We start from the raw sequence: 123,986 nt of genomic DNA on the forward strand, positions 1-123,986 counted from the left end.
CAGCCCAGGGCATGATCCTGGAGTCCGAGGATCAAGTTCCACATAGGGTTCCCTGCATGGAGCCTGCTTCTCCCTCTGCCTGTGTCTCTGCCTCTCTCTCTCTCTCTCTCTGTGTCTCTCATGAATAAATAAAATCTTTAAAAAAAAATTTTTTTTTTTAAATTTAGCATTGTGCCTGGCACATAGTAGGGGCTCAATAAATGCCAATTCTTATAATTGCTATAATTCTCATCAAACACTCTCATCCCTCCAAGCACACAAGCAGATTTGGAATACTGGGCTCCTTTATCTGTTTAAACAAAATGAGTCAGCTGTGAACAAAATCTTAAGTTCACAGTCCAAGGGAAAGAAAGCAGGGGCGCCTGGCTGGCTCAGTTGGTGGAATGAGAGACTTGATCTCAGGGGTTCAAGCCCCATGCTGGGTGTGGAGATTGTTTAAGAATCTTTTAAAAGAAAGCAATATTTAAATTAGCTTCAGAGGACAAAATATTACAATCCATGAATATCTAGAATTAAGTTAGGTTTTAGTCATTTCTGTGAAAAGGCAGATTCTATAGGTATAGATTTAAGATGCAACTCTCCTATGGAGGATAAGAAATAAAGATGTTCAATAAATACTTGACAAATGAAAGGAATGAGATGAAGATGTTCTGGAGAAAATAATCTATTTGCATTCATTTAACGCAACATTTACTCTACACACGTTATGTATCAAGCACTATGCTTGGTATCAGATACACAGAATACGAGAAAGTATAAGTAACTTGTCATGAGTTACAATGATATCTGCATTAAAATGACTGGAGACAAGGAGTGCCTGGGTGGCTCAGTTAGTCAAGCATCTGACTGAGGGTCATGATCTCAGTTCCTGGGTTCGAGCCCCACATCAGGTTCTGCACTCATCGGGAAGTCTGGTTCTGCCTCTCCCTCTGCTCCTCCCCCAGTTTGTGTTCTCTCTCAAATCAATGAATAAAATCTTAAAAAAAAAAAAAAACTAGAGACACAAGAAATCATTTTCTCCCTCTACTTAAAAGATTAAAATTGGATTCATCAAATCTCACAGAAGAAAAAATACACACATTTAACTTTTAGTTTTTTATTTTGTTTCAGACAGCTGGACGAGGCATCTACATTCTAGCACATCTTCTTAACAATCACTAAACAAATGAAAGACGACTTACTTATATATAAAAAGGCAAGGGAAAAAGGTCATGATTGTCTAACAGGGAATTTGAATCCCCAAATAAATTATCTTACAAAAATATCAAACTTGCTTTTCCACATCTCTACTGTTAAAAATGAAGGGAAAAAAATTCACATTAAAAAAAGTCTGCAGGCTGGTATAGCAAGATAATCATTTTTACATACTAAGTAAGTCCTTCAAATAAATATTTTAAACAAATTTAAGTTTTTCAAAAAAATAGGTCAAGTATTTACCCTATATTTGTTTGGTCCACCAGAAGACCGTTTATAAAACTGACATTAAACTGGACTGTATGTAGCTCATACCCTATGAGTAGTAACATACATATCACTGAGGCTGGGTATGCACAAGTGCATATTACATATATGTGAATGGCTACTGCTGTACATACTACTTTCGTAAGTAGTTTTACCCTGTAAAAACCCTATAGCCTATCACGAATCAAACTGCAAGGAAAGAAAAAAGAAAATACTTTGCCTATTGTAGACACTTGTTCAGTAATTTTTAATAACGCAAAAATTATCACACTTTTGGGACTTAAAGATTACTGAACATGAGATAAAATTCAATACTGCTGACAAATACTTGAATATGGAGAGCATATTCACCACTCAGGTGGAGAGCACACAAGTGAACGTATATTATAGAACTCTGGTGTCTCGCTGGTCTCTTCCTATTGCTTGATCCTAGAGTTTTACATGACCTTGGATCCTTAGAAGATATAAATTTAATCAGATAATGTTAAGTTTTTCTGTTCTAACAATCAACTTTCCAAGAAGTACACAGTGGCAGGATATAGGGCTTTCTGTATCTCCTCATACTTTAAAGGCCAATTTCATTTTTTATCGTGATGCTGAAATTTCAATTAACACTATGCTACAAGGAAGGCTGACCATACTACAGTTTTGTCCATAATAGTCAAATCTCTTATTGCTGATATATTCCAAAATAAATCCAGTAAACTATTCCCACTTCCAATGGCTTAACTACGAGATGAATCTAACAATTTTTTAAAAACCAATTACAATTAAACTGAGCTGGGGAGAGCTACGTTTTAAACCCTGTAAAACCACAGCCAATCACTCAAAAATCTAGAATACCAACACTTTCCATCCAGGATAGAAAAAAGAGCATCCAAAATAAAGAGAACAACAAGACTGCTCAAGTAACCAATCAAAAACCACTTCTCTGTTATTTGAGCTAATAGTTACTCGAAGCTTGAAGTTTCCTCCTTCGTTATTATTGGTGGATCCTAGAGTCACAGCTTCAATGTCAAATGTGACAGTGGACCCAGAAGTAACTGCTGGCAACTGATTAGTCATTTCTTTTCCATTTACAAAAACTGCACCTAAAATGTTAAGGTAAAGAGTCATTTACACATGAACAATAACAAAGAACTGAAACGGATTCAAGATGACTGATAACACAGGTCATTTCCCAACTCAGATCAAGAAAACATTTTAGAGTGCCAACTGGTCAAAAAGAATGCATTTCAATATGATAATTTTTTTTTTTTTCAGTATGATAATTAAACCCCATCCCTAAGGCAGGAGAAAAAGTTAAAGCTTTAATCACTTCTTAGAGTTTGGTCCAGGGTTCTAATGTTTTAGAATAGAGTTTCCTCACATGGACAGCATCTTAAGAAACATAACTCAATTACAAGATTAGATCTTGTGGAATAGCAACATAGTTGAATATGAAATAAACAAGAATCTTGTTCTACTACTGCTTGACCCATACCACAAAATATTAACACATCTCAAGAGGGGATTTTATTATTATTTTTTAAAGATTTTATTTATTTATTCATGAGAGACACAGAGAGAGGCAGAGACACAGGCAGAGGGAGAAGCAGACTCCATGCAGGGACCCCGATGCGGGACCCGATCCTGGGACTCCAGGATCACACCCTGGGCTGAAGGCAGGTGCTAAACCGCTGAGCTACCCAGGGATCCCTCAAGAGGGGATTTTAAACGTATAATTACTGTAGGGGTGCCTGGGTGGCTCAGTCAGTTAAGTGTCTGCCTTTGGTTCAGGTCATGATGTCAGGGTCCTGGAATGGAGCCCTGATTCGGGCTCCCTGCTCAGTGGGGAATCTGCTTCTCTCCCTCCCCACCCTTCTCATTCTCTCTCTCTCTCAAGTAAATAAATAAAATCTTTAGAAAAATAAAATTAAATAAAAAATAAAAGTGTGATTACTATAGAGTAAGAGGTCAAAGAACTCTAGGGAGATAGAACAAATTAACCAAACCTTCGTTTCGGTTCATCAATCGATGTTGAATTTAGATGACCTACACACACAGAATCCAGAGACAGACTGCCTGGTCCAAATCTCAACTCAGTTACCTCTAAGCTATGGGAGTTTAAGCTGGTCACTCAACCTCTCTGTGGTTCAGTTTTCATCATCTATAAAATGAATATAATACTTCTCCCGACCTCAACAAGTTGTTAAAAGGATTAAATGATTTATTATTTGTAAAGGGAATAGAATAATGCCTGGTACACAGCAGCCATACAGATATATCATAAAGACTTAAACTTTCTCATCTCCTGCTACAAATGTGTGATGTTAGGACAGATTCATAACTTATTACTGTAATTCATGTATTTTAAAAATAACACCAGTTATGTATCTCTTACCATTTGTACTAATGCACACTGCTTGATCACGCTGCAGAGAGTCATATCCATTCTGTTTTTCTGCACACACACCTATACTATCTCTCCTGTCTGGCTGTCCCACAGTTTCAACTCTGTAAACATGGAAGAAAGGTCGTTAATTTTTTTTAAAACATGATATCTAACAGTTACTAAGGTTAAAAAGAGTAACCTCATCATAATTGCTCTTAATAATAGCTAACAATGATTCAGTACTTCCTAAATTCCAGGCATTGATCTAAAAACTTGTATCAGTCATTTCACTGAGTTCACCGAACAACCCATGAGGTAGGTGTTATTATTACCATACCTCTTTTATACATAAGAAAAAACACGATTAAAAAGAAGCTAAATAACCTGACCCTGATCACCTAGCTGAATGCTGGACCCAAAATAGGAATTCAGGCATTCTCATTGTAGGCTCTAGAGTAACTACTTACAGCTATGACAATGCATTCCCATTTTATGTTCCAGCTCTAAACAATAAAAAATGTGTCATACTTGCCAATATAGAAACTGTTATAGTTTCTAGTGACTGTTAACTGCCATCACCATTCAATGTGAGAGTCTATGCAGTTGTTTGATTACTGTTATCAAATATTTAAGGTCTTTAAGAATAGACATTATAATTTGTATAAAATGGATAATACAATTATTAACATATTTTGCTTGGAGAACATCATATGTGGAAGGTTCAAACATTTCTTTGTGTTTTAGTCTCAAAATACATCATCACGCACTCTGGAAATAGGAAACTTACATATAGTCAACCTACATCTCTACTACCAGATGCATCTTTCCCTGTGTTCCAGAAAGCCAGACTTCACAGGACAGAAAAAGAAAAACTAGCAAGGAACAGAATGTAGTTTTACCCAAGGAAGATGGGATTATTTATACTTGGCATGGCCTCAAAATGTCTTTTGTTGCAAAGTGGCAAACATGCAGGATCAAAATAAATAGTCGGCAGGTTTCTGAAGTCATTTCACTTCTAAACCAGCAGTCTTAAGAAGTGTGCGGAAAAGGAGAGCCATGCCAGCAATCCTCAGTCCCAGTCCTCCTACCACAGAAACACTGCTGTTAACAATGAGATACAGACCACAATGGCTTTATGAGATTCCAGAACCCAGTTAAGAAGCTGCAGTACCCCAGGAGCACCTGGGTGGCTCAGTGGATGAGCATCTGCCTTCAGCTCAGGTTGTGATGTGGGGTCCTGAGATCGAGTCCCTCATCAGGCTTCCTACAGGGAGCCTGCTTCTCCCTCTGCCTATGTCTCTGCCTCTCTCTGTGTGTCTCTCTCATGAATAAATAAATAAAATCTAAAAAAAAAAGAGAGAGAGAGAGAGAGAGAGAGAAGAAGAAGAAGAAGCTGCAGGACCCCAAGGGAGCACAAGCTGAAAACAGTGGCACTGAAATGGGTAAGAAAAAAGATTTCACTTTCCCATGTCAGTCCCTGTCCCAAGCTACATAGCTCGGTGCCTGGTAAGAACTACCCCAGCTTCTGACTTTTCCTTTGGAATGGGGAGAGAGAAAGGAGTGGACCCAGCATCCAACGTTCCAACTCTTCAGAAGGTTGCCTGAAGGGCTGATTTCGTTGTGTCTAAATGGTTTTAAGACCAAAGAAATGGAGGGGTGGAATCCAACAGCCAGTATGACTTGGTGTGATTGGAAGCAGGTGCATAATTTAAGGCTTCTCTCCTTTGGAAGAAAAGAGAAGAGCTGCATGTGCTTCTGTACCAGCTTTTCACAGGGCTGCTCAAGGAAATGGTATCTGTCTGACTGCATGTAGGCACTGCTGGGGAGTTGGCAAGCTCTGGATGCCTGGTAGCCACTGAGTACAAGAGAACAAGGCTGCTTGCTGCTGTCACATCAGAGAACAGGCAGTGCCACACACAGGCACCAGAGGGAGTAAGAGATTACAAACTCCTGAAAGACCCACAAGCCCAGGGAAATAACATCCTCCCAAAGAAGGTTGCAGAGGCCCCCCACATCTCTAGCTGAGTTCATTTGTAAGGCTCTTTTCCTGTACAAAATCAAGTCATAAAAACTGGGAGAGGGGGCTGTTTTCTCAGATGTATAGAGCCTAACACAAAATTATAAGATATATGGAGAAACAGGGAAACACGGCCCAAACAAAAAAACCAAAATACACATAGGGGTGCCTGGGTGGCTCAGTCATTTAAGCATCTGCCTTTGGCTCAGGTCATGATCCCAGTGTCCTAAGATTGAGCCTCACATGGTGCTCCCTGCTCAGCAGGAAGCCTGCTTCTCCCTCTGCCTCTGTCTCCCTCTGCTGCTCCCCTTACTTATGCTCTGTGAAATAAATAAATAAAATCTTAAAAAAAAAACCAAAACCAACAACTAAAATAGATCTCAAAAAAATTATCCTAATGGGGGTGCATGGATGGCTCTGTCAGTTGAGTGTCCAACTCTTGATTTTGGCTCAGGTCATGATCTAGGGGTTGTGAGATCAAGTCCCATGTTGGGCTCTGTGCTCAGCTCGGAGTCTATTGGAAATTGTTCCCCTTTCCTCTCTCTCCCCACACTTGAGCTCACATGCACTCTCTCTCTCTCTCTCAAATAAATAAAATCTTTTTAAAAATTATCCTAATGAAATAGAGACATTTGAATTACCTGACAAACTATTCAAAACAACTCTCAAAGATGCTCTACAAGCTCAAGAAAATAAGACGTGTAAAATAAGAATACCAACAAAGAGATACAAAAACAACAACAACAACAACACAGAACAACTAAACAGGTATTTTGGACCAGAAGAATACAAGAGTAACTAAAAAATTCACAGGAGGAGTGCAACATCACACAATCAAGTAGGAGAAAGAAACATCAAATTAGAAGACGGGTCATTTAAAATTATCCAAGAAAGGCTGCCTGGGTGGGTCAGTTGGTTAAGCATCTGTCTTCAGCTCAGGTCATGATCCCAGGGGTCTGGGACTGAGCCCCACATAGGGCTCCCTGGTACGTGGGGAGCCTGCTTCTCCCTCTCCCTCTGCCTGCTCTTCCCCCTGCTTGTTCTCTTGCTTTCTCTCTCCCTCCCTGTCAAACAAATAAAATCTTAAAAAAAAAAAGAAGTTACCCAATGACAGGGACAAGAGAAAAAAAATGAAAAAGAATGAAGAAAAGTCTAAGGAACTTATGGAGAAGAAAGGGGCAGAATCTTCATTTAAGGAAATAATGGTTGAAAATTTCCAAAATATGGAGTAGGCAATGGACATCTAGATTCAAGAAGCCTAATGGAACAATGCCTGGGTGGCTCAGTGGTTGAGTGTCTACCTTCGAATCAGGACATGATCCCAGAGTTCTGGGATAGTCTTGCATTAGGCTCCCTGCAAGGTCTGCTTCTCCCTTTGCCTGTGTCTCCGCCTCTCTCTATGTCTCTCCTGAATAAATACATAAAAATCTTTTTTTTTAATTTTTATTTATTTATGATAGTCACAGAGAGAGAGAGAGAGAGAGGCAGAGACATAGGCAGAGGGAGAAGCAGGCTCTATGCACCAGGAGCCCGACGTGGGATTCGATCCCGGGTCTCCAGGATCGCACCCTGGGCCAAAGGCAGGCGCTAAACCACTGTGCCGCCCAGGGATACCAAAAATCTTTTTTTTTTTTTTAACATTTTATTTATTTATTCAGGAGAGAGAGAAAGAGAGAGAGAGAGAGAAAGAGGCAGAGACACAGGCAGAGGGAAAAGCAGGCTCCATGCAAGAAGCTGGATGCGGGATTCCATCCCGGGACTCCAGGACCATGCCCTGGGCCGAAGGCAGGTGCTAAACCGCTGAGCCACCCAGGGATCCCCCAATACATAAAAATCATAAAAAAGAAGAAGAAGCCTAATGGACACCAACTAGGATGAACTCAAGAAATCACATCGAAACACATTATAATCAAATTGCCCAAAGTCAAAGACAGAATTTTTACACCATCAAGAGAAAAGCGATTCATCATATACAAGGAAGTTCACATAAGACTATCAGTGAGGGCTTCTGGGTGGCTCAGCTGGTTAAGTGCCTAATTCTTGACTGATTCTGGCTCAGGTCATGATCTCTGGGTCATGAGATCGAGGCCCCGCGTCCATCTCATGACCCTGAGATCCCTGCACCCAATGGGGAGTCTGCCTATCCCTCTCCCTTTCCCTCTGTCCCTCCCCCTGTTCTCTCTTTCTCTCTTAAATCAATCAATCAATCAAATCTTTTTTTAAAAGGCTATCAGCGGACATCCCAGGTGGCTCAGAGGTTTAGTGCCGCCTTCAGCCCAGGGTGTGATCCTGGAGTCCGGGATTGAATCCCTCATGGGGTTTCCTGCATGAAGCCTGCTTCTCCCTCTGCCTGTGTCTCTGCCTCTCTCTGTGTCTCTCATGAATAAATAAATAAAATCCTAAAAAAAAAAAAAGACTATCAGTGTATTTCTAAGTAGAAACTTTGTAGTCAAGAAAGGAGTGGAGTAATATATTCAAAGTGCTTAAAAGGGAAAAAAACTCTGCCAACCAAGAATACAATATCTGGCAAACTGTCCTTAAAAAAGAGGAATAAATAGACATTCCTACAAAAGCTGAAGGAGTTCATCAACACCAGACCTGCTTCACAAGAAAAGCTAGAAGGTAAATACACAGATAAATATAGAACACCATAATACTATAATAATAGTAGTGGGTAAATCAGCCTAAAATACATTGTTAAAACTATAAGATGTTTTATGTAAGCCTTACGGTAATCACAAATAAAATAATTACAGAAGACACACTACAGAAAATGAAAAAGGAATAAAAACATGTCACTACAAAAAAAAAATCAATGAAACACAAAAGATGGCAATGAGAGAGGAAAAGAGAAACCAAAAAGCTACAAGACAGCAAATAATGACAAAATGACAATAGTAATACCTTAGCTATCAATAATCACTTTAAATCTAAATGGATTAAATTCCATCTATGTATTAAGCTCTATCTATGAAAGTTAGAATAACTGATAAGTATAAAAGATTCAATTATATTTTGTCTAAAACAGGCTCACTTGAGATTTAAGGAGAGGGTAGGAAAAGATATTCCAACAAATGGTAACCAAAAGAGAACAGAGATGGCCATACTTAAATCAGACAAAATAGATTTTTATGTCACAAAATAACAAAAGAAGCAAAGACATTATATAATGATAAAAGGGTCAACTTACCTGTAAGATACAACAATTATTAATACATATGCACCTAATATCAGATCACTCAAATATATAAAGCAAATATTGACAGAACTAAAAGGAAAAATAGTTACACAATAATAGGAGATTTCAATATCCCACTTTTGTTTTAAATATTTATTTATTTATTTATTTATTTATTTATTTATTTATTTATTTATTTATGATAGGCATAGAGAGAAAGAGAGGCAGAGATTCAGGAGGAGGGAGAAGCAGGCTCCATGCCGGGAGCCCAACGCGGGACTCGATCCCAGGACTCCAGTATCACGCCCTGGGCCAAAGGCAGGCGCCAAACTGCCGAGCCACCCAGGGATCCCTCAATATCCCACTTTGATAATAGAACATACAGATAGAGAATCAGTAAGGGCAGTAAGGGCTCAGCAGTTTAGCGCCGCCTTTGGCCCAGGGTGTGACCCTGGAGACCCGGGATCGAGTCCCATGTCACGCTTCCTGCATGGAGCCTGCTTCTCCTTCTGCCTGTGTCTTTGCCTCTCTCTCTCTCTCTGTGTCTCTCATAAAAAAATAAAATAAAATATAAAATAAAATATAAAATAAAATAAAATGAAATAAAAAAGAAAATCCGCAAGAACAGAAGATTTGAACAACACCATAAACCAAATGAACATAACAACACCAACAGAACATTTTACCCAGCAGAAGTAGAATACACATTCTTCACAAGCACACGTAGAACATTGTCCTAGATGCATCACGTTAGGTCAAAAATCATAACAAATTTAAGAATGTTAAAAATCGGGATCCCTGGGTGGCGCAGCGGTTTGGCGCCTGCCTTTAGCCCAGGGCGCGATCCTGGAGACCCGGGATCGAATCCCATGTCGGGCTCCCGGTGCATGGAGCCTGCTTCTCCCTCTGCCTATGTCTCTGCCTCTCTCTCTCTCTCTCTCTCTCTCTCTGTGACTATCATAAATAAAAAATAAATAAATAAATAAATAATGTTAAAAATCACACTATGTATATTTTCTGACAATAGAATAAAACTAGGAATTAATGGCAGAAGGAAAACTAGAAAATTTCAGTATTGTCACGCTAGATGGCCATATACCTCTCAGAACAATGGGAGCATCATGTTTGGAACTCCCCCAGATCTTGCCCTTTGGTGGGTTATGATTTATACCCTTTTGCTATAACAAAACTATAATCATAAATGTATACTTTCCTAAGTTCTGTGAGTCATTCTAAAAAATTATAGCATTTGAGGGTGGTCATGGGAACCCTGGAATTTGTAGCTATCTCTGTAGTTAGAAGTGAGGGTGGGTCCTGGGGACCCCTGAACTTGCAGCTGGTAGCTGAAGTGAGGGCAGTCTTTTGGTGGACTATGCTTTTCTTATCCTTGAGATAAGAAAACTTGGCCAACTTGTTGCAAGTACACTTTTTCAGTAAAGATTTATTTATTTACTTACTTAAAGATTTATTTATTTGGGAAGGGGGAAGGGCAGAGGGAGAGGGAGAGAATCTCAAGCAGACTCCCAGCTAAATAGCAGGGCTCAATCTCACGCCCCTGAGATCATGACATGAGCTGAAACCAAGAGTCAGATACTTAACTGACTGAGCCACCCACATGCCCCATCAGTATACTTTTTACATCAATAATTCAAACAAAATTTCATTAAATCAACTACAAGTTGTAAAACAGAAAAGACCTTCAATACAGTGGAAAAAACATCCTGGAAAGAAGGAAAAAACCCTCCTAATTTGAATAAATTACAAAGTAATTCCTAAAAGCATCTTTCACCAAAACAGCATGTAATAAATAAGTTGGTCTGAACATGGAATGAACCAGGTAAGTAAATGCTAATATACCTGAGACACAGAAAATTATATTCATAGTTGACTAAAAAATAGAATGGACTTTTAAAATCACTGAATTTTTAAGTTGCAAGACAAGTAGTCAGGACATTATATCCTAAAACTACTGTAGTTGTTCTCTCACATAAAACAAGTTTTGTAAGAAACTACATAACAGGGGATCCCTGGATGGCGCAGCGGTTTGGCACCTGCCTTTGGCCCAGGGCGCGATCCTGGAGACCCGGGATCGAGTCCCACGTCAGGCTCCCGGTGCATGGAGCCTGCTTCTCCCTCTGCCTATGTCTCTGCCTCTCTCTCTCTGTGTGTGTGACTATCATAAATAAATAAAAATTAAAAACAAAACAAAACAAACAAAACTACATAACAGGGCAGCCCTGGTGGCACAGTGGTTTAGCACCACCTGCAGCCTAGGGTGTGATCCTGGAGACTGGGGATCAAGTCCCACATCAGGTTCCATGCATGGAGCCTGCTTCTCCCTCTGCCTGTGTCTCTGCCTCTCTCTCTCTCTCTCTCTCTCTCTCTCTCACTGTCTCTATGAATAAATAAAATCTTTTTTAAAAATTTATTTATTTATTTATTTATTTATTTATTTATTTATTTATTTATTTATGATAGAGAGAGAGAGAGAGAGAGGCAGAGACATAGGCAGAGGGAGAAGCAGGCTCCATGCACCGGGAGCCCGATGTGGGATTTGATCCTCGGTCTCCAGGATCGCACCCTGGGCCAAAGGCAGGCGCTAAACCTCTGCGCCACCCAGGGATCCCCTGAATAAATAAAATCTTAAAAAAAAAAAAGAAACTACATAACAAAGAAAAATGCTATACAAAATAATTTATGGCAAGGTAGAGTGACTTCCTCTAATGCAAGTAAGTATAACTGAAATGTAATTAATAGAAAACTGACTTATGGGCAAGTTACTAGAAATACACCCACTGCATTAAAGCAAAGGAGTAGAATGTCCTTCATAATAATTTTTCTCAAAGTAAAATATTCTGAGAGAGAACATGGCCCAAAACAGGAGCAAATCTATGGCAACAAGAGGGCTAACCTATTATTCCTATTACTCTGCACTTTGGCTAATTTTGATTAGATTTAAGTGACACAACCTCTTTCCTACACAATCTCAAACTTTTACATCACAGTGAATGCTTGCAGCAAAATAAAAAAATTCAGTTGCTTAGCAAATTAAATATATGAAAAACATCCAACTTTATGATAAATATAATAAAATGAAATTTTTATTTTAGCCTAGCAGCTACAGATTTATTAAAAAACAGCAATATTTAATACTGACAAGGATTCAGTGATATCAGTATCCTCACACGCTGCTGGGAAGAGTCTAAAGTGCTTCCAGGAACACAGCCAATTAGACCGTGTGTCACCAACAGGAAAACTAGCCCAAGGAATAGAAAATGACCATGTATCAACAAAGAGGGTCATGGCACAGCTTGATATATCAGAAGTACCTTGTCAACTAATGGCAAAGAAGGATCTCCGAAATACATTTGAAATAGAAATACATTGCTTACTATACAAATCCTAAAATAGCTTTTATCCTTTCTCAAAACAAAACTGATGACCTAAATTAGTCCTATATCTACTACAGAAATTGGAAATCTTCCAACAAAGAAAATTCTAGGATCGCAAATTGATTGGTGAATTCTACCAAACATTTAAGGAAGAAAAAAATACCAATTTTACACAAACAGTTCTGGAAACAAAAGAGGAAGAAACACTTCGCACCTCATTTTATAAGGCTGGTCAAAACCAAAACCATCATAACAAAAAAAGAAATCTCTCTCTCATGAAGAGTTATAAAAATCCCCAACAAAATATTAAAAACCAAATTTTGCAATATACATTATATATGACAAAGTGAAGTTTCTCTGGGGAATGCAAAACTGGTTCGATGTTCAAAAATCTATCATTGCAATTCACCATATTAACAGAAGAAAAATGGTATGATTACCTTAACAGATGTATAAAAATAATTAGACAAAATTAAATATTCGCTTATAGATAAAACTCTCAGCAAAGCACAATTAGAAGGAAACTTTCTTAACCTGATAGAAGGTATCTACAAAAAACCTACAGCTGAGGCACCTGGTTGGCTCTGTCAGTAGAGAATGCTACTCTTGATCTCAGGGTTGTAAGTTTGAGCCCCACCCTGGGTGCAGAGATTACTTAAAAATAAAATCCTTAAGAAACCAAAAGAACCCTACAGCTAGCATCATTCTTAATGTGAAAGACTGAATGCTTTCCTGCTGAGATGTGGAGTAAGTATGTCTATTTCAAAACTGCTATTCAGAGTCATACTTTATTTTTTTTTTAAGATTTTATTTATTTATTCATGAGAGACACAGAGAAAGAGAGAGAGGCAGAGACATAGGCAGAGAGAAGCAGGCCACGCAGGAAGCCCGACATGGGACACGATCCCGGACACCAGGATCACGCCCTGGGCTGAAGGCAGGCACTAAACCGCTGAGTCACCCAGGCATCCCTAGAGTCACACTTCTTAGCCAGTGTAATAAAGACAATAGAAAAATAAATAAATAAAGACAATAGAAAGAAATAACAAAACACTGATGAAAAAACATTTTTTTTAAAAACTAAATTAAAAAATATACCATATCCATAGATTGGAACAATCAAAATATTAAAATGCCAATTACTTCCAAACTGATCTATAGATTCAAGTCAATCTCAATCAAAATCCCAGTAAAAGAATTTTTCTTAGAAATGGGCAAGCTAAATCTAAAGTTAAATAGAAAGAAGAACTAGAATAGTTAAAAAGAGAATAAAGTTGGAATAATTCTACCTGATATCAAGACAATATAAATCTACAGTAATCAAGATTATAGTTCTAAGAAATGAGAAACACACAGATCAGTGAAATAGAGTCCAGGAACAGATCCCACACATAAGTCAATTCATTTTGACAAAGGTGAAAGGACAATTCAATGGAGAGAGGACAGTCTTTTCAACAAATAGTGCAGGAACTATCAAATCAGATACAAAACAAAACTCAATTCAATCCATATTTCACATATTATACTAAATGTAATTCTAAATGGCTCATAGATCTGAATGTAAAATTTAAAAACATAAGGCGTCTAGAAGAAAAAAAAAATCTTTTGACCTTTCATTAGGGCAAAGATTTCTTGGATACAACTCCAAAATGCATTGGATGTATTTCATCAAAATTAACAACTTCTACTCCCCAAGTGTTATTATTAAGAAAATGAAAAGACAGGGATGCTTGATGGCTCAGTAGTTCAGTGCTTGTCTTGGGCCCAGGGCATGATCCCAGAGTCCGGGGATGGAGTCCCACATCGGGCTCCCTGCATGGAGCCTGCTTCTCCCTCTGCCTGTGTCTCTGCCTCTCTCTCTCTGTGTCTCTCATGAATAAATAATAAAATCTTAAAAAAAAAAAAAAAAAATGAAAGGACAAACCTTAGACTGGTTAAAAAAAGCAAAAAACAAAAAACAACTAACATTTTAGAAACATGTAACAAAAGACTTATATTCATCAAATTTCAATAGCCTGGGTGGCTTAGTCAGTTAAGCATCTGCCTTTGGCTCAGGTCATGACCCCAGAGTCCTAAGACTGGCTCCCTGCTCAGTGGGGAGCCTGCTTCTCCCTCTCCCTCTGCCCCCTCCCCTGCTCCTGCTTTCTCTCTCTCTCTCTGCTCTCTCTTTCAAATAAAATCTTTTTAAAAATTTTTTTATAAATAGGCAATAGATTTGAAAAGACACTTCACCAATGAAGATATACAAATGGCCAATAAGTGAGTACATGAAAAGATACTATCTTTGGCTATCAAAAAGAAAATTAAAACGACAATAAGGTACAACTACATGTATACAGAATAGCTGAAGTTAAAAGCAAAAACAAAGGCCTGGCTAGCTCCATAGGTGGAGCATGTGACTCTTAATTTTGAGTTCTTAATCCTGAGTTCAAGCTGCACATTGGGTGTAAATATTACTTAAAAATGGACTTTCTTCAGAGAGTTAGAACAAATTATTTTAAGATTTGTGTGGAATCAGAAAAGACCCCGAATAGCCAGGGGAATTTTAAAAAAGAAAACCATAGCTGGGGGCATCACAATGCCAGATTTCAGGTTGTACTACAAAGCTGTGGTCATCAAGACAGTGTGGTACTGGCACAAAAACAGACACATAGATCAATGGAACAGAATAGAGAACCCAGAAGTGGACCCTGAAATGTATGGTCATCTAATATTCGATAAAGGAAGAAAGACTATCCATTGGAAGAAAGACAGTCTCTTCAATAAATGGTGCTGGGAAAATTGGACATCCACATGCAGAAGAATGAAACTGGACCACTCTCTTTCACCGTACACAAAGATAAACTCAAAATGGATGAGAGATCTAAATGTGAGACAAGAGTCCATCAAAATCATAGAGGAGAACACAGGCAACACCCTTTTTGAACTCAGCCACAGTAACTTCTTGCAAGATACATCCACAAAGGCAAAAAAAACAAAAGCAAAAATGAACTATTGGGACTTCATCAAGATAAGAAGCTTTTGCACAGCAAAGGATACAGTCAACAAAACTAAAAGACAACCTACAGAATGGGAGAAGATATTTGCAAACGACATATCAGATAAAGGGCTAGTTTTCAAAATCTATAAAGAACTTATTAAACTCAACACCAAAGAAACAAACAATCCAATCATGAAATGGGCTAAAGACATGAAGAGAAATCTCACAGAGGAAGACATGGACATGGCCAACATGCACATGAGAAAATGCTCTGCATCACTTGCCATCAGGGAAATACAAATCAAAACCACAATGAGATACCACCTCACACCAGTGAGAATGGGGAAAATTAACAAGGCAGGAAACAACAAATGTTGGAGAGGATGCGGAGAAAAAGGAACCCTCTTACACTGTTGGTGGGAATGTGAACTGGTGCAGCCACTCTGGAAAACTGTGTGGAGGTTCCTCAAAGAGTTAAAAATAGACCTGCCCTACGACCCAGCAATTGCACTGTTGGGGATTTACCCCAAAGATTCAGATGCAATGAAACGTCGGGACACCTGCACCCCGATGTTTCTATCAGCAATGGCCACAATAGCCAAACTGTGGAAGGAGCCTCGGTGTCCATCGAAAGATGAATGGATAAAGAAGATGTGGTCTATGTATACAATGGAATATTCCTCAGCCATTAGAAACGACAAATACCCACCATTTGCTTCAACGTGGATGGAACTGGAGGGTATTATGCTGAGTGAAATAAGTCAATCGGAGAAGGACAAACAGTGTATGTTCTCATTCATTTGGGGAATATAAATAATAGTGAAAGGGAATATAAAGGAAGGGAAAAGAAATGTTGGGAAATATCAGGAAGGGAGACAGAACATAAAGACTCCTAACTCGGGGAAACGAACTAGGGGTGGTGGAAGGGGAGGAGGGCGGGGGGTGGGGGGGAATGGGTGACGGGCACTGAGGTGGACACTTGACGGGATGAGCACTGGGTGTTTTTCTGTATGTTGGTATATTGAACACCAATAAAAATTAATTAAAAAAAAATAAACTGAAAAAAATAAAATAAAATAAAATAAAATAAAATATTATGGGACACCTGGGTGGCTCAGCGGTTGAGTGTCTGCCTTTGACTTAGGGTGTGATCTCGGGGTCCACAATCGAGTTCCACATTGGGTTCCTGCGGGGAGCCTGCTTCTTCCTCTACCTGTGTCTCTGCTTCTCTCTCTCGGTCTCTCATGAATAAATAAAATCTTTAAAACTAATAATTAATAAAAAGCAAAAACTAAACAAGTGACAATATCAAATGCAAACAACTATGAAGGACAACTGAAAATCTCATATATGCTGCTGGGAATGTAAAATGGTGCAGCTATTCTGGAACACAGTTTGACATATAAACACAATGGGACCCAGCAATCACAATCCTAGATATTCATTTAATCTAAATTTTTTTTTAAAGATTTTATTTATTTATTCATGAGAGACACACAGAGAGAGAGGGAGAGGCAGAGACACAGGCAGAGGGAAAAACAGGCTCCATGCAGGAAGTCTGACGTGGGACTCGATCCCAGGTCTCCAGGATCACACCCTGGGCTGAAGGCGGTGCTAAACCACTGAGCCACCGGGGCTGCCCTAATCTAAATGGTTTAATCTAAAAACTCTCAAATTAGTAAATCCAGCCTGTTTTTCTCCACCGAACTCCTGATTTGTGTATCCAGCTGTCTGCTTCTCATCTTCACTTGTAGGTCTAACAAGAAACTCAAATCTACTTTGTGAAAGAACTGATTCTTCACCCAGAAATATGCTCTTCCTACACTCTTACATACCTCAGTAAATGACAATTCTGGCCCAATAGTCCAGACCAAAGTCCTGAAGTCACACTGGACTCTCTTCTTTCTTACCTATCACAAGCAATCCACCAGCAAATCCTGTCAGTCCTTCCTTTAAAATATATCCAGATTAAAAAAAAAACAAAAAAAAAATCCAGATTCAGGGGTGCCTGGGTGGCTCGGTCGGTTCGGCATCTGCCTTCAGTCCAGGTCATGATCTTGGGGTCCTAGGACTGAGCCCCATATTGGGGTCCCAAGCAGGGAATCTGCTTCTCCCTCTGCTCCTCTTCCTGCTCATTCTCTCTCTCTCTTTCTCTCAAATCAATAAATAAAATCTTTAATATATAGGTAGATAACTAGATCCATCCATCCAGATTCTGACCACTCATCATTACCTCCACTGCCACATCCTGGTCCAAGCCACCATTAGCTCTCACCAACATTATTGCTATAGGCTCCTACCTAATATCCTGGCCTGTACCCATACCACTTTACAGATTGTTTTCCACACAGCAGCCAATCGACTTGTAAAACATGTCAGGTGATATCACTGGTTTGCTCAATATTCTCCAAAGGCCTTTCACCTCACTAGTCACAGCAGAGTCCTACAGAGCTAGACTGTCAAGATTAGAATCTCGGCACTGATATTAATCTGCACAACTTCTGGCAAGTTGCTTAATCTTTTTAAGTAGGCTCCACCAGTGTGGAGCCCAATACAGGGCTCAAACTCACAACCCTGAGTTCAAGACCTGAGCTGAGATCAAGAATCAGGCACTTAACTGACTGAGCCACCCAGGTGCCCCAAATTGCTTAATATTTTTACATCTGTTTCCATATCTCCAAAATGTGTCTACCTCATGAGGATGTAATGAGGATTTACAGACATTGACTCATTAAGTACTTAAGAACTAACACACAGTAAGGTTCCACAAATGTTAGCCACCTATTAACATTTTGTCTGCTCAACTTGTGAATTCATGAAGTCAAACGGAGAGCATGCCCCCCTTCCCAAAATAATGGAACATAAGCCTGACTTGGTGAGGCCTTTTCTGGGAGGGAAGAGTAGAGGTGGGTCTCTGTTTGCAGTGTCAAATATCCTTCCTGTAAATAGGCACAGGTGACCTCCAAATGGGTATTTCTTTGAGTAATTAAAAAAGAAATATAGACAGCCTATTCAAAAGTATATCCTACTTTTCTGGGATCCTCTCTGACTATACTGCCTGTCTCCATTAATCCAATCCAGACTCACTACTTGCTGTTTGTATTTTTCTACTCCCTGTCTTTGGTTCTTGCTTTGTTTCCCCACCTGAACTGTCCTTTCACCTTTAGCTGCACTAAGCCTTCAACAACCCCTCATCTAGAAGTAACTTTTCCTTCCTCTATATTGCAGAGCAGTCTGGATCTCTCTTTCAAGATTTTATTTATTGACTTAGTTGTGAGAGAAAGAGCAAGTGCATGACAAGTGGGGGAAGGAGCAGAGGGAGAGGGACAAGCAGACCCCGCACTGAGCTCAGACCTGACTTAGGGCTCTATCTCATGACCCTGAGATCATGACCGGACACACCTTCATGATATCATGTAACCCTCCATATATAGACAAACTAAAAGCTAGGGTACAAAATCCTAAAGGAGATCTACTTAGGAAACCAGCAGACTTACCTTACCTAAGTCTATATAATCAAGAGTCTGTGGGGAAAACTTCTGTCTGGCATTCCCCACATCTATCATAATAGCCAAAATCTAACCTGAAAGGACTATACATCATATTTCTAGAGGGGACCACTTTGGCAAAATATAAAACCCAGCAAAGCTGTATTCTTCCCAGAACAATGCGTTCTGTCTCAATATAAGCAGAAATCAACAAAATTTCAAAGACCCTAAATTACCTTTTTTTAAAAAAATTTATTTATTTAAGTGATCCTTACAACTAATGTGGGGCTTGAATTTATAACCGTGAGATCAAGAGTCGCATGCTCCTTTAACTGAACCAGACAGGCACCCCAAAACAAATTAACTTTTTTTTTTTTAAGATTTTATTTATTTATTTATTTATTTATTTTTTTTAATTTTTATTTATTTATGATAGTCACAGAGAGAGAGAGAGAGGCAGAGACACAGGCAGAGGGAGAAGCAGGCTCCATGCACCGGGAGCCTGACGTGGGATTCGATCCCGGGTCTCCAGGATCGCGCCCTGGGCCAAAGGCAGGCGCCAAACCGCTGCGCCACCCAGGGATCCCAAGATTTTATTTATTAATGAGAAACACACACACACACACACACACACACACAGAGGCAGAGACACAGGCAGAGGGAGAAGCAGGCTCCATGCAGGGAGCCCGACATCGGACTCGATCCCAGGTCTCCAGGATCACACCCTGGGCCAAAGGCAGGCGCCAAACCGCTGAGCAACCCAGGGATCCCCTTCCTTATGTTCTTTTAAAGAAAAAGTCTATAACAAAAAACAGCTAGCCTATTGCCCCTTGATTTACCACCTCATGTGACTTGTGGGAGGCAGGTAGCACAGTGGTTAAGAGCACAGACTTGTAGGGCTAGACTGGCAGGATTTGAATAGGGGGAAATCACATAGTCCCTGTACTTTTGTTTCTTCATCTATAAAAGGAAGACAGGAACCTCCTAGGCTCTTAGGATTAAAGAAGGCTATTGGAAAGGAAGCTATTTTAAAGAAAGGAGGTAGGGGATCCCTGGGTGGCTCAGCGGTTTAGCGTCTGCCTTTGGCTCAGGGCGCGATCTTGGGGTCCCAGGATAGAGTTCCACATCAGGCTCCCGGCATGGGCCTGCTTCTCCCTCCTCCTGTGTCTCTGCCTCTCTCTGTCTCTATGTCTATCATAAATAAATAAATCTTAAAAAAAAAAAGAAAGAAAGAAAGAAAGGAGGTGGTAGCGAAGAGAAGCAAAAATATGGTTTAAAAAAACGGTAAGCAGTCAGAATGGCTGAAATTAACAAGTCAGAAAATGACAGATCTTGGAGAGAATGTGGAGAAAGAGGAACCCTCTTAGACTGTTGGTCGGAATGCAAGCTGGTATGGCCACTCTAAAACAATATGGAGGATCCTCAGAAAGTTGAACACAGAGCTACCCTATGACCCAGCATTGTACTATTAGTGATTTACCCCAAACATATAAAGGTAGTGATCCAAAGGGGCACCTGCACCCCAATGTTTAGAGCAGCAATGTCCACAATACCCAGATTATGGAAAACAGCTCAGATTTCCATTATCAGATGAATGGATATCGAGGACGTAATACACATACACACACACAATGGAATACAATTCAGCCACCAAAAAAATGAAATCTTGGCATTTGCAATGACATGGATAGAACTAGAGTGTATTATGCTAAGCAAAATAAGTTAATCAGAGAAAGACAATTATCATATGATCTCACTAGTGTGGAATGTAAGAGACCAGAGGATCATAGGGGAAGCGAGGAAAAAAATTAAATGAGATGAAATCAGAGAGTGAGACAAACCATAGGAGACTCTTAATCATTGGAAACAAACTGAGGGTTACTGGAGGAGAAGAGGGTGGGGGGATGGGGTAATTGGGTGATGGCATTAAGGAGGCCATGTGATGTAATGAGCACTGAGTGTTATATAAGACTGATGAATCACTGACCTCTACCTCTGAAACCAATAATATGTTATATCATTATACGTTAATTTTTTTTTTAAATATATTTTTTTAATTTTTATTTATTTATGACAGTCACACACACAGAGAGAGAGAGAGGCAGAGACATAGGCAGAGGGAGAAGCAGGCTCCATGCACTGGGAGCCCGATGTGGGATTCGATCCCAGGTCTCCAGGATCGTGCCCTGGGCCAAAGGCAGGCGCCAAACCGCTGCGCCACCCAGGGATCCCCATTATACGTTAATTAACTGAGTTTAAATTTTTTTAAAAACCCACAAAAATGGTAAGATCAGGAAATCTTGGAAGGAAAGGGAAAGTAGGAATGTTCAGAAAAAAATCAAGGAGAGGGAAGCCTGGGTGACTCAGTGGTTGAGCATCTGCCTTTGGCTCAGGTCATGATCCTGGGGTCCTGGGATCGAGTCCCGCAGGGAGCCTGCTTCTCCTTCTGCCTATGTCTCTGTCTCTGTGTCTCTCTTGAATAAATAAAATCTTAAAAAAAAATAAAAAAAAAAAAAAAAGAAAAGAAAATCAAGGAGAAGCCTACCAGGAGGGGGTTGCTTAGCAGACCTGGCCACCAAATGAGACTGGGCTCTAGAGACTGACAGAGCTGCCAGGAATGCATTCCAGCAACTACAGCAGGAATAGACTGGGCTGAGCAACAGGGCACTGCCTACAGGAATATAATCTTCCTTCTAACTGTGAGGCCTTCCAACATCCTCAAAAAACTGAATAGTTTACCTTTATTCAAGTAGACTCATCTGCCCCTCTCCCATTCAGCCCCCTACCCCCACCATCATCTGACTTCATTGCTGATGCTTGCAGTTCCTTCCAACAAGGAGAGAAGACATTTTCATTCCACATTCAAAAGAAAAATGACAAAAATGCAAAGGTCTGGCTACAATAATGGTGAGCTGAATGAAGATTCAGTTAATCACCCTGCCAAGTGGGGCCCAAGTGGGGCCCAGTCAGACATCTTTGGAAGGAGAGGAAGGAACTAATGTTTTATTGAGGCCTACTAAATGTCAGGCCACGGTCCTTAGATAGCAAGTAGATTCACATCAATTTGGATAATTTCCAATGTCTTAAATATTTATTGAATAACAGAAGAAACAAATCTAAGTATGCCATTTATCACGCTTGGGGTGACAGAGGAAGTATCTAAAAGCAGGAGAGTATAAGGTCACCATCACTGGGGGAAAAGGTCATAGAATAGGGAAAAAGAAAAGATCTAAGGATATTGATGCAGAGAAACTATTGATTTCAACACTAACTAGAATCACATTTACTCTCCCACGAAGAAGACAAAAATGATAGAGACTAGCTTTGCCATTTACATGGCTTTGGGAAAGTGATTTAACTTCTGTGTGCTTCAATATCCTCATCCCTAAAATGGGTAATTACACCTATTTCACTCGGTTATTGTAAGAATCAAATGAGCTAACATAAGTACTTAAAATAGGACCTCGTGCATAATTAATGCTATTTAATTATTGCTTGCAATTATTATTATTACTATGGTTACCATTCTTCTTGTCTGAGATATCTGACCCAAATATATCAACTCAGGAAGACCTATCATTACACAGAAGCACACTGTTCTCAGGAGATTCACTAGTGGCAGTAAAAGCAGAAAAAGGGTTTTTGTAAGCATATAAAACCCATGAATTCCTCTTTGGGGAATAACTAGGTAGACTTCAGGTATTAGACTCTTTCTTTTTCTTTTTTTTTTTTTAAGATTTTATTTATTTATTCATGAGAGACACAGAGAGAGGGAAGCAGACATAAGCAGAGGGAAAAGCAGGTTTCCTGCAAGGACCCTGATGTGGGACCCGATCCAAGACCCCGGGATCACACCCTAAGCCAAAGGCAGACAGACGCTCAACCACTGAGCCACCCAGGTGTCTCAGGTATTAGACTCTTTATTTCTCCTTCTCTTCGTTGGTATTTTTCTGGTTATTAAGTCATTCTTCATAACATAAGGGGTGGGAGGAGATGTGAAAAATGAGACAAAGTATAAACGAAAAAAAAAATGAATAAAGTGAATGCATAAAGTGCATTCTGAGAACTGCTGACAGTTCAAACAACTTCACTGGTGGAGAACATGGCCACATTAACTTACATAAATACTATCCATACTTCGTATGACAAGGGATTGAGAACGATAGGAACTAGGAACTAGCATTCACCATAAAATCTGATGATCTCAAGGCCTAAAAATGAGAGAAGAGTTTGTTCCCATGCTTTTCCTAATCAAAACTGGTCTTTGGTTTCTAAGAAGAGCTATTCAGAAACAAGACCATAGAGAATACATCTCAGATAACATAAAAACAGGAAATTATTCTAATACAAGAAGAAATGGATAGAGAAATAGAAAAGAGACTTGTGGTAGGACACCTTGCTTTCAGTTTTATTTTAAAGAGAAGTATACACATATGTCTATAACTATATATTTTACAGAGAATTATATATGTTATGTATGTAATTCTCAGAATGTTTACACTGAAAGGTTGTCTCTCAGAGACCTGCTCACACCGATTCACAAAGGAAAAAAACTCTTGGCCTCTGCTTTTTAAGAGTGACTTTTGAGAGGCAGACTACTTACCTCTATCTTCCAAGAAGAAAAGAGACATAAACATATTAAGTGCATGCTACGTATCAGGCATAAACAAGGCATCTTATATACTTTATCTCAGTTCATCTTCATGATAGCTCTATGAACACTTATGAGAAAACCAAAGCAAAGAGAAATGACGAACTCTCCCCAACCAACATAACACTACCTATAAATGATGAAATAAACTCAGGTGTACTTTCAATCCAAAGCTCATATATGTTCTATGCACTTCACTTTACTGCCTAAGGCATGACAGATACTATACTAAACAGATACTATAATATCTACTTGCCTGAATGTCAATGTCTGCCCACAGAAATAAGTTGGAGCACTGGAGTAGAGCACACCCGAGGACTCAGAATCATTCCGGAGGGCTATATTTCTTCGACTACTCAAGCTGTACCCCTCAAAGCCAGCTGTCCACTCTTTAAAAAACAAAGATACTGAAATTAAAATCTTTTGAGGAGTATCTTCAACACAGACACATTAAATTAAAGTTGAAAGTGGGGGCAGCCATGGTGGTGCAGCGGTTTAGCGCCTCCTGCAGCCTGGGGTATGATCCTGGAGATCCAGGATCGAGTCCCCTGTCAGGTTCCCTGCATGGAGCCTGCTTCTCCCTCTGCCTGTGTCCCAGCCATTCTTTCTCTCTCTCTCTCTCAATGAATAAATAAATAAAATCTAAAAAAAAAAAAAAAAAAAAAAAAAGTTGGAAGTGGAAGAGGCTACTCTTAGGGGTCATGGGCAATTTCCATTAAAGAAGAGATTCGGTGACAGGGGATCTTGGTTAATCCTAAAAAAAAATCACAAAAAATGTTAGTCTATTCCTGCACAATTCTGGCATGGAAGATCAAGCGAATGTTATCTCCTAACTAATAAAATCAGAGTGTAGCATGAAAGTTTGAGCTGATTCAAACCTGATTAATAACTAACAAATGAGTCTGAATATTTTTTAAAAGACCAATTTCAAATCACAAGACTTCCATCCAGATACTCATTGAAGGTTTGGAAAATCAGTATCCTTCTCCCCCTTTTTTAAAAAATCAGTATCCTAAAAAAAAAAGAAAAAAAAATCAGTATCCTGATGCAACATTTAAAAATCTTTGGATTTAGGGGATGCTGATAATCCTGCCTGGCAGTATTTCTGGACTCTGGATATAAGAACTAATGGAAATTTCTCAAAATCCACATGAAGTAATTTGAATAGGACCATGCTGTTCTCACCAATTCAGGTTTTACTGTCAGAAAATATGGTTGTCAGTGTGCTGCCCTGAGCACAGGCACAAGCATTCTGAGACATAGTTATGCTTCAGGAGTGAGAGGACAACAGCATACCATGAGGCACCAATGTGGAGTGACCCATCTGGGGGACACTCCAAGGACTCCACTCCTGTCGGCCATCTCCTCGAGCGCAAACTCTGAACTGATAATCAACGTTGGGGTCTATGTGCAACACAATGAACTCAGTTTCAGAGCCTACGTATACGTCTTCAAAATGATTTGAAGTGCATTTGCGGAACTGGAGCCTGTAATCCTGGGCTGTAAAGTCGTCATCCACCTAAGGAGAAAGGCTTTGTTAGGTAAAAACCAGGAAATGAATGATTTCTCTCAGCATCATGGCTTAAGAACTCTGAGGCCAAGCAGAGAAGCCCATGTGCTGAATACGGGCTACTCTCAGGAAGGACAAAGGAAATATGCCATAACTATTTCCCTTTATTTCTTTACTGAACTATGTGTTCTATACTTCCTACTCTGGTTTGTAGAACTCTGTTTCCTTTGAAGAAATGCCATGTTTTCTTTTTCTTTCTTTCTTTCTTCCTTTTTTTCTTTTTTTAAGATTTGTTTATTCATTCTAAAAAGAGGAGAGAGATCGAGCAGGGAGGGCAAAGGGAGAGGGACAGAGGGAGAATCTCCAAGCAGACTCAACAAACTGAGCCACCCAGGTGCTCTGATATGGCACATTTTCTACACAATAATGCCAAAGATAAAATATTCAAAATATAAAGATAGGAATTCCACAACTAACTACATCATTCACAAAACCAAGATAATTAATAAACAAAACATATAAAAGACTCCCCTAAAACTTAACAGGAGAGAAACCACCCAATAAGAGAATAAACAAAAGGCACAAACAAGCATCCTATAGAATTAGAGATATAAGCAACCAAAAATATATAGAAATAGTCAACCAAATTTGTAATATAGACAATGCAACCTGAAACCAAAATGAGATACCGTATTGGCAGAAATGTAAAGTCCGACAATGCCAAACATTGGTCAGGATGCAGAGTACCAGAACTCATACACTGCTGGTACAAGGAAACACTAGTACAAAAAAAAGAATTTGGTATTTCTAGTAGAGTATAAATCCAATACTCTAAGACCTCATAATTTTACTGGGTATATACCTGAGAAAAAAAAATCTTATATGTGTAAACAAGGGAACATGCATAATAATGTTTATAGCAAAAAAACTGGAACTCTAGGCCCACTGACAGGCAAAAGAATAAAAATGCTAAGTCTTGGGCAGCCCTGGTGGCGCAGCGGTTTGGTGCCGCCTGCAGCCTGGGGTGTGATCCTGGAGACCCGGGATCGAGTCCCGCATCAGGCTTCCTGCGTGGGGCCTGCTTCTCCCTCTGCCTGTGTCTCTGCCTCTCTCTCATTCTCTTTGAATGAATAAATAAATAAATCTTTAAAAAAACAACAACAAAAAAATGATAAGTCTTTGTTTTGAACCAACACAAACATCTCTACTTCTTTCTTCTATAACAAGCCTTCAGGGATCCCTGGGTGGCTCATTAGCACCTGCCTTCAGCCCAGGATGTGATCCTGGAGTCCCTGGATCGAATCCCACATCAGGCTCCCTGCATGGAGCCTGCTTCTCTGCTTCTCTCTCTGCCTATGTCTCTGCCTCTCTCTGTCTCTCATGAATAAATAAATTTTAAAAATCTTAAAAAAAAAACAAAACAAAAACAAGCCTTCAGTAAAAACAATCCACTTAAGGGGCACCTGGGCGGCTCATTTTGTTAAGCATCCGACTTGGTTTCAGCTCAAGTCTGATCTCAGGGTCATGAGATCCAGCCCCATGTTGGTTCCATGCTCGGCAGGGAGCCTGCTTGAGCTTCTCTTTCCTTCGCCCTCAGCCCCTCCCCTTTCGCTCTCTCTAAAATAAATAAATAAATCTTTAAAAAGAAATTTCATTTAGGGGCACGTGGGTGGCTCAGTCAGCTCAACATCTGCCTTTGGTTCAGGTCATGTTCCCAGAGTCCTGGAATTGAGCTCTGCATGGGGCTCCCTGCTCAGTGAGGAGTCGGCTTCTCCCTCTCTCTATGCCCCTCTCCTCTGCTCATGCTCTTTCTTTTTTTTTTTTTTTTTTTAAGATTTTATTTATTTATTCATAGAGACGCACACAGAGAGAGGGGCAGAGGCACAGGCAAAAGGAGAAGCAGGCTCCATGCAGGGAGCCCGACGTGGGACTTGATCCAGGGTCCCCAGGATCAAACCCCGGGCTGCAGGCAGCGCTAAACCACTGCGCCACCGGGACTGCCCTCATGCTCTTTCTCAAGCACAGTCATGCTCCCTCTCAAATGAATAATAAAATCTTTTTTTAAAAGTCCATTTAAAGGGATGCCTGGGTGGCTCAGTTGATGAGTGTCTGCCTTTGGCTCAGGGCATGATCCCAGCGTCCAGGATCGAGTCCCACATCAGGCTCCATGAGGGCAGCCTGCTTCTCCCTCTCCCTGTCTCTGCCTCTCTCTATATATATATCTTTCATGAATGAATAAATAACATCTTTTTAAAAAGTCCATTTAAGAAAAATCAATCATTTCTGGAAGCTGAGCATCCACTCTGAATGATGTATTTGTCAATAGCCAAGACACTTATGACTCATTTGGATATTATATACTATAATATGGTAACTTATCTACATAACATGATTTAATACAGAAAATTCTCAGCAATGCTGAGAATGTAAGGAAACCACAGTTTAGGATTTTATTTCAGAATTATCAGTTCAGTGTGGAACAGAAAATATCAGACACCCAGTATTTGCTATTATCTTTTGACTTTTGTAATAAACAGAAATGGAAGAGATCTTCAACTCACTAATAGTTGAGTCTGGGAAATCTGTGATGGGAAGTACTGCTGTGATACAGAGATTTTTAAAGGTATTTTTTAGAATTATTTATATCAAACTGGAAGACCTACCTTCATTCAGGTAGGTAAAGTTCCCTGTAACTTTAATCGTAAAGGAAGAGGGACTTTTGTTTGTGAAGAGAAGAAAACGTTCAAAGATAGTTAATAAGAAAGTCTAAAAGGCCCTCAGATCTCAAATGCATCATATTGAAGCCGTTTCTACAATTCTTAATTACGTACCTTACACCATCGAACAATGATGCCTCCAGGTTTCTCTATTAGTTCTTCTATCTGTACTGGTGGGCGAGATGCTACCGTTCCATGCTTGAAAATGTGGTCTTTCACTATGTTCAGAATTGAGTCATCCAACTGAGCAGACAAACAAGGCACATCAACCAGTAAAGGCACTTCTGGTAAGCTGAGGAAACAAAGTTCGTGTGTTTATGAGACTTTTAATTGAGTGTTAAAAATATGAAGCATAGCTTAGATCAGTCACATACTATAATGATGCTGAAGCCCCCAGGAAATAATGCTAATGCCAGTAGGGGCTTTGTAAAACATTACATAAAGATTCTCTCCCCAAATAAACATAAGTAAGAAAAGAGAAAATTGGTAGGATCACCACTGTCGAGTTTATACCAAAAGATCTGGTGTGCTCAGTTCCCGTATAGTCAGAATTTCTAAAATTAAACACTTCTTTTACATGTTAGAATTGAAGAAAATCTACAGTCATACTATACCAAAAAATATAAGCACAACTATTTCATACCACTAGTACTGGTATTGGGCAGTGAACCTTGAAATATATATTTTCTATCTCATTAACTCAGAATCTTAAAGTGGGGGAGGGGAAGCAGGCAGTTTAAATGTTTAAAACTAAACCTGAGAGGTGCTAACTCCTTTACCTGTCCAACTGAATGTGTGAGGCCTTTTTGGTAAAGTTCCACAGTTTTTCATTCTGTTCTCCTATGCCACCAAGAATGGCAATCTCCCCTACAATCAGGAATGAGAGAACAAATACAGCAAAAATGGTCACATTATAAAGTAATCATTATAACCCATGTCTACGTGGGTCACTGGTTTTCTTGCAAACAATTCTTAAGTGATTCCACAGTCAAGTTCCCAAAAAGTAAAAGCAGAAACTATTTTAGAAGTGACTCTATTGTGAAGCTCACAAGGAAAGGGGGTACATAATGGTAACATTTTACCAGAGACAAAAGATTCTGCTCTATACAAAGAAATCTAGTTTGTTGACCAATTTTATACAAAGAAGAAGGTCCATGTACTTTTTTCCATCTTTCCTACAGAATCTTTATTTACAGAAACCCAACAAGAGCTGGTACAGATATTACCCTGACAGAAAAATAGGGCTTTTTTTTTTTTTTTTAAGATTTTAGATTTTATTTATTTATTTGAGAAAGAGAGAGAGAATGGGGGGAAGGAGAGAGAGAGAGAGAGAAGCAGACTCCCTCTGAGCAGGGAGCCCAATGTGGGGTTTGATCCCAGGAATCTGGGATCATGATCTGAGCAAAAGGCATCACTTAACTGACTAAGCCACCAAGGTACCCCACGGGCATGGGGTCTTATAAAGTCAAATGATATAGCTGTCTTCAAAAAAGAAAAAAAAAAAAAACCAATCACTTATCAGGAATTATTCCACAGAAAAATAAAAAGAAAAAGCTATATAAAGGCATTAAAAAAATTACCAACTTCTATGTCCTTCCACAGCCCCAAAGAAACACTACTAGAACTCTTTTCCATTTGTTATGCCCTGGAGTAATTCAAGTTTTTTGGGACCATATAACATGATATTCTCTCTCACCAAAAGAAAAATAGGAATATTGAACACTGGGATCCCTGGGTGGCGCAGCGGTTTAGCGCCTGCCTTTAGCCCAGGGCGTGATCCTGGAGACCGGGGATCGAATCCCACGTCAGGCTCCTGGTGCATGGGGCTTGCTTCTCCCTCTGCCTATGTCTCTGCCTCTCTCTCTCTCTCTCTCTGTCTCTGTGACTATCATAAATAAATAAAAATTAAAAAAAAAATATTGAACACTGCCTCAAAGTCCTCAAAATTCCATAAATAAGTTTTTATCCCTTGGGATGTAGGAAAGAGACTGAAATTACAAAAAAAAAAAAAAAGTATAAAAATTTTTAAGCATCAGATGCTGTAACAAACAAGTTTGTGCCTCAAAGGATTTATTTTCTAAAATAAAAACATTTCTCAGTCCTCGGGGTGATGGGTGTACACTCCTGACCTGTGAACTGTTTCTGGGTTTGTTTCCAAATGCAAAGCCTCTAGGGAAAGACATTCTGTGGTCCCACTAAAAAGAATTCTCTCAAAGGCACTGTTAGGGTCAGTGGCAAATAAGCAGTTCTCACTGAAGAGAAGACAAAATGTAATTAGCATGTAAAGATAACACCATACCACATTCTAAATGGGACTAAATAAAAGGGAATGAATTTCCAGTTAGAGCGACAGACTTGTGAGCCATGCACCCTTTTTATCCCATGCCACTCATACCACTCAATGCAGAAGGGTAGTGGTATTTCAGTCTCCTTCTCTGGCTTTTTCCTTACTTGTCCTTTAAATGCTGGCATCCAGGGCACTTGGATGGCTCAGTGGTTGAGTGTCTGCCTTTGGCTCAGAGTGTGATCCCGGGGTCCTGGGATCGAGTCATGCATTGGGCTCCCCAGAAGGAGCCTGCTTCTCCCTCTGTCTATGTCTCTCTCTCTGTTCTCATGAATAAATAAATAAAATCTTTAAAATAAATAAATAAATGCCAGCATCTTCTGCCACCCTCTCTTCTCGCATTAGCTTTGGAAGATTTCCTTACTCCCATGGATTCAGACATGATATGTACACCATCATTTGCCATACTGACATACTGATCTCTCTCCTAAGCCACATGCCACATTCCCAACTCCTTCGGGGCATCCTGAGCACCTCACACTCAACATGCCCCAAACTGAAGGCCTAACTACCCACTGAAGCCCATCCTTCTTTGTTTCCAATGTCAGTAAGACAGCACAACTCATCTGGTCATCCAAAATTAGGCCGGTTTTTTACTTCCTAAATTCCTCCCTTTATTCTTCAACCTATCTCCAAGTAATGACCAATAACTAATACTCATTGGTAGGTAAAATCATCAATAATTTTATCTCTGAGAAGTCTTCAAATCAGCCCCACTTCATCTCCACCTGTCACTGCATTCATTATTTCCTGTCTGGATCAGTGCTAGAACTTCCAAATTGGCCTTTTTTTTTTTTTTTAAGATTTTATTTATTTATTCATGAGAGGCACAGAAAGAGAGAGGCAGAGACACAGGCAGAGGGAGAAGTAGGCTCCATGCAGGGAACCCAATGTGGGACTCAATCCCGGGTTCCCAGGATCACACCCTGGACCAAAGATGGCGCTAAAACGCTGAGCCACAGGGGCTGCCCCCTAATTGTCCTTTTTACCTCTAGTCTTATGACCTCAAATATAGTCTCCAAACTGCGGGCAACATCGTGTGTTTTTTAATGCAAATCTGATTGTGTAACTTTGCTGCCTAAAATACTTCAATAGACCCTTGATAAGCCATTCACTTCACTCGTGATGTTACTTCCACTACTGCTTCAAATCACGCTGTTACTTTCTTTTCTTCTGCTTAATGAATTCCTTCAAGCCTCTGTGGAACTCCTCCTACAGAGAGCTATCCTACACTCTCCCACAGTTAAGTGCTTCTCCTTCTGTGCCCCTGTAGGTCTTAGATCTCTCTCAGCATGTATGCCTCTTACTGTGCTGTGAATCCCAAAGGGCACAACCGTTACCTTTTTATTTAATGTACTTGACAAAGATCTATGTGAAGGGAGGAAGGTGGATGTGAAGACAGGAAGATAGCAAAGCAAGATCTGGGCATGCTTTAAGCACAATAATTGGCTGCAGACAGGTATATAACCACTACAATCTCAGAAGTAAACATCAACCAGTTTTTAAGCTTCTAAAACTAACAATGGAATTAAATTCTATAACACTCGGAAAAATATTTGAAGAGACTCATAAGGACCTCGAAATCACTGTGTTACAAGTGAATTAAGATACTATCATAAAACCATTTGAGAAAAACCATTTACCACTAGTTTTGTAAATCATTATAATTAACACTTTAATTGTACTCATCCTGAGATATCTCACTGTATATCTATCCTATCCTATCTATCCTGAGGTAGGAACTTTCTAAGCATTCCACAGATGCCAAGAAGACCGCCTGGTACCCTGAGAAATCAGCAAAGTGCCAATCTGAATGTGCCACACTTAATAGGCTCCTTGGACTCCCACCTTCTTGGACTAAGTCCTCTGCAGTATTAACTCCATGCTCTATGAGCTTCTGGCAGTCATCTAGAGGTTTAATGGTTTCCTGTTCAATGGTATCCACCTCTTGCAAAAGGGTTACCAATCGCTCATCCAGGAGCTTCCCAAGAGTTCCCTTTAAATCATTAAAATGCTGTTTGAGGACATCTCTTGTCTGTGATGCACTCTCTTTGATCTGAAAAGGAAAAACATAAAAACTCAGAATAAGAATCCTAGAAAAGGCTAATCCATGGGCATCACCCAAAATGTCAAGGCACTACACAACAATCATCTTCCATTTGTTGATAAATGGAATGAGATTCATTTGCACAAATTTGCAGAAATGCATAGTACTGGCCTTCAGATATACAGAATGGGCTCAAACCCTGGTTCCATCACTCACAAACTACATCAGTTTGGTCATGTTAAGTAAGCACTCCACACCTCAATTTCCTTACTTGTCATATGAATATGCTTACTCCATGGAGTTGCTGTGAAGATTAAATAATCTATGTATTATACTTGGTAAAATAAGTGGCACATTGTTGTTCCCAATTAAAAAAAAAATGTCAGAAAATATTATTATCTGCATAAAGTAGTTCTTGGCCAAGATGAGCACTGGGTGTTATGCTATATGCTGGCAAATTGAACTCCATTAAAAAAATACACCAAAAAAAAAAAAAAAAGTAGTTCTTAGCAACAGGTTTCAGTACAAAAACATTTTTTAAATTAAAATTAAGGGGGATTAAAAAAAATAATAATAAAATAAAATTAAGGGGGGATTAAAATTCATCTTGATAAAAGCAGTATATGGTAAATTAGAAAGCCATAATACAGGGGTGCCTGGTGGCTTAGTCGACTGAGCATCTCACTCTTACTTTCAGCTTGGGTCATGATCTCAGGGTCATGATATTGAGCCCAGCCCTATGCTGGACTCATACTGAGTGTGAAGTCTGTTTGAGAGTCTATCTCTCCTTCTCCCTAACCCCTGCTACTCCGCACTTCTCTCTTAAAAAAAAAAAAAAAAATCATAGAAAGCCATAATACCAAAAAAAGAAAAAAAGAAAAAAAAGAATCACCTAGTGGATAAAATGCCCTCATTATGCTAAAAGAAAGCTAGGAATTTATTTAAAATTCAAAGAGGCTCATAGAAGGCAGAAAATGTTCACAAAACCATACTTCTTAGACAATATTTTAATCTTTTTTGAGTCCTGTTCCTCTTTGTAAGTCTCAATGAGAGACTTACAAACCCTCTCTTCCCAGTAAAATGAAAAATACGTATCTTTAAAAAATTAATTTAATTTCAGAAGTTACAAATTCTTTCATATCTCAACCATGGTTTGCCTGCAGCAGTAATTCTGAAACTTGGTTTGCAGAAGAATCATGTAGGCTGCCTGATATAACTTAGATTGCAGGGCTCCATCCCAGACCTACTGATCTAGATCCTCTGAGGAGGGCTGGAGTGTATGGATGGAGTAGGTTTCCACTAAAACCTACATGTTTCGCAAGCACACCGTGATTTCGTAGCCCATACTTTGAGAAACACTGCCCTCAGGTCCACAGGGCCCAGATTAACAGCTGCTGTTCTGTGAGATATGATAGAGAAATCTTTACAGGTCACGCATATTTTGAAAACAAACCAGTTGTCTACACAGATACAACTTTTTTTTTTTTTTTAAAGAATATAAACACATAATTCACTCTCACTTAACAGGAAAATTCTAACAAAAGCCAAAAAGTTGAATCAAAATAAACACATACTTTACTTTGTAGATATTGTCATATTAGTTTCATAATGACACATCACATTTACTACTCTAACCCTTTTGCTAACTTTATCTAAGAGTGCTTGAAGTCCAAGAGGATCCAAAAAGCACAGAACTTCAATAGTTAACAGAGAAATTTAGAAATTTTTCTATTTATTCTCTAATACTAAATTTATTTTTTAAAGATATTATTTATTTATTCATGAGAAACACAGAGAGAGAGGCAGAGACATAGGCAGAGAGAGAAGCAGGCTCCTCGCAGGGAGCCCAATGTGGGACTCGATTCCTGGGCCCAGGATCACGCCCTGAGCCAAAGGCAGATGCTCAACTGCTAAGCCATCCAGGATCCCTCTAATACTTTTTTTTTTTTTTAAAGATCTTATTTAAAAAAACAAAAAAACAAAAAAACAAACAAAAAAAAACACAAACAAACAAAAAAGATCTTATTTATTTATTCATGAGAGAGACAGAGAGAGAGAGAGAGAGGCAGAGACACAGGCAGAGGGAGAAGCAGGCTCCATGCTGGGAGCCTGACATGGGACTCGATCCCTAGTCTCTAGGATCACACCCTGGGCTGAAGGCAGCACTAAACCACTGAGCCACCCGGGGCCGCTCCAGGATCCCTCTAAAACTAAAGTTAAAAAGCAGAATACAAAATTGTTTTCCAGAAATGTTCACAACCATATTAAAAACAAAAGAGGTCTATGCTCAAGGAGTACAAAGAAATACAGAGGGAAAAAAAAGGGAACAGTATGGCTGAAGTGACAGGATCAGGTAGCATGGATGGCTCAGTGGTTTAGTGCCGCCTTTAGCCCAGGGCATGATCCCTGGAGACCCAGGATCAAGTACCACATTGGGCTCCTTGCATGGAGCCTGCTTCTCCCTCTGCCTGTGTGCTCCACCCCTCTCTCTTGGATAAATAAATAAAATCTTAAAAAAAAAAAAAAAAAAAAAGAAGTGAGAGGATCATGGAAATAATTTTTTCTCATTTTGACGATAAGTTATAATAGTGTGTGTGTGTAGTAAATGAAGGAATTCCTTAAATCAGAGTGAAAAAGAGAGACCCTAATATAAGTTTAATTAACTAGTCTCTGTATAATTACTACGGTACTTCTATGAAATAAATCTCAGACAAAATTTAAAAAGAAAAGGGATGGGGGCTGTACTCAAAATGTTTAGGTTCATTACTCATCTACGGGGTCCTTAAAAATTAGGCCGTAACATACACAGCACCTGGCAAGTAAATGTTGTTGAATAAAAATGAAGTTAATTGTGTACGTTTTTAAAACTTTTTTTAAAAAACCAGGGAGAGGGCAGCCCGGGTGGCTCACAGTTTAGCACCGCCTTCAGCCCAGGGCCTGATCCTGGAGATCCGGGATCGAGTCCCATGTTGGGTTCCCGCATGGAGCCTGCTTCTCCCCCTGCCTGTGTCTCTGCCCCTCTCTCATTCTCTCTCTCTGTGTCTCATGAATAAATAAATAAAATCTTTGGGGGAAAAAAAAAAAAAACAGAGAGAGGGCATCCCAGGTGGCTCAGTGGATCAGCTCTGCCTTCAGCCCAGGGCGTGATCCTGGAGACTCAGGATCAAGTCCCACGTCAGGCTCCCTGCATGGAGCCTGCTTCTCCCTCTGCCTATGTCTCTGCCTCTCTCTCTCTCTCTCTCTCTCTCTCTCTCTCTCCCTCTCTCTCTTTCTCTCTGTGTCTCTCATGAATAAATAAATAAAATCTTAAAAAAAAAAAAAACAGGGAGAGAATGCCTTATGATTTTGATACATCATCCAGAATATTGTTAGAAATGCAGATTGTGGGGATCCCTGAGTGGCTTAGGGGTTTGGCGCCTGCTTTTGGCTCAGGGCGTAATCGTGGAGTCCCGGGATCGAGTCCACATCAGGCTCCTTGCACAGAGCCTGCTTCTCCCTCTGCCTGTGTCTCTGCCTCTCTGTGTGTGTGTGTGTGTGTGTATCTCATGAATAAATAAATAAAATCTTAAAAAAAAAGAGAGAGAAATGCAGATTGTTAGGTTCACCCAGGACTACTGAATCAGAACCTACATATTATTTATTTTTTTAAAGATATTTATGTAAGTATGTGACAGAGCAAGAGAGCACAAGGAAGGGGAGCTACAGAGGGAGAGAAATGGGCTCCCCGCTGAGCAGGGAGCCCAACGTGGGGCTCAATCCCAGGACCCTGGGATCATGACCATAGCTGAAAGCAGATGCTTAACCAACAGAGCCACACAGGCACCCAGAACCTACATTTTAAACAAGACCCCCAGGTAAATTATGATAGACCTTACAGATACCAAAATAAATGAAGACAACATGTCAAAGCACTGTAATACAGTTCACACTCCCACCACCAAGAGGAAATTCTGCAGTTGAGAAGTATACCAATGAGGTCGTGTCTCACTCTAACGGATACGGCACACACAGGAAGTGCATTGGTTAGGTAAAGTCAGTTTCCTCTTTAGAAAGAATTCAAAAGCTCCTTCAACAGTTTCAGAGATCAGCTATGTTTTGTTTTTGTTTCAGAACCTCAGGGGGAAAAAAAAAAAAAGGAAGTATGTGAACATAAAGCAGTGAGAGGGCCAGCGGAGGGGAGACTCCATTTCCAAATCCACCTCCTACACTTCCAGTGTAAACGTAGTCCCTTTTGTTCATTGAATACCAACTGCTGCTGTTTCATTTGCTTGGCTTTATGAAACTAAATCATGCGGACTTCAATGCTGAGTGGTTTCTTCTTATTTGATATGGTACCATGGTCTATGTGTTCACTGTCAGCTCACTAACTTTACAATGACTCCTGGAGGTGGGTCTCTATTGTCTACATTGAAGAGGGTGAAACTTGAAGAAGTCAAATAACTTTCTCAAGGCTTCATAGTACCAGAAACAGTCTGATTCCACTTTTCCCATTTTCAGGAGTTCCCAGGCAAACCTATCAATTATGTACTGACTGCAAACACTTCCTGCTATAACTTATATTTCTTATCCTTGCATCAAGAATCCTGCAGTTGGGCAGCCCAGGTGGCTCAGTGGTTTAGCGACGCCTTCAGTCCAGGGCCTGATCCTGGAGACTTGGGATCCAGTTCCATGTCGGGCTCCCTGCAAGGAGCCTGCTTCTCCCTCTGCCTGTGCTCTGCCTCTCTCTCTCTGTTTCTCATGAATAAATAAATAAAATCTTAAAAAAAAAAAAAAAAAAAGAATCCTGCAGTAGACAACTGCACAGCCCTAATGCTACCTAGCCAATCTAGGGCAAAACAACTGTGATCATTAGTAACAAAGTAGATTTATGTAGAATACAAATGATATACAACTCAAGGTCTCAAAAAGGAAACTGTCATATACACTGCTTATGCTGATTAATAATATTCAAACCAGTTTTCCACTAAAACCTCTATTGTAGTGTACTTACTGGGGCACCTCAGTGGCACAGTCAGTTGGGCTTCTGACTCTTATTTCAGCTCAAGTCATGACCTCAGGATTGTGAGATTGAGCCCTGCATCAGGCTCTGCACTCAGTGCAGTCACCTGGGACTCTCTCTCTCTCTCTCTCTCTTTCTCTCTCCCCCTCTGCCCCTCCCCACTGCCCTCACTTGTGCTCTCGCTCTCGTTCTCTCAAATAAATAAATCTTAAAAAAAAAAAAAAAAGACCTTACCTCTACTGCAGTTTAATCTAATCCCTAAGCAACTGTATTTTAAAAGTTGTAAAAGGAGGGTGAGTTCATAAAATGTCAAAAAGTAACCAAGTTTTACACATCAATACTAAGGCTTACAAAAAAAAGCCTAGTAAACATATACTTCATAGCCTTTCAAGACAACGGTGCCTGACATATTGTCCTCCAGAGTTAGCTACTAAATAGAGTAGCTACTAAAAAAGTCATAAAGAGTTTAGCTACTAAAAAAGTCATAAAACCTATGTAGAATTTGACTTAAAACATCTGTAGTCTTCAGTGGCTAGACACAGTTCCTATATCAATACAATATAATATAATAGCAAATTTTAGGAAATTAACCAGACTCTCCTCTGTCTCCTGTAAAACATGCATTTTTTTGACTTTATAGAAGAAAATAATTTTTATCTTCCAAGTTTAAGAATTGATTTTCCCAACTGGTAATAAGAAACTAAAACTATTTTTTAAAATATTTTATTTATTTATTTGACAGAGAGAGTGAGCAAGCACAAGCAGGGGGAGCAGCAGCAGGAGAGAGAGTAGGCTCCCCACTGAGCAGAGAGCCCAACACAGGGCTCAAAATAGGACTCCAAGATCACGATCTGAGCAGAAGGCAGACGCTTAACCAACTGGAGTTACCCAGGCACCCCTAGACACTGGCTCGTTCGTTCATTCATTCATTCATTCGAGACACAGAGGGAGAAGCAGGCTCCCTGTGGGGAGCCTGATGTGGGACTCCATTCCAAGACCCCAGGATCACGACCTGAGTCGAAGACAGACACTCAACCACTGAGCCACCCAGCCCCTAGACACTGGCTTTAAACGCTAACGAGAACACAATGATAAAAAATAAAAGACAAAGTAAATATACAAAGTAGTCAACTGAAATAAAAAAACCTAACTAAAATGTTTCTTCTCAGTTTGTGTGAAATGTACTGCATTAGCTACTTGTCTTCACACTGACACCAGGACATTGGTCACTGAAGATAATGATGATGATGATGATGGCAATAAAAACATAGCAATAGCTATCATCTACCAAACACCTACTATGTGCCAGCTATTTACACCCGCGGTCTCATTTAAATGCTACCACAACCCTATGAAGAAAGCATCTGTAGATGAGTAACATACTGGAGAGAGAGATAAACATGCCCACATCAGAAAGCTAGTAAAGTAACAGAATTTGAATTGTATTACTCATTTATGAACCTATAAGTGCTGCTACATTTCCTTCTTGCCTTTCTTACGGTTAGGCTTTTTTTTTTTTTTTTTTTAATAATGCCCATTTGAAGACATTCAGAAAGAAAATCTTTATTATATGATTTGGTAGTCTGATACATTAGTGGTCCCAGTGAACCACGAACCACATGTCCTGATACTCTATCATTGTGCAGTCCACTCCCAAGAATATAGTTGGGCTGTGACGAGCACTTGCAGGCACAAGTGCATAGTTGCTAAGTGGAACAGATGCTGTGGCAGTTCTGGGTCTCAGCCTTCAGAAAACCTAGCAAGTACTGCTTTTACACTTTTGTAAAAAATGTAAAAAAGTGTAAACATTTAACACTTTTTAATTTACACTTTTGAGGGTTCTGGCCCACCACGTAAGATGTCTGGCTACCTTTCTGGAGAGTGGAAGTAGGAGATGAGTGGGAAGGGTGTGAGGATGGGGGGGGGAAACTGGCATCCAGGCCCCGCCATGCCAGCATTCCAACTGAGTTCAGCTGTCACTAAGTCTCCAAACAGGTAAGTGAACATTCTTTCTTGAACATTCCAGCCTTAGCTGCCATCTGATTGCAATTACATGAGTGTTGCAAGCAAAATCAGAACTGCCTAACCAAGCCCCAGTCAAGGCCCAGAATAGTAAGCAAATAAGAGTGCTTTTTAGTCATAACGCTTTGGTACAGTTTATTATGTGGCAACAAATAATCAAACCATATGATAAAACGAAAGTTTAATTCTTGATTATCTACATTAACGAATAGGGTGCATATAATCAAGACCACAAACAATCTAAAAAGAATGCCTACAAAATTACACCCACAACATTCATAAGGGCACTTATTCTATATTTACTGAGGTCTAGTATATGCCAGTAGCTGGGGTTATAAAGATGAAGAAAGCTTGGGCCTAACCTCAAAAAACTGTCATTCTGGTAGAAGAGATAGTTGCCTGCAAACGTAACTACAATAAAATGTATTAAGTTCTTACATAAGTGGCATAGCCACAAACTGCCATCTGAGCTTAAAAAGGACATTCTTCTGGGAAAGACAGTAGAAGAAATTTAAAGAATAAGTTACCATTTGGAGAAGTAGGAGATGTCATCCTGAATAACAGTAATAATTATTGGTTTTATTATAATACAATAATATGCAATTATATATTATACTAATTATATATAATTAATATTATTATGGCTAATATTTATTAAGTGCTTTGTATGTCAGGCATGGTACTAAGCATTTTGAATACATTTCTCATCCTATTATTTTTCTTTTTTGAAGATCGTATTTATTTGAAAGAGAAAACACAAGTGGGGGGAGGGGCAGAGGAAGAGGAGAAGCAAACTTCCCACTGAGCAGGGCCTAACTCAGCTTGACCCCAAGACTCCAGGATCATGACCTGAGAGGAAGGCAGACACAATCGACTGAGTCACCCAGGTGCCCCACATTTCTCATCTTAATTCTCACATTAGGCAAGCAAAGCAGATACTATCCTTACCTTTACCGTATAGATAAGGCAAGAGAGGATCAAAAAAGAGAAGTTACCCAAGGTCTCATGGCTAATAGGAGCAAATGCTAACAAAGTAAAATAATTGCAAACATAAGTGGTTTGTTTGACGTTTTAGATCATAAATTAGCCATATGATTCACCAGATTTATAGTAATAATAGTTTTTCTCTATCAAAATTATATGTATAATATAATTACATTGAAAAAAATATCTACACAGAGAAAACCTGGTACCTCTGTGACATCCACACACTTTTTAATTAACATCACTGATTTTGGGCAGCCCTGTGGCTCAGCGGTTTGGTGTCGCCTTCGGCCCAGGGAGTGATCCTGGAGACCCAAGACCCACATCGGGCTCCCTGCATGAAGCCTGCTTCTCCCTCTGCCTGTGTCTCTGCCTCTCTCTCTGTGTCTCTCATGAATAAATAAATAAAATCTAAAAAAAAACAAAACAAAAAACCTCACACGTCACTGATTTTCGTATTACTGATTCAGAATGCATGCTTTAATTCTCATCTATATCCTTTATATTTCAAGTGAGTTTTGGACTCAACAGGCAACTTTCCGAGCTCCATGTTTAAAGACATTTGTTAAAAGACTTGAGAAAAGATTATTGTAGAGCCAATGTAAACATGTGGTCCTCTGCACACAAATATTATGTGCAGCTTTTTCTTCCCCTTGTCTTGGCTATTGATTATTTAGTTTTGTATCTAGAGCATTGCTTCCAGTATTTCGGCATACCTAAATCAATATATCTCAGCTTACCACCAACAAATGCTCTGTAAGTTACTAAATGCTCCATATAATACTAAACAAAAGAAAAAATATAGTTATGACGTTGCATATACAGTAGTCCCTCAGTTTTGCAAAATAATATGTCTGGAAGGATACACCAAATGTTAACAGTGGTTGTCAGTAAATAGTAGAATTATAGGTTATTTTAAAATTATTTCATCTGTTCTTGGTTTTTCCCCAGCTCTAGATTTAACCTTTTCTTAGGACACTACAATAAGTACTACTGCAGTAACATCATTTTCAGACAGATTTTTGGACTGTTTTGAAAATGGGTAACAGAAGGGGAAGTGGGAGATAAGAGAAGCAATAATAGCTCTTTTTTCTTTGCTGAGCTACTAAGACTTCCTGCCTGGCTTTCTGAAATAACTTTTTCCCCCCACTGACTACTAGATCTGTCCCAGTCTTTAACTAGTATGATATGTGTTTTCAAATCCTGTGGGAATAATGATCTATAGGATACATGATATCATATATTAAGAATATCGAGATTGCTAGTTAAATCTTCAAAAAATTGTCTGAAATCAACTATTAAAAAATTGAAAACAAAATACTATATAGACAAATGGTCACATTACAGATGTTACGATATGCTAGGATAAGCACTAGTTTGAGATTATCAATTAGTCATTTGTGTATCATATAATTATCTAACAAACATGATATTTCAAACTATTTTTTTTTGAGATTTTTTTTTATTTATTCATGAGAGACACACAGAGAGAGACAGAGACACAGGCAGAGGGAGAAGCAGGGTCCACACAGGGAGCCCGACATGGGAGTCCCCAGGATCAGGCCCTGGGCTGAAGGCGGCGCTAAACCACTGAGCCGGGATGCCCCTGTTTTTGTTTAAAGGAGGCTCTAGGCCTAACCCTGGGCTTAAACTCACAACCGCAACATCAAGATTGCATGCTCTACCAACTGAACCAGCCTCTCAATGTTTTAATCTTGAGGATAAACGACAGCAATTTTTAAGAACACATTTATGGTTAAACTATAGAAATCAGTAGAGCTGACAAAATGGTAATGGTATACACTAAGGCAGTGTGCCTCAATTTTTAATGTGCATATGTATCACACTTGACAATCTTATTCAAGTATAGATTATGATTTAGTAGGTCTGGCCTGATTCTTACATTCTTCACAAGCTCTCAGGTCACAGACCACATTTGTGATAGCAAGGATCAAAAGGACACCACTGGCCAGATCGAGGGAGGCTCCTCACCAAATAGTATCTTAATTAGGTAACAGGATCTGGCCCTTTACTCTGAAAGAGAGGAGACTTGCTTGCTCTCATCAATGCCCCCAAGAGACACTGATTCACTCTAAAAGGCACATGAAGGCCAACACATTCATTTTCTGGTGTGAATTATAACTGTACACAGACTAGAACATTGGTATTTCTCACTTTAGGCACCTCCAGTACCTCAAACTAATCCCCCTTTGATAATGTACAAAATGGAGTTTCTGGATCTGCAAAGTTTAAGGATTAGGCCCCAGGCAATGGCAATGTCATCAAGGTAATGTCTGGCCAGTGAGGCAAGTCTGGCCAGTTGACATCACTATGTGACATCTTTATCAGCTATCTCTACTTAAAAAGAGCAGGAAAGCCAACCCTGCAAAAATAAACAAGTAATGAAAACACAATGGAAGTGAAATCTAAAAATGAATACACAAGAATTTAGGTTTTTCCTATCTGTTTTGTTTTTAGGAGTAGTAGTAGCCAATGACCCACAAACAAAGGGAAGAGTAAATCCATGAAAGCACTGGTCTATTTCCCTCACCATGGTATTTCTAAGACCTAGAAGTATCTCTGACCCATCCAGTAAACATTTATTGGATGAATAAACAAATGAGTATTTAAGGAGGGTGTTAATTTCCTTGGTATTTACATCTTAATACCAAGGATTCCCAGGAACTATAGAGAACTATTCTTAATTATTTCAACACCATTTAGGCCAGACTGGCTGTAAACATTATCTGATTTCCTGAAGACAATGAATGTATCTCTCTAGCCTTTAACTTATTTACACAGTAGGAGTTATAGACTACCCTTACATTCCTACGCAGAACTTCCTTTTTTGTAAAGACAGAGGGCAGGGCCTAAACTTAACCACAAGAGAAGAAACTGCTACATGCTGGCAGTTGTTTTTGACAGAATAACATAAAACATTTTTATTCTTCTTCCTTCTAGATTCCCATAGACATGGTTTAACATGAGACAAATTTCATGAGAGATTTTTCAAGGGTAAGAAACAAAAGCAAAGACAAGAAGTATGCTGAGTGCTCAAAAGGATTAAACAATGAGTTACCATACAACCCAGCAAATCCTAAGTATATATACCAAAAGAACTGACAACATAGCCACATAAAAACTTGTACATGAATGTTCCCAGCAACACTATTCAAAATAGCCAAAAAGTGAAAGTAATCCAATTGGTTATCAATTTATGAATGTATAAATAAGATGTGGTTTGTCCATGCAACAAATATTATTCAACCATAAAAAGGACTGAAGTACTGATACATGTCACCACATGGATGAACCTTGAAAAAATGCTAAGTCAAAGAAGCCAGTCTCAAGGGAGCCACATATTGTATGACTCCATGTATACAAAATGTTCAGAATTTAGGCAAATCCAAAGAGAGAAAGTCATTTAGTGGTTGTCAGGGGCAGAGGGAGTGACGGCTAATGCGTATGGGATTTCTTTTTGGGGTGATGAAAAACGTTCTGTAATTAGTAGTGAAGGTTGCACAATTTTGTAAATATACTAAAAAATGCTGAATTTCACATTTTAAGGCATGAATTTTATGGTATGTAAATTATGTATGAATAAAAAAATCACATGCCAAAAGGAAATAAAATCAGCAAATAAAAAATATACACAAAGGGGAGCATCTCTCCTTTCTGCTCATCCTTCCCCCATGCAGTCTCTGACTATAAAGTCAAATTTTATGTAGCTATTCTGCAAATGACTAGAACCCTAAAAATATCCTAACCACTACACAAAAGCGGCTGCTTATTTTGATAACATTTTTGTAACACAGATCTTCCTTAAAATCCAAGTTGACAAAGGACTTATTCTACAAACCCAATCTGTATACAATCCACTAGAATTAGCTTTGAGGAGAGGTGCCTTGTAACTGGCACTGGCACAAAACACATTTCAGTTCACAAAAGAAAACTACACTATTAGTCTAGTCAGGAGGCAGTATCATTGGGGACCTAACTGTGATGGATGTTCTCTTGGTGTTTTCTGTCTCAAGCCTGAGACAATGGGCCTCAAAAACAAAACAAAAACCCATACTGAACTACACTAACTTATAGGAAAGTATGTCCTGTGTTTACACTAAGTGAATTCAAAATTACACAAGAAATTAGTAAGTACTACTCCCAGGTACTAAACTCATTCATTTAGTGTCAACTTTACTGCTTCTTAGTTGCAGATGCAGTTAAATACAGAAGATATCTTATCCGGCTGAAACATTAGTCATAGAATAAGAGATACTTTAATCTCTTCTGAAACAATGTCCTAGTTTAGAACCTCTATTTCAAAACAGCAGAAAGAATAATGCAGAGGTTTTCAAATGGAAATCAAGATGAATACACTGGAAGGCCATGAAAAGCATTCACCGAATTGGATTTTGCTCCCAGTTTACTACTAAATAGGTGCCTGGCCTAGAGGAGCTCTACAAGGTTTTCAAAATACATAAAACCTAGAACAAAAAAAAAAAAAAAAAAAAAACCTAGAACATGCCAAGAATTCTTAATGGATGAAAATATCCAAAGGCACTGTTTTCACAACACTATTCTATCATTTGTACATTTTCAGATTCTGTGCAGCATGGGAGTTACTAGAATGACAATATAGACCAAGTGCCGGTGCCTGGCTGGCTTAGTTGGAAGAACATGCAGTTTTTGATCTCGGGTTTGGAGTTCGAGCCCTACATGAGATGTAGAGATTATAAAGAGAAAATCAAAAAAAAAAAAAAAAAAAAAGGTTGTGATATACAGAAAAATCCCATTCACTCAAATGATGCATGGATTCGAGCTCAAACGATTCCACTCAGGTGGAACCCTACTCAAAGAGACTTTATGAAGCCCCTGCATTAAGAGTTGCTTGAGGGGATGGATCCCTGGGTGGGGCAGCGGTTTGGCGCCTGCCTTTGGCCCGGGGCGCGATCCTGGAGACCCGGGATCGAGTCCCACGTCGGGCTCCCGGTGCATGGAGCCTGCTTCTCCCTCTGCCTGTGTCTCTGCCTCTCTCTCTCTCTGTGACTATCATAAATAAAATAAAATAAAAAATTAAAAAAAAAAAAAAGAGTTGCTTGAGGATTATCTGTCTTATTGCACATCGGCAGTGGGTTCTATCTCTCCTCTGTATACGTTCCGGGGTGTTCCTTTACCTTTGATAACCATGTCCCCACAGAACAGATAACGCTGTCGCTTGAAAGTACAGTTCGCTTTATGACTTTATAGCACTCCTTTCTTTAAATCTGTTTCTCCATTTCCCTACACTTTGGTACTCTCAAACGTGTGCTCAAGAGTATTTCAATTTCCCTCTTTTGCCCTTCCGACACAGCTCCAGCTTCAAATTCTAAAACATCTAGAATAGGGTTAAATGTTTTTTTGCTTTTTTTTTTTAATGCACTCAAGATTACACGAGACCATGAAGTACTACTTTCAAGCATCAATCCCATTCATTTGGTGTTAACTCTGCTGCTTCTCAATTCCCCCGTGTCTGCCTCTAGTCCTCCCCTTACAATGTCCCACGCAGCCCCCTAAGGTCTCCTGCGTCCGCAGGGCAGGTTTTCCCGAAGGACCCCCACCTCCTCCAGCTCTCCGCAGCCCTCAGCGCCCCGGGTGACGCCCTGGGTGCTAGCTCTGCTCCCTCGCTCTCCCCGCCTCCACCCCAGCCCCATCACCGCCCCGCGCGCGCCGTTTGGGGGCGCCCCTCACCCTCTCCCAGGAGCCCCCAAACTGGTCTCGTCCCCTTGAGACTCCTCCCCCTCCCCGCCCGCGGGGTCCCCGGCCCCTCGGAGCCCCCCTAGCCCTCCGCCCCGCCGCCGGGCGCGGCCCTCCGACCTGCCTCCGCGCCTCCCGCAGCCCCTGCAGCCTCTGGCCCAGCTCCCGCCGGTAGCTCTGCGCCGCCTCCACGCTCTCCCGGGCCTCCTGCAGCAGCAGCTCGGGCTCCAGCTCCATCGCCCCCTCGTCCGGCCGCGCGGCCGGCGGCTGCGGGCGCGGCTTCCCCACTGTCCCGGGCGCCGGCAAGCGGGGCCGGCGCGACCACGCGCAGGCGGAAGCACCGCCCCACCCCGCCCCACGCCCGCCTGATTGACAGCCGCGCCCGCTCCTGGCGCGAGCCGCCTCCGGGTCCTAGCGCCGACCTCGCGGAGCCCACGCGGCCGGGGCCTTGTTCCAGCGCAGCGCGTGAGCGCGGTGCTGCTCGTCCAGACACGCTCGGAGGCAGGGAAAGATCGGTAACTACGCCCCGCGGGGTGCTGCCCGCATCTTCTCTCGTTCAGGCCTCACTACCAGCCCCCCTTGCGTCTCCATTTCACGGAGCAGGAAGCACAGAGGGGGGAGTCAAGCCGCAGGTATTTAAACTCAGATGGCTTTTTTTTTTTTTTTTTAAGATTTTGTTTTTTTTATTCATGAGAGACACAGAGAGAGAGGCAGAGACACAGGCAGAGGGAGAAGCAGGCTCCAAGCTGGGAGCCCGAGGTAGGACTCGATCCCAGGTCTCCAGGATCAGGCCCTGGACACCTAAGGCAGGTGCCAAACTGCTGAGCCACCCGGGCGCCCCTCAGGTGTCTCTTAAATCGTCGCCGCCGTACCTCCCTAGCAAAGGAGGGTCCTTCAAGCAGCAGGCGTCTCAGAAGGTCACTGTGAACCAGGCACCCCGCTCACAGGGTCAGGCAAGAGTGAGCTCACCACCCAGAAGGTCGCAGTCCAACGAGGGAGCCAGGACGATGACCAGCAGAGGTACAACAATCTGGCCAGAAGAGCAAGCTGGCTGTTAGCAAGCTTTTCCTGTAAGGGGGCAAGTGGTAAAACTTGGGAGCTAGGTGGGCCATCCCGTCTCTCTTGCCTTGTCGGAGGCAAATGAGCGTGACCCTGTGCATATAAAACCTTATGGATACAGATGTGAACTTCACATAATTTTCCTGTGTCACAAAATATTCTTAGCACCTTTTTAAAGCTATTTAAAAATAAGAATAGGGGTTCCTGGGTGGACCAGTCAGTTAAGCAGCTGACTCTTGATTTTGCTCAGGTCCTGATCTCAGGATTTGAGATAGAGCCCTGCAAAGGATGCTCAGAGGGGGTCGGCTTGAGATTCCCCTCTATCACTCCCTCTCTCCCTCCCCCCACTTGGGCTCTCAATCTCTCTCTCTCTCTCTCTCTCTCTGTCCCTCATAAATAAAATCTTTCAAATAAAAAAAGCAGTAGGTCAGATTTGGCCAGGGCTGTTGTTTCCTGACCCCTAGCCTAGGATGTTAGAGCTGAAAGTTGGCTTAGCCAGGAAACAGAGACAGAGCGTGTTTTGCTAATTTTACACAACAAATCTGTATTAAAAGCTAGATTGCAGTTTTCCTGGGCAGAATAAAGCTCTTTCTACAACACTATTTTGTGCTAAGTAAATGACACTTGGAACTAGAGAAATTTTAAAAAGGGAAGCACTACTGGAAAAAATGGGAAATTAGCTTTATCTTGAAGGTAGGGTAGTTGAGCACTTAGTAAATACTCAACAAATGCCTGTAGAATAAATCAAGGTATTAGCTAAACAAAAGGGATGTGGAACGGTACTCTAGATAGGACAAAACTAAGGAAAGGTATAGGTCTTGGTAATAGTAATATAAGAAAGAAGGGACAGACCACTTTGGGGAGGTGAAACGGAATAATGTACTGGGAGATGAAGTTAAAGAAAAATAAGGGCCATGGAGTTCAGGTTAAGAAGTTTTGACTTTAGGCATTCCAGGTGGTTCAGCAGTTTAGTGTCTGCCTTCAGCCCAGGGCATGATCCTGGGGACCCAGGATCGAGTCCCACATCGGGCTCCCTGCATGAAGCCTTGCATGGAGCCTGCTTCTCCCTCTGCCTGTGTCTGCCTCTCTGTCTTTTGTAAATATATAAATAAAATCTTAAAAAAAAAAGTTCTGACTTTAATGAATAGACATTAAATGTTTTTGCAAGTGCATTGACATTTACAAAGCAATGCTTTAGGAAGATAAATGATAGGGATGGCATTTGGGTGTATCTAAAGATAAAGTAGGGGAAGGGGTGCCTGGGTAGCTGTCAGTTAAGCATCCAACTCTTCGTTTTGACTTAGGTCATGATCTCAGGGTCGGGAGATGGGGCCCTGTGATGGCTCCATGCTCAGCAGGGAGTCTGCTTGTTTCTCTCTCTCTTCTCCCCTCCCCCAATCCCTCTCTCAAATAAAGAAATAAAAACTTAAAAATAAAGATAAAGTAAGGTTGGCAATAGTAAATTCTCAATAAATACTTGTTCAGTGAAATGAAAATACATAGGAAAGATGGATGGAGTGGTAAACAAGGAAAGACCACAGGCATTAATTAGTCCAGCTATGATAGGATAGAGGCTTGAATTAGGATGTTGACCTTTACAGAGGTTTGACAGTAAAGCAGAGGAAAAGATAGTTAACTACTTCAAGGGAATAGGAGGGTTTAGTTAAAGAAACAGGATTTACTGAATGATCTTGAACACAGTGTGTTCTGTGTGCTCTCTAAAGCTAACTGAATAGAATTGGATCCCACCCCGGAAGACTTTTACTATGTGAAATTTTTTTTAAATTTTTTTTTAAGATTTTATTTATTTGTTCATGAGAGACAGAGAGAGAGAGAGAGAGAGAGAGAGAGGCAGAGACGCAGGCAGAGGGAGAAGCAGGCTTCAAGCAGGGAGCCTGATATGGGACTTGATCCCATGAATTTTGATCCCATGAATTTTGGTCTCATTCAACTTCATTTCCTTGACCTGATAGGAGACAAGAAATATGTATGTATGTATGTATGTATGTATGTATGTATTTAAGGTTTTATTTATTTATTCATGACAGGCACACAGAGTGGGAGAGAGAGAGGCAGAGACACAGGCAGAGGGAGAAGCAGGCTCTGTGCAAGGAACCTGATATGGAACTCGATCCCGGGTCTCCAGGATCCGGCCCTGGGGTGAAGGTGGCGCTAAGCTGCTGAGCCACCCCGGCTGCCCAAAAATATGTATTTAATATAGCCACATTATACAGAAAAATGATACAAAGAAAACTGAAGAAAATCTTGTGAAACCACTCCTCCCGGGCTTAAAATTTTTGGATGTTTTGTTTTAAACTTTAGAGCAAAGTAAATAGTCTGGTCATTAACTGGAGGATTGATCTAGAGGTGGCAATGATAGAAGCCAGCAGGCCAGCAAGCAGAGTTTTACATAGTTTTTTTTTTTTTTTAATATTTTATTTATTTATTCATGAGAGACACACAGAGAGAGAGAGAGGCAAAGACACAGGCAGAGGGAGAAGTAGGCTCCATGCAGGAGCCCGATGTGGGACTCAATCCCGGGACTCCAGGACCACGCCCCGGGCCAAAGACGGGTACTAAACTGCTGAGCCATCCAGGAATCCCCAAGTTTTACATACTTTTATCTCCTTTGCATCACACTGGTCTAGAATCGACTTTTCAAGTTTACCCAGAGGTGAGCAGGTTCAGGGTCACAAGCTCCTCCTGCTAATAAGACTTGTAAGAAACAAAGCACCTTGCTTAGTTATTTAGTTACAAGAATGATATAATTGCTTGGAAGATTACAACAGCTGGGAAATCAAGTTGTAACCAGAGAGTTGTTTGGTAAACATGGGTTCAGTCCAGAATACTTTGGTTATCTGGTGAGCCAAGGCTTCCTCTCCCCTCTCTCCAGCCTTTGCTCAGAAAGCTTCTAACTGTATTGGGCACACACTGACATTTTTCTTCTTAGTCTCTTAGCTCCCCTGTTTGCACACTTAAAACTATTAACACATCCTTTAGAATCAACTGGCTATAATTAAGTAAGTCTTAGTACATAGTTTTGTTTTTTTTGTTTTTTTTCAGATTTTATTTATTTATTCACAAGAGACACAGAGAGAGAGAGAGGCAGAGACACAGGCAGAAGGAGAAGCAGGCCCCATGCAGGGAGCCTGATGTGGGACTGGATCCTGGGACTCCAGGATCAATCACACCCTGGGGCAAAGGCAGGCTGTGAACTTCACAGCCTCTCTCCCTGTGTCTCTGCCTCTCCCTCTCTCTCTCTGTGCGCGTGACTATCATAACTAAAAAAAAAAAAAAAAAAAAAAAAAAAAAAAAAAAAAACCACCAAAAAAACCATGAGAGACAGACAGAGGGAGAAGCAGGCTCCATGCAGGGAGCCCGATGTGGGACTCGATTCAGGGACTCCAGGATTACGACCTGAGCTGAAGGGAGGCACCAAACCACTGGGCCAACCAGGTATCCCAAATTTTTTAAAGACTTTAAAAAAAAACAAGAACAAAAACAAAAAACACTGGAGGGGTGCCTGGGTGGTTTGGTTTGAATGTCTGGCTTCTGCTCGAGGCATGATCCCTGGATCCTGGGATCAAGTCCTGCATCAGCCTCCCTACAGGGATCCTGCTTCTTCCTCTGCCTGTGTCTCTGCCTCTCTGAGTCTCTCATGAATAAATAAGTAAAATCTTTAAAAAAAAAAAAAAAAACCACACACACAGGAATTTAACATTGAAACCATATTTCTCAGACTCCCATTCAAGTTTAATCAACTGTCACAATGATGCCCTTTATAGCAAATGGATCCAGTCCAGAATCATGGGTTGCATTGAATTGTCATAGCTCCTGACAGTGAGTGTCTAATTCATATTGTTATAGGAATTCCTAATATCCTCTTCTCCACTCCCATTTTTTAATTCCCTATTAGTGCCCTGGAGTTTCTTCCTCAATCTCTTACTCCCTTCTTAATGGAAATCTGATACCCAGCTCCCTCCTTCCCACCTGCCTCATCAGTCATTTCTCTCAATTCTGTGGCACAGGAGCTTGGGAGCGGGTGCAAAACAAGCTGCAGGTAAAAAGATGAAGGCAAAATTCCCTCTGTGGATAGGCTGGGATGTCAGAGCCAAGGCTGAGAATATACACATGCTAATACATTTTGGTTTTGTCAGTCTTTCCTGAGTTTACCTCAATGGCTTCTTGATTTATTCAGTTTCTAAAATATCTTTATATATATATATATATATATATATATATATATATATATATATATATATATCTTTTACACCAGTCAGTTATACCTTGAGTCTCCCTAATATTCCTGTCTGTGACTTCTTTCATCTTGCATTCTTTCTTTTTTAAGAATTTATTTATTTATTCATTTGAGAGAGAGAGCATGCATGCCCAAATGGGGGAAGGAGCAGAGGGAAAGGGAAAGAATCTCAAGCAGACTCTGCAGTGAATGAAGAGCCCCACATAAGGCTCAATCCCACACCCCTGAGATCATGACCTAAGCGGAAACCAAGAGTAGATGCTCAACTGACTGAGCCACCTACATGCTCCTCATCTTGCACTTTTTTTTTTTTAAGATTTTATGTATTTATTGGACAGAGCAAGAGCGTGAAGGAGCAGGGGTGAGGGCAGAGGGAGAGGGAAAAGCAGGCTTCCCAGTGAGCAAGAGCCCCATGTGGGGGACTCAATCCTCAGACTCACAATCTGAGCCAAATGCAGACCTTTAACCAGGTGAGCCACCCAGGTGCCCCACTTTGCATTCTTTATAATACTTTCACTTACAAGTTATAGGAAACTCAAACTACTTTCAACAATAAAGGGGATTCATTTATTCACTAAAATATGGTATAACTGAAAAAGTTTTAGAGTCTTTTTAATTCAGAGGTCAGAATTCCCAACTCTTTTCTCTGCCATTAAGTACCATAACTTTATTTTAAGGATGTTTAATCTTATCCACCTTCTGGAAAGAGTGCAAGGACCTCTTTCTGGAGCTAAATTAGTAATGCAAACATGCTTATCTCACAGGGGCACCCCGAGATCTCTTGGAATGTTACATTTCCAGGATGGCCTATACTAGGTCACATGCCCACCTTTGAACCCATAACTGTGGCCAGAAAGTGGAATTATACAGATTAGTTTCCAAGGATCCAGAACGGGGGATGGAATTGACCAAGTGGAGGAAGTGTGTACATCAGAATAACAATAGTAATGGTTATCAAGAGAGAGGATATAATATTGGGGAGAAAATGACATCTTCCACTGCCTTTCCATGTACTGACTACAACATGTCACCTCAAAAAAGTGCTGAAATTGAAGTTAAGAGGCTTAGCTAAATGCTAACTTTGAAAACATCTCTGAGCTAGTTTCTCCTTTTTTTAAAAGTAACCTCTACCTCCAATATGGTGCTCAAACTCACAACTCTGAGATCAAGAATGCTATGCTCGGGATCCCTGGGTGGCGCAGCGGTTTGGTGCCTGCCTTTGGCCCAGGGCGCGATCCTGGAGACCCAGGATCGAATCCCACATCAGGCTCCCAGTGCATGGAGCCTGCTTCTCCCTCTGCCTATGTCTCTGCCTCTCTCTCTCTCTCTCTCTGTGACTATCATAAAATAAAAAATAAATAAATAAATAAAAATTAAAAAAAAAAAACAGTAAATAGTGCTTTTAAAAAAAAAAAAAAAAAAAGAATGCTATGCTCCTGACTGAGCCAGCCAGGTGCCCCTGTGAACTACAGTTTCTACTATAAATTGGCAATAACATAAATGTCTTCCTCACAGAGTTGGTGTAAAGTCTGAATAATGTGGCCGTCGATGTAAAAGCACACATTCATTTACAAAACCTTTAAAGAGTACAAGGTATATGTTTGGCATGTCAGGGCTCCATGATCAGTGTGGAGTCGGCTTCAGATTATCTCTCTCCCTCTCCCTCCCTCCGCCCCTCTCTACCCCTCTCTATCTCTCTAATAAATAATCTTATTTTTAAAAAAGGTTTTATTTATTTATTCATCTCACACACACACACACACACACACACACACACACGGACGCAGAGACACAGGCAGAGGGAGAAACAGGCTCTCTGTAAGGAGCCCAATGTGGGACTCGATCCCGGACCCCAGGATCACGTCCTGAGCCAAAGGCAGATGCTCTCTAATAAATACTCTTAAAAATTGTTTTAGTCACTTAAAAAAAACTGCAACCCCTATTCTGATATTCCTTTTCTTATCCTACTTCCTGCATTTTTTTCTCCCTAGTATTGATCCCTGTCTTACCATATATGTTACTTATTTATCATTTTTATTGCGTGTCTTTTCCAATTTGAATATAAACTCTAAAGGGAGTTTGTTTTGTTTATATCTGCTTCCTTTATAGCTGGAGTAAATCAGGCACTCAATAGCATTTATTGGATGGATGGATGGATGGATGAATGGATGGATGGGTGGATGGATAGCACAGCACATGACAGTGAGGTATGAGACCTAAGAAAAAGGGACATCAGTCAAAATTAGCGTTAGTTATTGCAGGTTCATTGCCCTTTTCCATGCACTTAGGTGATGCCTCCCCACTGCTTCCACAATTGCAGGCGATACACCACTTCCGCCTCCAAAGAGATTGGAGGACAAAATGAATGCTCCCAGAGGAAAGCCCTTCACCTATTAACCTTGGGAAGTTCTCCAATGTAAATGCCAGCTCATCTGATCAATCCTATTGTAGGGAACTGCACCCCACTGAGTCTTACCCATGGTGAAAACCTTCAATTAGCTTTAATCATTAAAAAAAAAAAACAGCTTTATTGAGTATAAATGATTTGCAATAAACTGCAAATGAACTTTTTCATGATACCTATTAAACCATCACCAAGATAAACATTTTCGCCACTCCCCAGAGTTTCCATATAATCCATTCCTCCTTCAACTTCTAAACTCAGGTAAGGATGGATCTGCTTTCTGTCATTAGGGGTCAATTTGCGTTTTCTCAAATTTTAAATAAATGGAGTCATACAGTATGTATTCTTTTTTCATCTGGCTTCTTTTACTCAGTATAAGGATTTTGAGATTCATCTGGGTTTCATGTATTAATAGTTCATTTCTTTTTTATTGCTGATAGTATTCCATGATATGGAGGTATCACACTATATCTATTCATATACCTTTTGATGCAGTATTTTACTATTACAAATAAAGCTGCTATGAACATTTGTTTACAGGTATACAATTCTTTATAATTATATTGGGAAGGTGGGAGGAGAGAAAGAGTAGAGGGTGGTGTTATAAGAGAATTAAATCCTTAACCAACATAAAAGGACATTAACGAGTACTTTTTATTTTTTTATTTTTTTTTAATTTTTTTTTTTATTTATGATAGTCATACAGAGAGAAAGAGAGAGAGGCAGAGACACAGGCAGAGGGAGAAGCAGGCTCCATGCGCCGGGAGCCTGATGTGGGATTCGATCCCGGGTCTCCAGGATCGCGCCCTGGGCCAAAGACAGGCGCCAAACCGCTGCGCCACCCAGGGATCCCAACGAGTACTTTTTAAAATTGTTAAATCAAGAAATAGCTGTATAAGCATATTGCTCTATTTAAACATAAGGAGGAACTCCTGGTTGGCTCAGTGGTTGAGCATCTGCCTTTGGCTCAGGGCGTGATCCTGGAATTCTGGGATCCAGTCCCACATTGGGCTCCCTGCATGGAGCCTGCTTCTCCCTCTCCCTATGTCTCTGCCTCTCTCTGCGCGTCTCTCATGAATAAATAAATAGAATCCTAAACAGATTAAAAATAAAATAAACATAAGGAGGTGGGCGCCTGGGTGGCTCAGTTGGTTAAGCAGCCAGCTCTCGGTTTCAGCTCCAGTCATAATCTCGGGGTCCTGGGATCCAGCCCTGAGTCAGGTTCCACTCTCAGTGTGGAGTCGGCTTGGGTTTTTCTCACTCTCTCCCTTTGCCCCTCTCCCTGCTTGTGCTCACACACTTTCTCTCTAAAATAAATAAAAATCTTTTTAAAAAAACAAGGAGATAGGGATGGCTCAGTGGTTGAGTGTCTGCCTGTGGCTGAGGGCATGATCCTGAGGTCCTGGGATTGAGTACCACATCCAGCTCCCCCCAGGGAGCCTGCTTCTCCCTCTGCCTGTGTTTCTGCCTATCTCTCTGTGTCTCTCATGAATAAAAAAAATAAAATTAAAAACACACACACACACACACAAGGAGATATTTATAGTGATAGAAGAGTTTTGAAAGTGACTGCCTCTGGAAAATTATACTATATGAGATAGAAATCAGCTCTTTTTGAGGCATGGGACTGGCTCAGTCAGTAGATCATGTGACTCTTGATCTCAGGGTGGCGAGTTCAAGCCCTACACTGAGCATAGAGCCTACTTTATTTTTTTATTTTTTAAAAAAATTATTTATTTGTTTATTTATGATAGACCGAGAGAGAGAGAGAGGCAGAGACAGAGGAGGAGGGAGAAGCAGGCTCCATGCCGGGAGCCCGAGGCGACTCGATACCGGGACTCCAGGATCGCACCCCGGGCCAAAGGCAGGCGCTAAACCGCTGAGCCACCCAGGGATCATAGACCATACTTTAGAAAGAAAAAAGCAGGGATCCTGGGTGGCTCAGCGGTTTAGTACCTGCCTTTGGCCAAGGGTGTAATCCCGGATCAAGTCCCACATCAGGTTCCCTGCATGGAGCCTGCCTCTTGCTCTGCCTCTCTCTCTCTGTGTCTCTCATGAATAAATAAAATCTTTAAAAAAGAAAAAAAAAGAGAGAAAGAAATGAGCTCTTTTTATTTTTAACATTTATTGATTTATTTTAAAATATTTTATTTATTTATTTATGAGAGACATAGAGAGAGAGAGAGGCAGAGACACAGGCAGAGGGAGAAGCAGGCTCCATGCAGGAGCCTCATGCAGTACTTGATCCCGGGTCTCCAGGATCCTGCCCTGGGCTGAAGGGGGCATTAAACTGCTGAGCTACTGGGTCTGCCCTATTGATTTATTTTAGAGAGAGAGCGAGTATGAGCAGGAGAAGGACAGAGGGAGAAGGAGAGGGCGAGGATCTCAGGCAGACTCCCCACTGATCATGGAGCTTGACCCTGAGATCATGACCTGAGCTGAGATCACGTTGGACACTTCACTGACTGAGCCACCTAGGTGCCCCAGCTCTTTTTTGATAGTAAGTTTTGTAATGCTCTTTGACATTTGTTAACTAAATGCAGGCATGACTTTGATAAATATAAAAGTTTTTTTTTTAAGATTTTATTTATTAAAAAAAAAAAAAGATTTTATTTATTTATTTGAGAGAGAGAGAGAGAGAGAGAGAGCACAAATGGGGGCAGAGGGAGAGGGAGAAGCAGACTCCCCACTGTGCAGGGAGCCCAACATGGGGCTCGATCCCAGGACCATGGGAATGTCCATGACCCAAGCGGAAGGCAGATATTCAACAGACCGAGTCATCCAGGTGCCCTGATAAATATAAAAGTTAATAATTTTTAAAAGTAGGGGTGGGGTGCTTGGGTGCTCAGTTGGATAAGCCTGGGACTCTTGATTTCAGCTCAGGTCCTGATATGCCTTGTGATGGGCTCTGCCCTCGGCGAGGAGTTTGCTTGTCTTTCTGCCTCTACTCCCCCTACCTTCTCTCTCTTAAATAAATAAATAAATCTTTAAAAGTAGGGGAAGATAATAAAAAAACCCCATGGACACATTGTAAATGCTAAATTGCTATACAAATGTGAATATTTATTTAATTTAAAACTTCTAAGTGCCATGAGCTCCTACAGAAGAGTTGTGTAAAATACTAACTCAATGCAAATGCTTAACAAACCAGTACAAAAACAAAACAAAACAAACAAACAAAAAAACCAAACCCAGTACAGTTTAAATGCTTAGTAACTGAGAAGAATAAAAAGCACTAGAAATATACCCTGATCATCCAGCAATTCCACTCCTAGGTGTGTCTTCTGGTGAAACATTACATAGGTTTAAGGAGACATAGACAAGAGTTTTCACTGACTTGCAGAAATGGAAAATTGGAGACAGCTTAAATGTTCATCACTAAGGAAATGGATAAATAAAATGTGGCTAATTGGATGGAATGCTCAGGAATGAAACAGTGAATCGGATCTACATGTATCATGGATAGCTTTTGAAAACAATGATGAATGAAAAAAGCAGATTGCTGAGTGATATTTACAGTGTTACCTTTTCTGTAAATAAAGACAACATAAAGATATTTCTATGGATACATATATGTAGGTAAAAGTATAAATGTTTGCAGTGCTACCCACAAAATAGATAGTAATGGCCAGCACCGGGGTCAAGAAGACAGTGAGTTTGGGGGTGGAAGTCAAGGGGACTTTCTATTTTCTCTGTAATCTTCTCATTTATTTCTCATCCTTGTCCTCTTCCTCATCCATCTCCTTGGGCAATGTTCTTACTCTATGGTTAGTAATTTTAAAAAAACAAACCAGGGGACACCTGGGTGGCTCAGTGATTGAGCATCTCTGCCTTTGGCTCAGGGTGTGATCCTGGGGTCCTGGGATCAAGCCCCAATCAGGTTCCCAGCAGGAAGCCTGCTTGTCCCTCTGCCTGTGTCTCTGCCTCTTTCTCTCTGTGTCTCTCATGAATAAATAAATAAATAAAATCTTAAAAAAAAAAGAAACAGAACAACAAAACAGTACATATTTTAGAAGACTGAAGGTAGCCCTGAAAAACCTTATCCTGGGCTAATAATTTTATTTAACAAATATTTTATTTGTTTTTTAGAGAGCACAAGCAGGGGCAGACAGAAAGAGAAGCAAGCTCTGCTGAGCAGGGAGCTGGATCTGAGGGCCCCAAGATCATGACCGCAGTGGAAGACAGATGCTTAACCTACTGAGCCACCCAGGCATCCCCTGGGCTGATAATTTTAAAAGAAAACAATGATTATCTTCAGTTTCATTGGAGAAGTTTGTATCCTTTATGTCGTCAAAACAACGGCAACACTATTGCCTCAGTAGTTACAAGCAGTATGCATAACCTGCCCTAACAGGGTGGCTTCCCCTTACTGTTTGATACATCCTTTTACCTGCCTTACTTGGGGTTAATACCACATAGATAAAACTATGCACGCAAACAAAATAAACAGACTCTATATGTCACTGCAACGAATGTTGAAAAAAAAAAAAAGGTCATAGCTAAACCAATCCACGAAAACAATGCGAACAATGCAAATAACGTACAAGATTAGCATCACTACAGACCAGCAAAGCACTGGTAACTGCGACAGATGGAAAACACTCCCAACTAGCTGAGGCCCCTGTTGGGCTCCTAACTGCCTGTGGGGGACGAAGTCCAAGAGAAGAAATGCCTCTTTAGCTCAACTAAGGGTTCAAAGTCACAATCTCGGATCCCAAATGGGAGCATCTCGAGGTGGGACGCTTGCCTAAATAGCATCCCGTCTGGGAGGAACGTAATGCATTATTTCCTTTTTCTGTATTTTTCGAATTTCCGCTTTTAAAAAGAGGCTAGCCCGGGGCGTCAAAAGTCTAGCGTTTGAACTCTGCCACCAACGGACTTGAGTGCAATCACGTCTTCACCCCTGACGCTGGGCGCGAGCAGTTCGAAGCTCCGACGGACCGGCTAGAGCTCGAAGTCCCGCTGGGAGACGGATCGCGCCCGCCGCAGCTTCGCCCCAGAGGTGTTTTGGCCCTCTCCGGGCGCCGTCCGCGCAGCCTCCAGAAGCAAGCCTAAGCTCCGCCCCCTGCGCTCCGGACGGCGCGAAAACCCAATTGACAAGAACTCCGTCCGGAGCCCGCGGGTCCGCTCCGCGTTCGGCCTGCTCTGCCGGCCGGGGTCGAAGTCCCGGGCGCTCAGCCTGGGGCCCCCCCGCGTCGAGGCGCCCCCGCGCCGCCCGGCCGCGCCCCGGGCTCCTCGCAGCCCGCGCTTTCTTGCCGCCGTTTCCCGCGTCCGACTCGGCGGAGCTGGTGAGCTGGGCCCGGCCTCCGCGACCGCTCCGGCCGGGTGGGCGCGGGGCGGAGGGAGACGGCCCCCGCGGCCCGGCTGCTCCCTGTGCGGGAGCCGGCCGCCTCCATGGCCCCCGGGCTGAGGGGGCCCGGCCGCGCAGCGCCCTAGGAGCCGGCGTTCCGGGAAGCTGGGAGCATGGTGGGGGTCCTGGCCATGGCGGCGGCAGCTGCTCCCCCTCCGGTGAAGGACTACGAGGTTGAGGTGAGCTCGCGCGTCTCTGGCCGGAGGAGGTGGGTGGAGGGTGATCCCGACCCCGGGTCTGGGAGGGGAGAGGAGGGACCTGGCTGTGACCTTGCGTGCCACGACTGCTCGAGCCTGTCGCTTCCCGAGTGGCGAAGGGACCGACAGCCGTGGAGACCGGGAGACGTGTGCGGGCCCGCGAAGTCAGGGCTTCGACAGACACCGCGCGACCCCGTTCCCAGATCCTAAAAGTGTTGGCGGGACCTGGCGATTTGGACTCGTGAGATGTCTCAGAGGCCCCCAGGATCAAGTCTGGGCTCACCGTAAGGAATCAGAAATTTAGCTTGAAAAGAGTCTTGAAGTTCAACTCGTCTGTCTGTTCTCATGGCCCTAGAGCCTAAGCTACTGCGGTTAGGAGTCCCAGCAGGGAACGCTGCTATTCTTACGTATTCACCGAGTTTCAGTGAAATGCACTGAGCAGTCGGTGTGAGGATACTCCAATGCCGTGAAGTGCTGGAGTAGCATCTCAAGGTGATGGTTGCTATATTTTTACACCTTTTCGTCTCAAGCTAGCATTCTAACTGAAAGACGCATACAGGTGCCCTTGAAAGGAGCCAAGATGTACGTTCATTTATTTCACTGGGACTCTCTCTCTCTCTCTTTTTTTATCATTGAATAACTTTTGTCAACTTGCCAATTGTTATGCTGATACTTGTTTGCTAAATCAAGGCAGTTGCTCAGCTTTCCTGGGTGTGAAGGAGGACTTGATGGTACTTGAATTAGACAGTTCTTGATTTTTGTATGGTCAGTTTTTATCAAGCTTCCCTTACAGTTTCTCCTTTTGGTGCCCTGCTTATCTTATTTCATAATAATGATGCTTACCTTTTAGTATTGCAAGGGTAGGAGTCTTGTACACATTATTTTGCTTAATATCAACCCTGTCATGAGTTCTCATTATCTGTATGATCCATATGAATGGATGAGGGAAGAAGGTTAAAAAATAATAAAAGTGGGGCACCTGGGTGGCTCAGTCAGTGAAGCATCTGCCTTTGGCCCAGGTCATGATCCCAGGGCCCTGGGATTGAGCCCCAAGTTGGGCTCTCTGCTCAGTGGAGAGTCTGCTTCTTCTCCCTCTGCACCCCCATGCTCTCTCTCTCACATAAAAAAAATTTTTTAAAGTAATTAAAAGTAAGTTAAGTTAGAAAAATTAGAAAGTTTTTTTTTTCTTTATTTATGATAGTCACAGAGAGAGAGAGAGAGAGAGAGGCAGAGACACAGGCAGAGGGAGAAGCAGGCTCCATGCACCGGGAGCCTGACGTGGGATTCGATCCCGGGTCTCCAGGATCGCGCCCTGGGCCAAAGGCAGGCGCCAAACCACTGCGCCACTCAGGGATCCCGAAAAATTAGAAAGTTAAAGAGGGTGCCTGGGTGGCTCAGTTGTCCAAGTGTCTGGCTCTTTATTTTAAAGATTTTATTTATTCATCAGGAACACACACACACACCACACAGAGAGAGAGAGAGAGAGGCAGAGGGAGAAGCAGGTTCCATGCAGGGATCCTGATGTGGGACTCGATCCCGGGACTCCAGGATCAAGCCTTAAGCCAAAGGCAGGCGCTAAGCCACTGAGTCACCCAGGGATCCCTTAAGTGTCTATTCTTGAACTCAGCTGAGGTCTTGATCTCAGGGTTGTAAGTATAAGTCCTGTGTTGGGCTCCACACTATGGAGTCTACTTTAAAAACTTAAAAAAGTTGAGACACCTGGGTGGCTCAGCGATTGAGTGTCTGCCTTCAGCCCAGGGCGTGATCCTGGGGTCCCGGGATCGAGTCCCACATTGGGCTCCCTGCATGGAGCCTGCTTCTCTCTCTGCCTGTGTCTCTGCCTCTCTCTCTCTGCGTGTCTCTCGTGAATAAATTTTAAAAAATCTTTTGTTTTTAATTTTTATTTATTTATGATAGTCACACAGAGAGAGAGAGAGAAAGGCAGAGACATAGGCAGAGGGAGAAGCAGGTTCTATGCACGGGGAGCCCGCCGTGGGATTTGATCCCGGGTCTCCAGGATCGTGCCCTGGGCCAAAGGCAGGCGCCAAACTGCTGCGCCACCCAGGGATCTCAAATTTTAAAAAATCTTAAAAATCTTAAAAAAAAAAATACTTAAGTCAAAAGTAAATGCTTAAGGTACCATGCTAGTAGACGTCAGAGCCAGCACTTAAATTATATCTGCCTGACTCCAGAGCCTATGGTATCATGCCTTTGATACCATCTCAGGGTAATAATAATACTAATAGCTCATTAGCATTTTATTCTAATGCATTTACTATTTCATTTCAACATATAACATTTTAATCTCTAATTTATTTTGCCTCCTATTTATCCAGCTGGTTAGAAATTTGTCCCCCCCAACCACAAAAAAAAAAAGAAATTTGTCCCAATACCATTTATTAACTACTTACTTGCTCACTAACTTATTTGCTACTGCTCTCATATACCAAGTTCTTAAATATATACTTATTTCTTTTTCTGGTTTTCTAACCCATTCCATTATGTTGGCTACCTTATGCTTTTTCTTTTTTTTAAAGTAATTTTTACACTCAGTGTGGGCCTCAAATTCATAACCCTAAGATCAAGAGTCACATGCTCTCCTGACTGAGCTGGCCAGGTGCCTCCAGTATTTTGTTTTAAATTATGGTAGGGGGATCCCTGGGTGGCGCAGCGGTTTGGCGCCTGCCTTTGGCCCAGGGCGCGATCCTGGAGACCCAGGATCGAATCCCACGTCGGGCTCCCGGTGCATGGAGCCTGCTTCTCCCTCTGCCTGTGTCTCTGCCTCTCTCTCTCTCTCACTGTGTGCCTATCGTAAATAAATAAAAATTAAAAAATATATATAAAAAAAAATAAATAAATTATGGTAGGTTTTTTTTTTTTTTTTTTGATTTTTAAAAGATTTTATTTATTTATTCATGAGAGAGAGAGAGAGAGTCAGAGACACACAGAGGGAGAAGCAGGCTCCATGCAGGCAGCCCAATGTGGGACTCCATCCCGGGACTCCAGGATCACACCCTGGGCCGAAGGTGGCGCTAAACCGCTAGGCCACTGCTGAGCTACCAGGGCTGCCCGATTTCACATATTTTTATGCAGTGTATTTGTTACAAATGTTGTGGGGTGGGTGTTACGTGGGTATTACTACTCAAAGGTTGTAAACAGAGACCAACAGAAATGAACACCTTTGTGCATATGTGTAGTAGCCTTGAAACTTTTTATTGAAGCATATATAAAGTAAAATACACGAATTTTAAGTGTATGACTTGATGTGATATTGAGATTTGAATGTAGGTTTAATTTTAAAGCTCTTTTTTCCTAATATATCAGGTTCATTACCTAAGGGAGCCTTCCTTTTTTAAATAAATTTAGGTAAAATATTAGATCCATGTTTACAATTTATGTTTTGTGTTACTTTGCTTGAAATAAGTGCTTTTTTTTTTCCTCTTAAACTGATAGGCATGCAAAAAGCGAAGGAAAGATGATGAGAGATCTTCCTGCAAAACAATTACAAAATATTTATCACCAGTTGGGAAGACTGGAGAGAGTGTTTTCTCTCCACCAAAATCCAGCAATATTTTGGATTACTTTAGAAAGACTTCTCCCACAAGTGAAAAGACACAATCAGCAAAAGAGTGCAAGAAAAAGTCCTCGGCACCATTGTCTGCTGACAGTGGCAAAGACTGTAAAACACCTTTGGAAATGTTCTCAAACATAGAATTTAAGAAGAGAGGAAAGAGAGTTAATTTATCTCATCAACTAAATAATGTTAAAACTGAAAATGAATCTCCGGTTAAAATTAGTAGTGATGATAGCAAAGAAGACTCTAGTCTAAATAATGATTTTGTAGAAAGTAGTACTTCTGCTTTACTCTACAAGAAACTTGCACAAAGTATTCAAGATATCAAAAAGCAGTCAAGTACTATGACCTCCATAAAAAGCTCTAAGAAAGTGAATCCTAAACAAGGAATCACAAAAAATGATTGCAAAAAAATGAGAAAAAGGAAGCACAGAGATATAATAGATCTATCTGAAAGCTTACCATTGGCAGAGGAACTAAATCTTCAAAAAGATGGTAAAGATGGGAAACAGATCTTGCCTTCCCTAACTAATGAGATCAAGAGTACTGCAAATGATGCAGACTCTAGAGGTGATATAACTAAAACAGCCCACTTAAATGATAATACAATTACGGTCTCATATGAGGAATTTCTAAAAAGTCACAAGGAAAATACAGTAGAACACATACCAGACTCTACAGTGTCAATTTGTATTCCTTCTGAAACTGTTGAAGAGATGGTCAAAAGTGGTTGTATAAGTGACCCAGAAACCTGTGAAATTTCCCAACATGTACGCTATAAGACAGTTACTGTTCTTGCACAGGTTCATCCTGTTCCCCCCAGAAAGACAAGGAAAATACCCTCAATTTTCTTGAAACAAAAGCAGTTGGAAATGGAAAATAGCCTGTCCGATCCTGAGAGTGAACAGACTGTTCAGAAAAGAAAATCTAATGTTGTTATACAGGAAGAAGAATTAGAATTGGCGGTGTTGGAAACTGGAAATTCTGAAGCTGTGAAACCAAAATGCACTCTAGAGGAAAGACAGCAGTTTATGAAAGCATTTAGACAGCCAGCATCAGATGTGCTTAAAAATGGAGTCAGAAAGTCTTCTGATAAGCAGAAAGAGCTCAATGAAAAATCTGTAAATGAGGAAGGAAGAGACAATAATTCTAAAAAAATCATGGAAAATCCTAATATTCAGGTGGTTTCAAATTCACAGTCACACACTGATAAAGGAAGTTTTCCTAAGGAGAAAAATAAAAAGCTGAAGAAAAGGGGTAAGAAAATGTTGGATACTAGTACTACTCCAGGTGAAAATAGACAGGGAAATACTCAGAAGAAAGCAACAACTTTTTCCTTAAAAGATAAACAGAATCAAAATAGGCTTAGAATGAGTTTAAGACAAAAGAAAACAGAAATTTTCAAAAACAGTACATTATTGAACTGTGAAAGTCTTACTTACAAAGATTTAGCAAATGATGACCATCTAAAGATTTCCTCTCTGTGTAACAAGAAGTCTTCAAGAAAAACCAGCATACCAGTTAAGGATATGGTTATACATTCTGAAGTTGAAGCTGAAGACAGTTTGGTAAATGTTTCCACACCCAAGTCAACCAGAAGATCTGTAAGAACCAGCAGTACACCTACAGCAATAGTCATTAGTGGTACTGATTTTGAAGATGGTAGTCCAGCAAAGACCTCCACTCCAAAAGCAGCCAACTTACCAGAAAAGCATAGCTTATATACAGCAGAATTAATAACAGTACCATCTGACTCAGAGAGCCCTATTAGGTAAAGTTTTGTTTTTGTTCTGAAGTTCTCAGTATCTGCATACATTATTAGCTGGGAAAGAAAATACCTAAAGCACTGGAGAGTATTATTTTTTCTAGAACACAGCAGATTTAGAAGAAACAAAACAGTTTAAAAAATGCTGTTTATTTTCCACATTTAATTTAAAGTCAAGCATGATTTCAGAAGAAATCTGGATGTATTTTACATGATTTCAAACCATTATAACAGTTACTAATTCCCTAGGGAAATATTTTTCAAATAGGAATTTTGTGCATCTAACAAACTTAAGATTAAAAATAAGTCAGAGTTTTATTTCTTGGGTAAACTGAGCCATGTACTATGAGGTATATACTTTCATGCTGGTTTTGGCCAGTGGAAGAATGATCTTAGGAGGTAATTTTCTGTAAAGTTTATGATTTCTAAAAGGAAACATTTTATATTTTCTAAGAGTTTAGCTTTGAGTTTGGCTTACTTTTCATTAGTAGTTTGAAACTAATAAGGAGTATTTTTGTTTTTAAGAAATGTCCAGAAATTTGAGCCCTAGTTGGTTCTTTTCTGTATTTAATTGAAATTCTGACACATAATCATGAGAATGTTTCCGAAAATCTTTTTTCCCCCCCAGAATGAAATTCACCAGAATTAGTACTCCCAAAAAATCTAAGAGAAAATCTAAGAAAAGATGTGAGAAATCTGAAGCAACTGATGGAGATTTTACTTCCCAGACTAGAAAGGTAATTGAAATATTAGAGGATCCTGTAAGTGGTATTCTGTTTCCTAAAATAACTACTAGTAGAAGTAATATGCTCAAAGAAGAGTCACATATTTTATAGATTGGTTTTGTTGACTACAGCTGCATATTATTATTCACTATTTTTCTATTCCTTTGGCTAGTTTATTAAGCAGTCAGCATATCTTATTGTGAGATGAAAATGGTTGATAAGGACAGTATAATTAGAAAAACTTAAAAAAAAAAAAACAAAAAAAAAAAAAAGAAAAACTTTTCTTGGAGTGCCAAGTGTCTAACCCTTAGCTTAGCTCAGGTCATGATCTCAGTATTATGATATTGAGCCTTGAGTCAGGCTCTGAGTCCTGAGCCTGCTTGTCTCTCTCTTCCTGCCCATCCCTGCACTTGTGCACTCTTTCACCCCCTCTCTCATTCTGTTTCTCTAAAATAAATAAATAAAATCTTTAAAAAGTTTTCTTGGTAGAAATTACATCTAATAATTTACCTTAAGACTGCTTATAAAAAAAAAAAAAAGACTGCTTATAGGTTGTGATTGAGTTTTTGTTTATTTCTTTTTTTTTTTTTTTTTTAATTTTTATTTATTTATGATAGTCACACAGAGAGAGAGAGAGAGAGGTAGAGACACAGGCAGAGGGAGAAGCAGGCTCCATGCACCAGGAGCCCGACATGGGACTTGATCCCGGGTCTCCAGGATCACGCCCTGGGCCAAAGGCAGGTGCTAAACCGCTGTGCCACCCAGGGATCCCGAGTTTTTGTTTATTTCTATAGATCAAAGGCCAAAAAGTAGAGTCTGTAACTCTGGTACAGGTCTAAGAACCCTGGTACTGTTGACATTTTGGCTGGATAATTCTTTGTTTCAGGGGACTGCTTGCGTATTGTAGGATGTTTAACAATAATCCAGGCCTCTACCCATGAGATGCCAGTAGTTCTTCAGCTACCCTGGTTATGACAACCACACAATGTCACCACACATTACAAATATCCCCGAGAAGGAAACAAATCCACCCCCTGCCCCATTGAAAACCATTTCCCTAAAGGAAAAGGTAGGATATTTAAGAATAATTTAGCTGCTTTTACAGACTAATCTGCTTATTTCTACCATGAGAGGATTGGATTCTCTTTAGGGTAAGTAGGTACAGGTATGTGTGTGTTGAAAAGCTCCCAAGGTGATTGTGACATAATCCTTGGGTGAATACCACTGCTACAGAAGATTGGTGTCTCTTTTGTTGTTATTTAACAGCTGTCATGTTTTTTGACTGCTTATCAAATTCCAGGCACTAGGCTTAGTACTCATCATTAATCTCATAAAGTAAATATTTAACCCTTTTTTGAAGTACAGTGGAGCCAAAAGAAGTGAGAACATTTTTAAGAGTAGTTGAAGTGGTATACAGTGCAATCCAAGCTGGGTGGATGGAGTAGAGACTGACAAACAGGGAGAAGATAGTAAGTGCTATCAAGAGACAAGTTTCTGATGTAGTCAGGAGTAACCAAGTAAGGCTGGGAGAATGAATGGCTAGGTCAGAAATTAGGATGTTGGAAATGACTATTTTTGAGGTGATAGGATTATGGTTGGTTTTAATTTTCTTTATTTTTCTGTTTTCCGTTTATTTTTTTTTAAGATTTTTATTTATTTAATTCATGAGAGACACAGAGGCAGAGATACAGGCAGAGGGGAGAAGCAGGCTTCCCACAGGGAGCCTGATGTGGGACTCGATCCCAGGACCCTGGGATCACCACCTGAGCCGAAGGCAGACACTCAACCACTGAGCCACCCAGGTGCCCCTGTTTTCTGTTTTATTTCATAAACATGAACTTTTAAAGACTTTTATCAGAGAAAAATAACTGGGACACCTGGGTGGCTCAGTCAGTTAAGCATCCAACTCTTGGTTTCTGCTCAGGTCATGATCTCAGGGTTGAGAGATTAAGCCCCAGGTGGGGCTCTGTGCTAAGTGAAGTCAGCTGGAAATTCTCTCTCTCCTTCCCCCCCCACCTCAAATAAATAAATAAATAAAGCCTTTTTTAAAAAAGAAAAAAATAACTTAAAAAAGACTTTAAGCAATAGCAGGATTACTTGCCAAAATGCTTATGTGTGTTTTTTTCCCTCCACACATTCATTAAAACATCTTTTTGTGTAACAGTTTGTTTCAGTAGTTGAGTTGTTAATTTAAATTTAGGAAAATTATTATTTTTTTTTTAAATTTTTATTTATTTATGATAGTCACACAGAGAGAGAGAGAGGCAGGCTCCATGCACCGGGAGCCCGACGTGGGATTCGATCCCGGGTCTCTAGGATCGCGCCCTGGGCCAAAGGCAGGTGCTAAACCGCTGCGCCACCCAGGGATCCCAGGAAAATTATTTTGAATATGAATTTATAAGGTTTCATCAGGCTGCCAAAAATTTTGGTAGCAGAACAACAGAAATCTATTGCTGTACTGTACAGAAGTAAATCTTTGTTTTCCTAACCTTACATGTATTTTGAATATCCATCCCTGCGCTTTTCTATGGTTTTTTAAAAACTTCTTAAGGTTTTAAAAAGCAGCAAGCACTTGTATAAAATTAAAGGTGAAAATGTTTCATTTCCTACTCTGGGAGTAACCCACTTTTTTTTTTTTTTTTTTAAGATTTTATTTATGTATTTGAGAGAGAGAGAGAGAGAGCAGGGGGAGGAGGAGAGGGACAAGCACAAACTCCAAGCTGATTGCAGAGCCTGACTCAGGACTCGATCTCAGGACCCTGAGATCATGATCTGAGCTGAAATCAAGAGTCCAACGCTTAATCATCTGAGCCATCCAGGTGCCCCAAGGGGTAACCCAGTTTAATAGTTTTATGTTTATCCTTCTAGACTTTTTTTTTTTTTAAGATTTATTTATTTATTCATTCAGAGAGAGCGAAGAGAGAGGCAGAGACACAGGCAGAGGGAGAAGCAGGTTCCATGCAGGAAGCCCGATGCGGGACTCGATCCTGGATCTCCAGGATCACACCCCGGGCTGCAGGTGGCGCTAAACCGCTGCGCCACTGGGGCTGCCTCTAGACTTTTTTCTGATTAAACAGATATATGTCACTTTTAAAAGGGATCATATAATGTAAACTGTTCTGCAGCTTGCTTGCTGGTTTTTGGGGGCCCAGCGTGGAGCCCAGTGCAGGGCTTGAACTCAAAACCCAGAGATCAAGACGTGAGCTAAGATCAATAGTCAGACGCTTAACCTGCTGAGCCACCCAGGTGCCCCTGGATGTTTTTAACCTAAACAAAAAAGCCTGTAGAACTCAGAATATGGAAAGCACATTGTCCAGAAGATAATATTTAAATGCACAAAGTCACTTAGTACATCAATGACAAAGTCAATCGTAAAGGCTAGACTTTATTCTTGTCTAGTGTTGTTTTCCATGCTCAATACCTTTTCAGCCTTTCTCCAATGGATTCACCTTAAAGGCGACTAAAAGAAAGCTGCCATGAAGATGATGGGAAAATAACCAACAATTCTAATCCATACAGACATCTAATAACAGACATCTCTCTGGGTGTTTTCCACAAATGTAATTATATTTATCTGAATAAATTTCTAGTTAGAAATAAAGTCAAACCAAGTATAACTGGACACATTGTAATTTAACTTCCTTGCTAAGATTTGAGTAACTTTGTCTTTTATTTAATATGATTTGTGATTGTAGTTTTATATATATATATTTTTTTAATGGATTTTATTTTTTAGAACAATTTTAGGTTCACAGCAAAACTGAATGGAAGATACCAAGATTTTCCATATATCTCCTGTATCCACACTGCATAGCCTCCCACATTATTAATACCAGAATAATACATTTGTTACAATTGATAACCTGCATTAGCAGATCATTGTCACCCAGAGTCTGTAGTTTACATTAGGGTTCACTCTTAGTGTTATATATTCTCTGGGATTAGATGTATCGTGACGTGTATCCACCATTATAGTATCATATATATAGTATGATATCACTCTCTTAAAAATCCTCTATGCTTTGTTCATCCCTTTCTCCTCACTTTACTCCTGGCAGCCACTGACCTTTTTTACTCTCCAACGTTTTGCCTTTTAAAAAAATTTTTTGTTGCTAAATCTAAAATATTTGCCACTGACCTAAACTAATATTTCAAATTTTTGTTTAGGTAAGCAGTGCTTCAAAAAATCTATCAAAAGCAAAACAATTGGTTGAAAAAGCAAAAGCTTTACACATTAGTAGGTCAAAAGCTACTGAAGAAATAGTGACACCCTTGAGACGTTCATCTAGACATCAGACACTTCCTGAAAGGACAGAATTGTCAGAAACAGAAGTAAGTATTAAAAATATTAATTGGTATGAATTCTGTTCTATTCTGCTTGGAGTGGGAGAAGGAAGTCATTATAAAGTTATAGGGTAGATTTGTAAGATACCCTTGAGGTGGTAGAAAGAATATAATTTTCAGTTCTGTTTTAGAAGCTTTTGGCTCTTTGCCTACAGAATAGTCTGAATGCTTATCAAGTCATTCAAGATCCTTTATAGGCTGAATTAGCTCTTCCCTTTCCTCAAAATAACCCCCTTCCTCATATAGACAGTATTTGCTCTAGTCACACTAAATTATTCATTCCTCCCCAAATGGTGTAATTTTTTTACTTTTTTCCATTTTGTAGTCTCAGCTTGAAATGCACATTCCAAATATTCTTTTCTACATAAAGCATTGCTACTCAAACATTAAGTCCTACTAAATGCTAATACCTCCTCTTTTTTTTTTTAAAAACCAGCTTTATTATAAAGATATAAATCACATACCATACAATCCACTATTTAAAGTGTATAATTAATTTGCTTTTAATATATTTAGAGTTGTACATTCATTGCCACAATTTTAGAACATTTTATTACCTCAAAAAGAACCCTCATTCCTCTTAGCCGTCGCTTCCCAATCTTTCTTCCCCCAGTTGTAGCCAATCAATCTACTCCTACTCTGAACATTTCATATAAATGGTTACATACATACCATATATGGTCCTTTGTGTTTGGTTTCTTTCACTCATAATGTTCTCAAGGTTCATCCATGTTGTAGCATCAATATTTCATTTATTTTTATTTATTTTTTTCATTTATTTTTATTGCCAAATAATACCCCATTGTATGGATATATTACATTTTATTTACTGATTCATCAGTTCATGGAGATTTGGGTTGCTTCACTTTTTGGCTATTAATAATGACTCCTCTTGAAAGCTTTGCTGATGCCTACAAGACAGGTAGTTTCCTCCCCTATATATACTTCTATGGTTTTTTTTGTATTTTGGTTAGTATTGCTCTCACCATACTGTTTTATATGGAACTACCTACTTACAGATTAGCTCTCCCTTTTGTCCCATAAACCCTGGTATAACCTTGAAGCCAAGTCTTGTTTCATCTTTGTACTCCCAGTGCCTGACATATAGCAGGTGCTCGGTAGGCTGACAACATGAAAACATCAGACTTCATCTAATACATTTATAGGGTGTATGGCTCTCAAAGAATATAGCTAGAATTTTTATAGCTTGGTCATTTTGATTCTTTTATCTGGAATAAAGTCTTTTGGTTGCTTTTTTAAATTTTTTTATTATTTATTTATTTTTTTCAAAGATTCATTTATTTATGATAGACAGAGAGAGAGAGAGAGGCAGAGACACAGGAGGAGGGAGAAGCAGGCTCCTTGCGGGGAGCCTGACGTGGGACTCAATCCCGGGACTCCAGGATTGCCCCCTGGGCCAAAGGCAGGTGCTAAACCGCTGAGCCACCCAGGGATTCCCTGGTTGCTTTTTTTAAAAAGAAGACCCATGATCATAATAAATCTACTCTTCAGTATGTGAACCTATGTGATGTCACTTGGGTTGATGTCACTTATATGTTCCCCGTATCAGTCAGGTAATGTCTGATGGAGAGGTATTTGCAGCTACTAATGTCATTGTCTTACCTATGGCTACTAGCACCATAATCCTTTTGAAAAATTTTTTTTAAATTTTTTTTATTTATGATAGTCACGCAGAGAGAGAGAGGCAGAGACATAGGCAGAGGGAGAAGCAGGCTCCATGCACCGGGAGCCCGATGTTGGATTCGATCCCGGGTCCCCAGGATCGCGCCCTGGGCCAAAGGCAGGCACTAAACCGCTGCGCCACCCAGGGATCCCCCCTTTTTGAAATTTTAAAACATCAATTATATGACGTATTTTTAAAATGGTTTTCTTATTCTGTCCTAGGATTCTTTAATAATAATCGATTCAGATCATACTTCTTTAAAGCAACCTGAGAAAAATCAGAAGAAGCTTCAGTGTCTGAATGATGTGCTAGGAAAAAAACTAAACAAGATTCCTAAAAATGTACCTGGTAATCAAACTTGATAATGCTTATGATGAACATTAGAATGTTTCAGAGGGATTATATTGCTCTGAATGCTGTCATTTTAACTTAATTCCTTGTCTTATATGGTATAAACTTTATACTAAGTATTTTTATTTAATAAGTAAAATTATAGTGTAGAGTTTTATAAAGGTGATTTTGTACATTTAGGTTATCGAATTTCTATTTAGCCTCATTAAGTTAGAGGTTCCTATACCTGACAGACCATCAAAATCATCAGAATAAATTAAAAAGTTCTTAAATCTTTAGGTCCTTCCCTAGGCATATTGACTGAAAATCTCTTTAGGTGGATGTGGGAATCTGTAGTTAAAAAAAAAATTTCCAGGAAATTCTGATAATGATATTGGGAGACCAGATCATTATATAGAAATTTTTAAAATTAAAAAGTTTTTTTTAAGTTAAAAAAAGTAAAGAGTTATTTTTTTTAAGTTTAAGAAAGTAGAGCTATAATTTGAAAGTAGCTGGAGGTAAGTAGAGATGATAAACATTGGCACTAACCTAAGTATTTATTTTTCTAAGGGAAAATGAAAGTTGCTCCGTTATTTCTTACCAGAAAGACTCAGAAAACAGCTGATCCTGTTCTTGGTTTTGATGAAAGCAGGTCAGTCCAATACAAATTTTTAAATGCTGAAATATCTTACGGAATGTTTTTTGTATTTTTGCTTTACTTTGATGAGAAAGTGTGTACATTATCATTTGAGGCTTTAACAAGTTCATTTTTATTTTTATTTATTTTTTCAAAAGATTTTTATTTATTCACGAGAGACAGAGAGTGGCAGAGACATAGGCAGAGGGAGAAGCAGGTTCACCACAGGGAGCCCAATGTGGGACTCGATCCCTGACCTTGGGATCAGGCCCTGAGCCAAAGGTATACACAGTCAACCGCTGAGCCACCCAAGCATCTCTAACAAGTTCATTTTTAAAGGTGACAATATTGACAGTGCTGCAACTGCAACTTGAAGATCAGACATTTTGTGGCCATCTCTAGATGAAACAGTGGGAAAATAAACCAAAAGCACCAGAGAGCTGATTATGAACTTATTCAATAAATATTTAAATACCTGGTACGGGGGTGCCTGGCTGGCTCAGTGGAAAGAGTGTGAAACTCTTGATGTCAAGGTCATGAGTTTGAGCCCCACACTAGGAATAGAGATTATATTTAAAAATAAATAAAATAAAATCTTTAAATACATGCTATGTATGAAGCACTGTATTTGGTACAGGAATATTATGGAGAACAAAACAAGACACATTCTCTGTCCTCATGAGGTTTATACTCTGGAAGAAAGATAATCTATGATTAAACATCAGTTGGACCAACAAATGAAAAATTGCAGTTGTGCTAAGAAGGAGAGGTATCAAGTTCTTTTACGTTTCTATTAAGTGGATTTGGTCTGGTCAAGCAAGAAAGGCTTTGCTAAAGAAATGTCACCTGAACTGAAGTATTAGCAGGAGTTCATCAGGAGGAACAGTGTTTTAGCCAGAGGGAACAGTCTGCAGAGTCCCTGTAGCTGGAGAGAGCATGGAAAATAGTAAAGGTTGAAAGAATGCCAGTGTGGATTGAGCACAGAGAGCAGAAGTGAGAGGAATGTGGGATTAAGCTGGAGAGGTGGGTGCCAGTCCATGTAGCACCTTTAGACCATGTGAAAGAATTGTGTCATTATACCAAGGGCAATAAGAATTAGGTAATAGGAAGCGTCCATACTTAAACACAAGTATGAACATAACCATTTTGAATTTTGGAAAGTTTATTCTGACTACTGGATCAGTATGCTAGATTAAAATCCATAATGATTAATTATATCTGGGGGTTAGGGGTAGGAGAAAGGAAGGTGTAAAGATGATACTTAAGTTCTAGTATCCCGGGATCCCTGGGTGGCGCAGCGGTTTGGCGCCTGCCTTTGGCCCAGGGCGCGATCCTGGAGACCCGGGATCGAATCCCACATCAGGCTCCCGGTGCATGGAGCCTGCTTCTCCCTCCGCCTGTGTCTCTGCCTCTCTCTCTCTCTCTCTGTGACTATCATAAATAAATAAAAAATTAAAAAAAAAAAAATTTTTAAGTTCTAGTATCCCGATGCAAGTGGATGGCATGATGAAAGAAGACCAGGTTTGGCACATCATGGTTCAGGTTATTTTTTCCTTTTTCACTTTTATTGAGGTATAATTACATATTATTAAATGCACAAATCTTTTTTGTATTTAAGTACAATTGACATACAATATCCTGTTAGTTGATAGTGATTCAATATTTTTATACATTACAAAAAGATCCCCATAAGTCTAGTTACCATTTGTCATTGTATAGAAAGTTACTACCGTTGATTGATTATGCTCCCTATGCTGTACATTTCATCCCACAACTCAACTATTTTATGACTAGAAGTTTGTACCTGTTAATCCTCTTCCTCTGTTTTATCTGCCTCCACCCCTTCCCTATTCTGGTAGTCAACGCTTTGTTTCCTGTGTCATGAGTCCATTTCTGTTTTATTTGTTCGTTTTGTTAAATGCATAATCCTTAAACATAACAGTTTTGATAAGTACATTAAATCACATTTAACATATTTCTTTTACTCCTGAAAGGTTATTCTTTTTCTATTATTGTCCCTACCACAACAAAAAGTTACCACTATTCTGATTTCATCACAGTTGATTAGTTTGATTTCTGTTACCATGGATTTGTTTTGCCAGTATCTAATTGCTTTTGCTCAGTACACACACTTTTTAAAAATCAGCTTTATTCAGGTATAATGTACAATCTTATGTACACAATGTCAAGTAAATAGTTCAAGTTTTTTTTTTTTTTTTGAAAATTTTTTAAATTTATTTATTCATGAGAGACACAGAGAGAGAGAGAGAGAGAGAGAGGGGGGGGGGGGGGCAGAGACACAGGCAGAGGGAGAAGCAGGCTCCATGCAGGTAGCCTGACGTAGGACTCGATCCAAGGTCTCCAAGATCACACCCTGGGCTGAAGGCAGCGCTAAACAGGTGAGCCACCGGGCTGCGCATAGTTTGAGTTTTAACAAATGTACACATCTGTGTAATCATCATAACAATAGAGAACATTTTCTTCACACTCAAAAAAGTTCCTTTGTGCCTCTTTGCAGTTAATCCCTGCCCCCAGGTCCCAATCCTATGCAATTTCTGGTCTGTTTTCTGTTGATATAGATTGGTTTGCCTTTTCTAGAATTTCATAGAAATAAAATCATACAGGGTACACTTTTGTCTCTGGCTTCTTTCAGTCAATGTAATGTATCAGTAGCCTATTCTTCTTTATTGCTGAATAGTATTCCTTATATGAATATACCACAGTTTGTTTATCCATTCTTTTATTAATGGCCATTTGGGTTGTTTCCAATATTTGGCGATTATTAATTAGGCTGCTGTGAACATTCCATACACATGTGTAGACAGTGTTCTCATTTCTCTTGAGTAAATACCTAGAAATGGAATTGTTCTGTCACTGGGTAGGTATATGTTTAACAGTATACAAATCTGCCAAACTTTTCCCAAGTGGTGGTTCTATTTTCCACTCCCACTGGCAATATAGGAGAGTTCCAGTTGCTAACACTTGGCATTATCAGACTTTTTAAATTTTAGCCATTTTAATAGGTTTCTAGTGATATATTACTATTTTTTATTCTTTTACGTATTATTTTTAATCAATTATTTTTTTAATTTTTAAAAATTATTTATTCATGAGAGACACAGGGAGAAAGGCAGAGACATAGGCAGAGGAGAAGCAGGCTTCCCCCAGGGAGTGTGACGTGGGACTTGATCCCAGGACCCCACAATCACACCCTGAGCCAAAGGCAGACGCTCAACCACTGAGCCACCCAGGCATCCCAATTAGTTACATTTTAAACCTTGTTGAGGTATAATTTACATATAGTCACCTGTATTTAAAGTGTATAACTTACTTGGTGACCTTTGTCAGTTGTGTGAAAGCACCATCACTGCCATACAGATGCTGGTTTATTTCCATTGTCCTCTAGAAGACTCCTTATGCCCTTCTGCAGTTCTTCTAGTCCCAGCTCAGACAAGTGCCAATCTCTTTTTCTTTATGTTAATTTGCATTTTCCAGAAATCTTTATTAATGAAATCATATATACTTTTTTTTACCTGGCCTCTTTAAGTGTCCTGATTTTGAGATTTATTCATGTTATCAAACACAGTTGACTCCTGAACAACATGGCTTGAATTATGTAGGCCCGCTTACATGGATGTTTTACATTACGGTGCTGTAAAAATCTATTTTCCTTATGATTTTCTTAATATTTTTGTCTCTAGCTTTATTGTAAAGAATATAGCATGTAATACATACAACATAGACTATATGTTAATCACCTGTTAGTGTTAGTCACTAAGGCTTCCAGTCCACAATAAGCTTTTATCAGTAGGTAAGATTTTGGGGAGTCAAACATTACACATGCATTTTTGACTACACATGGGGTCGGCATTCATAACTCCCATATTGTTCAAGAGTCAATCAGTAGTTCATTATTATAATATTTTTGCTGAATAGTATTCCATTGTTTGGATATACCACTTTTTGTCTCCTCACCTGTTGGTGGACATTTGGGTTTCCAGTTTTAAGCTATTGTGAATAAAGATGTTGAAAACATTTGTGTAGAAGTCTGCTGGGATTTTGCTGATGATTGTATTAAATTGTGAGAGAATTGATTTAACAGTATTAAGTCTTCTGATCTAAGAACATGGCATGTATTTCTTTTTTTTTTTTTTTTTTTTTTTTTTAAATTTTTATTTATTTATGATAGTCACAGAGAGAGAGAGAGAGAGAGAGAGAGGCAGAGACACAGGCAGAGGGAGAAGCAGGCTCCATGCACTGGGAGCCTGATGTGGGATTCGATCCCGGGTCTCCAGGATCGCGCCCTGGGCCAAAGGCAGGCGCCAAACCGCTGCGCCACCCAGGGATCCCCCATGGCATGTATTTCTATTTGAGTTTTTATTTTTTTTTTTAATTTTTTTTTTTTTTTCTATTTGAGTTTTTAATTTCTTTCATCAGTGTTCTGCGGTTCAGTGTAGAGGTTTTATACATGTTGTGTTAAATTTATCTCTAGTTATTTCATGTATTTATTATTATTGTAAATGGTACTGTTTTCCAATTGCTGATTTCTAGTATATAGAAATAAAATTGATTTTTTTTTTAATCTGTAGATCCCACAGTCTACCATTTCACCTAATGCTATTATCTTAGATGCATTTGCTTTAGCCAGTAGAATTGCTTGAAGGAAGAAATTTGCTGGTTTTGGACTACTTAAATTTCTTAAAATTATTATGTTCCTTAATTGGTGCACTATGAAAGAATTTTAAAAATAATTGATGTTGAAATAACTTTAAGAAAAGTTACTAGAATACTATAAAGAACTCCATATCCCTTTACCAAGATTTTCCATTTCTGTGACTGTTTTTATTGAAGTGTGCAGACCATATGTGTTGTAGGATGACTCTCAACTCACCACTCAAAGATAGCCTCTGTTAACATTTTGGTGGATGTCCTTCAAATCATTTTTCTCTATGTATTTTTATGGAATTTCTTAAAACTGATAGTCCCTCATTATGAGACTCAAGTTCTACATTTCTGTCAGAATTACTACAGAAAACAGTGCTCTGCTCTTCTCCCTGCATCACATAAGGAGGTGTAGGTGACCTTACCTCACCACTGGTGATGCTGAGCTTGACCTGCTGGTCATGTTGACGTCTGCTAGATTTCTCCACCTTAAATTCACCCTTTCCTTGGAAACTGATTCATATTTGGGGAAAGATATTCTAAAATAATGTCAGTATCTTGTTCTTCAGCAGACCTCCAGTTACTAGCCTTAACATTGATGGTTTCCACTTGGATTAACCACACTGTGATCATTGTCAGATGGTGATGAGCTGTTGCTCATTGTCCTTGGTTGTTTTTTTTTTTTTCCCTTGGTCGTTCTTTTTCTATTTGTTGGCTGCTATGAGAAAGTGCTTTTACATCTCTCATTTACATATTTATTCATGGTTTCCTATTTTTTTCATGGAGTTTTAATCCATCAATTTTTATTTTGATATTTAGATTATTTCTAATTAGCTAGTAGGAAGTTTTCAGCATGGTTTCTGTGTCCCTTTGACACATCCCTGTCATTTATTTGGCATTCCTTACTTTGTGGAACAGGAAGATGTTCCAGGTTCATCTTTGATATGCCCTGCCCCAGCTCTGTAAATAGCCTTTTTTCCACAGAGTCTTGGTTCTTTTTATTGTAGGATGGTATTTAGAAGCCAAGATCTAAGTGCTTATTTTACTCATTGCTCCTGAGGTATCAGAGCTTCTGGGCTTCTTAGCAGATAAAGCTAGGAAATATGCACACACACAAATATATGCATACACATATACACACACATCCAAACTATTTATAATTGCATATAATACATATTGTATCACATATATATAACGTGTATATTTTACAGCACTACCTTGTACCCTTCTCGTGAAAGTTTACCTTCTGCTATAGGCAGGTACTCTTTTTTTTTTTTTTTTTTTTTTAATATTTTAAGTACTTTACACCCAACATGGGGCTCAAGCTTACAACCCTGAGATCAAGAGTTGCATACTCTACCAACTGAGCCAGCCATGTACCCTGGGCACATACTCATTTAGCTACCACTTCACCCATCTTTTCCTCCATCCCTCCAACTAACACTAAAAAAAGGTATACCTCCACTTTTCTAAGATTAATTCCTCCACACTGGCTTTGGATCTCATCTTTCCCTCATTTCTCTCAAATAGTAAAGGAAAAGAGAAATGGAAGTTCTTGTTGCCTCTTTAATTACTGATCCAAATTTCTGTTTGTAGAGAATATGACAGTTCTCATTCTGTATGTAACAAGCTAGGAAGGGCAGATAAGCTGTGATACCAGTCTCTCCACTCCACTATTCCAGCATCCCATCCTCCTCTACCCCCTCTTTTCCCTCCCGGGGAAGTCAAGACTCTTACATTTAGCAAGATGGAGATAACCCAGGTAAAACCCAGGTGTCAGTAATAAAGGCCCTAATGTTCTCGCTTATTATTTGGGAAACATTACCTTAGAAATTCCTATATTAACTTTTTGAAATATAACACATTGTTTTCAGATTATAATATAAAGGCTTGCTTCTTAAAAAAGAAGACAGAAGACACAGGGAAAAAACTCACCATTCAAAGATAGCTTCTCTTAACATTTTGGTGGATGTCCTTCAAATCATTTTTCTCTATGTATTTTTACGTAATTTCTTAAAACTGATAGACTTTTTATGATAAGCAAAAATGAATTTGACCAGCTAACATCTCAAGTAGTTGATTTTTATCAAATTAAAAAGTGTTCTATGGTTTATTTTTTTAAGTGTTTATAACCTTAGGTTTCCTTTTTCCCATCGTTTTCTTAAAAGTCAAGATACATGTGAAAAATCTCAGGATTGCGATGTGCAGTTTAAAGCAAAGCGTGACTTTCTAATGAGTGGTTTGCCAGAATTGCTGAAACGACAGATTGCAAAGAAAGCTGCTGCATTAGATGTGTACAATGCAGTGAGTACCAGTTTCCAGAGAGTTGTCCACGTACAACAAAAAGATGATGGTGAGTTTGTTATAATGAAATATTTTTAAATGATAGAAGGAATGTGAAACTGTAAGTTGACTTAAAATGAGGCAAAGGTTTAAAGATAATTCTTAAAGGGATTTTTAGTGGGAACTTGAAGAATGTGTTTCATTCTCTCTTCCTCAATCTTGGACTCACTTTACTGAGGATGGGGAGCTTGGGGCAGGAGAACCAGGAGCATCCTCAGCCCTCAACCCTCACCCAAGTGCTAATAGAGAGTAAGCACGTGGGTGGGTCCTTCAGTGCTTTTGTTCTGAGAGGCACTGTGTTCTATAAAAGGCAGTGCTCTTCACACGTAGCCTGTGTATAACAGGTCATCTTTAAGACTTTCTCAGAGGAGCTCCAGCTCTGTCCTTTCCAATGGGCTACTGAATGTTCAAGGGAAATCTGGTTGCCTCCTTTCCAGAACAGCTTTTTCGCTCTCATCCCATATAAATATCTGCTAGAATAGGTAACAAACAAGTAGCAGCGTTGCGTGCTCCATCTCACCCTTTCCTCACACACACTATGCACATGGGTGAGTTGTTTGCACAAGCCACTTGCACAATTGTCTTAGCTTGATCAGAACTGGATTCTATTTGGATTCAAATGCTATAGTAACCACAGTCTTATTTTACTTATATAGTTTTTAATTACCAAAAGTATACAAAGCTTTATATCATCCTCGTCATTGTTCCTGCCTGTAGGTTTTTTTGTCAGCACAAAAGCAATTGTATTCTTCTCAGCTGGCTTTGTGGTTTGGTTTAATGCACTCCCTCTACTCAATGAAATTTCTACATTCTTTTTCTTTCTCTTTTCCTTTTGTGTATCTGACCTTAATAGTTTTTGAGTTTTGTTCAGCCTCCCATTTAGATTTGATTTTGTTATTTTATTTTATTGAATTTTTTGAGAGGGAAAGAAGAGCACGAGCAGGGAGAGACAGAGGGACAGCACACTCCCCTGCTGACCAGGGAGCCCAACACAAGGCTGTATCCCAGGACCCTGAGATCATGACCTGAGCCTATGTCAGATGCTCAACTGACAGTCACCCAGGTGCCCCTCAGCCTCATTTATACAGGGAAATTCCCAACCAGACTTCTTTCCCTTTCTTCCCTGGCTCTGCCATTCGCCATTCAGTTGATGAAACTTGTCTTGTTACTTTCACCAGTTAATTTTATACAGCATTTGTATTACTATATTCAACTATAGAAATTAGTTACACTCTTCTTCCCTGATATTGATAAACACATTTTCACCAGAGCGCTGCTGTCAAACTTAGCATATATATTTGTAGATGAGATGAGGGAAGCCCAGAGAGAATCTCTCTCTTAGAACTTTAAGAGTTATTACATATTGATTTACTAGTATCTGGCATATGTGTGCATAAGTAGTTTAATCTCCATAACCACTCTAGGAGGTTTTGATTATTACAGTTGTCACCTCTGCCTTACAGATGAAAAAGCTAAGGTTTAGGATCTTGCTCATGCTCACCTAGCTAGCAAGTGACACAGTTTGGATTTGAACCCAGGTCTGACTTCAGAGTTTAAACTTTAGAGCAGGATGCTAACTGCCCCTGAAATCTTTACCCTGAGTAGCAAGGTTGATTAAAAAAGAAAAGAAAGTTTGCTATTACTTGGTTATTTTAAACAATTGGAACAGAAGACTCACTAATTTTTTATTAATTGTATTTGTTGGAAGTGAGGATGGGTTCCCTGTGTAGTCATTTGAGTTTTGGTATCTTTGTGTTAACTGTGTAGTTGTCAGGTCTTTGCATGTTTGCATATTTGGCATTGAATGTATATGAAGGAAAGTAATTAAGATACTTATTTTCTGTTTTTCTTTAGGATGCCACTTGTGGCATTTGAAACCACCTACTTGCCCTCTCTTAACCAAACTTAAAGAACTGAATACTAGAGTAATAGATCTCTCAAAATGTGTTCTTGCTCTTGGTGAATTTTCAACATTGAATTCAAATTCCAAAATTACTAATTCTACGGTTGTGGTAAGTATAGAGAGCTCATCCTTTGTAGGGTTTCCTTCACATCTCTCAGAGGGGAAAAAAAAATTGGATATCTACTATTGTCATCTAAAGTTCATTTTTTTTCCCCTAGAGTCCAATTTAAAAAAATAAATCCCAGTTGAGGTAGACATCTCTTTTAAATATTCCTACAGCTTTGGAAACATTTTAAGAATTAATGGTAGCCAATTTCAAAAGAATATTAGGTTATATAGCACATTTAGGTATTGTATATGTCAGCATTCTAATCTGATAAATATATAACTTACAGTTAGTTGAAAGAGGAAACAATAAAAATATGAATGAAATCCTTCAAAAGCTATGCAAATGCAGCTTTGCTGTCAATGTTGTATTTAGTCACTAAAACTACTCCTACATTAATACTGACTTATTAGAAAGTGGTTGGTGACTAATATTAATAGATCATGTAGGGGTCACCTGGCTGGCTCAGTCAGTGGAGCAGACAACTCTTGGTCTCAGGGTTGTGAGTTTGAGCCCCATATTGGGCATAGAGATTACTTAAAAAAAAAAATCTTAAAATAGATAATGTAGGTCTGTTGTTGAGCATTTTATTCTTTATTGCAGTTTGTGGACAGAAGGAAAGATATGACTGAAGAAATAAGAAATCTTTTGCTAGAGGAAATTAGGTGGTCAAATCCTGAGTTTTCTTTGAGGACATATTTTTCTTTGCTTCTAAAAAAACGAAGTGAGCACCAAGTACTTTCTGAATGTCATCATAAACAAGGTTAGTGACAGTTATCATTTACGTTAACATTTTGCTTTTGAAAACATTAAGACTTGGTCATTGACTCTTGGAAGTCCAGAGAGAATATTGCTGATGATCAGCTGTTCAACTGGAGTAAAGCATCTTGGTCAGTGCAGTGTTGGCCCCTACCATGCAAACCCAAAGACAGATTTTATTAGGTTAAAACATTAATAGTTCATTTAAGGAAAGCCTTAGGTGAGATCATTTGAATTTACATACTTTGTATAAAAGGCAGTCTATAGAACAAGATCTCCTGATTGCATTCATTGTCCACATTTGATCCTTACCTCTTTATCTTGGAATAATAAAATTATTGGATATTTTGAAGTGATATTTAGATGACTGGATATTAAAATTGGTTTTTGGTTGAATAGTAAGCACATGCACTTCTGTAATTTCTGAAATAGAAAGTCCACAACTAGAGCCTGATGTCAATCAAAAGGAAACCAAAAGGAAACGAGTGGAAACAGACATTCATAAGTCAAAAAGAAAGAAACCAAATGAGTCTTCACCAAGTCCAAAAAAGATAAATGAGAAACCAGAAGAACTTGACAAGAGAAACAACTCCAATAGGATAAAGCAAGGCCTTTCTAAAACATCCAGGAAGAAACAAACTACTTTGAGTATAGCGTGTGAAGTAGAAACAGAAGCAGTTGAAGATCCTGATGTTCTGATAATAGATGATGGCAAAGAGTCTCCCTCAGAAAGATCTATTCCTGGTAAATCAGACCTTTCTCTGCTCCTACAACACTTTTGTTTATTTAACCCTTCATTTTCTCTTTTTAATACATGTTCTTTGCAACATTCAAGCTATATATGTATATAAAACAAAATGTGGAAGCCTTATTAATTACACACTGACACAGTGACACATTTAATAGATTGGTGTTTGGTCTTTGATTTTTCTGTGCTTTTGTAAATATGTGTTTTTTTAAAAACCTGGAATTGTACTATACAATTTTTATTTATTTATCATTATTATTTTTTAACGCTATACAATCTATATCTATTTTACGTGTCTCTGACATGTTCCCATTTGGGTTATCTAGCTTTTTCAAAGTATTTTTTTAAATTAATTAAGTCATCCAGTTATATAGCTTTAAAGTGTGTTTTGATATTTATACAGCAAATTTCCTATCATTTTTTAAAACTATGTTTATGTAGCTGCACTGCTGAAAGACCTACAGATTCTCCTACCCCCACAAATCCCCTTAGGTTTTGATTTTTTAGTGTATAGATTAATTTGGAATGAATTGGCATCTTTACAACATTCCGTCTTCTCAAATGGGAGTAGCACATCTCCATTTACCCAAGTTGACTTAGTAGGTCGTTTTAATTTTTTTTTCCAGGAGTCAAAGGAAATTGCACTAAAATTATACTGCCTTTGCTCCTTTTTTTTTTTTTTTAAGATTTTATTTATTTATTAATAGAGATGCAGAGAGAGAGAGAGGCAGAGATACAGGCAGAGGGAGAAGCAGGCTCCCTACAGAGAGCCTGACATGGGACTTGATCCAGGGTCTCCAGGATCATGCCCTGGGCTGCAGGCGGTGCTAAACCAACTGCGCCACCGGGGCTGCCCTGCCTTTGCTCTTTAGATTATTTCTTTATTATTTTTCTTCATTATTTCTTCCTTATGTTTCATGTTTCATTTTTTTAGTGATTATTAAAGTTTTAAATATGTGCTAATATTTATCTTTTTAATATTAAAAAAATTTTTTTTAAAGATTTTTTTTATTCATGAGAGACTCAAAGAGAGAGAGGCAGAAACACAGGCAGAGGGAGAAGAAGGCTCCATGCAGGGAGCCCGACGTGGGATTCGATCCCGGGTCTCCAGGATCTCACCCTGGGCCGAAGGCAGGCTCTAAACTGCTGAGCCACCCAGGGATCTCCTAAAAATTTTTTTTAAGGAATCTCTACCCTCAACATGGGGCTTGAACTCATGATCCCAAGATCAAGAGTCACATGCTGTACCCACAGAGCCAGCCAAGCGCTTCTAAATGTGTACTTTTTTTTCTTTTTTAAGATTTACTTATTTATTAATGAGAGACACAGAGAGAGAGAGAGAGCATGGCAGAGACATAGGCAGAGGGAGAAGCAGACTCCATGCAGGGAGCCCGACATGGGACTCGATCCAGGGTCTCCAGGATCATACCCTGGGCTGAAGGCGGTGCTAAACCGCTGAGCCACTGGGCTGCCCTACTTTTTTTTTTTTTTTCTTTTTTAAAGATTTTATTTATTTATTCATGAATGACACACAGAGAGAGAGGGGTAGAGATACAGGCAAAGGGAGAAGCAGGCTCCATGCAGGGAGCCTGACGTGGGACTTGATTCCAGGTCTCCAGGATCATGCCCTCGGCTGAAGGCAGTGCTAAACCACTGAGCCACCCGGGCTGCCCTAAATGTGTACTTTACTGTCATGAGACTTTATGGTGGTTAGCTTTTTATTATTATTTTTTTTAATGATATATTTATTTGAAAGTGTGCACGGAAGGGGAGGATGGAGGTTCAGCAGAGGGCTAAGGGAGAGGAGCTGACTCTGCCGGGTGCAGAGCCAGACATCTTACAATCCTGAGATCATGACCTGAGCCAAAATCAAAGAGTTGGCTGCTTAACTAACTAGAGCCACCTAGGTGCCCCTCCCCCCCCTTTTTAAGTAGGCTCCGTGTCCATCATGTAACCCATTGTGGGGCCCAATGTGGGGCTTGAACTCACAACCCTGAAATCAAGACCTGACCTGAGATCAAGACTTGGGCACTTACCTGACTGAGTCACCCACTTGGCCCAGTGGTGGTTAGCTTCTAAGGGGGAAGGGTTTTGATAACAAAGAATTTCAAATATGGGGTACCTGGGTGGCTCAGGCACTTAAGTGTCTGACTTCCCCTCAGGTCATGCTCTCAGGGTTCTGGGATCAAGCTCTGCGTTGGGCTCCATAGTCAGTGGCAAGTCTGCTTATCTCTCTGTCCCTCCACCTACTCATGTTCTCTTTCCCTCTTTCTCTCCCTCTCCCTCAAATAAAAATATTAAAAATTCAAAAAAAAAAACTTTATTATTTTTTTTAATTTTAAAAAAAGAACTTTAATGTAAAGTTACCCTTTTTGGCATTTTGTAGATATAAATACTTGTATAAATACGTATTATTTACAAGAAACAATACTGTAAATGTCTAAGAATATATACTTATGTCAAGGAGCAATATTTTAATGCATATTTTTTTGCTTTAGATTCTGGAACTGAAGACATGCTTTGGACAGAAAAGTATCAACCTCAGAACTCCAGTGAACTCATAGGCAATGAACTGGCTATAAAAAAGTTACATAGGTTGGTAAAACTTGTAAAAGAATTGAGAAATTGTTTATGAACCTAGTTTTACTACTTTATTTTATTTATACTAAAATCTAGAAATTATAAAGTAATACATTACATGATAAAATCTTTAAAAAAAAGAAAATTAGGAAAAACGTGAAAAGTAAATATTCCTTTTTTCTTCCATTTCTACTCTCCAGAGGTCAACCATTAAAGATTTTTTGTAAAACCTTCCAGGAAAAAAAATTATGCATATATTGGCTCCTTTCTTCCTAACAAATAGGATCATATTACTATTAATTCAGGTCCATAATCTTTTTTTTTAAGATTTTATTTATTCAGAGAGAGAGAGAGAGAGGCAGAGACACAGGCAGAGGAAGAAGCAGGCTCCATGCAGGGAGCCTGATGAGGGACCCGATCCTGGGAGTCCAGGATCACGCCTTGGGCCAAAGGCAGGCGCTAAACCGCTGAGCCACCCAGGGATCCCTCAGGTCCATAATCTTTTGTTTGTGATTCCCATATCCAAGAAGTTCTGAAAACCGAAAGTTACTAACTTTATCATATATTATGAGTTTTAAGAATCTCACTTAATAGGAGTTCATATATTCTTTATTTATTATTATTATTATTATTTTAAATCTTTCCAGGGATTTCTTTCTTTCTTTTTTTTTTTAAATTTATGATAGTCACAGGGGGAGAGAGAGAGAGAGAGAGAGAGGCAGAGACACAGGCAGAGGGAGAAGCAGGCTCCATGCACTGGAAGCCCGAAGTGGGACTCAATCCTGGGTCTCCAGGATTGCGCCCTGGGCCAAAGGCAGGTGCCAAACCGCTGCGCCACCCAGGGATCCCCCAGGGATTTTTTTTTTTTTTAAAGATTTTATTTATTTATTCATGATAGACACACAGAGAGAGAGAGAGAGAGAGAGAGAGAGGGGCAGAGACACAGGCAGAGGGAGGAGCAGGCTCCATGCAGGGAGTCTGACATGGGACTCGATCCTGGGACTCCAGGATCACACCCTGGGCGGAAGGCAGGTGCTTAAACCACTGAGCCACCCAGGCTGCCTAGGAGTTCATATATTTTTTAAAATAGAAATATTAAGTAATTGTAGATGTAACGCTACAGACCCCATTAGAGGTATTGTGGTATATATGATATATGTGCCAAATTACTTTTCTAATACCTGAAAATTTTTGAATTCTAAAACTCCCTTGTCCAAAGGATTTCATATAAGAAACAGGGGCCCATAATAATGGTTAACACTTTGAGCTTAGTACTGTTCTAAGTATTTTCATTGTTCTTAGCTCATTTAATCCTTAAAACTGTACCATGAGGGTAGATACTATTGTCCTTATCTCATAGATGAGGAATGGGTCTACAGGGTTGAATTATTTGTCCAGAATCACACAGCTCGAAAGTGCTGGAGCTGAAACTCAGACTTGGGCAGTCTAGAAATTAATCTTTCTACTTATGCTTAATACCATGTATTAGGCATCTTTCATGTCATCACATGGTCTCCTCAGTTCTTTACAGTTGTTCTGTACTGGTTTCTTAGGTAACTCTACTGTATGTATCTTTTTTTCCTACTGAGATACTTAGGTTTTTCCCTTTGGAAGCTAGTATAAACAATGTTGCAGTGAATAACTTTGCACATAGAGTCTTGCGTATTTTGGTAAAATTACTTCATTTAAAAATGTTCATGCAAAAAAAATAAAAATATTCATGCCCATGTAAAGATATTTTACTATATATAGTTGGTTCAAAGAGATCTCTATTCTGTGAATTATTTTTATTAACATACATTTTCTCATGGCAGCTGGTTGAAAGACTGGAAGAAAAGAGCTGAATTGGAAGAAAGACAAAATTTGAAGGGAAAAAAAGATGAGAAACAGGAAGGTATTTTGAGTCATCTGATTTTCTAGTTTTTATAAATTAAATTTCCAGCATTTATTGGCAAGAAGTTTGTAAGGTGTGATCATTGCATTTTGTGAGATAGAATTGCTGCCCAAGCAATTATCAATTCATAATTTGCATTTGAATAATTTTTCAGATCTGTCGGATAGCATAGATTTTAAAGGCAGTTCAGATGACGAAGAAGAGACTCGCCTTTGCAATACTGTTCTTATAACAGGGCCAACAGGAGTGGGGAAAACTGCTGCAGTGTATGCTTGTGCTCAGGAGCTTGGATTCAAGGTTAGTAAGAGCTACACTGGGAGAATGTTAATGTAGTAGTTACACTTGGATTAAAGAAAAACCAACCATTCTGCCTTGCTTTCGTATATTCTTCTTTTAGATATTTGAAGTCAATGCATCTTCTCAGCGCAGTGGTAGACAAATTCTATCTCAACTGAAGGAAGCTACTCAGTCCCATCAAGTGGACAAGCAAGGTGTAAACTCTCAAAAACCTTGTTTTTTTAATAGTTACAACCTAGGCAAGTCACCAAGTAAGTAAATTATTTTCCTTAGGTCATAACCTTTGAAAAAATAAAATCTGCAAGAAGAATTTTAGTAATCAGCATTTTGCCATTCGTTTTTTATATTTTCCTAGACACACACACGCACATACCTTTAAAATTATTATTTTTTTCCTGGACAGTTTTTTTTTTAAGATTTTATTTATTTATTCATGAGAAACACACACACAGAGAGAGGCAGAGACACAGGGAGAAGGAGAAGCAGGCTCCATGCAGGGAGCCTGACGTGGGACTCAATCCCGAGACTCCAGGATCACACCCTGGGCATAAGGCAGGCACTAAACCACTTGGCCACCCAAGGATCCTTTGATAAGGACTTTAAAAGAAAAAAAATTTTTAAATATTTTATTTATTTATTCATGAGAGACACAGAGAGAGGCAGACACATAGGCAAAGGGGGAGAAGCAGGCTCCATGCAGGAGCCTAGTGCAGAACTCAATCCCAAAACTCCAGTGTCACGTCCTGAGCCAAAGACAGATGCTCAACCACTGAGCTACCCAGGCAGCCCTTTTTTTTTTTTTTTTTTTTTTTTTTAATTTTTTTTTCCCAGGCAGCCCTTAATAAGGACTTTATTTATTTAAGATTTTATTTATTTATTCATGAGAGACACAGAGAGAGACAGAGGCAGAGACACAGGTGGAGGGAAAAGCAGGCTCCATGCAGGGAGCCCCACATGGGACTCGATCCCAGGTCTCCAGGATCACACCCCCGGCTGACGGCGGCGCTAAATTGCCAGGCAACCAGGGCTGCCCAATAAGGACTTTCTAAAAAGTAGTATAACCACAGTATCATAATTAGACCTGGAAATTAACTTTATACCTTAATTTGGTCTAATACATACTCTTATTTTAGCTTTCTGTTTCAAATGATTTGTGCAAACATGGTTTACGTCTTTTTTTTTTTTTTTTTAAGATTTTTATTTATTCATGAAAGACCAGAAAGAGAGGAGAGACACAGGCAAGAGGGAGAAGCAGGCTCATCACAGGGAGCCTAATGGGGGGCTTGATCTCCAGACCTGGGATCACGCCCTGAGTGAAAGGCAGACGCGCTCAACTGCTGAGCCACACAGGCGTCCCTACATCTTACATTTGATTTATGTCTTTTAAATTTCTTTCAGTCTCCCTAATAATTACCTCATCCTGGTGCGTCTGAGTGGTTTGGTTGAGTTCTGCCTTTGGTTCAGGTCATGATTCCAGGGTCCTGGGATCGAGCCCACATCAGGCTCCCTGGTCAGCAGGGAGCCTGCTTCTTCCTCTCCCTCTGCTGCTCCCCCTCCTTGTGCTCTCTCCCTCTCAAGTAAATAAATAAAATCTGGGATCCCTGGGTGGCGCAGCGGTTTGGCGCCTGCCTTTGGCCCAGTGCGCGATCCTGGAGACACGGGATTGAATCCCACGTCGGGCTCCCAGTGCATGGAGCCTGCTTCTCCCTCTGCCTATGTCTCTGCCTCTCTCTCTCTCTCTCTCTCTCTGTGACTATCATAAATAAATAAAAATTACAAATAAATAAATAAATAAATAAAATCTTTAAAAATAATAATAATAGTTACCTCATCCTTTTCATATCATTTATTTGTTGAAGAACATAAGTCATTTTTCATAAAATTACTCATGTTTTCGATTTGGCTTATTGTATCTTCATGGTATCAGTTAATATATTCCTCTTCCCTTTTTTCTTGTAAGCTGGCAGTTAGATCTGTGGGTTTGGTTAGATTCAGGTTCTGTTTCAGGGCTGGCATACATGCATAGGCAATGCTGTATACTTCCTATGACATCAGAGCCAAAGATACAATTGTGGTATTAACATGGATTGGTGAGTTCAGTTTTCAGGCTGATCCACCCACTATAAAGTTCCCCCATCACTCTGTTAACTAAAAGTATTTTGTAGTCATCAATAATCTTTATCTCACTTGATTATTTAATTAACTGATTAACTTGATTATTTAATTAAATTTGATTATTGATTATCTAACTTGATTATTAATTAAAATAATTAATCCTTAATTTTTAAATAAAGGATTTTTAAAATGAGTGATTTTATAATTCACTTAGCCTTTCTGAATTTATTAGTTATACATCTAAGAAGCACTTCTCTCATCCGTTTAGACACTGATACACAGTTTGTACAGGAAAGGCACAAGAAATGCTTCATTCTTCCCTTTTATTTATCAATTCTTAGCATATTGGTGTCCTAATAATCTCTGACGTTTGGGGTAGTTTGTTTGTTTATTTTAGTATTATGATGAACTCATGGATTTGTATATATTTAATGTGTTTTAGTCCTTTGTATTCATTATTCTGGTTGCTTTTAAGATTTTCTCTTTGTCACTAGTTCTAAGAGACTATGATTTTGATGTGCATGGGTATTTTCTTCATGTAGTTGGGTTTTACTGAGCTTCTTATATGAATGAGTTTATATTTTCATCAAATTTGGAAGACTTGAGGGGGACCCTCTGCAAATTTCTGAAACACTCTGTGTAACTCTTCTCTTCACTCTTCTGCCCCATGACTTTCTACCTTGACATCTCCAGACTCCTGTTGAGTCTCCTCAGTTCAGGAAACCTCTGGACTGGCTTCCCCTTCTTTACAGTGTGGCCTAGATACTGTCTCACAAGGCAGGAAGCTAGGCAATTCCTGGGGTTCACCTTGTTTCCTGTCTCTCAGGTATATCACTGTCCTTTTTTGCATGATGTCCAAAGTCTTGAAAAGCATTGTTTCATCTATTACGTTTGGGGGTTTTTTGTGTTAATTCAGATATATGGGTAAATCCAATGTATGTCTTTGTCAGAAACAACCTTTTAGGGGCACCTGAGTGGCTCAGTGGTTGAGCATGCCTTTGGCTCAGGTTGTGATCCCGGGATCAAGTCCCGCATCGGGTTCCAGAACCCTCAGGGAGCCTGCTTCTCCCTCTGCCTGCGTCTCTGTCTCTCTGTGTCTCTCATGAAAAAATAAATAAAATCTTAAAAAAAAAAAAAAAAAGGCAGCAGAAACCTTTTTTCTTTTTGGGCTCATATAATCTGCTCTTTGACTAGTGGTAATGCAACTTAATTGGCTTGTATCCTTTTGATGTAGCCCCAGTAATCTTGATATTTATTTTTTTCTGGCTTATTAAGATGTCTTAGACCTAGAAGTAGTACTCTCTCCATGGAGCTGATTGCTTTTGTGGAAAATCCTTGAAAAAGAATATATCAATAAAATTTAGCCAAGCACTTACTAAGTATCTGTAAGTAAAATTGGCATGTATTTTCTAATACCAGTTTGGACTGATGCCAGTCCATGATCAAGCAATCCTTGTACTATGTCAAAATTAGAAAAATAAGGAAAAAATGGTAATTTTTTAGTAAATTGAAATCTATTCCATATAAAGGAATATTTTTTATTTTAAGATTATGTGCCTGGGATCCCTGGGTGGCGCAGCGGTTTGGCGCCTGCCTTTGGCCCAGGGCACGATCCTGGAGACCTGGGATCGAGTCCCACATCGGGCTCCCGGTGCATGGAGTCTGCTTCTCCCTCTGCCTGTGTCTCTGCCTCTCTCTCTCTCTCTGTGACTATCATAAATAAATAAAAATTTTAAAAAATTGTTTAAAAAAAAAAAAGATTATGTGCCTGTTACCTTGTGTTGAAATGCCCTATTTTTATAACATGATAGTGACATCTAGGATAATTTTTCAAACTCAAAATTTTCTTCTTTTTCTTTTTTTAAATTTAAATTGTAGGTAGTTAATATACAGTCAATATTGGTTTTTGGAATAAAATTCAGTGGTTTATAACATGTAGCACCCAACACTTATCACAAAAATACCTTCCTTAATCCCCATCAGGCATCTAGTCATTCCTTACGCACATCCCTCCATCAACTCTCAGTTTGTTCTTTATCCTTAAGAGTCTCTTATGGCTTGTTTCCCTCTCCTTTTTTTCTTTTTCCCCTTCCCATATAGTTCATCTGTTTTCTTAAATTCCACATATGAGTGAGATCATATGGAATTTGTCTTTGTTTTTTCACTTAAGCATAATATACTCTAGCTCTATCCATGTCATTGCACATAGTAAACTCAAAATTTTCAGTAAGTTTTCAAGCACCTATAATATGAGAAGATCTGTGAAAGTGGGGTATATTAAAAAATAATTTGAATGTGTGAGGACTCAATCAGAGCACTTAGAGGGGAGAAAAGGACATGCTCCAGAATAAATGCTTGGCACCATAGGACTTCTGGAGGGTCGAGATCAGCCATTTATTTTTAAACTTTGTATCTATCCTCCACAGTATCACTAGAAAAACATATTGTTTTCTTTGCAATATCCATTTACTACAGGGCTAAAGTGAAGTTGGATAACAATGTTCTGTAATGTGCTTAGAATGTACCATTATCACTTTTCCTCTAGCCTCTTCTGAACTCCACCAGATGTAGAGAAAGTGAATGGAGGGATTATGAACATTCTTTGCCTCAAGGATATACATTTCTTTAGAAAAGAGTGTCTTTTCCAAATGACTGGTTTTACCTTCTCTGATGATAGAATAACTGTAATAATATAGTACTATTGGTACACAGTATTTGAATGTAAGAATGAAAGAAAATATATCAATTTTTAAGTGGTAAGAGTAGAAATATAGACTGTGGATAATTCAATCTTACCATCCGGTTAACTTTTAGAATACTTATCATTAGTTAAATTTGTTTTTGGCAGAAAAATTAAACTCCCCTAAGAAAGTTGTTACATCACCAAGGAAACTTCCTCCACCGTCACCACAAACTAGTGTACCAAAGCGAACACTTCCACCTAAAACTTTGGCAAATTATTTTAAAGTGTCTTCCAAGCCGAAAAATAATGAAGAAATAGTACTTCTGGGAAATAATAAAGGTAAGACATTAAATGGACATAATATATGTGACATTTTTTAATACTAATGAGGCTGATACATCAAAATATCATGTTTCCTGAGTTCCTATTGCTATTTATTAAGCCTCAGCTAGATTGACAGTCCTACATATAGGAGTTTTGATTTTTTTGCTCAGTTATTTTTTCTTCACCCCTTGTTTCACTTTTGATAGGGGGGTTTCTATTTGAGTTTATTCTGCAGAAACATCCAGTGTTCCTTTTTTTTTTTTTTTTTTAAATGATAGTCACACAGGGAGAGAGAGAGAGAGGGGCAGAGACACAGGCAGAGGGAGAAGCAGGCTCCATGCACCGGGAGCCCGACGTGGGATTCGATCCCGGGTCTCCAGGATCGCGCCCTGGGCCAAAGGCAGGCGCCAAACCGCTGCGCCACCCAGGGATCTCAACATCCAGTGTTCTATTAAAACTTGATTCTAGGGCAGCGCCGGTGGTGCAGCGGTTAGCGCCGCCTGCAGCTCAGGGCGTGATCCTGGAGACCCGGGGATCGAGTCCCACATCGGGCTCCCTGCATGGAGCCTGCTCCTCCCTCTGCCTGTGTCTCTGCTTCTCTCTCTCTAGGTGTGTCTCTATGAATAAATAATAAAATCTTTAAAAAAAAAAAAAAATCTTTAAAAGTGGTAATGCAACTTAATTGGCTTGTATCCTTTTGATGTAGCCCCAGTAATCTTGATATTTATTTTTTTCTGGCTTATTAAGATGTCTTAGACCTAGAAGTAGTACTCTCTCCATGGAGCTGATTGCTTTTGTGGAAAATCCTTGAAAAAGAATATATCAATAAAATTTAGCCAAGCACTTACTAAGTATCTGTAAGTAAAATTGGCATGTATTTTCTAATACCAGTTTGGACTGATGCCAGTCCATGATCAAGCAATCCTTGTACTATGTCAAAATTAGAAAAATAAGGAAAAAATGGTAATTTTTTAGTAAATTGAAATCTATTCCATATAAAGGAATATTTTTTATTTTAAGATTATGTGCCTGGGATCCCTGGGTGGCGCAGCGGTTTGGCGCCTGCCTTTGGCCCAGGGCACGATCCTGGAGACCTGGGATCGAGTCCCACATCGGGCTCCCGGTGCATGGAGTCTGCTTCTCCCTCTGCCTGTGTCTCTGCCTCTCTCTCTCTCTCTGTGACTATCATAAATAAATAAAAATTTTAAAAAATTGTTTAAAAAAAAAAAGATTATGTGCCTGTTACCTTGTGTTGAAATGCCCTATTTTTATAACATGATAGTGACATCTAGGATAATTTTTCAAACTCAAAATTTTCTTCTTTTTCTTTTTTTAAATTTAAATTGTAGGTAGTTAATATACAGTCAATATTGGTTTTTGGAATAAAATTCAGTGGTTTATAACATGTAGCACCCAACACTTATCACAAAAATACCTTCCTTAATCCCCATCAGGCATCTAGTCATTCCTTACGCACATCCCTCCATCAACTCTCAGTTTGTTCTTTATCCTTAAGAGTCTCTTATGGCTTGTTTCCCTCTCCTTTTTTTCTTTTTCCCCTTCCCATATAGTTCATCTGTTTTCTTAAATTCCACATATGAGTGAGATCATATGGAATTTGTCTTTGTTTTTTTCACTTAAGCATAATATACTCTAGCTCTATCCATGTCATTGCACATAGTAAACTCAAAATTTTCAGTAAGTTTTCAAGCACCTATAATATGAGAAGATCTGTGAAAGTGGGGTATATTAAAAAATAATTTGAATGTGTGAGGACTCAATCAGAGCACTTAGAGGGGAGAAAAGGACATGCTCCAGAATAAATGCTTGGCACCATAGGACTTCTGGAGGGTCGAGATCAGCCATTTATTTTTAAACTTTGTATCTATCCTCCACAGTATCACTAGAAAAACATATTGTTTTCTTTGCAATATCCATTTACTACAGGGCTAAAGTGAAGTTGGATAACAATGTTCTGTAATGTGCTTAGAATGTACCATTATCACTTTTCCTCTAGCCTCTTCTGAACTCCACCAGATGTAGAGAAAGTGAATGGAGGGATTATGAACATTCTTTGCCTCAAGGATATACATTTCTTTAGAAAAGAGTGTCTTTTCCAAATGACTGGTTTTACCTTCTCTGATGATAGAATAACTGTAATAATATAGTACTATTGGTACACAGTATTTGAATGTAAGAATGAAAGAAAATATATCAATTTTTAAGTGGTAAGAGTAGAAATATAGACTGTGGATAATTCAATCTTACCATCCGGTTAACTTTTAGAATACTTATCATTAGTTAAATTTGTTTTTGGCAGAAAAATTAAACTCCCCTAAGAAAGTTGTTACATCACCAAGGAAACTTCCTCCACCGTCACCACAAACTAGTGTACCAAAGCGAACACTTCCACCTAAAACTTTGGCAAATTATTTTAAAGTGTCTTCCAAGCCGAAAAATAATGAAGAAATAGTACTTCTGGGAAATAATAAAGGTAAGACATTAAATGGACATAATATATGTGACATTTTTTAATACTAATGAGGCTGATACATCAAAATATCATGTTTCCTGAGTTCCTATTGCTATTTATTAAGCCTCAGCTAGATTGACAGTCCTACATATAGGAGTTTTGATTTTTTTGCTCAGTTATTTTTTCTTCACCCCTTGTTTCACTTTTGATAGGGGGGTTTCTATTTGAGTTTATTCTGCAGAAACATCCAGTGTTCCTTTTTTTTTTTTTTTTTTTAAATGATAGTCACACAGGGAGAGAGAGAGAGAGGGGCAGAGACACAGGCAGAGGGAGAAGCAGGCTCCATGCACCGGAGCCCGACGTGGGATTCGATCCCGGGTCTCCAGGATCGCGCCCTGGAAAAAAAAAAAACTTGATTCTATCTAAAATACTAATATTTTATTTATGCAGGAATAAAAACTTCTTGTGAACAAAAACCAGTTATTCAGACTAAATCTACAAACACAATTAAGTCAAATGTCAAAGAATTTGGAGCTGAGGAACCCAGCAGGAAAAATGCAACATCTCTCATTCTTTTTTGAGGAGGTAGGCTTATGGGCAAATGTTCATGATATCTCATAGTAAGAACTTAATTGTAGAAGAGATGAATACCCACCATTTGCTTCAATATCGACGGAACCAGAGGGTATTATGCGGAGTGAAAGAAGTCATTCGGAGAAGGACAATCATCATATGGTTTTCACTTATACCTGGAATATAAGAAATAGTGAAAGGGATCATAAGGAAAGGAAGGGAACTGAGTGGGAAAAATTAGAGAGGGAGACAAACCGTGAGATAGGTCCTAACTTTGAGAAACAAAGGGTTGTGAAAGGGGAGGTGTGTGTGGGGTTAGGGTAATTGGGTGATGGCAATGAGGAGGGCAATTGATGGGATGAGTACAGTATGTTATAGGTTGGGAAATTGAATTTAAATTAAAAAAATGTAAAAAAAATTTTTTTTAAGTTATTCTAAAAGGATACTGTATGTGTTTCTATAAAGTTTTATAAAATCACAAGAAAGTCAGGAATACTTGTATCTGTTTTGAATTTTTTTTTTTTTTAAGATTTGTGTATTTAAAAGAGTACGCATGGTACATGAGTCAGGAGAGGGGCAGAGGGAGAGAGAAAATCTTAAGCAGACTTCATGCTGAGTGGGATGCCTGACTGGGCTCAATCCCAGGACCTTGAGATCATGATGAGCTAAATCAAAGTCGATCTTAACTAACTGAGCCACCCGGGCACCCCATTGTATCTCTCTGAATTTAAAATGAATGAAACTGTCAACTGTAGAAGAATTTTTCAGAAAGATGATTAATGCAGTTCAGGATTATTCATTATTGTTCAGTGATTATAGAAATTATGTCCATGCACCGGGAGCCCGACGTGGGATTCGATCCCGGGTCTCCAGGATCGCGCCCTGGGCCAAAGGCAGGCGCCAAACCGCTGCGCCACCCAGGGATCTCAACATCCAGTGTTCTATTAAAACTTGATTCTAGGGCAGCGCCGGTGGTGCAGCGGTTTAGCGCCGCCTGCAGCTCAGGGCGTGATCCTGGAGACCCGGGGATCGAGTCCCACATCGGGCTCCCTGCATGGAGCCTGCTCCTCCCTCTGCCTGTGTCTCTGCTTCTCTCTCTCTAGGTGTGTCTCTATGAATAAATAAATAAAATCTTTAAAAAAAAAAAAAAACTTGATTCTATCTAAAATACTAATATTTTATTTATGCAGGAATAAAAACTTCTTGTGAACAAAAACCAGTTATTCAGACTAAATCTACAAACACAATTAAGTCAAATGTCAAAGAATTTGGAGCTGAGGAACCCAGCAGGAAAAATGCAACATCTCTCATTCTTTTTGAGGAGGTAGGCTTATGGGCAAATGTTCATGATATCTCATAGTAAGAACTTAATTGTAGAAGAGATGAATACCCACCATTTGCTTCAATATCGACGGAACCAGAGGGTATTATGCGGAGTGAAAGAAGTCATTCGGAGAAGGACAATCATCATATGGTTTCACTTATACCTGGAATATAAGAAATAGTGAAAGGGATCATAAGGGAAAGGAAGGGAACTGAGTGGGAAAAATTAGAGAGGGAGACAAACCGTGAGATAGTCCTAACTTTGAGAAACAAAGGGTTGTGAAAGGGGAGGTGTGTGTGGGGTTAGGGTAATTGGGTGATGGGCAATGAGGAGGGCAATTGATGGGATGAGTACTGGTGTTATAGGTTGGGAAATTGAATTTAAATTAAAAAAATGTAAAAAAAATTTTTTTTAAGTTATTCTAAAAGGTTACTGTATGTGTTTCTATAAAGTTTTATAAAATCACCAAGAAAGTCAGGAATACTTGTATCTGTTTTGAATTTTTTTTTTTTTTTAAGATTTGTGTATTTAAAGAGAGTACGCATGTGTACATGAGTCAGGAGAGGGGCAGAGGGAGAGAGAAAATCTTAAGCAGACTTCATGCTGAGTGTGGTGCCTGACGTGGGCTCAATCTCAGGACCTTGAGATCATGATGAGCTAAATCAAGAGTCGGATCTTAACTAACTGAGCCACCCGGGCACCCCATTGTATCTCTCTGAATTTAAAATGAATGAAACTGTCAACTGTAGAAGAATTTTTCAGAAAGATGATTAATGCAGTTCAGGATTATTCATTATTGTTCAGTGATTATAGAAATTATTCTGACTCATACTTGTCCAGTTACAGGTAACTAGATTTTTTTGGTTTAATATTTGATAACTTTTTACTTTTATTTTATTTTATTTTATTTTAAATTTTTTATTTATTTATGATAGTCACATAGAGAGAGAGAGAGAGAGAGGCAGAGACATAGGCAGAGGGAGAAGCATGTGTCCATGCACCGGGAGCCCGACGTGGGATTCGATCCCGGGTCTCCAGGATCGCGCCCTGGGCCAAAGGCAGGCGCTAAACCGCTGCGCCACCCAGGGATCCCAGCTTTTTACTTTTAATAGTGTAAAACATTTTAGGCTTTCAGTGTGGACTGAATTCATACTGTTCATAAATTCATAAATTTTATTTCTAACAGACATATAGTATATCTAGTATGTATATGTAACCTATCCAGTAAATGTTTTGTTACTCAATACAATATTATTCTCATAAATGGCTCTTAGGTTGATGTCATTTTTGAAGAAGATGCTGGGTTTCTGAATGCAATCAAAACATTCATGGCAACAACTAAAAGACCTGTAATCCTTACTACTAGTGGTAGGTAACAATGATTTTACAACTAATTACTTTTGGTTAAAATATTTTGAGAAAGCGTCTCATTTTAGTTAGAAATGTGCCTTTATTAGTAAATTAAGTCATTTTTTCTAAAATCTGGAGGCTCCTGGATCATTTTTTAAATGAAGAATTTTTCAAATTTGCTATCAAATCACAGCCTTGAGTAATCATAAAATTCATATATTACCCTGCAAATTGCAGTGGTTTGGAAACTGGATACTACTTTGAATCATTGTGTTGAGTATTAGATATTGCAACAGCCTAGAATGCAGGTAAAGAGATTTATAGACTAGCCGGTAAATGGATTTTGATAGGGGCGATAATAGATCCTTCTTTTTGCTTCTTCCTGATACTTATAATTAGATCACTAAATGTCACTGGTCAGAATTGTTTATGAAGTCCAACTTTTCTGTAGTATCTTAATATTGAATTTAATAATTCCTTATCCCCTGAGAACACTTCCATGTGGATTATTGCATATTTTAGTTAAAGTAAGCCACCAGCCTAATGGAATTAGTCCACCTTCCTTTTTATTTGTTTATTTGTTTATTTGTTTATTTTTTTTTAAAGATTTTATTTATTTATTTATTCATGAGAGAGAGAGGCAGAGACACAGACAGAGGGAGAAGCAGGCTCCATGCAGGGAGCCCGATGTGAAACTCGATCCCTGGACCGGGATCATGTCCTGAGCCAAAGGCAGATGCTCTACCACTGAGCCACCAGGTGTCCCACACCTCCCTTTTTTAAAAAAAGATTTTATTTTTAAATAATCTCTATACCACCCAATATAGGACTAAAACCCACAGCCCTGAGATCGAGAGTCACATGCTCCACTGATTGAGCCAGCTAGGTGCCCCTGGAATTGGTCCAACTTCCTAACAATTTGCATTCAGTGTTCAATTTTAAAATACAGTTGTTTTGGTTTTTTCATTATAAACACTGAATTATAACATTGTTTTCTAATTATTTTTCATTGCACATATTCAGCAGCATATCTCTGCTGTGGATTTCTATAGGAAAATGTGTTTAGATTCCACTTACAAATTAATGGCTCATTTGACCGTTAGTGATTGTACTCTAAAAATAGTGATAAAAATCATATTACTCAAAGGTTACATGAGATTTTTTGTTTTAAGATTTTTTATTTATTTATTCATGAGAGACAGAGAGAGGGGCAGAGACACAGGCAGAAGCAGGCTTCATGCAGGGAGCCTGATGTGGGACTCGATCCTAGGACTCCAGGATCACGCCCTGGGCTAAAGGCAGGTGCTACACCACTGAGCCACCCAGATGTCCTGGTTACATGAGAATTTAATTAAAAGATCAAAAATTACTTTAGGTCAAGAAAAACTCAGTTCCTTAATGATTTTTAATTTACATGATATTTTCATTACCGATAAAATAGAGAATATTTTCATAGAAAAAGTAACTGGAAAAATTAATTTAGTAGTCTTAATAGTTTTTAAAAATGTTTTTTTTCCTATAGATCCAACATTTAGTTTAATGTTTGATGGCTGCTTTGAAGAAATTAATTTCAGTACTCCTTCGCTTGTAAGTTTTAATTTTGATCATATGTCACAATTCTATAAAAGGTGATTTATTATGATAGTGGCAGTGTATCTTCAGTATACTGTTGAGTAGGAATTAAGAGTGAACATCTTTGCCTTGTTTCTGAATTTGGGGCTAAAGTAGACATTCTTTTACCATTAAGTGTGATATCAGCTATATATTTTCATAAATGCGCTTCATCAGTTACCTGTGTTTTTATTGTGAATGGTAGTTAAATTTTGTCACATACTTTCTATTTTTTGAGGCAATCATATGTTTATCTTTTTAATTCTATTAATATGGTGAATGATGTTGGTTGATTTTTGAATGTCAGATCAGTCTTGTATATGATCATGATGTGTGTTACATCTTTTCTAAAGTTCTGGATTTGTTCATATATTATTATGGGCTTTCATGTCTACATTTATGAAGGATGATGGTGGATGGTTTCTAGGCCATTTGAAATAGATTAGGACATATATTTTAGTAGCTTTTTTTTTTTTTTTTAAGATTTTATTTACTTATGTGAGACACACGGGGGGGGGGGGGGGGGGGGGGGGCAGAGACACAGAGGAACAAGCAGTCTCCATGCAGGGAGCCCGATGTGGGACTCGATCCCGGGTCTCCAGGATCAAGCCCTGGGCTAAAGACAGCACTAAACCACTGAGCCACCCGGGCTGCTCTAGTAGTTTCTTTAGAAATAGTATGCATTCTGGGATCCCTGGGTGGCACAGCGGTTTAGCGCCTGCCTTTGGCCCGGGGCACGATCCTGGAGACCCAGGATCGAATCCCATGTCGGGCTCCCAGTGCATGGAGCCTGCTTCTCCCTCTGCCTGTGTCTCTGCCTCTCTCTCTCTCTCTGTGTGACTATCATAAATAAATAAAAATTAAAAAAAAAAAAAAAGAAAGAAATCCCAGAAGAAAAACAGAAGCCATAAAAAGAAGCAAACAAATTATAAAACTAAAAACCATAATATCAGAATAAAAATTTCACTGGATGGGCCTCACAGAAGAATGGAGATGACAGAAAAAAAATAAGTGTCAGTAAATTTAAAGACAAATCAATATAAAGGATCAAATCAAAAGTACAAACAAAAAAAAGTTGGAGGAGGAGGAGAACAGCATACTGTAGTGGCATGTGGACAATGTAAAATGTTTAACATACCTGTAATTAAATTCCCAAGAAGGAAAAGGAAAATGGGCATGAAATAAATTTGAAAAATAAGTTCAAGTATGTCTCTTAGGGGGCGCCTGGGTGATTCAGTTGGTTAAGCATCTGCCTTCTGCTCAGGTCATGATCCCAGGACCCTGAGATCAAGCTCCACATGAGGCACCCTGCTCGGCTGGGAGCCTGTTTCTGTTTCTCCCTCTCCCTCTCCCTCTGCCCTCCCCCTGCTGTGCTCTGTTTTTCTGTCAAATAAATAAATAAAATATTAAAAGAAAAAAGTCCTTCTGTTTTTTGAGGCAATCATATGTCCTAACTTGTCCTAACTGTCCACTTGTCCTAACTGCTGCGCCACCCAGGGATCCCCTCTTCTGGGATTTCTTATGTTTGTTGGTTATGAGGAGGTTTTCTTTAAGCATAGAATTTTGCTAGCTGTTTTAAAATTCTAATTCCAGCATCTTAATCTTGTGATTAAGTCTACTGATTGTCTTGCCTCTCAGGAATTACTCTGTTTCTTTGTGTAGTAGTTTTAGATTTTTATCTTGTACTTTGCAAGTGATATGTTGTAGATAGTCTGGATTCTGTTATGTTCCTCTAAACAAATATTCTCCTGTAGTAGGTAGCAGCTAAAGTTTCTGTTCAGGTCTTTTCTTTTTATTTTCTTTTTATTTTGTTTTTATTTATTTTATTTTTTTTGTTCAGGCCTTTTAGTTTTAGCTGGGCTGCTTTGAGACAGGCCCACACATGTGAAGTTCAGGCATCAACCAGGGATTTGCATTCTTCTTTAGAATTTCTGTTTCACTACTTTCACAGACCTCCCCTCTCACTTTCCAGCTACTGCCATCATCCCAAACTCTGTCCTCTGATTCAAGCCAGTAACACTGTGAGTTTCTGTCTGAGTTTTAGCCACCACTGCTGCATCCTTTCCTCAGTCAGAAATCAATTTAAAGGAGGGATTTCACCCAGGGCCTTTTTTTTGGTCCAAGTATTGATTTCCCTTCAGTAATCTTCTGCATTTAGTTACTCTCTTGTGCCTTCAAATAATGTGTTTTTTAATATTTATTTGTGTTTTTTTTTTAAGAATTATTTATTTATTCATAAATACAGAGAGAGAGAGAGAGAGGCAGAGACACAGGCAGAGGGAGAAGCAGGCATCATACAGAGAGCCTCACGTGGGACTCGATCCAGGGTCTCCAGGATCACGCCCTGGGCTGCAGGTGGCGCTAAACCGCTGCGCCACCGGGGCTGCCCTTAATATTTATTTGTAGTTGATTATAGAGTTTATTGTTATTACTGATGGCAAGGTTTGTCTGAGAGTAGGTACTTCATTATTGAAACTAGAATTCCTAGTTTGTGGGAAGCAGAAGTTCCAGAAGTGTGCAAGAGTAGTGTATGTGTATAGAATAAAGTCTCAGATTTAATAGGGGAAATCTTTTTGTTAATTCTCTTATTTATTTTAAGGTAAAATGTTAGTGGTCTTGTAAAGTCTGCAGAATGTAAATATAATTTTATTTGCTTTTAGCTTCTCAAGGTAAAAAGCTTTCCATAGATGGGGGGAAGAGAATAGTATGTATTTTGTTGTTTTATTATTATTATTTTTAAAGATTTTATTTATTTATTCATGAGAGACATAGAGAGAGAGAGAGAGAGAGACACAGGCAGAGGGAGAAGCAAGCTCCCTTCAGGGAGCCTGACATGGGACTCGATCCTGGGTCTCCAGGATCAGGCCCTGGGCCAAAGGTGGCGCTAAACCGCTGAGGCACCTGGGCTGCCCTATTTTGTTGTTTTACAAATAATATTATAGCAATATTGATGGATCACTAAATAAAATGAAAATTTTTATGTGGTCCATATTTTTTTTTAGATTTTATTTATTTATTTGAGAGAGAGAGAGCGCACAAGTGGTAGGGAAGGGTAGAGGGAGAGGGAGAAGCAGACTCTCCACTGAGAGCCTCCAATGCAGGGCTCAATCCCAGGACTCTGAGATCATGACCCAAGCCGAAGGCAGACATTTAACCAGCTAAGCCACCCAGGCATCCCTTGGTCCATTTATTCTTAGGAAATCACATGGGGGGACACCTGGGCTCAGTGGTTGAGCATCTGCCTTCGGCTCAAGGCATGATTTCAGAGTCCTGGGATCGAGTCCCACATTGGGCTCTCTGTATGGAGCCTGCTTCTCTCTCTGCCTGTGTCTCTCCCTCTCTGTCTCTGTGTCTCTCAAGAATAAATAAATAAAATCTTAAAAAAGAAAAAAATCACATGGGGTTTGGGTTTTGGTTTGGGGGGGTTGGTTTTTTGTTTTTTTCATTTTTTCCTAATGTTTCTTATTTACATACATTTATGCATTTGTGCATGCATGATACAATTTTCTAATTCTGGTTTTTAAAAATTATGTAAGTATTTTTCAGTATTATTATAGTATTCATATTTATAGTTTTAATTGCTTAAAATATTCCATCAAGTTGTATCATTACTTAATCTTAAAGCAATTTCTCAAACTTTAATAAAATTGCCTCCAGCATTTATGGAAAATCTATAAAATTTCCTTCTACACAGTTACTAAAATAAGTATACATAAAACATTTTTAATTTGGATGTATATTCCTTTATATTTTTCTAGATTAGTTTCATTCTCAAGAGCTAAAATAATGTGAATTTTAGTTAAATTTGTCTACTTTTAGATGTGTATTACTGATGTATTTCTGTTTAACTCTGCAATTCACCAATTTTCTTTTTCTTTCTGTTTCTCTTTTTCTCAGCGTAATGTGGCCAGCTACCTACAAATGATCTGCTTGGCTGAGAACTTTAGAACTGATGTGAAAGACTTTGTAACATTGTTAACTGCCAATACTTGTGATATCAGAAAAAGTATCCTTTACTTACAATTCTGGATTAGAAGTGGAGGTGGATTTTTAGAAGAAAGGCCATTATCCCTTTGTCGTAAGTTGATCTAAGAAAAATTTCTACAGTGAGGCCCTATGTTAAAGTACATGCTATATACCAAATTATCTGAAAGATTTTTAAAATTTTGAGCATCCATGTATCACGTTAATCTTGAAAATAAACATGTATGTCAACTTTGTTTATAAAAATTTTATAAACATTAAAAGTGGGTTAAATAGAGTTAAACTACATGGAACAAATTTTTATACATTTATAATCATAGTTTCTTTCCCTTTTTTCCAAAGATTGATTGATTGATTTGATTGAATGATTGATTTTAGAAAGAGAACACGGGGTAGGTAAAGGGAGAGTCTCAAGCCGACTCTGTGCTGAGTGTGGAATCCAACCCAGGGCTCAATCTCAAGACCCTGAGATCATGAACTGAACTAAATCAATAGACACTTAACCAACTGAGCCACTCAGGCGCCCCATAATGATAGTTTTTTATAAGCAAGTAGGATGATATTATTTAGCAATTAGCTTCCTTTTTTTACTCCTTAGAAAACATATTGGTGAATTTTCCATATATATAAATTATTTTTATATGACTGTGAGTTCTCGGTTTCTTCACTAGTCTATAATTCTGTTTTTCATAAGAACTTTATAATTTCAGAAATGTTTTATTTCTTATCAATCTTCAGTCATTGTTACCTAATTGAAGTCACAGACATTTATTGAGGACTTTCTCCATGCCAGGTCCTGTGTTTACATGAATAAGACATGGTTCCTTTCCTGAAGAAGTTCATAGTTTGTTTTCATGCTCCATAGTCTGTTCTGTAGTTACAGATCCTGCTCTGGGAAGTACACAAATATTTAAATAAAACCAAGGTGAAGTTCTGTAATATTAATCCCCTGTCAAGTTTTTTTTTTTCTTTGATCAGTTCAAAATTTTAATGTATTAAAAAAATTTTTAATGTATTATTCTTTTTCATAATAGCAATTGTATATATTTAATTCAGTGTGAGCCTGTATTTTTAACTATTTCTTAGAAGTAAATATGATAAATAAGACAAGGAAAATATGCTCTTATAAAAAAACAAACTAGTAACTATTGCCATGCTATTGGATATAAAATGTTATGTCAGGAATTTTAAAAGATGAAATCTTAGTATAGCATTATTTTTTTTCTTGAAGATTTTATATGCATTTTATTTGTCTTTCTTAAACACAGATACATACTCATTGGAAATTAAAACAGTGCAGAAATATATAAAGTAAAAAGTAAAAGATCTTCCCTACTTCTTAAAGTTAGTCACCATGAAAGCTTTATCTATGCATGTACAAATATTGCTGCCTACTTATTTAGCAAAGTTAACCAATACTATATATACGGTTAAACAATTTGCTGTTTTTTACTTAATAATTAGTACGTACAATTCTAGCCCTCTCACAGCTGCATCCTATTCCGTAGTAGGGAATGGATATAACATAATTTAATTAACCATTATTTATTAAAGGAAATTGAAGTTATCTTCAGTTTGTTATTAAAATATGCAGTGAATATCTATACACATCCTTGAGCTTATCTGTCAGTACTTCCATTGGAGAGAACTCTAGAAGTATAGTTGCTGGCCCAAAGGCTAGAATACATTTTACATTCCAATAGGTATTGTCAGGTTGCCCTCCCAAATATACTTGTCCTGATTTATGTTCCCATTAATAGTTTATGATGGCTTTTTTTTTTTTTATGATGGCTTTTTAATGTATACTTCTGAGAGAACTAGGTTACCAGTTGCTTTACTTTTGCCAGTGTAAAAGGTGAGAAGCAAATATCTTATTTTAATTTGCATTTCCATGATCAGTAGTGAAATTGCACATCTTTTTATGAGTTCATTAATTATTTGTATTTTTTCTGTGACTTGTCTGTTCATAGACCTTGCACTTTTTTCTTTTGGATTGTTTTTAAGGCCACCACCACCACCCCTATTAACCTCCGTATGCTAGAAATGTTTGTATTATACTCTTTATGAATTAAATACATATGTGAAGAACAAAATGGGACTGTAAGTCCAAAAGGTGCCAAAAGATCTTAGATTTTAAATAATTGTTTGCTACAATTTATTAAAAATATAGATAGCTTAAGATTTTCTTTTATTAATTTTGTAGGAAATAGCAGAAACACTCAATTTGTTTGCTCTGAGGATGGCCCTGATTCCAAAAATAAACCTAAAAGTACTAAGAGGAGTCCTACAGACCTTCCCAAATGTGACACCGGCTGTGTTGAGACCTTGTTTGGCCTTAAGAACATTTTTTCCTCATCTGAAGATTTATTTTCATTTCTAAAGGTATTTTCAATATCTAATGTATATTCCTTTTCATCTTCATAACACTCATTCCCATCTTTTGAATCTTAAGGTTAATTTAAATTTACATATAATTTTTATAGGCTTTAGATTTCTAATTTTAACATACTATACCACTTTGATAAGTGGTGCATAGACAGATCTCTAAATACATATTATAGGATTTTTTTTTCTAAGATTTTATTTATTTATTCATGAGAGACAGAGGCAGAGGGAGGAGAAGCAGGCTTCCATGCAGGAGCCCAATGTGGGACTCAATCCAAGAATTCCAGAGGCAAAGGCAGATGCTCAACTGCTGAGCCACCCAGGCATTCCAATATTATAGGATTTAGACTAGAATTTAGAAAGATCTCAGATTAAAAAGACAGTTTCAGAAAGGTAGTTCTTAAATAAATGAGCTTCTGTTGAATTGGGGTATAAACTATTAGAAAATTTAATTCTGGGGCAGCCCAGGTGGCTCAGCGGTTTAGCACCAACTTCAGCCCAGGGTGTGATTCTGGAGTCCCAAGATCGAGTCCCACGTCGGGCTCCCTGCATGGAGCCTGCTTCTCACTCTGCCTGTGTCTCTCCCTCGCTGTCCCTGTGTCTCTCATGAATAAATAAATAAATATTTTTAAAAAAGAAAATTTAATTCTTCAGATTTTAATAGTCTAAATTTAGTTTTTAGACTCAGAACTACTTTGATGAATTAAGGGAGCATACGTCAATAAAATTATGAGAGGGTAGCAACTCATTACTTTTAAGATAGAATAAGGATGCCACTATATTCATATAGGTAGGAAAATGTTCAGACTATGTTCTAACACTTCTTCACTCAAAATTGTTTTTCAGCACAAAGTCAGAACAAAGGAAGAATGTCATCAGTTCATCCAGCTTCTTACAGAATTCCGAATGCAGAATGTAGATTTCTTACATAGTAATCTTGAGTTCATTCTACCACTACCTGTTAATATCATTCCAGAAACGGAAAACTTCTATGGTTCATCAGTAAGTGTGGACAGCAGTACAGCAACAAAACATATGAAATGTCTTGCTAGGAAACATTCTGAAGGAGAGAAGCCATTGAAAAAGCCACAAAAAAAGAAACAAAAGAAAAAGATGGTAATTCTAGATGATAGCGACTTGTTTGACACTGAATTGGATTTCTCTAATGAATTTCTTAGCCGTTCTCCTGCTTCCTCCTCAAATTCAGAAGACAGCAAAGCCAGAGACAAAGAAAGCAATCCAGATGCAAAGAAACTGAACAAATGTTTAGAGTCTAACATGGAATCTATTCCTTGTCCTAAAACACCAGCGGAAAAAAAATGTTCTGCCCTTGTTTCTCACTGTTTAAATTCTCTCACTGAGTTCATGGATAACATGTCCTTCTTAGATGCTCTTTTAGTTAATGTGAGAGAACAAAAGGAATTTGGTAAAAATGACTTTAGTTGGACAAATGTTAAAAGCGGACTTTGTGATGAGTTTAGTCTCGAGACTAGTGATGGATGGACTTCTCAGAGCTCTGGAGAATTAAAGGCAGCTATAGAAGCACTCAGCTTTACTAAATGTTCATCTACTATTTCAAAAGCACTGGAAACCTCCTTGAATTCTTGCAAGAAATCAGGAAGAGATCCAACTAAAGAGCTTACTCTCTCCATTTCACAAAAGCGCAACAATGTATACTTTAGTCAGTCAGCAGCTAATTTAGAGTAAGTCATCCTTTAACTTTTGTTTTTTCAATAACAGATGATAAAGAGGAAATTATTCATTTCTTTTTGCTAATTTTGAAATGCTGGGCTTTATTGATCCCAGGTTAAACACTTAATATTGGGACGCCCGGGTGGCTCAGCGGTTGAGTGTATGCCTTTGGCTCAGGGTGTGATCCCAGGATTCCGGGATCAAGTCCCACATTGGGCTCCTGTGGAGCCTGCTTCATCCTCTGCCTGTGTCTCTGCCTCTCTCTGTGTCTTGTGAATAAATAAATAAAATCTAAAAGAAACAAACACTTAATAATGTAGCTTCTAATAAGACAGGGAGACCAGCCTGATGGTTAGGAAGAAAAACGAGATATTAGAAGACTCTTGAACAACAGGGAATGGGTTTTTTTTTTTTTAAGATTTTATTTATTTATTCATGAGAATACACAGAGGAGAGAGAGAGAGGCAGAGAGAGAAGCAGGCTCCCTGCAGGGAGCCCGACATGGGACTCGATTCCGGGTCTCCAGGATCACACCCGGGACTGAAGGCGGCGTAAACCGCTGAGCCACCCCGGCTGCCCAGGGAATGGGGTTTGGATATGCTTGGGGCAGATGGTGGGTAGCCATTAAAGATTCTTTTTTTTTTTTTTTTTTAAAGATTCTTTTGGTATGGGAGTGACTGTGTTGAAAATGATATAGGAAAAAAAAATACGGGAAGTTAACCTGGAATCTGGTTAATCTAGTCTTAAGAAAGACTAGAAACTGGTTGTATTTGGGATTGCTGCATTTTTCTTGGGCATTAAAAATAAAAAGTAATGCATTACTTTTAATTTACAGCAGTGCCTGGAAGAGGATAGCAGTCATTAAAAGTGTATTTTCTAGCAGATCTCTTCTAAACCTGGGTAACAGACAAGCTAGTATAACTGAGTACTTGCCAACTCTTCGGAACATTTGTAGGACTGAGAAGCTAAAAGAACAAGGAAAAAATAAAAGAAGGTAAAGACTCTATATAAATAACATTGTATATAGCTATTTGAAGATTAATAAATATTCTCATTTGATTCTTAAAAATTGCATTTTTCCTTGTAATTTTGACAGGTTCCTGCACTATCTTGAAGGGATTCATCTTAACATTTCGAAAGAGACTGTGAACACTCTGGCAGCTGGCTTCCCTTAACATCTACATTACCAATGCCTTGTACAGATTATTATGTGTTCCTCAAGATACATTTTTATATTGATCTTCATGGAAGAATTTATTTCTCAATGTACATTTAAAAAAGGACTATTTGTATATTATTAGTGTGCAAATATTTAAAGTGAAAAAATTTGAGTCACAAATTGTATTTATGATTGTGGTGATTTTTTTTTTTCCTGAAACTTTTTGTATTGGTTTAGTGTTGTATTTTTGTGTGAGTGAGCTGTTCTAGAAGGTAGAATTCACTAAATATTTCTAAAGGTGTTGCACTGTTAATCCATAATTTTTCTTTCCTGTTAATTTTAACCCACCTCTCTCCAGCCTGTCAGTACTCTGTCAAGTTGTATATATGAATCATCTATGAGATAATCTAGTTTACACAATACAAAATTATGTAATACATAAAAACTTCCGAGGGAAGAAATTATGCATCATTTTTCAAAAAGTGCCATCTTCCCAATAAGTTTATTTTTAGTGTATTCCTCCAGCATATTTTACCATTGAATCACTGAATATTGACAAAGTGAAAACAAGATTATGAATTGTCATTTTCATAAATCCTTTTTTGGCAACCATGCACGTGATATCTTGTATATTTTGCCAACTCACATCATTTGCTTGTACATTTTTTGTATTTTTATATCAGTATTTTATTTCATAAAGATATTAATGGTGTTAATATATCTATTTTGGACAAACTGCTTATTCATTAAAATTGTAACAAAGGATTTTACTATATGAACTTTCTACATCATAGCCATTTCGACTTCAGGTTGGTTTTGGAGAAAGTGTGTTTTTTTAATTACAAGATCTTTAAATCCCACATTTTACTTCAAATCATTTTTGCTATTGCATAATCAGGTATATCTGAAAATAGTTTCCTATTTTAAGTGTTTATATTTATTAGCCTAGAATTCAGTTACATTATCTGGTGAATTATATATTTACCTCAAAGGTAAGGATCCTAATTTTGTACAGATGGAAAATACTGATGTGTATACCTGTTTACAAATGTGTATGAAAGATATGTTTTACCTCTTATTTGTTCAGTCTACTTTTTCATTGATAGTATGTTGATTTAATTAAAGGTTACATGTTTTGCTCTTGTACAAAAGATCTGAAGTTTTGTGGGTTTTGAAGTATATGAATTTTTTTCTGTTGCATACTAGCATTCACTATTTGTAGAGGACTTACCTGTTAATTTGGTCTTACTAGAAAATTCTGGTAATTCTCAGTAGCTGAGAAACAAAGTAAAAATCAAGAAATAATGGGAATATTTCTAATAGGGACACATAAGATTTTCTTTTAGGTTTGGGGGGGAAATTATGAATTCTTTTTTTTAAGATGTATATATTTATTTGAGAGGGAGAGAGAGCACAAGTAGGAGGAACAGGGAGAGGGAGAAAGGATTTCAAACAGACTCCACCCTTGTGGGATGCATGGGTGGCTCAGTTGGTTGGGTGTCTTGTCTTTGGCTCAGGTCACGATCCCAGGGTTCTGGAATCGAGCCTCACATCAGGCTCCCTGATCAGTAGGGAGCCTGCTCCTCCTCCCTCTGCTGCTCCCCCTGCTTGTGCTCATGTGCTCTGTCAAATAAATGTATAAAAACTTAAAAAAAGGGATCCCTGGGTGGCGCAGCGGTTTGGCGCCTGCCTTTGGCCCAGGGCGCGATCCTGGAGACCCGGGATCGAATCCCACGTCAGGCTCCCGGTGCATGGAGCCTGCTTCTCCCTCTGCCTGTGTCTCTGCCTCTCTCTCTCTCTGTGACTATCATAAATAAATAAAAAACTTAAAAAAAAAGGCTCTACCCTGAGCAGAGTGTAGAGCCCAACATGGGGCTTGATCTCAGCATCCTGAGATCACAACCTGAGCTAAAACCAAGAATCCAACAGTTAACCAACTATACTACCCAGGCACCTTGAAAATTATGAATACTTAAAGGTGGTAAATTCCTTTAAGACTTAGATCCACTTTTGAGTTAAAGTAACTAAATTGATAGCTTTTTCAGTACTTAGCATCTTATCCTGTAAATGTCTAAAATGAACACATTTTCACAAAGCTATTTCTAGAAATATGTGGGAGGTAGAATGCCACATATCTGGCATGAACAACTGGATGGTTGGTGAAGCTATTTACCAAAGTACAGAATAATGGCAAAGGAGAGGATTTGAAGGAAAAAAGGATTATTTGAGACATATAACTTGGGATACCTACAGCAGATCCAAGGTGATATTTGTGTACAACCATATGTAAATGTAGGGATCCCTGGGTGGTGCAGCGGTTTAGCGCCTGTCTTTGGCCCAGGGCGCGATCCTGGAGACCCGGGATCGAATCCCACATCGGGCTCCCGGTGCATGGAGCCTGCTTCTCCCTCTGCCTGTGTCTCTGCCTCTCTCTCTCTCTCTCTCTGTGACTATCATAAAAAAAAAAAAAAAAAAAGTAAAATATTAAAAAAAAAAACCATATGTAAATGTAGAGATTTACTAGTGAATGACAAGTCCAGACTGTATCCCAGATTCCCTAGCGAGTTGGGAGATGCTAGAAGAGAGGACTTCTACTTATTTTACATGATTATTTGAATGTTCTTCTAACAAGCATATTTCACTTTATAGATTAAAGGAAAAATGTGATGCTTTGACATTAGAGACTTGGGTTTAAGACTGGTAAGATATGAGGGCCTGAACTAAGTCAAATGTAGTGGGAAATGTGAGTTAGGAAAAAAAATGCTACTCCTCAAAAGATGGCTTATCTAGGAGTGCCTGAATGGTGTAGTCAGTTAAGCCCCTGACTCTTGGTTTTGACTCAGATTGTGATTTCAGAGTCCTAGGGTCAAGCCCCAAGTCAGGATCCATGCCTAACATGGATTCTGGTTGGGATTCCCTCCCCTAATCTTTAAAAAAAAAAAAAAAAAAGTTGGTCTGACCAAGTAAAATATTTCGAAGTGAAAAAAAAAAAATGAACCTATTAGACAAAGCTTGTTTGTTCTGGGCCTGATAGAATTGATGAAAATCACCTTTTGGAAGCAGTACATGGAACCACATACTACTTACAGAATTAACAGAATTTCATAAATTGTGTTCCTGATTATATAATTCCACCCAGAAAAGTCATTATTCCCTCTTTTAATGATGCAAATCCTTTAGTATAGGATGGAATTAGCTTTTCAGGGGGAATAACTTTCTTGTTTGGTCTGTTTAGGAGACCTCTTACTGGGATCCCTGGGTGGCGCAGCGGTTTAGCGCCTGCCTTCCCAGGGCGCGGTCCTGGAGACCCGGGATCGAATCCCACGTCGGGCTCCCAGTGCATGGAGCCTGCTTCTCCCTCTGCCTGTCTCTCTGCCTCTCTCTCTCTCTGTGTGACTATCATAAATAAATAAAAATTTAAAAAAAAAAAGGAGACCTCTTACTTTTAACACGGAAACCCAAAAGGTTCAGAATCTCTTAAGGTATTTATTGACTTGGCTTATTCTGTGAACAATTCAACAGCCGGAAGTCTGACTTTAAACATCCAAATACAAACATGTTTTCTTCTCCATAAACATGGATGTTTTTTTTTTTTTTTTTCATAAACATGGATGTTAAAAACAGTTGGCTTTATGGCTTTAGAGCTAATAAATATAAATTAATATAACATCAGAGTTCTTTATATTAACCTCAGCATTTTAAGGTTCGGTGTCAAAAACTGCTAATTCATAGAAGGCAACGGCTTGTAATAGGGAATCATATAACTCTTCTGCTCTCTTTTGCTCAGTAGATGAAAACATCTGTCTGTAGCGTACAATCTTCTCTTTAGGGAAGATGACCCGAGGGTCTTCCTTCAGAACAGACTCTGTGAGGAGCTGCTTCACCAGCTCTTTTCCACTAGTCCGTGTGTCCCCAATCATCAGTTCAAAGTGCTTCCCCACTCCATTTCGATTCATGCTCAGCACCCGATGCTGGCCATCCTGGGCAAACGTTTTGTTTAATAAGGCATACAGCATGGCTTCCATGATATGAAAATGTAACAGTAGGGGAAACCGAGATGTGTTCTGAATTGAAAGCCCTATTTTTTCCAGAATGTAGAAGTCAGCTGTAGGTATCTTTGAAATGACTGAAGAAATCTTTAAAAAAAAAAGAAAAAAAATAAGTGAATAGAAATAATTAAGTTTTGTTGTTTGGGTTCCTTCTCCCATTTCTATTTTTAAAATACATAATGTACATTATACTATTACTGTTTTTAAAAACTGAAAAATAATTTTATGGAGAAGTCAGGACAGCCATGTTCTGCTCATGGTTCTATCTGGAATAAACTGAGCTAAGGCAAATCACTTAGTCCTCCCAAGTACTAGTTTCTTCATCTGTAAAATGGACTTCAAAATTTCTAAAATCTACTGACTTTAAGATTAGACAATTTAAAATGTTTATTAACCCTTTAGGGGATCCCTGGGTGGCGCAGCGGTTTAGCGCCTGCCTTTGGCCCAGAGTGCAATCCTGGAGGCCCAGGATCGAATCCCACATCAGGCTCCCTGCATGGAGCCTGCTTCTCCCTCTGCCTGTGTCTCTGCCTCTCTCTCTCTCTCTCTCTGTGTGTGTGACTATCATAAATAAATAAATAAATTTTAAAAAATTAAAAAAAAAAAAAAAAAACCCTTTTAAAAACATGTAGAGCAGAGCATAGGGTTAGAATAACTAGCCTCCATCAGAGGTGCCTGGGTAGCTCAGTGGATGAATGTTTGACTCGATCTCAGCTTGGGTCTTAACCTCAGGGTTGTGAGTTCAAGCCCTATGTTGGGTTCCACACTGGGTGTGGACCCTACTTAAGAAAAAAATACCTAGCCTACAATCCTGTCAGATGCCCTGATTGATTATACCAGTTTTCATATATGTAATCAGGATGGTAATTACTGCCCATCTCACAAGGTTTTGAAGACTCCAATAAGACAATTAGTGAAGCATTCTGAAAAATAAGCTTTGGGGCAGCTACGTGGCTCACTCAGCTAAGTGTCTAACTCTTGATTTCAGCTCAGGTCACGATCTCAGGGTCCTGGAATTGAGCCCCACATTTGCTCTAGGATTCTCTCCCTATCTCCCTACCCCCAACCTTGCTCTGTCTCTCTAAAGTAAATAATTTTTTTTTTTAATGAAAAATAAGGGGTGCCTGGGTGGCTCAGTTGGTTGAGCATTTGCCTTCGGCTCAGGTCATGATCTCAGGGTCCTGGGATCAAGCTCCACATCGGGCTGGGCTCCCTACTCAGCAGGGGAGTCTGCTTCTCCCTCTCCCTCTGCCCTTCCTCCTGCATGCACATTCTCTCTCTCAAATGAATAAACAAAATCTTTTAAAAAATTTAAAATAAGCTTTATAAATAGAGTGATGAAGTCCTGTAATATTTAGAATAATGTACTTTACCACCAATTTTCTCAGTATCTGCCTTTGATATATTAAGGTATTTCATGAACTAAATGAAGAAGATTCAAATTTTAAAAATCATAGGTGACAGAAAACATGATAGGAATGGGTAATTAACCACTGAATGGGTAGGAACAACCACTGAGTGGTCTTAAGCTGCTCTTCCACAGAAGGAACAGAATGGAAATAAGGAATGGGTAATTAAAAAAAAAAAAAAGAATGGGTAATAATAACCCAAAGGAAATCTTTTTTTTTTTTTTTTTTTTAATTTATGATAGTCACACAAAGAGAGACAGAGAGGCAGAGACACAGGCAGAGGGAGAAGCAGGCTCCATGCACCAGGAGCCCGACGTGGGATTCGATCCCAGGTCTCCAGGATCGCGCCCTGGGCCAAAGGCAGGCGCTAAACCGCTGCGCCACCCAGGGATCCCCCCCAAAGGAAATCTATCTGTAGTATTACATTACATTCCCTAAGGTTAAACCACACAAGGAGATATCTAGCAGGCAGGAATCTAGAGAGGCAGATGCTTTACCTTTTGTAAATAGACAGATGATAAGTATGTTCCTTTCATCAATTGGCAACAGTCATTCTGCTGCCAATCCAGCACTGCCAATTTACGATCCAGGTGAGCCCAAGCAATTCTTCGAGTTCCAAAAACAATGGATACGATACTAGTAACTGCCTAAAACAAAAAGGCTGGTTTAATTAAAAGTATAAACATTTTAAAAGATACAAAATTTAAACTATAAACTCATAATGCTCAATTAGGTTTTTTTTTTTTAAGATTTTATTTATTTATTCATGAGAGACAGAGGGAGAGAGGCAGAGGGAGAAGCAGGCTCCATGCTTCCCGACGTGGGACTCGATCCTCGGTCTCCAGGATCACACCCTGGGCTGAAGGCGGCACTACACCGCTGAGCCACCGGGGCTGCCCAATGCTCAATTAGTTTATGTGATAGAAATATACTGGGGCACCTGGATGGATCAGTTGGTTCAGCATCTGACTCCTAGTTTCATACTCAGGTCATGAGATTGAGCCCCTCATCAGGCTCCACATTCAGCAAGGAATATGCTGAAGACTTTTTCTCCCTCTGCCCCCCCACTCTCTTCCTAAAATAAATAAATCTTTAAAACAAAGAAAAATACTTCCAGTTTATGAACTGAATTGTTAAATAAATGCAAGAATAACTATTATTAAAAGATAGCCAGTAGCTGTTGGTTTATAGACAACCTTTACCTAACCCAAAGTAGGCATTCAAATATTCAAATGTTCCTGGGGACTGTGCTAGATGCCAGGAAACAAGGAACATACGTATAAATTATAAGAAATGCCACCACACAACAGTTAGGCTGTAGAGAGGAGACATGGTCCGGGAAGACTTCCTGAAGACTAGGAGGATGAGTAAATAGTAAACAGAAGTTATTTCACCACATGTGATAGGCTATGTGACAACTCACACACTCAGACCCAGACCCTGGAAATGTGCAGACGGGAAGGCAGATTTTTGCAAAAAGTACCTTGCAAAAAAAGTACTTTGCAAAAAAAAGTACCTTGCTTTATCCTGAGAGCTCCGGGAAGCCACCAAAGCATGCAACATTCAGGCACAGCATTTACATCAGAACCATCACAGACTGCTGTGTGGAAGATGGGCCATAGAAGGCTAGACTAGAGGTAGGGATCTGTAAGGTGCCTGTTATATGACAAAGCATTAAGAACAGAAGACAGTGGCCATGACAAGAAAGCCCAGAGATGATGGGGGTAAATTGATATTTGGGATGGGGGAGCTTAAACCTACTTTTATTGCAGCGAATAAATGGCACCGTTAAGATGAGAGGAAGCAGATCAACCTGGGAAGGTAGGGGAAGAGGAGTTGGTTTTTAACGTACTGTATTCAGGTTGCCTGTAGGGCTTCTAAGGGGAAATGTGTAATAGATCATTGGACGCATGGATTTAACTCCGCCAAGTCTGGGCTGGAGTACAACGGCATCACTTCACCCGCACATAGTTCATTTAGTTATAGGGATAAATAAGTGTGTTCCACAGAAACAAAGGCAGAGAAGCGGGACCACTGTGTAATTCTATACCTATCTCCCTTTCACTACTAAGGAATGAATATCCACTAAAGGCAGAATAGTCTAGATGCCCAGACATCTACAAAATATAGACCTTCTTTTGGTTCTTTAGCTCAATAATCCTCAAGCTTTAGTGTACATAAGAATTACTGAACCAGGGCACCTGGGTGGCTCCGCGGTTGAGCGTCTGCCTTCGGCTCAGGGCGTGATCCCAGATTCCCACATGGATCGAGTCCCACATCAGACTCCTTGCATGGAGCCTGCTTCTCCTCTCCTCTCTGCCTCTCTTTCTGTGTCTCTCATGAATAAATAAATAAAAAGTCTTAAAAAAAAAAAGGTCCCACATCGGGCTCCCTGCATGGAGCCTGCTTCTCCCCCTGCCTGTGTCTCTGCCTCCCTCTGTGTCTCTCATGAATAAATAAACAAAATCTAAAAAAAAAAAAAAAAGTATTACTGAACCAGGTTGCACAAAGTGCGTCGTCACGGGCAACGGATTTATTTTTCAAGGACTACTGCATGAGGGACGCCTGGGTGGCTCAGCAGTTAAGCGCCTGCTTTAGGGCCAGGGCACGATCCTGGAGTCCCGGGATCGGATCCCTCATCGGGCTCCCTGCATGGAGCCTGCTTCTCCCTCTGCCTATCTCTGCCTCTCTCTCTCTGTGTCTCTCATGAATAAATAAACATCTTTAAAAAAAAAAAAAAGACTACTGCATGACTTTCTCCATACAAAATGACTTTTTTTTTTTTCAAAATGACTTTTTTGAGGAAAAAAAATACTTTATTTGGAAGTCAGTACAATTTTTTGTATTACATACAAAATGACTTTAGAACCTATCCAAGTAAGACTGCAATTCCATTATAATGAGTATAAATAGTATTTGTAGTCAAAACTCTGAAGGGAAATCCAAATCCTGGGATCCCTGGGTGGCGCAGCGGTTTGGCGCCTGCCTTTGGCCCAGGGCGCGATTCTGGAGACCCGGGATGGAATCCCACATCAGGCTCCCGGTGCATGGAGCCTGCTTCTCCCTCCGCCTGTGTCTCTGCCTCTCTCTCTCTCTCTGTGACTATCATAAATAAATAAAAAAATAAAAAAATAAAATAAAAAAAAATTAAAAAAAATTCAAAATTAAAATTAAAAAAAAAAAAAAAAAGGAAATCCAAATCCTGAAAAATTTGGTTCAAATATGTTCTAGATCAACTGCAGGAGTTCTATCAGTAGCCCACGAATGGACTTCATGAAACCTACAAATCCTCTGAAAGTATATGCAATATTCTACGTAAATGTGTTTTTTGTTTTCTGAAAAGAGGGTCCCTAGCTTTTATCAGGTTTTCAGAAAGTATCCATAAACTAAGACTGGTCCAGAAAAAATGTGCTCTCAGTATGGGATGAGAGAATATTTTATCACGTATTGCTACACAGGACCTACGCTTCTCCTCCAAGATTTAATGTTTGACATGCCACATGATTCTAAGATTTGTTTTTAAGAAACACTGAAAAGCATCTGCTTATAGAATGCTTTTTAAAAGGAGGAGGGAGGGACAGAAAATAAGTCAAGCTGAAAAGACCAGTATAATGTTCTGAAGTCATTCCCTGGCCATAACCCTCTTTGCATCTTAATTTCTCATTATTCTCGATATAACCCTCAGATGCGATCAGTTCCTCAATTCCTCTTAAATAAACCTCGCACAAACCAATTTCTCTACACATATTCTTTCTTCCTAGAATGCCGGCCTCCTCCAACAAGCCTCATTCTCTCTGAGATTCAGGTTTTGTTCTATCAGTCAACTTTGCCCACCAGGCACAGCCCATGGTTTTTGGTCCTCCTCACTGCCCACTTACTCTCTCTACATCTCATTCTTCTGTACTGATCACATACCAAACTAAACTATAAGCTGTCCCGCTGCCCAGAATAGTGCTTTACAAAGTAGGTTCTCAACCCATATGCCGTAGTGTAACAGACCTTAAGAAAACGATATACCAGAAAGCCTGGGTGGCTCAGTGGTTGAGCATCTGCCTTCAGCTCAGGGCATAATCCTGGGGTTCCAGGGTCCAGTCCTATATTGGGCTCCCCGTCAGAAGCCTGTTTCTCCCTCTGCTTATGTCTCTGCCTCTCTCTCCCTGTCTCTCACTAATGAATGAATGAATGAATGAATGAACAAATCCCTTAAAAAAAAAAGAAAAGAAAAATGATATACCTTAAGCCTCTCTCTTTCTATTTCTGGTTTGATGAGCTTTCTCAAGAGCCGGTTGTCCTGGAACTTTCTTTTTTTCCCTTCAGTCTCTGGACAAAGAATGGAGTTACAAACTTGAATAGCAGTTTTATACTGGAACAGGGGCACATTCATTAAACTCTCCAAATGCTGAAACGGCCCAAACTTCTCTCTGTGCTCGATAATATTGACGGATTTCCTTCCACGAAGCAATCTGAAAGCTTCGAGTTCTTTATTAGATGCTGTATTCAACACATGCAAGATGGAAGCCTGCTGCTCTGAAGAGAAGAGCTTGTCAAGTTCATTTCCAGAATCTTTTGTATTTTCATCACAAAAAGCAGCATTGGGAATGATCTTCTTAGGTGCGGTGCATTTCTTCCGACAGTAGGAATTAGGTAGCACTTGGAACAATGATGACCCTAACGGAACTGGAAAACATCGCCACCTTCCTAAAAGGGAAATTTAGCCAAATGTTAAGTTGGAATATCCTACTTCTTTTTGGGATTACTTGTGGCCTGACCAAAGCCTTTTCAAAAGGACAGAGACTCTCCTGTAATTTTATTATTATTTTTTCTCCTGTAATTTTAGAACTATATACTACACTCAGAAGAGAGGTCTTGATTTCCCTGGATAAGCTCTTAGGTTTTGCTACCTAGAAATCTTATTTTATACCCATCAAGAAGCATATATTTTTTTAAAACAATGACTTGGAACACCTGGGTGGCTCAGTGGTTGAGCATCTGCTCAGGGTGTGATCCTGGGGTCCAGGGATCGAGTCCCACACCGGCCGCCCCGCCTGGAGCCTGCTTCTCCCTCTGCCTGTATCTTTGCCTCTCTGTGTCTCTCATGAATAAATAAAAATCTTAAAAAACAAAAACAATGACCTCAACTACTTAACCTGTTTGACATTAACTTTAGAAGGATCTTTTTGTAATTAATATCTCTTAGTATTTATTTCCACATCCATTTTCACTAGTTCCTTTCTCCTGCGATGGGACCAGATAAAATTAAATTGTATACGTTTATGAGAAATGTCTCAGCTGAGTGGCAGATGCAAGGGGCGGTTTTTATTTTCACCCGTACACTTTTCAAGATTTCTACTCGGACTGCTACCGCCAGCAGAAAAACACACCATAAAAGAAACAATCCTGGGGCAGCCCGGGTGGCCCAGCGGTTTAGTGCGCCTGCAGCCCGAGGCGTGACCCTGGAGACCCGGGAGCGAGTCCCACGTGGGGATCCCTGCAGGGAGCCTGCTTCTCCCTCTGCCTGTGTCTCTGCCTCTCTCTCTCTCATGAATAAATAAATAAAATCTTTAAGAAAGAAGGAAAAAAAGAAAGAATCCTGTAAAGTGGAGGTGGACACGGTCCCGCCCCCGGAGGTCGCCCCTGAGCCCCCGCCCCCCGTCCGCCCCCCGCTGGGGAGGGGGCCGCTCCAGAACCCCTCGCCGGGAAGCACGGTCGGTCCGAGGCGCCGTCAGCTCAGCGAGGACACCACGGGGCCTGCGGGAGGACCCACTCCAGGACCAGCGGCCAAGGACCGGCGGGAACCCTACCTCCCGCCACGAGGAGACTACAGACGCTCATCCTCCCACATCAAGCACTGGGTTCCCACGCTCCAGACTTCCCCCACCGACTTCCGGCGCATGTCTGTGCTTCTCCGGGAAGTGCCCGGGCTCGCGGCAGAAAGGTTCCGGCCCCAGCGGCGTTCCGAGGCGGGCGGGGCGGGAGGTGCGGAAGCCGCTTTCCCGCTGCGGGGCTGCGGGGCTGCGGGGCTGCGGGGCTCCGGGGCCTGGGGGGGGGAGCCCAGCCCCTGGGGGGTCCGCACCGGCCTTCCACAGCGTTCCCGAAACGTTCTCGGTCTCGGCCCAGCTGGCCGAATCTCTGGGAGGCAAACGCCTAGGCCAGTTTTAGTCCGTGGTTGGCAAGGTCCCTCCTCCAGGGAGCCTCCCTGGGTTTATATGAGGTCGCGAGCGGCCCTGCCGTGGCAGCCCTGCCTGGGGTGCAGGGGGCGGATGTGGTGGGAGCGCGGGCCGCTGCACCAGTGACCCCATCACTCCGCGGAGAGGCAGGGGGTCAGGAAGGGCGGCCCAGGAGCCCGCGCCTCTGCCTCCGAGCCTTGCAAGTCGGAGCCGCCGTCCACTCAGAATGGATGGGGTCGGGGTCGGGGTCGGGTCGGGTCGGGGGTGAGGGGTGAGGGGTGGGGGGAATGAGTTGTCAAATGAATTTTGAATAGGGTCAGACCAGAGGTGTGTTTCTGGAAAATGGGCCACCTGTACAAGTGTGAAGCCGGATTGGAGGTGAGCCAGGGAAGCCAGGAGGAGGCAGGGCGCTGGTGTATCTTCCCAAGGGACAGGCAGCCATGAGGAATTGAACCTGGAAGGTGTACAGAGAGCAAAAAGGAAAAGATTCTTTCTGGAAGGTGGGGAGACTTTAGCCAGTTACGTGAAAAGCAAGGAAGTCAGGAGGCAGGTGGCCTTTGAAGGGAAAGGTGGTGGGTTTGTGCCTTTATGAGGCGCCAGTGTCTTTGTGGATATTGTCCAGGAGGCAGTGGAGATGCAGGGACTCCTAAGTATTCATAAGAATTACTCCTAGAAATTCTAGGAATCTTACCAAGTCCTGGAGAACTTAGGGCTATAAGAAGAAATAAACTGGGGTGCCTCAGTGGCTCAGTAGGTTAAGAATCTCCCTTCAGTTCAGGTCATGATCCTGGGGTCCTGGAATAGAGCCCAGTGTTGGGCTCCCTGCTCAGTGGGAAGCCTGCTTCTCCCTCTTCCATTCCCCCTGCTTGTGCTCTCTCTCTCTCAAATAAATAAAATCTTTAAAAATAATAATAATAAAATAAAAAATAAAATACCTTGTCTTAAAAAATGCTTTTGACTCTTTATTATTTATTCGAAAGAAAGAGAGAGAAGCAGGCTCCATGCAGGGAGCCCGACGTGGGACTCCATCCCAGGTCTCTAGGATCAGACCCTGGGCTTGAAGGCGGCGCTAAACCTCTGAGCCACCCAGGCTGCCCTTCTTCTGACTCTTGATTCCAGCTCAGGTCATGATCTCAGGGTAGTGAGATCGAGCCCCGAGTCGGAATCTGTGCTCAGTGGGGAATCTGCTTGAGATTCTCTCCCTCTGCTCCTCTCTCTTTCTCTCTTTCAAAAAAATAAAATAAATAAAATCTTAAAAGAAAAAAAAAAAAAGATATGTTGAAGTCCTAGCCCTCAGTACCCAAGAATGGGACCTTATCTGGATATAGGGTCATTACAGATGTAATTAGGTAAAATGAGGTCATCCTGGAGTAGGGTCAAGTGACTAATTCAATATGACTGGTGCCCTTAAAAGAAGAGGGCCATACGAGTGCCATATGAGAACGGAGGCAGAAGTGGGAGTGATGTACCTATGAGCCAAAGAAGGCAAGGATCACCAGCAGGTCATCACAAACTAGGAGGAAAGTGTGCAACCGATTCACCTTTAGAAGGAACCAGCCCTGTTAACACTGTGATGCCATGCTTCTATTCTCCAGAACCGTGAAAAGATAAATTTGTGTTGCTTTAATTGCCCAGTCCAGAGTAATTTGTTACAGGAGCTCTAGGATACTAATACAGGGGGCCATAAGGAGCCATGGTGGTTGATGCTTTCAGAGATGATGACATTCACTGGCGAGATAAAACCAATCACTCCCTAACTGCACCACCTGAGACAGTTTCTCATCCTCTCTGAACCTTGGCTTCCTCATTTGTGAAATAAATGGTACTTGCCTCACACAAGCTGCTAAGAGGATTTCTGGTTAGAAACTGGATGCAGAGAGCCCAGCACACAATAAGGGTTCAGTAAATGTTAGTTCCCCCTTGAAAGCATTGCCTCTTCCTGGGAGCTAATTATTAATGCCCTTCAGAGGAAACTCCCTCATGCCTCAGAGTATTCATTCAATATATGTTGACCTGAAGCTGGAAGTGGTAGGGAAAGAAGCAGCTCTGGTAGGTGCATGATTTACTGTAAACCAGACTCTGTTCAAAATGAAAGTTCTAACTTTCCGCAGAAACCAGGTCCTTCTCACTTCCCTGTCTGCATTGCAGAAATCCTTGGCTCCTCCCCCTCCCTTCATCATTATGTCTAGCTTGTTATCTGGTTTCTATGTGCGCTTTTTCTTCTTTTTTTTACGATTTAATCTATTCATTTAAGAAAAAGGGAGAATGGGCAGAGGGGGAGGAAGAAGTAGACTCCCCAGTGAGCAGGGAGCCTGACATAGGGCTGATACCAGGATCCTGAAATCATGACCGGGGCTGAAGGCAGATGCTTAACCAGTTGTGCCCCCATGTACCCCCTGGTTTCTGTTTTTAAAACTTTTTTGGCCATGACACAGGACACATAGATGTATGGTGTGAAGCAAAAGCTTTATTAAAAAACACTTGCATTATTCCGTATAATGCACCTTGATATTTTCTATTTTATTTCATTGAAAAAAAAAAAAAAAAAAAAACACTGATCCATTTTTAAGCCCGCAGGACATCAGGTGGAGATGTGTAGTAGACTGTTAGATATGTAAGTCTGCAGCTAAGGAAGAGGACTGTGTTGGGATATAGATTTAGAGGCTGTCAGCATAGAGAGATGGCACTGTATCCACGAGAGTGCATGGGATGAGCCAGGGAGAGGGTAGTGTGAGAAACTGAGTCAAGGGAAAATGCTGGAAGCACCGGTACTGGGGGTGAGTATTCAGATTCCCACAAGGACTAAGAGGCAATGTTTAAAAAGATTTAAAAGGAAATAGGACAAAGTCAAGTTAAAGAGGCTAAAAACATATAGGATTTTGAGGAGGTAAGATTTTTTTTTGAAAGCTGGGTTAGTTGGAACCACTAAGTCAATATTAATTGCATGACTCACTACTGCATAGTAATGTGTAAATTTATAAAAACACAAATTCTATCAATGTGACCTGCAAAATGTCCTCTTTTACCTCTCCCTTGCTATGGGTACCCTAATGAGGATCTCACTGTCTCTCTCTGGGCTCTTGCAATATCCTCCCCCCAACCCCATCAATTTTCCGGTTGCCTATCAACCTAATCCCTTCCCTGTCCTTCATACGCGTCCTACCTGTCCTGG

General features: G+C 39.6%; 3 protein-coding genes across 4 annotated transcripts; 1 reads left to right on the forward strand and 2 right to left on the reverse strand.

Moving 5' to 3' along the window:
- Window positions 1-1,080: 1,080 nt before the first annotated feature.
- Window positions 1,081-46,233, reverse strand: CRLF3 (cytokine receptor like factor 3). The gene is made up of 8 exons (XM_041725963.1): window positions 46,018-46,233; window positions 31,961-32,168; window positions 28,548-28,635; window positions 27,883-28,060; window positions 24,838-25,060; window positions 23,798-23,930; window positions 3,845-3,957; window positions 1,081-2,552 (listed from the first exon to the last, which is right to left on the reverse strand). The coding sequence occupies exons 1-8, from the start codon at window positions 46,132-46,134 to the stop codon at window positions 2,296-2,298; spliced, it is 1,317 nt and encodes a 438-aa protein (XP_041581897.1). The 5' UTR covers window positions 46,135-46,233; the 3' UTR covers window positions 1,081-2,295.
- An 11,556-nt stretch (window positions 46,234-57,789) lies between these two features.
- ATAD5 (ATPase family AAA domain containing 5) lies at window positions 57,790-110,547 on the forward strand. The gene is made up of 23 exons (XM_041725966.1): window positions 57,790-59,147; window positions 62,619-64,510; window positions 65,133-65,241; window positions 69,397-69,561; window positions 71,479-71,605; window positions 72,158-72,239; window positions 79,055-79,239; window positions 81,084-81,241; window positions 81,842-82,001; window positions 82,430-82,741; window positions 85,244-85,340; window positions 87,140-87,219; window positions 87,374-87,516; window positions 87,617-87,767; window positions 92,480-92,653; window positions 96,875-97,008; window positions 98,283-98,376; window positions 99,881-99,945; window positions 103,867-104,047; window positions 106,157-106,335; window positions 107,185-108,041; window positions 108,866-109,024; window positions 109,127-110,547. The coding sequence occupies exons 1-23, from the start codon at window positions 59,082-59,084 to the stop codon at window positions 109,203-109,205; spliced, it is 5,649 nt and encodes a 1,882-aa protein (XP_041581900.1). The 5' UTR covers window positions 57,790-59,081; the 3' UTR covers window positions 109,206-110,547.
- A 2,108-nt stretch (window positions 110,548-112,655) lies between these two features.
- TEFM (transcription elongation factor, mitochondrial) lies at window positions 112,656-120,526 on the reverse strand. 2 transcript variants are annotated; one of them, XM_041725964.1, is made up of 4 exons: window positions 120,449-120,526; window positions 118,882-119,345; window positions 115,145-115,294; window positions 112,656-113,325 (listed from the first exon to the last, which is right to left on the reverse strand). In XM_041725964.1, exons 1-4 carry the CDS (start codon window positions 120,477-120,479, stop codon window positions 112,888-112,890), a joined length of 1,083 nt encoding a protein of 360 aa, XP_041581898.1. In that variant the 5' UTR covers window positions 120,480-120,526; the 3' UTR covers window positions 112,656-112,887. The 2 variants fall into 2 exon arrangements, with proteins under 2 accessions (XP_041581898.1, XP_041581899.1); XM_041725965.1 differs by lacking the exon at window positions 115,145-115,294.
- Window positions 120,527-123,986: the final 3,460 nt, after the last annotated feature.

This window comes from Vulpes lagopus, chromosome 12, assembly GCF_018345385.1.
Source record: "Vulpes lagopus strain Blue_001 chromosome 12, ASM1834538v1, whole genome shotgun sequence".
NCBI lineage: Eukaryota > Metazoa > Chordata > Mammalia > Carnivora > Canidae > Vulpes > Vulpes lagopus.

Coding starts and splice junctions, on each gene's coding strand:
- CRLF3 (XM_041725963.1), bottom strand. CDS start 46,134: ATGGAGCTGGAGCCCGAGCTGCTGCTGCAGGAGGCCCGGGAGAGCGTG. Junction 25,061..27,882: donor TCATTGTTCGATGGTGTAAG/GTACGTAATTAA, acceptor CTTTCTCCTTAG/GTGGATGACGACTTTACAGC. Junction 23,931..24,837: donor CTCCACATTGGTGCCTCATG/GTATGCTGTTGT, acceptor TGTTTTTTAAAG/AGTGGACAGCTGGCTTTGAG.
- ATAD5 (XM_041725966.1), top strand. CDS start 59,082: ATGGTGGGGGTCCTGGCCATGGCGGCGGCAGCTGCTCCCCCTCCGGTG. Junction 99,946..103,866: donor ATTTCAGTACTCCTTCGCTT/GTAAGTTTTAAT, acceptor TCTTTTTCTCAG/CGTAATGTGGCCAGCTACCT. Junction 106,336..107,184: donor ATTTATTTTCATTTCTAAAG/GTATTTTCAATA, acceptor ATTGTTTTTCAG/CACAAAGTCAGAACAAAGGA.
- TEFM (XM_041725964.1), bottom strand. CDS start 120,479: ATGAGCGTCTGTAGTCTCCTCGTGGCGGGAG. Junction 119,346..120,448: donor TAGTCTCCTCGTGGCGGGAG/GTAGGGTTCCCG, acceptor TTTCCCTTTTAG/GAAGGTGGCGATGTTTTCCA. Junction 113,326..115,144: donor CATCTGTCTATTTACAAAAG/GTAAAGCATCTG, acceptor TTTTTTTTAAAG/ATTTCTTCAGTCATTTCAAA.